Source organism: Sceloporus occidentalis, unplaced genomic scaffold (assembly GCF_023333645.1).
Source record: "Sceloporus occidentalis isolate IW3139 unplaced genomic scaffold, rSceOcc1.0.p SCAF_1, whole genome shotgun sequence".
NCBI classification, from domain to species: domain Eukaryota; kingdom Metazoa; phylum Chordata; class Lepidosauria; order Squamata; family Phrynosomatidae; genus Sceloporus; species Sceloporus occidentalis.
This window is the reverse complement of record NW_028316981.1, coordinates 45212664-45356842: the sequence shown is the minus strand read 5'-3', so window position 1 is coordinate 45356842 and position 144179 is coordinate 45212664. Positions and strand designations below refer to the sequence as shown.

The 144179-nt window shown below is 40.5% G+C and overlaps 2 protein-coding genes across 3 annotated transcripts; both read right to left on the bottom strand.

The window, feature by feature from the left end:
• Positions 1-76323: 76323 nt before the first annotated feature.
• On the bottom strand, positions 76324-104168 carry LOC149321355 (ER degradation-enhancing alpha-mannosidase-like protein 1). Of its 2 annotated transcripts, XM_089520191.1 has the most exons (13): positions 103578-104168; positions 96264-96336; positions 94749-94852; positions 91887-92058; positions 90526-90709; positions 88682-88856; positions 88374-88494; positions 85882-86052; positions 84745-84818; positions 83523-83619; positions 83026-83208; positions 81689-81763; positions 76324-77529 (listed from the first exon to the last, which is right to left on the bottom strand). In XM_089520191.1, exons 1-13 carry the CDS (start codon positions 104039-104041, stop codon positions 77527-77529), a joined length of 1896 nt encoding a protein of 631 aa, XP_089376317.1. In that variant the 5' UTR covers positions 104042-104168; the 3' UTR covers positions 76324-77526. The 2 variants fall into 2 exon arrangements, with proteins under 2 accessions (XP_089376317.1, XP_089376308.1); XM_089520182.1 differs by lacking the exon at positions 76324-77529 and having other exon boundaries at positions 78545-81763.
• A 7730-nt stretch (positions 104169-111898) lies between these two features.
• LOC149321354 (ADP-ribosylation factor-like protein 8B) lies at positions 111899-143911 on the bottom strand. Its single transcript, XM_089520166.1, has 7 exons — positions 143720-143911; positions 122880-122960; positions 120306-120379; positions 118271-118364; positions 116857-116924; positions 116528-116598; positions 111899-114545 (listed from the first exon to the last, which is right to left on the bottom strand). Exons 1-7 carry the CDS (start codon positions 143840-143842, stop codon positions 114496-114498), a joined length of 561 nt encoding a protein of 186 aa, XP_089376292.1. The 5' UTR covers positions 143843-143911; the 3' UTR covers positions 111899-114495.
• Between the last annotated feature and the right edge of the window lie 268 nt (positions 143912-144179).

Genomic DNA, 144179 nt, shown 5'->3' with positions numbered 1-144179 from the left:
CTACAAACCCAAAATTGCACAGCACTGTACTCTCAAAAATATGTGAACAAGATAAGGACTTTAAAGTATTAATCCTGTTGTTAATCCCAAATAAACTGGGCCCATTGAATCAATGGAATTTACTTAAGTGTTGATTTGCCAAGTTACCATCAACAGGGTTCTCACCATTATATGTTTGAGACAATGTTGCAAGCAGACATGAAGACAGGACTAGATTAACTAAAGACGGTATGCTTTTAGCAAAGTATGTTTTTCCTCTGCCTTTCCAAAAATATATTAAGGATTCAAAAAATTAAGGATCCTATTTTATGATATTCATTTTAAAATGCAGCCTCACCAGCAAAGGTACTTTGTAGGAGGAAAAGACAATCGAGAAGATATCTTTGCTTTTACTCTTATCTCAAGATATGAAGGATACATAACAGGTTAATTGTGTTGGGGGTTTTTTTGAGGTCACTCCTTTTTTATTTTATAAGAAGGGAATGGAGGCACCTACAATCTTATATGCATGGCCAAGTGACCAAGAATAATAGCATACATCCTCTCCTGATTCTTGTAGGCCTTGCATGATTTTTTATCTAAGCTGAACTGACATTTCAGTTCCCTCGTAGCAGCGCACAGTTTGTCAGCACTGATTTTCTCCGCCAGTAGTTCGAATCATTGTGAATATTCCATAACATTGCAAAATTGCAGCCACTTGCTGGACTAGGAAACAATTGGTTACAGCTATATGATGCCTTGTTCTGTCTTTATGTGTTCATGTGTGTATGTGTATGTGTACATATATATACACACACAAAGAGAGAGAAAGAGAAACCACTCAGCCTGAAGCAGCATACACAAAGCAACTCTTCCTTTCTGTTGCCAAGTGCTTTCCTTTTTGAATACTTGGAAGGTTTTTGTTTTGCTTTGCATAAATGTTTTACATCCATTCTTTTCAATGAAGGCCAGCAATGGTTTAACAACCAGAGTCAGACTTGTGGTATCAGCTGCAGAATGAATTCTTCTGCCCCCTGAGAAGGCATAAATACCACCAATGCTACTGAAAGAGGCAGAAGTACCACCACTGCTACATAAACATGCTGCCCTGCCTCCCTTCTGCTCGCTTGCTCACTCCTCCACTCATCTATTCTTTCCTCTGCCCAGTATTGCAATGTAGATCACTTTTTCCTTACTGTTTCCCTTGCTGTCTAACCTCCCAGAGACTCCTTCCTCCATTCTGCATCTCTTCTCCTCCTTGCCTCAACTTGCCTTTCTATCATCACTGTCTCTGCTGCCTTCTGTGGAAAGGCTACAAACGCCAGACTCTACCAGATCCTTATTGTGAATGGGAGGCCCTTGGAGTCTGACCATCCTGAGGGGGCAAGGTGTAGTTATGAGGATGCAAAATGAAGACAAAGAATCCCTGCCATTAACTTTTCCTTCAATCCTCAAGTTTCTAGCATTGGAGAGAGTGAGCTATTGAAATTTGTTCATGCCTAGAACTCTTTGAATTCCCTTGGTACCTTCCCTCGCCCCTCTTTTTTGGATTCCTAAATTGTATTTCTAAATGCTCAGATGAATTTTTAAGTTACTACTAGAAATGTGGAGAGTGAAGGAAAAAATTATTTGAGTGAGGGGCATACTTTTTATTTAAGAGAGGCAAAGCTCTGAATTTGCCCCCCCCCAAAAAAAAAAAAAAACATAGCTGCTCCTCTGGCCAAGGAGGAGATCTTACCTGCTCCCCCACATCTGATGTTATTTCTGAAAATGCAAAGAGTAGATAATAAATGAGGTATATATTGTACTTCTTAGAAATTCAGAGTTTAAGATTATTTTTGTTTATGAAAATAAACCTTATTTATCAACTGTCAGAATAAAATCATTTTATATAATTATAAAAATTAACCTTATTTATTTATGAAAATCATAAATTTCATACTCCATCTACCAGCCACCAGAGGTGATGTACCATGAAAGGATGTCATTAATCCAAGAAAAACAGGAGGAAGGAAGGAAGGAAGGAAGGAAGGAAGGAAGGAAGGAAGGAAGGCAGCCATTAAAATCAAATTGTGTTGTTTTGTTTTTTTGTTGTTGTTTTTATTTTTGCATCACATACACATCTTTTGTGTATATGCTGCTTTCTTTCTCCACTATAGTTTCAATGATAGGCTAGGATTATAGGACCACTTCCTGATGTTCATGGACATTTTCTCATTCCTTCATCTTCCCATGCCTCCCAACACACACCTCTTCCCAGCAGGCTTTTGAGAGAGTGTTGCTTGTAGCTTCAGTGGGGAAATACAAATCCTTCCTTCTGTTAACTTCCTTCAGTTAAAATATCTTAGAATGCAAAATATGCCTTTGGTCTATATTCCATATCAGCTGCTGAATTAATTTACAAAGAAGCAGCCATGTTAGTCTCTTGCAGCATAAAGAGGAGAAGGGGAGGGGAAAGTGGAGGGGAAATAAAAAAAATGTAGCTGCACCTTTAAGTCTATCTTTTTTTATTTTAGCATGAACTTTCATGGATATGAATCCACTTCTCTAGATGCAACAGAGTTATATTAAGACACTGGGTTATACAGTAAAGCATATTTACACTGTCATGGGAGTGGAATGGAAAAGAATATCACAGGATCCAGAAAGATGCAAAATGTGAGGGGATAACAACACATGACCTTGGGTGCTAGTTAATATAACATTCAGGCAGAAGTCTACATTATTGAACAGTATAATAATTTTATTGAGAGCAGAGAAAATACAATTAAGCTACAGAGTGTAACTAAAATGTATGCACATTAGGGCTGGTGAATGAAGAATTTGGGGCAATGGGTAACTTGAGCAAGCTGCAAAATTAGAAGAAAGACGTTAACATTTTGTAATCAATATTAATTAAATGTAACATAGAAAGCCAGCCCGCATTATATGATCACGTAACACAGTCCATTATAACCGCTTGCCTTATGACAATACTTCTAAATTCCACTGTGCTACATGTAATTAAATTCATTAACCACAGCAAATTGCTAAATGCAGGCACTGAAATGATAATGTTTTATTAACTGTTGCTATTTATAGAACCCTCCTGCTACTAAAGCATTAGAACAAGAATGCTGAGTTAATTAATTCACCTTTGATTTGCCTGTACTTAAAAAAAAAGTTTCCCCATCCCTTTTCTCTCCCCCACAGTACCACTTCCTGAGTCCTCTGCTCTGCTTTACCATGATTTTGAAGAGCCTTCAAGACGGAAGTAGAAGCACAAGGACAGAGGTACAAATCACAAATCTCTTTTCCTGTAACTTGCATCCATTGTTCCAGATCCTAGTCTGTAGAGCAGCAGAAAACGAGCTCACTTCATCCGCCATATGACATCCCTTCAAATATTTAAACAGAGTTGCCATATCACCTCTTAACCTTCTCTTCTCCAGGCTAAACATATCTGTGTCCTCTGCCCTGATTTACCATCTGCTTCACTCCTCACAGGGCATGGTTTCCAGACCCTTCACCACTTTAGTCACCCTCCTTTGGGCCCGTTCCAGCTTATCAATATTCTTTTTGAATTGTGGTGCCCAAAACTGGACATAGTATTCCAGCTGAGGCCTGACCAAAGCAGAATAGAGTGGCAGTATTACTTCCCTTGATCTACATAACGAAGGATAAAGAGGAAGAGCTTACAATCAAAAGAGAAGAGTATAGATTTATTGATAGTGAGTGGTAGAATACCATGGAAGAATGTAAAGAAAGAAGAAACACTAGTTAAGTAAAAGTGGATAGACAGAGTCCTACAAGAAACAAGGGAAAGAGGGAGTTTGTAAGAATAAGTATGAGAAATAGTTGAGTAATGTTTAAGATAGAAAAAAAATAATGGGTTTATTTTGTGGTTCAATGTTTTCATTTTGCAATGTTTTTCTGTTTTTTAATTTAAAATATTTTTAAAAAACATTTAAGAGGTGAAGACACTCCTAGGGCTCTGGAGAAGGAACAAGGGGAAAAGTGAAGAAAAGGGAAAGGGAACTGAAGCAAGAGAGCTGGTGGGGAGAGAAAGGAGAGATAGCTGGTGCTCTCCCTCAATACCTGCAAGCCCTGCCTGTGACATCTATCTTAATAGTAAATAAAAGGCATATAATAACAGAACTGTGGGAATTCTGAGATTATTTATTTATCCAGTATCTCATCTAACTGCCAAAACTGGGATTGCAAGTGACCTACAACCAAATTTGTTTGTTTGTTCGTTCATTTATTCATAAAAGGCGATAGTCCATGTTGTTGTTGTGTGCCTTCAAGCAAATTCTTACTTATGGCAACTCTAAGGCAAACCAATCACAAGGTTTTCTTGGCAGAATATAGTCAGAAAGGATTCGCCTTGCCTTCCTCTGAGGCTGAGAGAGTATGTTACCCGCCTCAATCCCCGAAAGGGAGAGGTGGGATATAAATAAATATTTTATTTTATTATTATTTATGACTTGCCCAAGGTCACCCAGTGGGTTTCCACGGCCAAACAGGGATTTAAAGTCTGATCTCCCCGTGTCTTAGTTCAACACTCAAACTATTACACCATACTGTCTCCCCATCATCAATAATATGATAGATTATAATATTAAAATACAATTAAAAATTATCATGTTAAAACACAACCAAATAAATAAGAATATAAAAGCAGGGCGGAACGGCGGGGGGGAGGAAACTTGCCAGTATAAGTCCCTTCCTCACCAACCAATATGTTTCCAAAAGCCCAACTGTATAGAAGAGTTTTGGCTAGCTGGTAGAAGGTCCTGAGAAGAATTTTATGGAGTGAGCCAGCCTAGCCTACCTTGGCAGGAAGTTCTACAATCTGGAAGGGGCACTGAGAAAGTCTGCTCTCTCAAATTTGTCTGTGGAGCTGTCATTCCAGGGCTATCACTCTTCAACATTTTTTATCAATGACTTGGATGATGGTTTAGAGGAAATCCTTGTTAAGTGTGCTGATAACACAAAACTGCCAGCAATAGCTAACATACTGGAAGAAAGGAACAGAATTCAAAAGAAGCAAGATTAACTAAAAGATTGCTCTGAAACTAACAGAATGAAATTCAACAGAGACAAATGCAAAATGTTCTAGGTGGACCTCCTGTCCTGAGCAGGGAGTTGGATCCAATGGCCTATTGAGCCCTTTCCAACTCCATGAATCTGTGATCCTATGAAGATGACAGCGCTGAAAGAAGGACCTTTAGTGAACATCTTAATGTGCAGGCAGACTCATGCTTATTTTAAAAAAATAAAAATGAGGAAATACAGTTCTTCCTATGTTGTTGTGTGCCTCCAAGTTGTTTCTGACTTATGGTGACCCTAAGGTGATCTTATCACACAGTTGTCTTGGGAAGATTTGTTCAGAGGAGGTTTGCCCTTGCCTTCTTCTGAGCCTGGGAGAGTGTGACTTGCCCAAGGTCACTCAATGGGTTTCTGTAGCTGAGTGGAGATTTGAAGCCTTGTTGTAGTCCAACACTCAAACCACTACACCATTCTGCCTCCTTCATATATTCTAGACCAAAGCCGTAAAGGGATTTATAGGTCATAAATTGTAGCTGGCAATGGAGCAATTCCCAGGGATGTTTTTGTAACAATGGATGCTCTAATCAAGAGTCTGGCTGCAGTATTTCTAAACACCTTTTTGTGCCACAAGAGTCAGAAAAACACTTTAAACTATGGTATGAGAGTAACTGAGGAGCCAGTGTGGTCTGAACATTAGACTAGGACTCTGGAGACCAATGTTTGATTCCCAGCTCAGCCATGATATCCACTGGGTGGCTTTGGGCAAGTTCCTTTCTCACTCTCATTCTGAGCCTCCTCCTCTGAAGAGACTTGCCAAGAAAAACTCCTGATATGTTCACCTTTGGGTCACCACAAGTCGGAAACAATTTGAAGGCACACAAGAACAACAATAGGTTACTAAAACTATACTATCTATACACTACTTGAATAATGCCTGGAAAGAGACCAGTAACCAGTCAGGTGTGCTTTAACAAGGGAAATGTGCTCAAAGCTAGATTATCAATAGTACAATTGTTTCAGGCCCCCTGCAGTCTCAGTGAAATTGCAGTTCACACAGGAAGAACTGTTGTACTTTGTATTTAATTTAATATTTATTGTTTTAATTTCTACATTACTGCTCCTAGAATATAACACATATGGGCACAAACAGGGCTCTTTAAATTGAATTTTAAATGAAACTCTTCCTGAGTACCCACCATTTTAAGCAGCCCTTGCAGGTACTCCTTGTAACTAGTCTGGTCCACAGTCTAGCTGTCAAGACTGAACACTTTTGGAATGTGCTACAGTAAACAGAATGTAGCTAAGGCATGTGTCACTGTGACCAGATCCAACATCTCTAGGAATAGACATATTTAAAAAATAAAGTTAGATGTAGCTATTTTAATAATGGCCCCATCACCAATCACTTAAGCAACTAAATTCAAGTGTATTTAGGGTGCATAGTACAACTTTTTGTCTGAGCCTCTAATACTATTGATATTTCACATTTAGTGTCCCCATGAGTAACATGAAAAGAATGTACCAGGTTAGGCTATTTGCCCATCTAGTGCCATTTTAGCAACAGCTGTCCTGAGTGCAAAAGCATAAGCGATAACACTGGTCTAAAGCTCCTCTCTGATTAATAATCACATCTTCTCTATCATCATCAGCCTTTATTGTGTGTTAACAAGTTTTCTATGCGCATCAACCCCAAGACCACTTGGATGAGATTGTACTATATTTATAAGGATGTGCTGAAATGAAATTTCAGTTCAGATGCACTTTGATGAATGGGAGAGGACAAAGGCAAACTTTCAGTGAATACCGCAGCAACTGGCTAGAAAGAAATATCATTTTTACTCATTCACAAGCATACTTGGGAACTTTGATCAGCACAGTAATATGGGAAATGAGCCCTAGATGAGCCATTCCCACACTGTTCTGTAAGAGTATGTGCTATAAGAAATACATTATTCAGATAATTAAGATTCCTGCCAAGCTCCAGAAATTCCCATGCAGCATTCAGGCTCCTTACAACATCACTACTCCATACTTGGGTCTGTGAAAGCAGCCTTGGACAGTTGGACAGATATGGTTAATGAAGCAGCATCCCCTGTATTGGCCAAGGCCAGCTCTGCCATACCACACTGAAAATTGAAAAGGGATTGATCAAGGCAAATGCAACAAGAGCCTCTAAAACAGGATGAACAACATATATCCTGCAGATCTTTCCTTGAGGCAGTGAAATATCATGGGCCAGCATGTGTGTGTGTGTGTGTGTGTGTGTGTGTGTGTGTGTGTGTGTGTGTTCAGTGCCTTTAAGCCATTTCCTACTCATAGCAACCATAAGGTGAACTTAACATGGGGTTTTCTACTGAGTGTGACTTCTTCTTTCTTGTCACAGAGATCCAGCAAAATTGCCTGCCCCCAGATAGGGTGGGCCACTGTGGGCCTGAAAGAGTCACTACTGAAATCTGAAACGGAAGTCATTTTGAATGTAAGCATGATTCAAGGAGGAAAGTGTTCATCAGCTACAAGGAGACTGAGAGTGTTTATTGTCTGGAGGCAGAAAACATGTTTTGGAATCAGAAGGTCTCATGTTCAGTCTGACATCTACCGTTCAAAGAGGACTTGGAAAGCAGCAGACAGACAAGAAAAAAGCTCTGCCTGAAACTCTGAATAGCCATTTCTAGTTGTAACAGAAACCACTGGGAGGGGTGGTCAAAACAATCTGACCAAGCGGAAGGCTGGTTTATATTCCTACATTGTTTTAGAATTGTTACGAGGCACACCGGAGTGGCCAGTGCAGCCCTCTCTTGTATATCACCATGCTACAAAACAAAAGTGCACCAACATGACTTGGAATGCAAAATAACCACAACTGACAAATGATTTATCGATTACACATCAGTACATGACAGATCTTCAGTAGGAATAAATCAGCACTTCAGGCTGTGGATTTTTTCTGCCCTCACTCTTACAAGGATGCTCTGTTTTTTCCTGGGTTCTTTCCGGTTTCTGCAAATAAGTGGCATTTAGAAAATCCTACATTTTAAACAACAAGAAAGGCTCGAAGCAGTGAAGAGCAATAGTTTCATTCAGGCAGCCTGAATGCAATCAACAGTGCTCCCCAATTTTCGACAGGAAAAGAGAAGTCTTTCAAGAATTCTCCATTTGTATAATGAACTGTCTGCTCCTGAATTGCTTCACTGTGGGCACATGATTAAAGATGTCAGCCTTTAAAACTGTTACCTTGCCGGGCTCATCATTCGTCCTGAAAATTCCTTAACTACAGTTGATCACCTCAGATTGCAATAGCTATGAGTTGGAGTAGCGAAGGCAGCTTTGGTAATCTGTCATGTTTCTGTCTAAATTGTGAATATCTCACAGCAGATGTCACAAAATCAGGCCCAGGCTGCTGTAACACATTGAACTTTAAACTAATTTAAAGTAGTTTAAAGCAGCTGCCAGCCACAAAGAAGAGCTGATTGTCAAACTGTTCATTGGTGGCAAAGTTTTTCCCAGTTCAGTAATGTTTATTTTGTTCAGGTATCTCTCCTTTTCTGTCCTGAAAACATTTTTTAAAAAACTTAGATTTGTCTGCTACTTAGAAAATTTTTGAAAGAAACTAAGGGGCAGTACAGACCGGCATTTTATGCCAGCCTGACTGCATACTACGGCTGAACGAGAATGGAGCATTCATATGCTCTGAGCCCTAGTTCTGCCATCCACCACCATGATGGTGCGTGCCCGTTCATACAGTGCACACCATGATGATGCGCAGGCAGTGCAGTGCCCAAACGGTGCTGGCCAGAAGGGGCATCATCATGGCGCGTGAGCATGCCTGTGACACCTCTTTGAGGAAACTGCTCAGAGCAGCTTCTTTTGGGGCACGGGTCGGTCCCACAGTGTGCAACTGCTGCGGCACCAACCTGGGACAAACAAGGGCAGCATTTAGTGTCATTCCACTAAGGATAGAACTACAGCCTCATAAAGGCCAGTTTTAAACACAGAAATAAAGATCCAACGAATCCCAGTTATTTGATTAATAAACCTGTCTTACATGATACATAGAATCCCAGAATTTTAGCACTGGAATGGACTATAAGAGTCACCTACTCCAACCTCCTGCCATACAGGAACATACAACTAAAGTACTACTGAAAGATGTCCATCAAATCTCCGTTTAAAGACCTCTAAGATGGAAAGTTCACCACCTCCAAGCCAATATATTATATTACCAAATAGCAGTGTAAAGTTTAAAGGTTTAAACTGCAGTTTAAGTTTAAAAGGGTCTTTCTTTGTAATTTGAATCCATTGGTTTGTGTTTTAGTCTCTGGAGCAGCAGAAAACAAACTTGCCACTTCATCTACATCTACACGACATCCCTCTAGATATTTAAAGATGCCTATCTCAGTCTTTTCTTCTCCAGGCTAAACATATATAGCTCCTTAAGTAGTTCCACAAAATGGCTTGGTGTCCTCAAAAGGCTTGATCACCCTTCTCTGGACATTTTCTAGCTTGTCAGTATTCCTCTTAAACTATGGTGCCCAGAATTGGACATAGTATTTTCAAGCACCTGATAAGCACATTCTATTTAAAATAATAATAATAATAAAGGGATAGGGTCTGTGATCAAATCTCCTCATCCAATTTGGTTCTGTAGTTCTATCTGCATTAATTTGGGGGGGGGGGGGACAATCAACATGGTGGGGATATGCAGGATCCAGCACCAGCTATACCAGTACTCATTATGGAGACTCCAGGCATGAAGAACTATACATACATTAAGAAAAATAAATATCAGCATACCTAGTAAAATACACATTCAAATCACTAACAGAGTACAGAAAATTGGAATGGGAGAGTGGAAACTGATGGTTGCTTGACACGCTGCAGCTTGTCAACATCCTTTTTTAATTGTGGCACCCAGACCTGGACACAGTATTCCAGATGAGGCCTAACCAAAGCAGAACAGAGTGGCACTCTTACTTCTCTTGATCTGGACACTATACTTCTGTTGACGTACCCTAGAATCATATTGGCTTTTTTGGCTGCCGCATCACATTGTTGACTCATGTTCATCTTGTGGTCTACTAGAACTCCTAGATCCCTTTCATATGTAGTCTTGTTAAGCCAGGTGTCCCCCATCCTATATCTATGCATTTCATTTTTTTGTCCTAAGTGCAGGACAGTGCGCCTGCGTCATAAGCAGGCATCTCTTATGCGGTTTCCAGCATACACTGGAAGCCTCACCAGAAGTGGCACCATGCATGGAAGAAGCAATGGTGTACATGCTGCAGCACACCGCCACAAGCACAAGCCCCATTCACTTGAATGGGGCTTGAGTATCCACGTTTTTTCCCTTACACAGGGGGGAGGGTCCTGAACAGAATCTATTCATTTTGAATTTTTATCCTGTCCTCTGGGGTATTACCTAATTTAGTGTCATCTGCAAATTTGATAAGCATGCTCCCTATTCTTTCATCCAAGTCACTGATAAAGATGTTGAATAACACTGGGCCCAGGACAGAACCCTGTGGGACCCCACTGGTCACTTCTCTCCAGGATGAAGAGGATCCATTGCTGAGCACCCTTTCAGTTCGGTCAGTCAACCAGTTACTAATCCACCTAACAGTTGTATTATCTAGCCCACATTTTACTATCTTGTTTGCAAGAATATCATGGGGGCCTTTGTCAAAAGCCTTACTGAATCAAGATATGCTATGTCTACCACATTACCTTCATCTATCAAGATGGTAATTTTATCAAAAAAAGAGAGATCAGATTAGTCTGGCATGACTTGTTTTTGAGAAGCCCATGCTGACTTCTAAATATTCACAGACTCTGTTTAATGTGCTGTTCTAGAATCTTTCCTGGTATTGATGTAAGACTAACTGGACGATAGTTGTTGGGATCCTCATTTTTCCCCCTATTTGAATATGGGGACAATGTTTGTCCTCCTCCAGACTGCTGGAACTTCTCCTGTTCTCCAGGAGTTCTCAAAAATTATTGCCAGTGGCTCTGACATTACATTTGCCAGTTCTTTTAATATCATTGGATGTAGTTCATCTGGTCCTGGAAACTTAAATTCATTTAGATTAACCAAGTATTCCTGTACTCCCTCTTTACTTATTCTATGCTGCATTTCTTATACATCTCCCGTTTAAAACTTAGCTCAGTTTAAAGTTCCTTAGTCATCCATCCTGGTTTCTTGAGACACTTTCTATTTTTCCTCCTCATTGGAATAGTTTGAAATTGTGTCTTCAGTATCTCCATTTTGAAAAACTCCCATCCATCCTGAACATCCTTCTCTTTTAGTATTCCTGACCATGGACTCACCCCCAGTATTTCCCTTAATTTATTAAAGTCAGCTCTCCTAAAGTCTATAATGTGGGTCTGACTATGTCTGGCTTCTCCTTTCCACTGTATAACAAATTCCTGGAGTACATGATCACTCCCACCTAAGGATCCCACCACTTGCACCCCATTAATCAGGTCATCGATCTTGATTAGGATCAGATCTAAAAAAGCCGACCCCCTTGTTGCCTCTTCCACCTTTTGGACAATGAAATTATCTTCTAGGCAAGTGAGGAATTTGCTAAACCCTGAGGATTTGGCTGAGTTTGACTTTCAGCAAATATGAGGATAGTTGAAGTCACCCATCACAACTACATCTCTCCTTTCTGAGTATGTGGTCATCTGTTCTAGAAAGACAACATCCAGTTCCTCAATCTGACATGAGGGTCTGTAGTAGACTCCCACAATAGCATCGCTGCTGTTTCCCTCTCCTTTAATTTTTATCCAGATGCTCTCCACCTGGCTTCCAAGATTTAAGTCCTGGATTTCTTCACAGTATCTCTGACTTATAATGCTATTCCTCCTCCTTTTTCTTTACATTAGCTGTTGTACTGTTGCATTCATGGTTCTTAGTTTATTCTTATCTCCCTTTTGATTTGTTTCTATTCTTTATTGCTTGCAGCTTTTTATTTGTCATCCATGGTTTCTTTGCTTTCTTTTTGTTTGTTGGAAGTTTCAGTTTGCAGTCCTCTTTTGTAATGTCCCTGTCTTCAGACCAAAGCTCTTCCGGTTCATTGGTCTATTATGCTTAGCAGTGCAAATCTGTTTCTTATATTGTCAATGAATTCTGTGGAGATAGTGTTTAAATCACATTTTGTTATGGTGACTGTTTTGGTTTTCTTCTTGAGTTTTACTCTGATTTTTGATATGAGTAATTTGTGATCTGTACCAGTTGGCATCTGGTCTAGTCTTGGTCACTAATATAGAATTTCACCATCTTTTACTTCCGATTATATAATCTATTTGGTTTTTGTGTTGGCCATCTGGTGATGTCCATGTGTATAACCTTCTTTCTGGTTGTATGAAAAATGTGTTTGCAATGACTACGTCGTTAGCTTTACAAAAATCTATCAGATGCTCATCTGCTTCATTTCTTACATCACTTAACTGGCCATTTTATCTTTAAATCCCCTTCTTGGTCTGTGTTTCAGCCATCAAGGTGAAATGTATAATGGGCACACTGATGTGTTGATCATTAACTTGAATGTGATAATGTGTGATCACTTCTCCTTATAATTTTTTAAAATTAGAACATCAAACAAAGATGTAGAAAATAAAAACAGTAACTGTATAACAAGTAGGTTAAACACCTAGGATGACAATAGCTCCATATACTCCATATATGTATAAATGGTGTAAAACTTCCATTTAAAACAAAATAAAGCTTCTCCCTGAATTCTGTCCATACTCTCAGCTCTCTTCAAACCAAATCATCTCTCTTTCACACACACTCACTGTGTCTATCTATTCCTAGTTCTTATCATTTCTCTATTCCTAACTGGCCTTATCTCATCTGATTCATCTCAAAGTGTAGGCCATTCCTACCTGCTCCTGTCCATATCTCTATTTCTACCTGTTATTTACTAGCCTTAACAGAAAACCCCCTGGGTTTGTATTCTTTCTTCCACAGCATCTCCTCCACAACATTTTGAAGACTGTGATTGAATGGCTTTCAATGGACCTTTGCTCAAGCTTGCCAAGCCTGTCTCCATATGGTCAATATGTTATTAAATACACAAGAAGTACAGTGGCCCATCTCACAACCTCTGACCTTCCTCTGTATTAACTGAAATAGGAACCCATGGCTCTGCAGATTTTATTACACTAGAACTTCCCTCATTCCTGACAACTGATCATGCTGATTGAAGCTGACGGGAGTTGAAGCCCAATGACAGGTTCCTCACTCCTGATCTTTTTTTCAACTTTTAAACATAAAAATACAACATTCTGTATGTCAGTATAAGAAACACAGTTGCAAAGATTAACTTAATCCTGTTATTGCATTCTATATTCGTTCTATATTCATTCACTCTTCCAATCAATTTCCATTCTCACTTCCTCTCATCACGTCATTCATACTTCTTGCATTCCAAGACTTCCTACAAGTTGATTCTTTTTTTTCTGTTCCACTTGTATTATCTTTAAATATGAGTCTTAACTCCTGATCTTAATGAAATTAGTGATTTGTTGACATCACAGTGTTCCACTCTTCTCCATACTACAACTAGAGCAAGAGTGGCAGAAGTGAAATGTAAATATCATGAAATGTAAAAGATTCTAACAGGGCAAAACAAGTCTGGATTCTAGGATTGTTTGTATGCTGCTTTTCAAACTTTTTACAAAGTATTTAACATATTTTTAAAATGTTTTAATCTTTGCTTTGTTTTAACTGGGGCTTTATTTTCATCATTCAGGATATACATTAAATAAAGTAATCAATAAATAAGTCTATCTGATGTTACACAAAGGAGAGGAGAGACTCACGAACATGGCCACCATTTTCATGGGACAGCCATGTGAACATTATCATATTTTCCCTGTTTGTCTTATAATCTGGGTGAAATACTGGGTTCCACAAGCAGATGTTTTCTCATGCAATAAACCTTCCTTTCCTCCTCCCTGAAGTCCTCCATACACTCCTAAATTTATTTCAGAGGATCACCAACCCCCTACATGGGCTGTTCAGTTGAAGGGAAGGCACCATTGGATACAACTCTTTTCACAAACATTCCTTTGTTTCAGCAAAATGTATTTTGTTATGTTGTGCAAATGCTAGGGCTCAAGTGAATTCTTACACATAAGCAATGTACAAATAATGGAAATACAAATATAAGCACTATCCATCATCTGCAGTTCTACTAAAGTTATTCTCTCCTATTTCAGCCAACATTGTTTGGGAGACTCATCTAATAGCTGAGGAATTCTGGTCATTTAAGAGTGACTTTCAAAAAGCATTTCCTCTTGTCCTTGAAATATCATTTCAACGGATGCATCTTTGTGGGCTATACAAAAAAAGCTTGACCTTTTCTACAGAATGCAATCAATTTCATACTTTAAATTCTTAATATGATAAGAAAGGATATTGGCAAGTTGACCTGGAGGTCTGCATAAGACATGAGAAATAATTGTTTCTTTCATTGTGATGCCTGAATTAAATTCCTTTTGCATTCTGTGTATTTAGATAATGCGTTAAATTGAGGTCCTGACCACTTGTGATCATTAAAAGCTCCCTCGGCACTTATGGTGGGAGCAAGAGGACTAGTTGCTATGTTCTGGGCACAGGTAATTACATTCTGCCAGTCTAACTTGCTTTGATATCCAATTAGATATTGCATGCAACTTCCTTGCTTAACTTCAGCTTTGCTTTCCTTTGTTACCATTTCTAAATTATAAAATGGCCAAAGTCTAGCCATTTGGGGACTCCTCCTCTACACCATGGTCACTGTGTTGAGGTCTCCCATTAGGGGAATTCTTCTTCTGTCTCACGGTCATTGTGCATCTTGTCTCCCATGCTGTTCAAAATCTATATGAAGCTGCTGGGGAAGATCATTGGGGTCTTGAGCATTTGATGCCATCAAGATGCAGATGGTATTCAGCTTGATGTCTTCTTTCCAACAGACTCAGCTGAGTCTGTCCATGTGCTGGAACACTGCCTGGATGCTGGAATGGTCTGGATGAGAGCCAACAAGCAGAATGTGAATCCAGTGGAACACACTCCCTCGGAGAGTGGTGGAGTCTCTCTCCTTGGAGGTCTTTAAGGAGAGGCTGGATGGCCATCTGTCAGGGATGCTTTGATTGAGAGTTCCTGCATGTGCTCTCTTGCACCTCTACGATTCTATGATAAGATAGAGACTCTGTGCATTGGTGACTCTTGGATCAGTAGATAGGGAAAGTGAGCTGCCCTGGAGGGATTTGCACTCCACCACCATCCCACCAAACAAATGAGCAAGTGCATAGTTTGTCAATACTTCTGGATCCATCTTTGTCACTGGAGGTCCAGATGGACTCTGTGGCTCAGAGTCCAGCTTTGACTGGTCCCACCAAGCTATGCCTTTTTCTGGACAGGGATATCTTAGCCAGAGGACTTGTCTACAGAGACCAAATGAAATGATTTTACCTCATTTTCACAGTGAGCCATCTAGAAGGCACACAGGAGGATTTGATTCAAATCTGGGCCATTGCAGCATCTCAGGGCTTCATCTAGATGAAGAAAAGTGGCAATTTACTCTGGATTGGATTGGAAATCTGTATATTCACATGTGTGTGTGGACTATCCTCCAAAGCAATCTCAGTGTGGAGCCAGGAAAAAGATAGGAATTTGGTGGGTGGGACTGACTGGGTCTGGGAAGCCTCATGTGTGATGCCATGTTTTTCTACTTCAGCGTGTGTTCAGCCATGAGAGCAGTAGTGAGGAATTAAATCAGGCTACCCCCTCACTCTCCCCCCCCCCCCGACGCCAGAGTGGCATCCTTGTTTTACTGTTTGTAATCCACTCACACACATACCACCCGATCAGTCCTGTGTCTTCTTTGTTTTGACATCACTGACTAGAGTACATGCATTCCTTCTCCCCCAAACTGGCCAATAATTCATTCATTAAAGGAAACTCATCACATTAAGCCTTCTTTGTGAGGGGAAAAATAGACTTCAAATCCTGCACAAAAATGCAGTGAGTTATTGATGGAGGAACAAAATAGAGGCCACTTTAAGAGGAGTGGTCTAAGGAAAGGGGGGGGGAGGAGAAGAGACAAAGGCCTGAGGGAGAGCTCAGGTCCTCGCCTGTGGGCCAGCAGTTCCTCACTGCTATAAATTGTTTTTAAACCACTGAAAATTGTTTTACATTGTTTCAAAATGTTGTTTTCGGTATCTAAGCCCTGCCATGCAATCTTTATATATAGAACAACATACAAATATTTTAATACCTTGCTAGCCTAAAGCCCTTGACTATAAGCAATAAATTGAGTGAACTTAAATATTTTAAGATCTTACCAGTAAGATTTTATCTAATACTACAAGGCCAATATTGCCTATGCTAAAAAGTATATCGTTATTCACCCACGATTTCTTCAAAAGTGCAAGGATTTCATTTATTGCATTTTTGTTTATTTAATTTTAGCTAATCTTAGAAAAAAACACTCCACCATGTACCAGCTAATCATTTCTTAATCTCAGGTTGAAATTTACAAGGTTTAAGCAAACAGGCTGAGCATATTGTTAGGCTCTATTCCCTGGAAAAAAGATGCTTCCCCCGCTGGCAACTACCAATGTGAAGCAAATTTCCCTGCCAATTTCATCTTCTGACTTTAAGAGGCAAGAGTAGGAATCATGCTGGACATGAAAATTAACCTGCAGATTCAAAAACAAAGGCAACAGATGTTCAGACTTATGTAATGAAAGGGATAGTGTGGCCCATTTCCAGACATACTTCAAGAAGCACAGGTGAGAGAATATTAAAATCAGGTTTTCTAAAACAAACCAGTGTACTGCAGATCTCTTTCAGCATATAGAAAGTGAAATGTTATGGCTATGGTCAGGTTGGCTCCCTCCCTGTTTCATTTCCACCAGTCGATAAAGACATTTTTATTCAAGAAGGCCTTTGTATTTGAATTATGGAGGAGTAGTGTGTAGATAAGGTAGTGTGCTGATTTTTAAAATTTTATTGCAAATTGTGTTTTAAATATGTTTTAAGTTTTTTCAACTGTTTTTAATAATGCTAATTCCTTTTTTAAAAACTTCTTTAAATTAATTTTTTTAGCTCAACGTTTTAAATTATTGTAAGCTACCTTGAATTCCATCTTTGGAGAAAGGTGGGATACAAATCCAATGAATAAATAAATTAAATAATGAATCATAGACTCATAGAATCATAGAGTTGAAAGAGACTACAAGGACCATCCAATCCAACTCCCCTGCCATACAGGAACTCTTGATCAAAGCATACCCGATAGATGGAATGCATCTGAAGCATTTGAAGCAAATAATGCAAGAAAGCAATAGGTAGACAAATGTTGGGATAATTGACACAACAAAGGAATATATTTACATGTTTGATAGTCATGTCAGTCTAATCTGATAGTAAGCAAGCATGTTTAGTTGTATCAATTCCATTACTGTGGTGGTGTTTAAGCCTGTTTCCCCAGATATTGTTAGAGCAGAGCTCCCAAAATGCTGGAAGTGGCTTCTGGAAACTGAATTCCAACAATGTCTGGAAATCTATTATTGGCAATCACTTCATTAGAAAGTATTACTTTGTGCTTCATGGGCTGCTCATTTCTGCATCAATTTCACAACATCTTCAAAGGAAGCCCCACATAGCCTGAAATGTGAAGTTACTACTGTATGGCAAAGTCATCTCAATGCAAGAAAGACTACAGAAGAAAAACACACCACAGCTGGAAACATTCCTAACTGAGGTGGACAACTGGTTCTGAGGTGATCATGCTGGATCAAGGGGTATTGCAAAGTTATGTACCTGCTCTTTCCAGTGGATTGCAGTTCTCTCCCACAGAGGTCATCTCACCACCTCCCAAGCTCAAGAACATGGAACACATAGTACCTCTGTCTTGTATGGATTCAGTTTCATTCGATTAACTAATATCCATCCCATTCCTCCTCCCCAGAATGGTTGAATACCTCTCCTGATTCAAATGAAGCTATACTGAGTGCTGGTTTTAGAGAAAAGCAGTACAAAGATGGGAAATGGGCAGGTGATGGTAGTGGTGGCGGTGGTGGTTTGTTGTTGTTGAATTTGGGTGGCATCAGTTCAATGTCACAGCAAACTCATTCTCTGAATATGGATCCTTATATAGCCAAATTAACAGCAGCTACGTAAAGAGTTAGGTATCACTCAGTTACTTTAGGGTACAGTTGGCTCTACTACTGGACAAGGTGAGGTGTCTAGGGTGGCAGAAGCTTGAGGTAGCATCAGTTATAGCTTCAAAACTGTTTCTAATGAATCCATGGTCATTCCCTTATCTTGAAAGACCTCTGTGTACCAGATGGTTTTAACCCCATAAACTCCCTTTATGCCCTTGGATAAGGTAGGCCTCATTGCTGAAACAGGGTTCAACTGTCAGTCCAACCAGTTTCAGTAATGATATGGAGGGAAGGTGCAACCCTGTCCTTACTCCCAAGAAACAAAATGTCTAGGGTTGGCCCTGTTTTAGGGGAGCTCTACAATTTTCATGAGGACCTAAAGAAACTCTTTAGGGTGGAAAACCCAGACTAAGGTTTGCACAGAGGGCAAAAACTTTAGCATGCACATGGACATGGAATGCTGACCAATTGTTGGAAGAATAGAACCTGGGTTGAGGTAGACTGGGGTATCCTAGAAGGGCACCCATCTGGCAAGCCAGAACATTGAACATGAGCACTTCACACTGCATTTTACACCCATGAAAGTGGATCCACCTCCTATAATTTGAACACAAGGTAGAGCAAAGCTGAATGTTTGAGCTATCAGAAATATCATACAAGATAAAATGGAAATGTTAAAGAAAGACAAGGCTTGGACGTTTGCGGGGGGGGGGGGAGAGATAACACTGAGAACACAAGTGGAGTGAGGTTTCCTTGCTTTAGGAAACAATAATTTTAAAATACAAATACAAGCACATTAAAATTCAGAAGAAGCCATACAACTAAATGCCTGCAGTCACATCACTTGTATCTACACTGATAAAGAATCTCAGATTTCTAATATAGGATGGATCGATGGATGGACAAATTATAGGGAGCAACAAATAGACAGACAGACAACTATCTTTATGCATTAATGCTAAAATATGTAAGTACGTACATAAGATTTATATGTAAAAAGAATAAGAAAACTCTGGGCATCCATGGGGATTATAGCCTTTGTTGACTCTAGAATGTCTATCCTGCAAGGGTAGGAACTCTGCTCAATAAATCCACCAGCACCCTACAGTGATGAACACATGTGAATGATGACCACTTGTAACAAGAAAAAGAAGCCAAAGTGTTTAAAAGCTTCATTTTGACATGTATCAATGTATATTCTGTGTGCATTTTACACCATAAAATATAAAACAGGAATGCAGCAGGCATGCATCTAGAGACATATGTTTCAATTCAGTTATACTTCTCAGGAGGATCTTAGTAAATTATTTTTGAGGGGGAAAATGAAAATCATGATGTGCAGAAGTCATCCATCTCTGAGCAATGGCACAATGATGAGCTGGTGACTGTTTATTATACACTCAGTGGCAAACCATATGTAGTATACATATGTTCTTGATGTGACAACACACATATCTCCATATTTTTAAAGTTAAAATGACATGAAAACACTTGTATTTTTTTTTAAATGACATGGAAACTTTTCTGACTAGTCAGTCCCAGTCATTGTTTCACCATATCAATTTGAGGTTATTTTTAAATACCATGAGTAATTAATTAAAATATTCTATCTTGTCCTCTATCTAAAGATCTCAGAGCAGCATGTAATATAACCAATCTGACTAATTTAAAACAATATGAATAGTAATACTAGGTCAAAGACATACAGTGAACCCTGAGCATTTGCTGGGACTTGGTTCCAGAACCCCCATGGATACTAAAATCCATGGATACTCAAATCCCATTATATACTGTGGCAGAGTAAAATGCCATTAGATAAAATGGCAAAATCAAGGTTTGCTTTTGGAATTTATATAATTTTTTTAAAAGGTACCTTTGTTGGAGGCAGAAGCCTCAGATGGCAACGTTTTGGGGATTTCAAGATACTGCATTTTAGCCATCACAGGGGAAGAGAGAGCAAGTGCACTGGGACTTTGCCATCTGAGCTTCCGCCTTCAACAAAGTAAAGCAATTTTTTCTAATATTGGCACTGATTGGCATGCTTTACCGCTATACCACCTAAAGTATTCCTAATGCAAAACATGAAGATTACTTGAGAAATTCTGTGTTCTCTGCCTACATAGGAGACTGTGGCTTCAAAAAGGAAGGAGACATGCTGGATTCCAAGGAAACACCTTCTTTGAATTGCAAATGGACAGTAAATTTCCTTGACTTTGAAAATCTACCAGTGACCACATGGGCAAAGGGGGAGGTGCCAGCCTACAGATAGTCCTCCCTACCATCTGAACCAGTGGTTCTCAACCTTCCTAATGCCGTGACCCTTTACTACAGTTCCTCATGTTGTGGTGACCCCCAACCATAAAATTATTTTCACTGCTACATGCAAATATGTGTTTTCTAATGGTCTTAGGAGACCCCTGTGATAGGGTCATTCGACCCCCAATGGGGTCCCGACCCACAGGTTGGGAACCACTGATCTGAACTAAGACCAGAAACAAAAAATGCAGGCTTATGACTAACATCTTCAATTTCTTTCTTCTGTTTGCCTGATGAAGAAGCTAATGTGACTTCGAAAGCTTGCAACATGTAATTGTGCATTTCGGTTGGTCCAATAAAAGGTATCATTGTTTGGATCATAGAATCATAGAGTTGGAAGAGACCACTAGGGCCATCCAGTCCAACCCCCTGCCATGCAGGAAATCCAAATCAAAGCATCCCTGACAGATGGCCATCCAGCCTCTGTTTAAAGACCTCCAAGGAAGGAGACTCTATCACCTTCCGAGGAAGTGCATTCCACTGTCGAACAGCCCTTGCTGTCAGGAAGTTCCTCCTAATGTTCAGGTGGAATCTCTTTTCCTGTAGCTTGCATCCATTGTTCCGGGTCCTGTTCTCTGGAGCAGCAGAAAACAAGCTTGCTCCCTCCTCAATATGACATCCTTTCAAATATTTAAACAGGGCTATCATATCACCTCTTAACCTTCTTTTCTCCAGGCTAAACATCCCCAGCTCCCTAAGTCGTTCCTCATAGGGCATGGTTTCCAGACCCTTCACCATTTTTGTCGCCCTCCTTTCGACACGCTCCAGTTTCTCAATGTCCTTTCTGAATTGTGGCGCCCAGAACTGGACACAATATTCTAGGTGGGGCCTGACCAAAGCAGAATACAGTGGCACTATTACTTCTCTTGATCTAGACATTATACTTCTATTGATGCAGCCTAAAATAGCATTGGCCTTTTTAGCTGCCGCATCACACTGTTCACTCATGTTCAACTTGTGGTCTACTTGGACTCCTAGATCCCTTTCACACGTAGTTTCATTCAGCCAGGTGTCACCCATCCTATATCTGTGCATTTTATTTTTCCGCCCTAAGTGCAATACCTTACATTTCTCTGTGTTGAATTTCATTTTGTTAGCTTTGGCCCAGCTTTCTAGTCTATTCAGGTCATTTTGAATCTTGATCCTGTCCTCTGGGGTATTAGCTATTCCCCCTAATTTGGTGTCATCTGCAAATTTGATAAGTATGCTCCCAATTCTGTCATCCAGGTCATTGATAAAGATGTTGAATAGCACTGGGCCCAGGACAGAGCCCTGTGGGACCCCACTGGTCACTTCTCTCCAGGATGAAAAGGAGCCATTGTTGAGCACCCTTTGGGTTCGGCCGGTCAACCAATTACAGATCCATTTAACAGTTCCTTTGTCTAGCCCACATTTTACAAGCTTGTTTGCAAGAATGTCATGGGAAACCTTGTCAAAGGCCTTACTGAAATCAAGATATACTATATCCACAGCATTCCCTTCATCTACCAAGCTGGTAATTTTATCAAAGAAAGAGATTAGATTTGTCTGGCATGACTTGTTTCTCTGAAACCCATGTTGACTTTTTGTGATTATGGCATTGCCTTCTAGATGTTCACAGACTCTCTGTTTAATGATCTGCTCCAGAATCTTTCCTAGAACTGATGTCAGACTAACTGGACGATAATTGTTGGGATCCTCTTTTTTCCCCTTTTTGAAGATGGGGACAACGTTTGCCCTTCGCCAGTCTGCTGGGATCTCTCCTGTTCTCCAGGAGTTTTCAAATATGATTGCCAATGTCTCCGATATTACTTTTGCCAGTTCTTTTAATACCCTTGGATGGAGTTCATCTGGTCCTGGAGACTTAAATTCATTTAGATTAACAAGGTGTTCCTCTACTATCTCTTTACTTATTCTGTGCTGAAATTCCCCTATTCTGTCCTCTGCTCCATTATCCTCAGGTTGAGCACCCTTTGCCTTTTCTGAGAAGACTGAGGCAAAGAAGGTGTTGAGTAATTCTGCCTTTTCTCTATCTCCTGTTAGCATTTTGCCATCTTCTCCACGCAGTGGCTCTACCGTTTACTTCTTCTTCCTCTTGCTGCGGACATATCCAAAAAAGCCCTTTTTATTGTTCTTAACCTCTCTAGCAAGCCTGAGTTCATTCTGTGCTTTAGCTTTTCTGACTTTACCCCTACACATGCCTGCTATTTCTTTGAATTCCTTTTTCGTGATTTCCCCCTTTTTCCATTTCTTATACATGTTCCGTTTCGAACTTAGCTCGGTTGAAAGTTCCTTAGTCATCCAGCCTGGTTTCTTGAGACACCTCCCGTTTTTCTTTCTCACTGGAACTGTTTGAAATTGTGCCTTCAGTATCTCCCTTTTGAGAAAGTACCATCCGTCCTGAACTCCTTTATCTTTTAGTATTTCTGACCATGGAATCGCCCTCAATACTTCTCTAAGTTTACTGAAATTCGCTCTCCTAAAGTCTAGGATGCGTGTCTGACTCTGCCTGGCTTCTCCTTTCCACTGTATTACAAACTCCAGGAGAACATGGTCACTTCCACCTAATGATCCCACCACTTGCACCTCATTAACCAAGTCATCCTTGTTGGTTAGGATCAGATCTAAAATAGCTGACCCCCTTGTTGCCTCTTCCACCTTTTGGACCATGAAATTGTCTTCCAGGCAAGTGAGGAATTTGCTAGACCTTGAGGATTTTGCTGAGTTTGACTTCCAGCAAATATCAGGATAGTTGAAATCGCCCATCACTACTACATCTCTCTTTTCTGACTGTGTGGTCATCTGTTCTAGAAAGATATCATCCAATTCCTCAGTCTGACTTGGGGGTCTGTAGTAGACTCCCACCGTAACACCCTTGTTGTTTCCCTCCCCTTTGATTCTTATCCAGATGCTCTCCACCTGGCTTCCATGACTGATGTCCAGGATCTCTTCACTGGTGTAAATATGTCTGACATATAGTGCTATTCCTCCTCCTTTCCTGTTTGGCCTATTTCTCTTAATAAGGTTATACCCCTCTATTTCCACATTCCAATCATGAGACTCATCCCACCAGGTTTCAGTGATGCCTATTATATCATATTTGCTTTGTTGTACTAGGAGTTCAAGTTCATCTTGCTTATTTCCCATGCTCTGTGCATTAGTGTAGAGACATCGCAGACCATGGTTCCCTTTTACTTGCTGCCTGTGCAAGTTTTTTTGCCTCCCACTGTTGGGTCCTTGCACTGTTTGCCTTGTTTCCTCTATGTCAGTTTGACTATTTTCGCCATCCCTTTCGCCTTCCTTAATATTGTCTCCCATCCCCTCGGAACTCAGTTTAAAGCTCTCCTGATCAAGTTCTTGAGACTGTTGGCAAAACCATTTCTTCCAACTGGCGTGAGATGCAACCCGTCTGTTGCAAGAAGTCCCTCCTCATGGAACCGCAGCCCATGATCGAAGAATCCAAATCCTTCTCGGCGGCACCATCTGCGAAGCCAGTTGTTCACATCTGCTATTTTCCTCTCCCTTCCTGGACCATGCCCTTCAACTGGCAGAAGAGACGAGATGACAACCTGTACATCCATTCCTTTCAGCTTCCTACCAAGCGCCTCGTAATCCCTTTTGATGTTCCGAATGCTGTGTCTTGCAGTATCATTAGTTCCCATGTGGACCAAAAGGAAGGGGTATTGGTCAGTAGGCTTGACCAGTCTTGTCAGCCTCTCTGTCACATCACGGATCTTTGCACCTGGAAGACAACACACCTCTCGAGACATCTTGTCAGGCCTACAAATCACTGCTTCTGTACCCCTCAGCAAGGAGTCCCCCACTACGACCACACGCCTCCTCCGAGGCTTAGCAGCGACTATTCCCTCGGGTGGGACTCTCAGGCTCCCCTGCTCTGTCCCAGAAGTCTGTCCATGCTGCTCTTCTTCATCCTCCTTGATAAGGGAAAGAGCTTCGAATCGATTCTCTAGCTGCAAGCTCCCCGAACAATTCCTTCTTGGCTTACTTCTCTTTGTGACATTCCTCCAGCTGTCTGCCTCCTCTGTTTGGCAAGTGACCTCTTCCACCCTAGCATCTTCCTCTGCGTGGTACTCATCCAAGATGGTTAGTTCTATTGAGTCCAGGAAATCCTCTTGTTCCCTAATATGCTGAAGTGTAGCTACTCTGGACTCCAGCTGCTGCACTTTCTCCTCCAAGAGTGCTACCAACTTGCACTTGGTGCATGTGAAGTTCTCCACTTCTGTAGGCAAGAAGAGAAACATCCCACAAGAGTTGCAGGTGACTGCGGCAGATCCCTCGTTGTCCATACTGCAAAGTCTTTAGTAATAAATATAACAGTCAATCTACTGGGAATACTTCTTTAAAGGTAAGTACTGGCTGCTATCTTACACTTAAAGGGAAGGTTCTGTTTCAATATCTGATTCTAACCTGATGCCACTTGAGCAGAGTTGTTGAGTTAAAGAAAACTCTCCTTCTCCTCTCTCTGGCCAGACTGTTCTGGAAGGCTCTGGAAGGTGGTATATAAAGCTAGTCTGCTAGCTCCGCCCCCTTGTGACTCACAGATGTGACTCACAGAAGCTCCGCCCCTTCAGCAACGAGCACACGGTCTCAAAATGGCTGCCAAGCAGCTCCTCTCTCTGGCCGGACTGTTCTGGAAGGCTCTGGAAGGTGGTATATAAAGCTAGTCTGCTAGCTCCACCCCCTTGTGACTCCCAGATGTGACTCACAGAAGCTCCGCCCCTTCAGCAACGAGCACACGGTCTCAAGCACACGGTCTCAAAATGGCTGCCAAGCAGCTCCTCTCCTTCTCCTCTCTCTGGCCGGACTGTTCTGGAAGGCTCTGGAAGGTGGTATATAAAGCTAGTCTGCTAGCTCCACCCCCTTGTGACTCCCAGATGTGACTCACAGAAGCTCCGCCCCTTCAGCAACGAGCACACGGTCTCAAAATGGCTGCCAAGCAGCTCCTCTCCTTCTCCTCTCTCTGGCCGGACTGATATTATTGGATATTATTGGATTTACTATATGGCCAACACGACTACCCCTAGATGTTTTATTCAACTGGTTAAAATAATCTAAAACTATGTAAAACTGTTTACAAAACAAAACTAAACAAACAGCTTCATTTATACACCGCTTCATACTGAGCTAACAGTGTCTAAGCCGTTTAAAACTGTTAGCTAATTGCCCCCAACAATCTGAGTACTCATTTTAGCGACCTGAGAAGGATGCAAGGCTGAGTCAAGCTTGAGCCCTTTCGCTGGTATTGAACTCGCAACCTTATGGTTTTGAGTGAGTGACTGCAGTACAGGCATTTAATCACTGTGCCACCAGGGTTTAGAAAGCTATATGTATTAATGTGGTTATTCAGGAGCAAATAACATACTATCAGACCATTATGAGGCAAGAAAATGCCAAATAATATGTTTGACAACAAAGAAGATTGGGATGGATGTCAGACAGTAGAAAGCTCTGCATCATGATGATCAGGCAAAAGATTTGGGAAAGGATTGGGAGGGAAAACACAGCCTGTAGCTAAATGTGCAACATCACTCAGAGAAGATAAAGTCCAAAAAGTTAACAAGGTTCTAAGTTGTAAATAGTACTGAGACAATTCTCTGTAAATTAGTTGAAGATGTCAGACTTCCCTTAGGGAACTGCAGGCAACAGTATTCAGCACATACTTAGAAAGAAAATATAATTGCATAGAATGAGTTTAGTGGAGAGCTGATGAAAATATATGAAAGCAATATGAAGCAATTTGAAAGTGCTGGACTACAATTCCGGGGACCGAGGTTCAAATCCCTACTCAGCAAACCCCCAGGTGACCATGGACAAGTCACATTTTCTCAGCCTCAGACAGCAAGAGCTGCCAAATGGACAAATAAATGGATCTGAGAGCAAATCAAACCTGAACCCTGTATAGAACCCAAAATGACTACAACAAGGCTTTTGTACTTTGGATATGTCATGGGATTACAGGACTCATTGTAAGATGCAGTGCTTGATAATGGGGAAAGCATTAGTAAAAGAAGAAGACAGACTGAGAAGTGAAAAGCTGGATGAGCCTTTACAGAGTCAGCCAGTCACAGCATTTGCAGTGCTATGCAGGAGGGTTATTGCAAAAAAATATGAAACCAAAGGCTTGTCAATAAAAGAGTTAGATAGGACCGGGTAGAAATTAGTTAGAGCCAGTCAGAAATAGAGACTGTTTTAGTTAGAAATAGAGTTGGATAGTGCCAATTAGGAATAAAGGAATGGAGGAAGACTGAATAGCATTTGGGGGAAATGAGAGTGAGGAAACAGTTCAAGGAGAAGTATTCTTGGTTTCAAACTGAGGTCTTACCATGTACTGCATGTGGAACCAGGACAATGCTAGATGTTTATTTTATGAGCTACAATAAATCTTCACTGTTTTTAATTCCTACAACTTTGTCTTGCTGTTTTAATTTAATCACTAATAAGGAGAATTGGTCATGCTTTACCACACTGAACCCACAAACCAGCACATCCAGTGTAATGGACACCTTGAGGCCCAAGTACCAGATCAAAGGAGTATTCTTAAGGGTAAAAGGGCAGGGTGAGCAATAGGAGATCTAGAGCTGGAACCATGGGGCCAACCGGAATCCATCGCACAGATTGATAGACCCAACCAAGGAAATAATAACCCTGAGACTGCAAGACCTTAACAGGGATGTTAATACCCAGGGCTTTTGGAGGGCTCTCACTCAAAAGGTCACCATAATACAAACTGACTTTATTGTCAACAAAAACAAAAACATGTGCATATATTATGTATATATACAAGGCACTGGTATCACAATGGGAAGTCATGCTTATATGTGTTAGCTAACTTATATGTGCATCAAGATCCATAGTGCAACTCCTCCTGAAGAAACTTCCCCTGCCACAGGGAAACCTGTTAGAACTGTGGATGTTATATTCAGGGCCATTCCCACTGGGCATATAATGCAGCGTATATCGTTGCAATTCTGACTCAGATTCTGACTCAAATCTGACCCATTGTTCCCATTAAAAACGGGTGCAAACAGACCCGGGGTTTTTTACCCCTGTTTTCATTCCCATTTGTATTTTCCCTGTGGTAATTTGAAAGGGGTTATTTTGCTCCCCGTTGCCATTGCCCTTCTGGGACATCTTTTTTTTTAATCAGCTGTCAACCAAGCATCTAAGCGCTTGACATCACAGCCAATCAGTCGCTTGGGCACTTTCCCCCTCAAATCTATTATCTGGAAGAGAGAAGGAGCCTCTATTCGCCCCAAACCCCTTTGCCTCCCCCATTGCTCCCTGGACTATCTGAGGGACGATCAAGCAGGCATGTAATGCAAAGCCGATCTGCTGCTCAGGCGCTCAGGCAGAGGCAAAAAAAAGAAAAAAAGAAAAAAGAATAGTTAAAAAATGGTGTTCAATGGATCTCCTCACACATGGGTCTATGAATGTGGAGCAGGGGGGAGGTTGCAGGGGGCGTAATGTGTTTACTGTGTTTGGAGGTCAGTGTAGAGCAATCGCCTTACCCTGCTTCCCACTCCACTGGGGGAAAGGCTATGCGAACGGAAGAAAATGACGCCGGTAATGCAGGAAAGAGAGCAAGCGGGTGACACCCACAGGCCAGCCCCTTGAGCACTGCTTCTCCCATCCCCAAGTTCCCGAATCAGACACCCTGTCGTTCCCATTCATTTGCCCCGAATCAGACTCAGGAGGTGCAAGAAAAACCTCTAAAAATGTACACTCTTTTTAAACCGGTATATCCACCACTGATTCGGGTTTTCCAAGGAAAAATCGAATACATGGGGATCAGATCCTAATTTCAATAGGAACGAAATCGGCACAATGAGGACCGAACGCGTGCTCAAATGGGAATGATGCACTCCTAATTCGATTCTTGATCTGCATTATAAGCCAGTTGGAAATAGGGCCTCTATTCTCTCCATCACCAATTGTGGGTTGGCAGTGACAGACTGCTCAACAGTTTATTTTCAAATGCTCCCCCTACCCTTTTTGATATTGCTTGCCAACAGTGGGCTAGGAAGTCACTCTGTCTAACTATATGTTAGCTGAATGATCCCATTCTTGTGCAGCAAAGCTCTAACCTTTAAGTCATTTGTAAATACCATCTTCTTTCTTCAATATCATTTGTCATGTACCTGCCCCTGCTTTCTTTCATAATCAGACCTGAGCTTGCAACACTTTGTTCAACATGAAACAAACCATGATATATTCATTATGTCAAACAATTAAGTGACTCTAACTATTTGCATTAGGGCAGATTTTTGGACTTCATGGAAGTCCAGCCAAGTCTATCAGCGAATCAATTTCTTTGCAGAAATCCTTAATATATTTTTTGCATAATTTCCACAGAAACTGGAAACATTTCCTAAACCAACAGAGGCCTCTATACCTCCAGCAATTATCTTAAGGTCTGATTTGCATTCTAAATGTCACCTGTATAAATTAAAACTGTTTACTCCTAACAACACTGTCATTTTATGATTCATCTGGCAGAAGCCAGCCAAAGCAAATGTCTGTTGCAAAATGCCCTCCTGCGTCCATTACATCCCATTAATATTGTATAGTTTTATATTTACAGCTTTTACCAAACAAATGTACTCAGACCAACAGATGGCTTGGTGCAGGAATTCCCAAAAAGTGGGAGTGGATAAGAATCTAGCAGCACATTTGAGATTAACTGGTTTATTCTAGCATGAATTTTTATGGATATCAATCCACTTCTTCAGATGCACTAGGGGAATGGCATTAAAGCCACAGTGATTTAATCATAGTAACACAGTTGAAGACATAGGAAAGAATGTAATAGAACACAGAAAGATGCAAATTGTGACCTGGCCAAAAAAATCTTCGAAGAATTGTGTAAAATACAGCTCTTTCAAGTCACTGGTGTTTTAGTATTGGCAGATGAAAATAATAAATCTGCTGTATATTATTTCCTAATGGTTTTTTAAACAATCCCCTGACTTTTTAAACAACATCAAGTCCATGCAGTGGTAACTAGTGGTTCCCATGTCAGTGGTGCTGTGAATCTACTCTACATTTCATCCCAAGGTTTCTAGAAGTACTCCAAGGATCTTAATCCTGTTCCAGAGTTCGGCACCTTGGATAGTTCCTTTCAAGCTGTGCAAACCTGGAGTCACCAGCCACTACTGAACCTAATAAACACTTTATTGGGAAACAGCTGGCAGCTCCTCCAGCATGCAGAAAGTTCCATATTCTATTCCTTGCATCTCTTGTTAAAAATAATATTAATAAAAACAAGATAATGGAGCAGGCTCAGTGGTGATCATAGTTTTTGGGGTCCCTTATGCAAAAAACATTTTTGCTCCTCTTGCAAATGAGTTCGAATGTACCCCACTAGGCAATCATACATCTTTTGACCAGTGGTGAAAATTTTGATTTTTTTTTAACTCAGATTAAATTTAAATTGTCTCCTCATTTTGAGATAAGGAAACACATCAGTAATGTTTTTCTTTGGATATCCAGCTGACATGCTTGTTTATTATCTATCGAAAGAACAGCTGGTCCTGGAAGTCTGTCTTGTGCAAGGATGCACATTCATTATAGTCTACCAAAAAATGATTCTGCCAGAAAATATGCAACTTTCTCTGGAGGTCTCAAAAGCATGCTAATATTGTTGTGCCTTTTTGCTGGCTTACTAAATTGTATCATACTGACATGCATTTTGCAATGTAATTAAAATAGAAATAGATTTGTTAGGTGCCTTCAAGCCATTTCCAAACTTACAGAGACCCAGAGGTGAACCTATCATGGGGTTTTCTTGTCACGTTTCTTCAGAGGGAGTTTCCACGAAGGTGAAAAAAACACAAATTAAAAAAACACCTCAAGGGGGTGCCATTTGCCACTCATCCAGAGGTTAACCATAGAATTACACTGGAAGACTTACAAATGCCTAGACAAGTGTGTCTCCCAGGAATCTCGAGGTCCCTCAGTGTGATGCTATGGTCACCTTCTAGAAGAGTCACACTGGAGAACCTAGAGATTCCTAGAGAGAACATATTCATCAAATCCATGAATAATCCAAAAAGTCAAAAGCTGCAAATGCAGAGGGCCATCTGAAATCCTGTTTAATTCAAATGACAATGAATGATGTTTTCCAAGTTCATGCTATTTCCAAGTCTATTTGCAAAAGTGCAGAAGTACTAACTGGCACTGTGAAATATTTCTGAGGAAAATAGAATAAAATAACCAGGGCTAGGGAAACATTTTAAAATGTCTAGGTGCCTACACTCAAGGCACTCAGGACTCTTTCATGCCTAAACTTCACTGCCTCGGAACATAAAGCCCTTTCATCTTTCTTTATACATATATTTAAAGAAAACAGCAAGTCTGTGAAAGCAGGAGCCAGCTTCTTTATTTCTCATGAGGTTGCTAACTAGTGCCCTTTAGCAAAATTAGTCAAGGAGAATGATTGCTTTGCAAGAAATTTTGTGCAATCATTATTTTGCCTAACTTCTCTGCTCAGCTTCAGGATCAATTCAGGTGAACTAATTTTCTTCTCCTTAATGATTAATGTTTCATATTAATATAGCCATAAGGAGGGCAAGACCAAGAAACCGGTGTTTTCATTCCTGGCATAATTATATCTCATTTGGAGAATAATTTCATATCATCCCTGGGTAGGATTTTTTCCCCTCACATCCTTCAATACTCTGGTTTTAGATATAACAAGAAAGGGCAAGATTCAGACTTTCTCACTTTGTAAAAAAAAATCAATGGAATTTATATGCAGACTAAGGAGAAGAAGATTATTTTTGCTGCATTTCCTGCAGAAGTGTCAGTAGCTGCTGACAAAGGCACAAGATCATTAACAAACACTGTGAAATGTACTATTAACAGCATGGGAATTACTACTTTATGACTGCTTCCAAAACCTCCTCCAATTGTAGTAACCTGGCAGTTACTACAGCATGGCTCTTTTCCACACACTGTCAGAAATCTGGGCTCACAAGAAACAAAAACATACCACAGTTCCTTCCCATGCCAGCACAGTTTCGGTTTTCACAAAGAAAAGGGCATCCAATATGTTCTCAAGCTGATCCATGCTCAAGATGCCACTTCATACCCGCTAGGATGAAGTAGTGTGACATAATGAGGCTCAAGATATGTCTGTGGCTGAGTGGCAAATGGTACCCCCATCCACACAAGCCAAGTTATTTTGGCACTTGAGGCAGAAAACACAACACACCCCTCTCCCCATCCTAGCAAAATATATATATAATAACCAGCAATTACATAAGAAAATTGCTGCCTGCAGAAGCTGCCTCACCAGCAAGAGAGGCAAAGAAAAGGCTAGCTGGGAGAGAGAAGCATAGTCCTGCTGCTGTGGTGATAGAATACACCACACTTCCTCTCCCCCCCCCCCCCCCAGAAATTAAATGTTTGCCTTGAAAAGGCACTGATGCGAGTTAATCCCACAGTGGTATGAATCAGGCAAGCACTGTTTCCCAAGATATTGGTGAAGAGTCTCTTTCCACTGAAAGGCAGCATGGTGTAACAATCTGAGTGTTAGGGTCTAAAATGGAATGCAGAAATAGTGCAGCTTGATACTGCTCCAACTGCCATGGCTCAATGCTATGGAATTTTGGGGTTTTTAGTTTTCTGAGGTATTTAGTCTTCTCTGTCAGAGAGCTCTGATGAGGCAAATTTGCAGATGACACCAAATTAGGAGGAGTCAATACCCCAGAGGACAGGATCAAAATTCAAGAAGACCCGGATAGATTAGAAAGCTGGGCCAAAGCTAACAAAATGAATTTCAACACAGAGAAATGTAAGGTACTGCACTTAGGGCATAAAAATGAAATGCACAGATATAGGATGGGGGATACCTGGCTGAACGAGACTACGTGTGAAAGGGATCTAGGAGTTCTAGTACACCACAAGTTCAACATGAATCAACAGTGTGATGCAGCAGCTAAAAATGCAGTTTTAGGCTGCATCAACAGAAGTATGGTGTCTACATCAAGGGAAGTAATCGTGCTACTCTATTCTGCTTTGGGCAGACCTCACCTCGAATAGTGTTTCCATTATGGGCATCACAATTTAAAAAGGATGTTCACAAACTGGAGCGTGTCCAGAGGAGGGTGCCCAAAATGGTAAAAGGTCTGGAAACCATGCCTTATGAGGAAAGACTTAGGGAGCTGGGTATGTTTAGCTTGGAGAAGAGTCGGTTAAAGGGTGATATGATAGCCCTGTTTAAGTATTTGAAGAGATGTCATATTGAGGAGGGAACAAGCCTGTTTTCTGCTCCTCCAGAGACTAGAACACAGAGCAATGGATGCAAGCTACAGGAAAAGAGATTTCACCTCAACATTAGGAGTAACTTCTTGACTGTAAGAGCTGTTTGACAGTGGAACACATTTCCTCAGATTGTGGTGGAGTCTCCTTCCTTGGAGTCTTTAAACAGAGGCTGGATGGCCATCTGTTGGGGTGCTTTGATTGTAAGTTCCTGCATGGCAGGGGGTTGGACTAGATGGCCCTTGTGGTCTCTTCCAACTCTATGATTCTATGATACTCCAACAAACTACAAATCAAAGAATTCAGCCATGACAATTAAAGCAGTGTCAAACAGCATTATTATGGCAGAGCAGATTAGACCTTGAACTCTGAGAGACCAAGATCCAAATTCCCACTAAATAATAATAAATAAATAAACTTTATTCTTATACCCCGCCTTTCTGCTGCAGCAGTCAAGGCGGCTTACATGACTAGAATATATTGGAATAATACATACTCTGAATAAATAAATTGACCCTCCCCCGCTTTAAAACAGGATTAAATATAATGCAGTTTAAAAATTCATCCTGTTAAAATGATAGCAATTTTCTAGTAGAGGCAATGGTTACATAAAGTAGGAAGAATACAGAAATTAGATTGAACTGTTCTGGGAAGGCCTGTTGGAAGAGAACTGTCTTGACAGCATTTTTGAAGCTGTTAGGCTGGTTATTTGACAGATCTCCTCCAGCAAGGCATTCCATAGTCTGGAAGTGGCAGCGGAGATCATCCTCTGGGACAGGGGTCGGCAACCTCCGGCCCGCGGGCCGGATGCGGCCCGCGGAGGCCTGGCGACCGGCCCCTGCCTCCCCTTGCCGCCGCCGCCGCCGCCGCGGCGGCCGCCCGTCGCGGCGTTTCGCCGCTCTGGGCGCCGCCATTTTGGGCGGCAAAATGGCGGCGAAGTCTCGCGCGACCTCCCTCGAGGTCGCGCGAGACTTCGCGGCCATTTTAGCTGAAAAAATGGCGGCGCCCAGAGCGGCCTCTGGGGCTATGGGCGCCGCCATTTTTTCACCCAAAATGGCGGCGAAATCTCGCGCGACCTTGGGGGAGGTCGCGCGAGACTTCGCCGCCATTTTGCCGCCCAAAATGGCGGCGCCCAGAGCGGCGAAAAGCCGCGATGGGCAGCCGCGGCGGCAGCGGCGGCGGGCCTTTGAGAGGCCCGCTGCCGTCCCTGGGGCCCTCCAGGAGGGCTCCGAGGGCGGCAGCGGGCCTCTGGGGGGCCCGCTGCCGTCCCTGGGGCCCTCCAGGAGGGCTCCAAGGGCAGCAGGGGGCCTCTGGGGGGCCCGCTGCCGTCCCTGGGGCCCTCCAGGAGGGCTCCGAGGGCAGCAGGGGGCCTCTGGGTGGCCCGCTGCCGTCCCTGGGGCCCTCCAGGAGGGCTCCGAGGGCGGCAGGGGGCCTCTGGGTGGCCCGCTGCCGTCCCTGGGGCCCTCCAGGAGGGCTCCGAGGGCGGCAGGGGGCCTGCTGCCGTCCCTGGGGCCCTCCAGGAGGGCTCCGAGGGCGGCAGGGGGCCTCTGGGGGACCCTTTTCCGTCCCTGGGGCCCTCCAGGAGGGCTCCGAGGGCGGCAGGGGGCCTGCTGCCGTCCCTGGGGCCCTCCAGGAGGGCTCCGAGGGCGGCAGGGGGCCTCTGGGGGGCCCTTTGCCGTCCCTGGGGCCCTCCAGGAGGGCTCCGAGGGCGGCAGGGGGCCTACTGCCGTCCCTGGGGCCCTCCAGGAGGGCTCCGAGGGCGGCAGGGGGCCTCTGGGGGACCCTTTTCCGTCCCTGGGGCCCTCCAGGAGGGCTCCGAGGGCGGCAGGGGGCCTGCTGCCGTCCCTGGGGCCCTCCAGGAGGGCTCCGAGGGCGGCAGGGGGCCTGCTGCCGTCCCTGGGGCCCTCCAGGAGGGCTCCGAGGGCGGCAGGGGGCCTCTGGGGGACCCTTTTCCGTCCCTGGGGCCCTCCAGGAGGGCTCCGAGGGCGGCAGGGGGCCTGCTGCCGTCCCTGGGGCCCTCCAGGAGGGCTCCGAGGGCGGCAGGGGGCCTCTGGGGGACCCTTTGCCATCCCTGGGGCCCTCCAGGAGGGCTCCGAGGGCGGCAGGGGGTCTCTGGGGGACCCTTTGCAGTCCCTGGGGCCCTCCAGGAGGGCTCCGAGGGCGGCAGGGGGTCTGCTGCCATCCCTGGAGCCCTCCAGGAGGGCTCCAAGGGCGGCAGGGGGCCTCTGGGGGGCCCTTTGCCGTCCCTGGGGCCCTCCAGGAGGGCTCCGAGGGTGGCAGGGGGTCTCTGGGGGACCCTTTGCAGTCCCTGGGGCCCTCCAGGAGGGCTCCGAGGGCGGCAGGGGGCCTGCTGCCATCCCTGGGGCCCTCCAGGAGGGCTCCGAGGGCGGCAGGGGGCCTCTGGGGGGCCCTTTGCCGTCTCTGGGACCCTCCAGGAGGGCTCCGAGGGCGGCAGGGGGCCTCTGGGGGGCCCTTTGCCGTCCCTGGGGCCCTCCAGGAGGGCTCCGAGGGCGGCAGGGGGCCTGCTGCCGTCCCTGGGGCCCTCCAGGAGGGCTCCGAGGGCGGCAGGGGGCCTCTGGGGGAACCCTTTGCCGTCCTTGGGGCCCTCCAGGAGGGCTCCGAGGGCGGCAGGGGGCGTCTGGGGGGCCCGCTGCCGTCCCTGGGGCCCTCCAGGAGGGCTCCGAGGGCGGCAGGGGGCGTCTGGGGGGCCCGCTGCCGTCCCTGGGGCCCTCCAGGAGGGCTCCGAGGGCGGCAGGGGGCCTCTGGGGGGCCTGCTGCCGTCCCTGGGGCCCTCCAGGAGGGCTCCAAGGGCGGCAGGGGGCCTCTGGGGGGCCCTTTGCCATCCCTGGGGCCCTCCAGTAGGGCTCCGAGGGCGGCAGGTCGCCTCTGGGGGGCCCTTTGCCATCCCTGGGGCCCTCCAGGAGGGCTCCGAGGGACGGCAGGGGGCCTCTGGGAGGCCCGGTGCTGTCGCTGGGGCCCTCCAGGGGGCCCTCCAGCGCTGGTGGCCCCCACCAGCTTTTTTGCCGGTCTCTGACGGGGCCTGGGGCCCCGTCAGGGGCCAGCAAAGGTGGGGAGGCCTGGCCCCCGGAGGGTGGAAGCTCCGCCCCGGTACGCAGCCCCGCCCCGGAGGGTGGAAGCTCCGCCCCCGGCACACGGCCCCGCCCCGGAGGGTGGAAGCTCCACCCCCCGCATGTGGCCCCGCCCCGGAGGGTTGAAGCTCCACCCCCCGGCTTCGGCCCCCCAGTCGCCTGAGGGACACCAACCCGGCCCCCGGCTCAAAAAGGTTGCCTACCCCTGCTCTGGGAGGTTGCCATTAGTCTGGTTTTTATGGGTTGCAATAAATTCCGACCAGAGGGTGCAGGGTGGATTGTACGGTAGTAGGTGATCCCTTATATAGGTTGGACCCAAGCCATGTAGGGCTTTAAAGGTAATCACCAACACCTTGTACTGCGCCTGGAAGCCAATAGGCAGCCAGTGAAGAAATTTCAGAATAGGTGTAATATGATCACTTCTAGTTTTACCAGTGATCAGCCTGGCTGCCATGTTTTGTACTAACTGTAGTTTCTGGACTAGGTACAAAGGTATCCCTATGTAGAGTGCATTGCAGAAATTGAGTTGTGAGCTTACCAGTACATGCACTACAGTTTCTAGGTCCCTTACTTCCAGGAAAGGGCTCAGCTGATGTATCAGTCAAAGCTGATAACAGACGCTCTTGATAGTCACATTCACGTGATTTATCATGTGAAGTGACAAGTCTAGGAGCACTCCCAGACTGCAAACATAGTCCTTAAAGGAGAGAGTGACCTCATCCAGGACTGGAGGTTGCAAACCAATACCTGGTTTGGGGGTCCCTATTGTAAGTGCCTCCATTTTGTCCGGATTCAGCTTGAGTCAGTTTTTTCTCATCCAGTCCATTACTAAGCCATGGAAACCTGTTGGGGGCCCTTGGGCAAGCCAGAACCTCCCAGCTTCAAGCTTGTGATAATTCAGTGTCAACATGAAGGCACATAACAACAACAAATATATCCACCCACACACATGCCTGGCTACTGAGAAGTGCCACTGAGCTCCATAAGGCTTACTCTGAAGCACATATGTGTAGCAGTTCAACTGCAATATTCCTTCAGTGCGGCAGTAGAGGAAATGTTGTGGCCAGAAGATATTATTTAAGGTATAAGTAAAATCAGACCTTAAGTATCTTGTAGCTTGAAACTGTCACTTAAAAGGAAAATATTCCATTTGTCAGTAACCAACCCCTCCAGGTGGATTAACTTCCTGACTGTAAAACTTAGAATCTTGCTTTAGGACTCAGGCACTCAACTCTGTTCAATCTAAGTATTCAGCAGTAGATTTATTTTTACCAGGAGCAAACCAAACAGATTAACTGTGGAAAGAAGTTGCACTCAAGAGTGGTCAAAGCATTCTATTTTAAAAATATATACTCACATGTCAAAAAGAAATAAATCATCAGCCCACTTATTTAGGATAGTTGCAAGAATGCATGATCATCAGATAGTCAAAGTTCTGAAACTGGCTCAGGAAGCAGAGTTATTTCAGGAATGGGAGCATTACTTAGGAGACAGTTTCAACAACTGGCATGTGTCTTGCAAAACACTCACTGACTTACCCAGTTTATCAAACAACATCCAAAATCAATTTGCTTGAACTGGACTCATAGAGAGATCTGTGTGCTCCTGATAAATGTTAAATCTGTGAGTCTCTTCATACATTATGTATTAACACGATCTTCATTTTACTGTTTTTGAAACATGTAGTTCAGTCATACATACTGTATCGCTATGCCAATCCACACTTCCTTTCTCTATATTAGAGTTAACCTGCAAAATTGCTAACACCCAAGACCATATCATTATTATACAATATTGTAATGCAATAAGATCTAAGAGGCTGGCAAGTATTAGGGCATTTCAGCACTGAATCTGTCTCTATAGATCTCCCTTCTACTGGAAAGTTAGTCCCCTAATCGGCAAGGAAGCTGTTTTTAACTGAACTGTTGGATCTGAAACTCCTGTTATGCATGTAAATGAAACTCTGTTATACTGCATGATGGTAGTAGTGATATTATTATTAGTAGTAGTAGTAGTAGTATTATTCATATCCCACCTTTCTCTCATTAATGAGTCTCAAGGAAACATCTTTAAAACAATACAGATTAAAACTATGGAAAACTTTCCACCAATTTTACAGTACCCAATGCATTCCCCTTGTTATCTGTCTGCATCCACACTGCAGAGGAAAAAATGCAGTTTGGCACCACCTTAATTACCATGGCTCAATGCTATAAAATTCTGGGAATTTCAGTTTATTTCTGTTTATTATTCCACACTGTCAAATAGCATTATTTCTGCAGTGTGGATGCATCCTAAGACTTCTGATAACTGCAGACGTGTACAAAACAGCACCCAGTTCATTCCACTAGTTGTGTAAAGGCTTTGTCAAATTAATGTAGACTGCAACAGTATACAAAGGGCCAGTAGCCTGATGCATACTGTCTGTAGAAATCCCTTCTTCTTCTTTAGAAAAGTCTCCCAGTTATTCAGGCCACTGACAGAGAAAGGTGGTTTTCTGTCATCCCTTCTTTATATAAATGCCGCAAAGGTAGTAGAAAGTCTTGTCCCTAAGGGTTCTCATTGCATCAGTTACTATTAAAATCTCCCTTTGAAGCTGTAGTTTTGATTTGGAATTGGAGCGATGTAGCTGAGGGCTACAAAGAGTTTCAGAATTCTTGAGGAAATTTCTTCTGCAAAACTGGACTGTGGGATGAGCATCCATCAAACACAAACTGACATTGGCCTGTGCAAAACAAGAAGGTAATTTAAGCAGTAATACAGGTTGTCAAAAAATGATAACAGCACATACACAAAAAGGGAACAAAGTCTGAGTAAACCAGCCTGGACAGAGAGGAACACCAGCAGTGCCCAGGAACCGTGCCATATACCCCAAGTGGAAAAAGCAGCACTCTCTTTCACATTCCCACTTACCTAAAAGCCAAAAGCCTGCCTTATATCTGTGTGACTCAGTTTTAATTTCAGTTTCAATACCATTTACATTGCCATTGTCCCATCCTATAGAATCCTGGGATTTGTAGTTTGATGAAGTACTTAGAATTTCCTGTCAGAAAATTCCACAGTGCTATAGTAGTACAGCAAAATCGACAAGACCTGCAGTGCTTCTTAATCTTTGGTCCTCCAGATGTTTTCGAATTCAGCTTCCACAGGTCCCAGCCACTTTGACTAATGATCAAAAATTCTGGAAGATGAAGTCCAAAAGAACTGGAGGACCAAAGTTTGAGAACTACTGTGTTAGAGCTCTCTAGCAGAGAATTCAGTGTGCGCTTCCCATCTGCAGGTGTTTGGTTCTAGCACACCACCCCCAACAGATGGGAAAATATGCGGGAGCTCAAACCTATATTAGTCAATGAGTGGTGATGTGCACACCTGCATTGGTGCAGGTGTGTGGACACACCACCACTGACTAATGGCAATCCACAGGAGCCCCAATCTGCAGATGGCTAGCCCGTCAATATGGTGGGCCCATAGTACCACATCAAATTACAAATCCCAGGATCCCATAGGATGGCATCCTGACAGTTAAAGTGGTATAAAACTTCTTTAACAATCTGCACTCTGTGTTTTGCCACCTTGACTCCATTTCTTCTTGTTTCCTGCTTCAGCCAAGGACAGCTTGCCACACTTCATATCTCACATCTTCTCTGCCTTCCTTCTCTCTTCTTTTTGCTTCCTCCTTTCACCTAAAAGTGCTTCATGTTGTCATAGCACTAAACCTTTCCCCTCCTGCCAGCCTTCACAGCTGGCTGCATTATGGGTCAGCATCCCAAAAGCCAGCAATGCTTCCTGAAAAGCCACCCAGCTCTGGGTCACTGCAGTTCTCTTTACATTCATTGTGCTTTCTGCATCAGGAGGAGAGAAGAAGGGCCAGAAGCCTGCAGCTCAAGGTTTTTCCATCCAGTCATCCAACTAGGAAACTGCAGGCTCCTAACCAGGCTATGAAAACAGTGTGTGTTATAAAACCAATGCTTTGAATATCTGGAAATTGGAAGAAGTTATCTTTCCATGTGTATTCATGTTAGAATTGATTGAATATGCATATAGGTTTTGGGAAAGTTGGCAAAATGGAATATTTTACACAGAAAGATATCCATAATCCCATTTCTGCTACATAATATGAAGCTTCACATTTCCATATCAGACTTGCAAATATTTTTTTAGAAGTTAAAAATGCCTTTCATGAATTAATAGCTACATTGAAATGAGTCCTGTATGACATCCAGTTTCTTTCCACAGGCCTCATACTATTCTTTGCTCTCGCAAGCTTTGCAAACCATAGTAACCTTAGTAACCATTCCCTTAATATTCAATAAGGAGGAGCTCACCATTTCCTCACCATCAATATCCCAACAGTCATAGCTAAATTCTAAATGTTCTAAAAATGTCACAGAGCATTTCAATTATCACAATAAGATATCTAAACAGGAGCACATACATAGTGCAGAATCCAAGCACTTTGATACAGCTTTTACTGCTATGGTTCCATCCAATCGAATCCTGAGATTTGCAGCTTGCCAAGGTAGTTAGAATTCTCTGGCGTACTTGTCTAAACCTTTTATCTCTCTGACAGAGAATTCCTAGTACCTCACAAAACTACAAATTCCATAAGATGGAACCATTGGCTCAAAGTGCTAAAGTTGTACAGTGTGGCTAAATCTCAGATCACAAGATAGTGGGTAACCTGTCACTCAATAATGTAATATTATTATCAAATTTCAACCATATACCTGAAAAACCATGTCTGTTTGCCCCTTCCAATTATTCCTTGCAGATGCAGGAGCCCTAATTAGTATGATACATCCCACTTGTTAAATAAAAAGTTCCTACATCGAATTATTATTTCCAACGAAAGCAGACCTATTTCATCAATAGGGTTTATACAAGCATTGCTTTACTATTCTGCAGTCGACTGAGTAATTCTGCTGCAGTAGAGACTACCAATTGGATTTGGTCCTTTGTCTTCAACAGAGAACAAGGCTCCATGTGTATGAAGCACCACCACCCCACCCCACTCCAGTGCTGATGTATATATGAAATCCTGCTCATAAAGCTGTTTTGGGAGCATCTGCATAGAGAGCAACATCTCTGGAATGTTTTTCCTTCTTACTCTTCTCTTGTTAAGAATACTCACTATCTAGATTACCGCACTACACACTTATAGTGCTGCTATTCCACTTTAACTGCTCTGGCTGCCTCCTGTTGCATTCTAGGAATTGCAGTTTAAGGACGGGCATTTAGAATTCTCAGCCAAAGAGTTCTTAGGCCTCAATAAACTACAAACATCAGAATGCAACAGAGGCAGCCAGAGCAGTCAAAATGGAAGAGCAGCACTATACGAGTGTAGTGCAATAGTGTGGATTGTCACAGATGGGGAACATGTGGCCTTCCACAGGTTGGTGGATTGCAGCTTCCATCAGGCCCAGCTAGCATTGCCAGTGGTAAGCAATGACGGCAGTTGCAGTGAAACACTATCTGCAAAGACAAACTTTCCCTTTCCTACCCAATTGCATCCCAGGCATTAGATACTGTCTGAAAGTCTGGTGCACAGAGGAAGGAACTTCTGATACACTGGTGTATTTTTAAAGCAGTGGTACAAGAGCAAGTGTGATGTAGTAGTTTAAAGGATTCTGAAAGACCAGGGTTCAAATCCCCATTCAACCACTGAAGGCCATTGGATGGCCTTGTGGAAATCACACTCAATCTCAGAGGAAGTTAATCTGTTGTTGTTGTTGTGTGCCTTCAAGTAGTTTCCAGTAGGTGAACCTATCATGAGGTTTTCTTGGCAAGATTTGAGCAGAGGAGGTTTGCCATCATCTTCCCCAGAGGCTGAGAGCATGTGACTTGCCCAAGGTCACCCAGTGGGTTTCATGGCCAAGCAGGGAATTGAACCCTGATCTCCAAAGTCATACTCCAATGCTCAAACTGGCTCTCACCTCTGAAGAAATCTTACGCCATGATAGGTTCATTTTAGGGTTACCATAAACTGGAAACAACTTGAAGTCACACAACAACAATGGTGATACACCCAGATAGATTGCAAGTAGCATAGATAGCAAGTAGTAATGTCTACTTCTACCTGGCTGCACTCTCCAGAACACTAGGGATATAGATTGGCCCTAAAAAAAGAATATTCAAAAAATGATACATTTGATATTCACAGTGCCTCCTGTGAATATCAGAATTTATACAGTGCCTCCTGTATAAATTCTATATACTCACTTTTGACCAATCAGCATATTTAAATCAATTAATCCATGACATTGGGAAATAGTTAGTTTCCCTAGAGCATGTGCCTATACTACTACCAATAATAATAATCATCATCATCATCTAAACTAAAACAAATAGCTGGTATCCTGTTGGGAATTTACAGCGTTGCAAACAAATTTATAATAGTGCAGCTTAGAATTGCAGCATTATGCAAGAGTCATCCAGGAGAGGAGGGGGATGTTGTTGTAGCTTCAGCACCAGGACCATTGCACAAGCTGAATTAGCATTGTCGATGGTGTGCAAATAGACACAATGCAGAACACAGCATGACACTGTTTGCCCCAGTATAAGGAGAGAGGGGCAACAGTCCTCAACAGAGCTATGGAGCATTGGTAATCCAGAATGGAGGGCAGTGGGAAATCATGGATGTCCCAAGCCCAACTGGAAAAATCCTCATTGTGCCTGGGTTGCAGAATGGAACATGTTGTGCATGCAGTGGGGCCCCCATGGTGCAACAGGCCATCTTACTCCATAATTTTAAAATAGTAGCATATCGTCTCAGGTACATAATTCTGTCATCATAAAGGTACACATCACAGCCCATGATTCAGTTTCTCAGCCACTGTTTCTGTTTACTATGTTTCTAGAGTTTGGGGATATTGCAGCGGGGATGGACAACAGAGAGTAAGGCACAGCGCTGTACACAAACAAATAATAATTCAACATTATTACTGAGGGGGGAAGAGAAAAACCAAGGGACAATCACTTAAGAGGGGGAAATAAAAATTAATGGGTTTTATTTATATTTTAAGCCCTTAGAACCGATCTGAAGAGTCAATTATGTCTTTGCTTCCCATGGGAAACCTATGTGAGCAGTTATTTGCATAATGCATTGATGTTCCAGTTAAACCTTAATGACAATGACTGTATTTATATACAAACAACAAGACTAACCTCAGGTGAAGTATTTTTATCTGTGAGGAAGAAGATGAAAAGCTGACACTTTGGATGCAACCCCATCAAGGAGGCATCTGGATTTTCTATCTGTTTTGTGTTGTTTCAGATCCTAATAGTAGCTCTTTTTCAAAAATGCTAAGGAACTCACCACTGGCTTGTATCCCGTGATGTCCATCTGCCATTAAAAAGGACTATGCTGGTAGAACTTATTTCTCCCTCCTCCAAGTCTGCTGTGTGATGTTGCAAGACACTCTAGAACAGTGGTTCTCAACCTGTGGGTCATGACCCCTTTGTGGGTCGAACAACCCTTTTACAGGGGTTGCCTAAGACTATTGGAAAAGACATATTTCCGATGGTAGCAACAAAAATAATTTTATGGTTGGGGATCACTACAACATGAGGAACTGTATTAAAGGACTGCGGCATTAGGAAGATTGAGAACCACTGCTGTAGAACATTTGGATAGCGGTGTGGGTAGATAGTAGAGAATATATGAAGCTGCCTTATACCAAGGGTCCTTTCACAATACAGTTATAGCACTATGATTCCACTTTAACTGCCATGGCAGCACCCTACAGAATTCAGAGTTTTGCCATTTAGTGAGGGAGATTTAGAATTCTCAATCTGTGAGCTCAAGTTCATCATCAAACTACAAATTCTAGGATTTCCTGGAATGTAGCAAATGAAGTGAAATCATAATTTCATGAGTGTACTGTGTGAAAGATCCCAGGTTAGACCATTGGTCCATCTAATCCAGTGCTATCAAGGCTGATTGGAAGCCATGGCTCTACAATGGTTCAGACAGAATTCTTTTGAGTAATCCTTCCTAAATGTCCCTGGTGTTCCCTGGTGGTCTCTCATCCAAATATGAACCAGGCCTGACAACCTGCTTGGCTTCCAAAATCAGATGAGATGGAATGTGGTCAAAGTCATGCAGTGGGAAGAGACAAGGGGGAAGTCCTGTTGCCTAAGTGGAAGTTTGTTCATACGATATTGGACAGAGCCTATTCTTTTCAATAACTAACCTATACTACTCAATCGAATCCAGTGAACCCATAGATCACATGCTGAATGCAGACTTCTAGCATTATTTTTGCAGACCCACACAGATTCCACTGCCTAAATGTACACTGAACCATCAGAAAGCAAAGATGTCACTACCTCAGCCACCCATGTGGACAATTGTAGATTTTGGAGTATTTCAGATTTCAGAATCCTGAGTAAAGGAATCTCAAAAAGTATACTTGGACTTCATCCACACTGGAGAAATAACCCAGTTTGCACCACTTTAACTCTTTCTGGATCAAGGCTATAGAATTCTGGGAGTTGGAGTTTGTTGTGGGGCCCACAGGGCAGTTAAAGTGGTGCCAAAACGGGTTATTTCTCCAGTGTGGATGCAGCCTTGCATACTTTTAAAGGACAATATACCAGGTTATTTTAGCTAACTCTTTTCAATACTGCTTGAGAAATTCATCATACCAAATCAACTTTATGATAATAGCTTCTGGAACATCCCCCCTCCCTGTTTTTCTGGCGCATCGAATCTAAGCAATTTAAAACTTTTATTGTTACAACAGCACCCTCTGGAGGCTTTCTCTTAGAGTGAAAAGCCGAATTGTTGCTTACAAAACTAGCAATGTGTTCATATGGGGCATTTTTGTCCATCTATATTCTCAAGAAAATGTAACATGTAGGGTAGCAGAATAGGTTTAATATGAAAAACAAACCTATATTAAATTTAGAGTTCTTGGTGTCCTGGATCTGGATGAAACTCAAATCTATGTATTTTTGATCCACATATAGTATTATAGTGTATCCTTCCATTTAGATGGGAAATAGACCATATAGATCTGTTCCTAAGATCTTTTTAAATTAGTATTAAAAATAGAGTAAAAAAAAGATCTTTTTAAATTAGCTGTGGCTTACTTTACAGAATGACTTTAGTAAGACTAACTTATTCTGCATTTAACTCATAACCATTTGTTAAACTGCAAAAAGCAGTAGATTTTAAGATTTTATCTATTCAAAGATAGATTTCTTCTAATAAACACACATTTTGTACAGAAATAAATGTCACTGTGTTCAGTGAAGCTTACTCCCTGATGCATGCTCAGGATTGCATCCCAATCAATATATGCTTTAAGGGTTTACAGGTCAGGCAGACCTGGTTTTTACAAATAATATTCCTCACTTATAGCAAGATATCCAAGAAGCTTTGGTTTTAAAAACATAAAGTAGTGAAGAGTTCAACATGTCTGAAAAATAATAAATTCCCTAGATGCCTGGTAAACAGATATTATGAACCAGTACAGATTAAATATACCTCATTTGGAACAAGACAAGTATTAGTAAAAAGGCAAGCTGCCTATGGTCACAGGTCTTATAGGGAAGAAGGGAAGAAAAGAAAGGAAAAGCATCTTTAATCAAACACGTTTAGAGGGTTTTTTTTAAAAAAAAAATCATAACCTGCAAATTAAAAGGGCAAGTCTGGTACAGCCTCCAGTATTGATTAAAAGCCCACAAGCTTTATCACCATGTAATTGCTTCATGACCTGTTTTCAACAGCACAAGCACCAAGTTTTCTGAATAAGAAATTTTAATTTCAAGGTACCTCTAATGTATTGCGCCTGTTATATTACAAAAGGGCTATGCAGTTACTCTGCAGGCGTGACATTTTTCTGCTTGGCTTCAGTTCAATTTACTCCTTAATTTCCATGTAACTGATCCTTTATTTTCTTGTATCTGTGGCATTCCCTCATGTCCGCCTTTCAAGGCTTGTTCTCAGCCCTCCTATCTTTGGGGAATAATTTTTCAAAGTTTCTGACTGAAGAGGTCATTGATCACAGGGTGAAACTCCCTGACAGGTTTGGGTGCGAGAAAAGCAGTGGGACGACACTAAGGATGTGTGAGGAATCCAATTTCAGTTTGAGGTTCAACTGGCTTATTACAGCTCCTTCTGCACAGTCTGTCCACAGGGACACTACATATTACACAAACTGGCCACTTCACAGACCATTTGCTCTCTGAATCCCACATGTTGACAAGTGTCTGCATACAAAAAGATATATGCTCTTTTTTAAAGTGTGCAGAGGAAAATGTGCATATCCCAAAAGTGCACAAAGTGTTAGTCAATAGAGGAATGTGTTCAAAAATGTAAAGTACAAAGATGCTTACATTTTGGGGGGGGGGGGGGGAATAAGCAAAGGATGGCTCTCACCTTTTTAAATAAGAAGGTATGTTCTCAGTTTCATTCTAAGATTCTTCTGTTTGCTGTATTTTTCATTCCCAGGGGTCACTGTGCTTACTGTGTCTCTGTAAGTTAATTTTGTTGTTAATAAAAAGAAAAAAAAGAAAAAGAGAAAATAGAAACAGAAAAAGAACGAGATACAGAGATAGCAAGGAGATGACATCTACAAACAAAGAATTTATAGATGTGAACATTTCTAGAAGATACCGAGCCAGACTCTTCCACTTTCAAATTAAAGGAGAACAGAAGAAAATTACTTTTATTATTGTTGGGATGACATAAAGTCTCGCACCAGAATAGAAGCAGGCCGTTCTAAAGCAAACCAAAGAACCGGGCCACTCAGCCTCTCCCATCTTTCCCTCACTATTTTCTCTTGCAGCAGCCCAAGATATTTTCCTGTCTTGGACAACAGACAAGATGGCAACACCACTCTGTAATCACATGCAGAATCAGACTGAACTGGAAGATTAATCTTACTCCCAATCCTGGCAATGAGATTGTGTCCTCAACTGCTTCAGGTAACTGTAGACTACCTGAGTTGGGTTGAAGGACAAGCCACATACAGCTGTGTCCTGCAAAAAGGGGGAAATGGCATATTAAAATAAATTGACGGACAAAATAGCTACAAAGATTATTTTGTTTGATAGAACTAGATGGCATTCATCTCACCTCTAATATCTGAAAAGCTAGTATGCTTCAGAATAGGTCCTATAAAGTCAAAGGACTCACTATCTGGCAAACCAGACCCTGAGATCCTCAGGAAAGGGCCGTCACCTTTCAGTGTCTCCTCCTTTGGAGATATCATTTATGGGTACAGGGGAAAAAAGGCGCTGCACCTTGGTTATGGATCTACCTTCCCTACACACATAAGGATGACTCCCTCCTTGTTGTCCTTCCATCAGCAAGTGAAGGCTATTTTATTCCAGCACATTTTTAGGATTGAAGGTTTTGAGGGAAATGATTTTGAATAGCATGCTATATTGTTTAAAACTGTGCTGTTTTTCATTTTAAATGTATGTTTTAAAATTTCTATTTATTTATTTATTTATTTATTTAGGATGAGCTTTACAGTTATACATTAGCAGTAATACTTTCTGGTTGTACAATAGCATCTTTCATAATTATTTGTCATTCCACAAAAAATGTACTTATAATTTAGCATATATTATCTTTGGTACAACATAATTCTCATTTGCTCTATCCTGTAAATATCATTTAAATAATACCCACCTCCCTACCCAAATTTCAGTTTTGTGGGGTTTTTTAATCTGGTTTTTCATTGAGCACATCCATTTAATTATTCTTATCTTGTTGTCTTATTTTATCTTCTTTAATCCGTATTTCGTATGAAATATATTTAGCATTAAAAAACCTCTCAATATATTCTACTCATTCTTTAAATTTATCTGATATTTAATTTATTGATTTGAAATTCTTTTATAAAATCCTGATTGCAAAGGGTGCATACAGTATAAGGGCGCATGTTAATGTGAACATAAAATTATATAGCATTACTGCTACATTACTTTAAACTTTATAGAAAATTTGTTTGTCAACAAACCGAGTTAAATAAAATATATGAGGAGTAATAAGAAAAAATAAGCTTGTAAATATTCGAAGTACTTTGTTATTTATAATTGTGGATGTTCTATATACCATATCTCTAATCTCTATTCAAACCTCTCTTTTTCTTCTGTGTACACTCCGCTTTATGTTCCTTGTTTTTTACAAAGGTTTTGCAATAGTTCCCAATCCTTATTCCATCCCTCCTTCCATCTTCCTTTTATCATTGTCAGTCTATCTAGTTCTATCATGTCGAGGCTTTTCCGTAACCAGTCTTCTAATGTCAGTATTTCCTTTTGTTTCCATTATCTTGCATATACTATTCTGGCGGTGGTGATCAAATACATATAAGATAATTTTTAGATGTTTTCTTTCTTCTGTTTCTTCTATAATATTTAATAAAAAGCTTTCAGGTTTGAATTTCATTTGGATTTGTAACATTTTTTTGGATTGAGTTATGTATATTCTTCCAAAATTTATTTGCTGGGGGTAGGTTCACCAGATGTGGTATAATGTTCCTTCCCATTTGTCACATTTCCAACATCTATTTTTCTCTGTTCATCTTTGCCAATTTGTTCGGAGAATAATATCATCAATGTAGCATCTTGTTGAAATTTTCTTTTATGTCCATAGAAAGTGTAAATTTTAAATCTTGACCCCATGCTTTCTCCCACTTCTCAAGGTGTATTGTATGGCCTATATTTTGAGCCCATCTGATAGCACTTTCTTTTATGATTTCTTGTTCAAGGTCTCTCTCCAGGAGCAGTTTGTATAGTTTTGAAATTATTGATTTTTCTGAGTTTATTGTTTAATTCATTTTCTTCTGTACTGAAACTTTCTAATTGCCGATCCATTTTAAATCTTTCACAGATCTGTCTGTATGGAAACCAATAGCAGATGAAACCATCTTTTTCTAATTCCTTGTTTGTTTTTAATTTTGGTTTCATTTTGTTCCATTTTACTACATCTTTATACTTTAAGGGTTTTTTCAAGGTTGTTGCTAGACCAATTTTCCATGCTTCCTGGGATGAGAACCAATTTGGTACTTGATTGTAAAATTTTACTTTGATTTTGTTCCAAATTCTTAATAGTGATTTTCTCATTATGTGATTTTTAAATTCCTTGTTGACTTCCATTCTTTTATACCACATATAACCATGCCAGCCATATATTATATTAAATCCTTCTAAATTTAACATTTTTGTATCATCCAATTTTATCCAGTTTCTAATCCAGTCTAAAGCACATGTGTAGTAATATATCCTTAAATCTGGTGTTCCTAATCCTCCTCTTTCTTTTGCATCCTTTATAATTTTCCATTTAATTCTTGGTTTTTTTCCCTTCCCAAATAAACTTTGAAATTGTTTTAATACTGTTAGTAATATTAAATATTTAATATTGTTAGTAATTCTATTTTAATGTTGATTTTTTGCATGTTTTAATTACATTGTAATCATTTTAATTTGTCAGCTGCCTTCTACCTTGAGTCCCAATTTGGGAGAGAGGCAGGGTATACAAAAAGCTGAATAATGAATAATGCCATTTTTATACCAGTCAACATCCAAGTTGCTACAGCAGGCTTTTCCTGGCCTCATCACCTTGGCACATCCACAGAAGAGTAGATGGGTTGGTAGGTTGGTTGGTTGGCCACCTAGCAGTGTTCCATAGATTGTTGCTTTGGAGATACTTTGGTTAGAAGGCCACACATGATAACTACAGTTGATCAGGCTTTCACTCAGGAGTGTAACAGGGCATAGAAGTGGGCTGGGAATCATACCCATCATATTGCCAGTCGAAAACAAATTACAGTATCCTGTGCCATAGACCAGACTAGCCTAAGGCATTTTGCTGTCTAGGCAAAGGACAAGATGGTGCCTCATTGGCAGTCGACATTACAGCACTGAAATATGGGACATTTTCCTCCACTACATGAGGGGGAAGCATGCTAGTTTAGGAGGGAAAGGGAAAGGATCCATAGAATCTACTGCTCCAACCCAAGTTTTGAACTGTAACTGCACATAAGGAACAAGTTGCTTTCTGTGGAAGATCTCACACAAACTTTCCAAGATAACACTACATGCTATTAACTCAATTAGTCCCGGATGCTTATTTCCTTCTTTCTAATAAGGATACAATGCAAAATGTAGCAATGAGAACAGAAAGGTGCTTTGCTATTTTCCAGTTATATGGTTTTATTGAGCCCTGCAGCTTCACAGAATCCTTCTACCAAGCTTATTATCTTGCTAAAGCATAATCAGTTTAATGCCTTAGAAGAATGTCCTTGGTCCTGAAAGCTGTTGCTTTTAATTATGCAAGGGAACCGAACTGCAAAACATCTGGAATGTGGGTGATGAGCTACAGTTACCACCCATCTCCACTTTTTTAGGGAGGGCTCATCACTCTGTGTTCAAAACAAAATTTTGTCTAAACCAACAATAACAAAGAGTCCTGTGGCAGTGTGAAGTCTTGTGGCACTTTGAGGGTTTAGCGAATTTATTACAGCATGAGATTGTGTGCCCTTCATCAGATGAACTGAACATGATCCAGAATTTAAGTACTATATATGTACAGGACATGTGGCTGGACATGGACTTGTAAGGAATGACAGACAGATGGAATAGCTGCTTATTAGAGAGAAATTAAGTGCTCTAATTTCACTGCCCAATAGTCAGCAAGATGTAGTGGTTTGAGTGATGAACTATGACTTTGGAGACCAGAGTGGATCCCTCTGTCCCAGTCCCTCCATAGGGGCTCCGTCCTACGCCATCACTTGTGACCCTTCCTTGGCCCACCTGAAGAATGCATTTGGTCCTGCTTCACCGCTTCCATGGCAATCTACTCATGAGCAAAGGAGAGGGGGTGATTGTGCCCTTTTTGCCATGTCCCCAGAAGCCATGCATGCCATGCACTGGTGACACCAGGGGTGACAATACCACTGCTTACCACAGTGAACCCACCAAACAACACATCCACTAGTCCATACAGGGATCACCTTGAGGCCCAACTACCCAATCTAGGGATCTTGAGAGACAAGGGAGCAAAGTGAATGACAGGAACCCAAGGGTTTGGCACTGTGGGGCCTCCCTCACTTGACATGATTGGAATAGTAGATAAGGCTCCAAGAGTTAACTTCCCCTCCTGCAAATAAGAATCAGTCATATCACTGATGCTACTGGTGGTAAGCCTGATCAGACTAGGGTGGGAATCACATGTTTGAACTGCAAATTCCAAGGCAGCAAAACAGTTGGTGAAGAATGCTGTGAGCTGCAGTCCAGAAATACTGAAGGACCGCATATTTCCCAGCGCTGTGCTATCTTTTATAATCTGGCCTGTGTCTGGCAACTTGGAACATATAAAGTTGAGTGTCATATATAGGTAATTTTCTCATTCTCCCACACTCTTACCAGGAAGATTTGTTAGAAAGTTCTATTTTTAATTCAGATACAATAAAGAAAACTAGCCCTTTGATAGAGAAAATGGTACAGAATGAGTTTCTCTGAGTTATACTTCAAGAACAAGAAGATTCACATCGATATTCTGAATCCCTTCTCCTGTCTTTGAGTTGAGAACAGAACATGCTAGCTAATCCCTGTCAGAGAAAAATAAATAACGTTTCATTTCTAACTTTGGGAGTTGCTGGTTTGAGATGAAATCCAGATATGTGAATATGAAATAAATGTTAAATTTTACTTTAAAAAAAAGGGGGGTGCAATATAATGCATATAAAGGTTGGAAAGAGTGTCGCTCTGCTAAAGGCATTTTCTTGTGGGTAACTGCATCAGAATCCAGAACAGACTTGTACCAAGTGCTATTTGATCCTTTCAAAATTATGTTTGTGCATGCACATGTGAGAATAGACAGACAAACAGGCAGTCCAGAGACATAATCTACATATACAGTCAGATAGATCATAAACATAAGTGCATGTACACCCCTCACCAGACACTGGTGAGAGTCCCTCACTCCAGCTTCCCATCTGCCACTGTTCTGGCCCCAAAAAGACAAAGGAAAAGCAGCCAGGGACAATTCTGTCATCCTAGGACTTCACTGCTGTTGAACTTAAAAAAATTTCACCTCCTCCCTCCCCATCCATTTTCCCTTGTGTGTCCTGCCTTACTCTGGTTGTAAGCCTTAGCATGGAGACATCAAATAAATTGTCTGTAAACCACTACGAGAGCCAGGGCAGGGGGACTAAAGGACATGATAAAAATGATTCAAATACATTATTATTATTATTATTATTATTATTATTAACCTTTATTTATGTAGCACTGTAAATTTACACAGCGCTGTACATGCAATCTTTTAGTTAGACGGTTCCCTGCCCTCGGGCTTACAATCTAAAAAGACATGACACAGAAGGAGAAGGGAGTGGTGTCATCCTGGATTATTTCTGCATTGTGGATGCAGCCAAAGAAGCTTCACCTGGCAGCTGAAGTCTGAGAGTGGTTCTGAAAAGGGAGCACACTGAGAAGAACAGTCTGTCATGGTCACAGTAGTGCTCTGGAGCCTATTCATGAAGATTGCATTCAACATTTTTATACCATAAATGATAAGACTAATAAGATTATTTGAGTGTTAAGGTGGTTTTAATACAGTTTTAAATAGGGTTGACTTTGTTCACTGTCTTGGGTTTCTTCAGGAAATAAGTGGGACACCCATTTTTAAAATAAACAAGATACACCATAATGAATCAAACACATGCTGCTCTCCACCAAAGCTAGTTTGTCTCATGACACAGGGAGAAAAAGAGGCTAGAGCTAGGCTTTACAGCATGAAATAGCTTATGGTGGTGAACATGCTTTGCATGCAGAAGGTCCTAGGTTGAATCACCATTGTCTCCATGTAGGACCAAGAAAGAATCCTGGTTGAAACCCTGGAGAGCTATTTCCTCTTATGTTCCTATGAACTCTAGACCCAAACCAGACTTCTTGGGAGACCAAGGAAGTTCAAGGCTTCTTCCCATGGGTGACAGCTGCAGTACATTTATGCCCATGGTCAATTAGAGTCCAAAACTTCAAGATGCCCTCACTCCATACAGAAAGACTGCTTGGAAAAGAAAGAAAGAAAGAAAGAAAGAAAGAAAGAAAGAAAGAAAGAAAGAAAGAGTGCCTGGAGTGCCTAGCACTTCAGGGAGCCATGCAAATAAAGTGGGAAAGATATTGCCTCGGTTTTAGGGCATTGTTCTTGCTTGTGATGATAAACAGCCAAATGGAGACTGATTTTTTTTTGCTGTGGCTCCTACCTTAGCATCCCACCACCACCAAAGACACGGCATGAAAACTGTATATATTAAATGATTTTGTAGTCTAGGAAACATATTGCAGGAGGCTTTGGACAAGCACGTTACATTCAAGAATGCATGCCTCCTTAGTGGGCATATGTCTCAGAATGGTCAAGGATGTAATAACTGTTATCAGTGAACTGAGCACTTGTGTTTCCGACCCAACTAAGTATGTTTCTGAATGAATGTAAAACATTCTTTGCCTGGGGAGGAAATCTTTAGAATCAATTTTCTTTGGAGCACTTCCAGGAATACAAGCATACAAAGTTACTTGTATCGCCTCAAACCAATGTGCTTGGAATGCCAAAATGCTTGCTTCAGCCACAAAAGAGAGGCAAGCAGACACAGAGAGACTGCATCCACACTGCAGAAATAATCCAGTTTGACATCATTTCAATTGTCATGGCTCGGTGCTATGGAGTTCTAAGAATTGTAGTTTGTTGTGACACCTGAACTCTGACAGAGAAGGCTATATGTCTCATAAAACTACAATTCCCAGAATTCCAAAGTGGTGTCAAACTGGATTATTTCTGCAGCGTGGATGCAGCCAGAGTGAGAACACATACACTAACATAGAGGATTTGTGGATATTGTTTGCTTTTCATTTCAGTGGTGTGATATATATATATATATATATATATATATATATATATGCTTAGATAGTGATGAAATTTAAAAAGAGTGTACTAAATGTACACACTATGGGTGTGCTTCATTTCTGTAAAAAAAATTATGTTGCTCACAAGCAGTTCATTAAATTTGGAGACATCTACCATGATTTCATGATGAGTTATAACTGCCACAGACAGATAGATAGACAAACAAACAAAACTCAAAACACTCTCATTCATTATTATGCCAAAAGGGATATAGCACTCTTATACCATTTCTGTTATCCTTCAGTGCCTTAAGATATTGTTTAGGGAAACAATATAGTTCAAAAAATGTTTTAACTCAACCTAAAAGATTAACTGAAAAAACGAGTGTTCAAAATGCTGGCCACCACAAAGGTTGCACTGAATATGTGATGAGCTGCCAATAGGATAGCATTTATATCAAAACCAAAATAATTTGTAAAAAGCAGAATGGATTGGCTAAGGGCATCTCCACCTGTGGAGGCCGCATTACTCTTCAGTGGTGGGATACAAACCGCCGCTTTGCGGCAGTCTGCCGCCGCCGCCGGTTAGTCCGCGGGGGAGCCGGAGCCTCCACACGGCGCGGCTCCCGTGCAGACTGAAAAAGAAGCTCCAAAATGGAGCTTCTTTTAGAGTCGCGTTTGTGACGTACGAGGCGCCAGGGGCGCACTCGCTACGTCATAAAGGACGCGACACGTCTGGACGCTATGCGTCCAGTACGTAAAGATGGTGGCGCCCATGTGGAAGGGGCGCCGCCATCTTGTACGTATAGGATACGTACTAGGGTTAGGGGGGTGCGGAAGCACCGCCCCTTCCTAACCCTAGTACGTATCCTATACGTACTATATGGCGGTTTGTATCCCGCCTATGTTTCTTTAAAAAGTTAGACTTTCTCACATCGGAAAGAAAAAAAAAGACAGAAGAAACTTGGAAAAAAAAAGTAAAGGATTGCAAATATGTGGGGCACCCATCATCATCACCATCATCATCCCACTTTCCCCCCAAAATTGGGGCTCAAAGCAGTTTTCAGTTTAAAAGCACAGTAAAATTAAACACTTACAAAAGTCACCATTGTAAATTAAACATGAGTGAACATTTCATTACAGTCCCATTTAAAAAATCCTTATCTAGAAGCAGTTCAAGGAAAGATCTCAGGAAGCAAATGCATAATTGCACTCCATAGTTCTATGGATGAAAGAGCAGTGGGAACAATTCATGCAACATGGATGAAGGTCTTCTCTGTTGTAGGACCATGGCTGTGGAATGCCTTCTCTTTGGAGAACCAACTGTGCCACCAGTGGCTTCATTCTGGCACCAAGTTATAAACATGGCTTTTTATTAAAGCCGTTTGCGTCCAGTAGTTTATCCACTTTATACAACTACATGGTCTTGAACTGTTTTAAACTGACATATTGTTTATTATGTTGTTAGTCTGTTTAAATTATCTTTCATTGTTTTAACATTTACATTGTTTTAGAATTATTTTATTGTACACTGCCCTGGAATATTTTACTATAAAGTGATACACATATTACATGTACTGTATATTAGGATTGGCAGGTATCCTTTATTATAAAGGATATCACTTATAGGGCTGGAGATGTCTCTTATTATAAAGGGTGCCCCCTGTTTGAGAGTTGGAAATCTTTTCATTTCATATAGACTGAAAAAGATGCCCAAAAAATGTAATCATGTAATCTATGAATGCAGATAATTTTACAAAGTAATGAGTGGCTAGGTTAATAGAAATCAATACTTTGATTTGGTGTTTGAACACAAACTTGTTAATAAATATTTCTTCATTGTCAGTCATGAATTTTGCCTGTCCCTTATTGCTATTTTTTAAAAACTGGCATCACTAATGTATGTACATATACATATATGTGTGTGTATATAACACACTAAATCAATGTTATAAAATCTCTGGATGATGCAGCTTTTTCTGTTATTAAATTTAGAAATAGACGTGGATGGGTTTTTTTTTAAACTAAAAAATTAAAAAGCTATTAAGAATCCAGGGTAATAATCAGCCTTTGAAAAGAAAGAGAAAATAATTAAACAAATTAATCAGAAAACAAAGGCATGGTTTATCACCTCCCCAAGCAAGTAGATGCAAGTTGCCTCCTGAGTCCTGACAGAACAAAATTCAATAATAGGCAGTTGATCCGAGAGTCGCAACATGACTCCCGGGACAACGAAGATGTATGATTAGAGATGGAGAACAATAGCTACAGTGTGTACATTTGTACAAGCCTCAGAGAAAATTGGGACCTATGTCTAGTGAGCACATTAGTAACTGCTTCATTTGCTGGCATTATTATCCTCCTAGGTCTTTTAGTTACAGATACTGACTTCAAATGTGGTTGTGTTTTTATAATTTATAGTGGAATGTGTTCTCCATTCTGATCCCTATTGTTAGTTTGAGTAAATCCAAGGAACCAATAACTTCCATGAGTGTTGACTTACCACATTGGCTGCATCTATTAGTGCAGTTACTTAATTGATACCTTTAACTGCCATGGCTCAATGTTATGGAATTCTGGGATTTGTAGTTTTGTAATGTATTCAGCCTTCTCTATCAGAGAGCTCTGGTGCCAGAACAAATCCCAGGATTCCATAGAATGGAGCAATGACAATTAAAAGATTGTCAAACTGCACTAATTATACAGTTTGGAAATTTTCCAGGTAATTTCCTGCCAGTTCCTTCTAACATTTTCTGATTATTTAGAGAAGTTGACAAAGAGTTAAAGCAGATTTTATTGACCTAACTGGCCTACAACATTTACATACTGAAGGCACCAGGAATGAAAGGGTTTATTCTCACATTACCACATGCCTAAGATCTGACTCATATTTTTATTTATGTCACAAAAGAAACCCACATTTAGGTTTTGTATAGATTTCAGTTCTTTGAATTGATTTAGAAAGCTGTTTTTTTAAATTATATTTTTCTCCTATTTTTTCCTGAAAAGGCAGCCCACAATAATATAATTCAAATTTTCAACAAAAGGATGTAATAAAATACTTTAAAACTTAAAACAAGTTAAACCAGTACCTAACAATCTGTAAATAGTCCCAAGTGTTATATGGGACATTCCACTGATCATCAATCTTCTAGGATTAGAACTATTAAATGATTGGGACTTGTTAAGTCAAAACTCATGTTTGTTGTTGTTGTTATTGTGTGCCTTCAAGTTGTTTCTCCATTATGATGACCCTAAGGTGACTCTATTGCAAGGTTTTCTTGACAAGATTGGTTCAGAGAGGGTTTGCCTTTGCCTGAGGCTGAGAGAGAGTAAATTGCTCAAGATCACCCAGTGGGTTTCCAAGGCCAAGTGAGGATTTGAACCCTGTTCTCTAGAATCCTAGCCTAACATTCAAGCCACTACCCCATGCTGGCTCTCTCATGTAAACAGAGTCCTGTTGAATTAATGGGGCTTAAAATTCATGTTTTAAAATTCTACATTCTAAAAGAATTCCAAATTCTAAAAAACGAGGTAGAAGCTGCAATAAGAGAAAAGGCGAAAAACAAGTCACCAGGAATAAATGCTATTCCAATCGAACTGCTGCAATCCACATTGACAGAGTCAACTATAGTGCTAACTAACATGTGTCAACAGATAGGGAAAACTAAACGATGACCAACAAACTGGAAACGATATTTATACAACCCCATCCACAAAAAAGAAGACACAAAAGATTGTAACAACTATAAAACCATAGCACTAATATCCCATGCAAGCAAAATTATGCTCAAAATTCTACAACATAGACTCCAATCATAAAGGGAGAGAGAAATCCCAGAGGTCCAAGAGGGGTTCAGGAAAGGAAGAGGCACTAGGGACCACACTGCAAACATACAATGGAGTGCACCAGGGAGTTCCAAAAGAAAATTAGCATGTGCTTTATAGACTATAGCAAAGCCTTTGACTGCATAGCTCATGAAAGGCATTTGAATGCCTTTAAAGACATGGAAGTGCCAACACATCTGATAATCCTGATGAGGAATCTATATTCAGGGCAAGAGACTACTGTCAGAACAGAACATGGAGAAATAGAATGGTTCCCAATTGGCAAAGGAGTCAGACAAGGCTGCATCTTTATTAACCCACTTCTTCAACTTATATGCAAAACATATTGTATAAAAATCAGGCTTAGACACAAAAGAAAGAGAAGTGAAAATAGGAGGATGGAATATCAACAATCTGAGATATGCAGATGGCACCATAATACTAGCAGAAAACCTCAAAGACCTCAAAGATCAAGGAAGAAAGTGCAAAAGCAGGCCTATTGTTGAACATAAAGAAAACAAAAATAATGACCACAGAGAACCTACACAAATTTGAATTGGACAACGAAGAAATAGAAATAGTAACAGAATTCTTATACCTGGGATCAAACATTGATAGAAATAGAGACTGAAGGAAATTAGAATGGGAAGGACTCACATGAGCAGTTAACAACAATAACAAAAAAACTCATGTAAGCTCCATTAATTCAAAGGGTCCATAAAATATTGTTGGAGAATGTGTGTGAAAATGAGATACTACATTGGGGGGGAGGGGGGGGGTAAAAGAAAGAGGAAGGATCTTTCCCAACATCTCAGTATCCTAATCATACCAGACTGATTGTCAATGGAATGTCCCATATCATTACTGTGAAATGTATGAATGAAACCCTCATACCAGTGGTAGAAGATCCTATAATGCGGAAGTGGCAGCAACAGCAGTAAAGGGCAATGGATAAAATTGCCGAAATCATATTTAATCAGATGTACAAATCAGATGTACAAATCAAATGCAGATTTGGGGGGGGGGGGGTGTTTTAAAACCTGTAAATGGTAATCCAGTGATTTGGGAAGGGGAGATTACATAAAGATGGGAAGCACAGAAAGAATGGAGGATAGGCCCTGTGACAGTGTGGAAGGAAGACTGAACTCCGAGGATGTAAGATTGAACTTTCAAGAGTTCTGGTCTGGTTGGATCTTCAAACAATGATGCAAAACTGAGTTCATATTTTGCAACCATTCTTTTTCTTTTGTTATACAGGAAGAGCTAGATTTAATTAGGCATCATTAGAGCTCTTTGTTCCCATAAAGCAATTCAGAAACAACAACCTCATTAGTGGTGGGAGGAAACATAGAAAACAAAGAAAATGTAATGATGCAAAAGGGTTGGGGTAGAGAGAGATTTCAAACATGGGAAAATGAGCAGAGATCCATGGCCTTCATTAACCTGCACAAAGTACTGTGTGTGTATGTGTTGCTACAGTGGCTTTATTACCCCATTAATTAAAACATTACCAACAAGATGCATTCATTTAACAAGACTCTGCTCTTGGTTTAAATGGCAATACTAATTAACCCTATAATTGAAACATTTCTCACTTACTACAAAAGAAAGAACACACAGCTACCTTGGTGTTACTAAGCCAAGGCTTACAAAAAAGGGAATAAGGGGAAAACCAACAAAATAAATAATTCTTGGAATTGTTAGATTTATTAAACAGAACCTGTAATCACAGCTTTGCATTATCATGATTCTTTCCAATGAGCAGAATGTGTTGTGCAAAAAAAATTATGGTGAGGTTACTACATACTCAGGAAGAGCAGTGCTACACATTGCAATTCCTGGGCCCCATCCAATAGTGATAACTGACTCCATTTCTTTGTTGTGATAATAGCTATTATGCCACAGCTGCACAAAGAACTTCAGCTGATATAGCTGTGGCTGTCGCAGGCTGCTATAAGCCTTTGCACAGCAAGATTGTGATAGCTGCATCAAACAAGCCAGGTCCACCATACCGACCTTCAAACAATAGAATGGGCACAAGGGGTAGGATTGTGAGTTCAGGGTTCTTCCAGGCCCTGAGATTTCTTGGCCAAAACCTGAGATTGAGGGGTGCCCCTTGTGATGTCATTAAATGTTACATATCACAATTTGTCATTTAAGCACTCAAAGAGAGACAGAGAGAACATATTATCCTATCCAACTTGTGCAGCCTGATGATGTGGACAGGATCCTTGGAGAGGTGAAAGCCACTACATAGGTCCTTATCCTTCTTGGATGATTAAACAGGCCAGAGGGGAACTGGCTGAGTGGGTAAAGGAGGTAGTCAGTGCCTCCCTACAACATGGCAAAGTCCCAACATGCCTAAAAGAGTCAGTTGTGAGACCTTTGTTTAAAAAAAGCCATCCTTGAATCCCATTATAATGGATAACCATCGATCATTTTCCAGCGTACCATTTTTGGGCAAGGTACTGGAACATGTGGTGGCTTCCCATTTCCAGTGGTTTCTGGATGAAACAGATTGTCTAGATCCATTTCAAGTGTTGTTAAACTGCCAACACCAGCATTCATCAGATGAGATCTGGTGCCTTTAGGGAAAGGGAACTGATTCAGCAATCAGGTCTTCGTACTAGACATCAACCACTATGGCCACTACTGTTACTCTAAAATTATAAGACAATGCTAGGTGCTGCAGAGTAAGAAGCAGTGGAACATTTCCCTCATCCTGGTTTCTAATTTCCAGAGTACTTAAAATCTGCATTTGACAAAGAGGAAGGAGGGGAAGGTCAGGAGTTTTTAAAAATGTGTTGCATTGATCCAAAGTCTTCAAGGGCCCTGTCTGCATGGGCTAAAATATTCTGGGAGTATTCTGGCCCTGGAGGTGCCCCAACATCCCCCCCATTACCTGGACACTTCTGTTGAGATGCTGGGCAGCTATTTTCAGACATCCTACTGTCAATCACATGGCTCAGCACCTTGTTCTGACAGTAAAGCAAGCAACTTTAGCACAACAGCAGCTGCACCAAGCAGCACAGTGGGACACATTGTAAATAACAGTCTCACAATAGAGGGCTCTGGATTTTCTTGGAAGATCTGGAGCAAAAGGTGAGTTATTTTCATCCTTTATAAGGGTGTTGTACCCTGGATTCAGTGATGAACTGACTAGACATTGTCTGGACTGTTCCCAGCAGAACTGAAACTGAAATCCTTCTGCCCCTTCTTTTCCTTTCTGACCCTGGATCGATGAACGTTTTTGCATTTTTCTTCTGCCCCTGATATATGTATTTTTTATCCTATCGTTTCCTGTTCCTGTCTTTGTAATAATGGTTTTAATTGTTGATTGAATTTTTAACCTGTATTGTAATGTTTTTATAACTTTGTAAGCCGCCCTGATCATTTCTTGGAAGGGCGGGGTAGAAATAAAATTTATTATTATTATTATTATTATTATTATTATTATTATTATTATTATTTGGTCTCTCTACAAAGACAAGGGGAAGACATTACATTTGGTCCGTGCAGAAGAGCCTCTGACAGGCAAAGGCTGAATTTAGATCATCTGAAAAATCAGAAGAAGTCATATGCCCAACTCCCCCCAATACACAAATAGAAAGATTTTATCAAACCCTCCAAACTAGGATTAGAATTCAAGATCACTCAAAGCATTATTTAGAACAAGTGTGGGAATCACATGGCCATCAAAGTGTTGTTAAACTGCCAACACCCAGCATTCATCAGATCTAGTGCCTTTAGGGTATCTAGGCCAAGAGATAATGTTCTACTTCACCTAAAAGCTGAATTAGTTATATGAAACATATTTAACCTATAAAGATATGTGGCACAGACCTAAAGCAAAAACACATTATAATAGCTTTTTAACTCCTTGGGGCTTTTAATTAATAGGAACAATTTTACTGTTGTGAGTACAGATAGAAGGTTACTTATGGCTTCATCTCAACCAAGATGCCAGCCACACATGTTGGCGAAACATCAGGAAGAAACTCTTCTAGAACATGGCCACATAGCCTGAAAAACCCACAAAAAACTATGGATGCCAGCCATGAAAGCCTTTGAATTCACATTCATCTCAACCCTTTTTTTCTTCAGATCAGTTCATGCAACAAACAGATAACCAGCTGGACTAGTTTTACTAGCAGCTAGTTCTAGAGTAATAAATATGCATTCAGTTAGAGAAAGCACTGGTATCAAATTACAGCTTAGGTCAGCCATGAAATTGCAGCTGTATTTTTTTAAAGGACTATTATATGCTAAAAGAAAAATCCTATCTGTATTTCTTCACTGCTGGTATTGAATTTCTAAATTGCTTTGGTGGTTCAGGAAGTTCTAATACCATTTAGGTTGTGTTACTAACAAAAGATGCATAGGTAGAGAAAATCTAATAATCATGTGTCAACAGAATAGGAGAGCTGCCATTTTCTCTTTATGAATAAAACATTTTTAATACCATTTTTCTTTTTCTTTTCCCCCCCTCTTTGCTTTTTTTGTCCCAAAACCCAATAACATCTTGAAATCTGTTTGCCTATGCTATTCCTATCTGACTTTGGCATTCTTATTTGGCATCAGTGAGATCATAGGTTGGTACAAATATAGAAACTAACATGGTTCTACCAATCAAAATCTTTTGCTAGATATTTGAATGTCAACATAAACATAGGATACAACATGTGAAGTACTTACCCTCCAGTATGTCACAGATGAAATATGGGACACTTATCACCAGGCAACATCAGAGTGTGGTCAAGATGGCCAAAAGTATCAATGAGGAAAAATGAACGAGCTAGGAGAGTCTGCAGCACTTGCCAGAACCATCTCTCCCACTTCTGAGTTTAATGCACACCTCTTTTGCACTGTAAAGTCAGTTTGCAGCAATTGAAGTAATCTGAGGACAAAGGGGGACATGGGAGAAGGAGGGAGAAACTTGGACATTTTAAAAGAAGCTGAAAAGTGATACAACAGAGGATTAATCAGGACTGTTCCAGACAAATCAGGACAGCCAGAGGCGATGCATAGACCACTCTGTTACCCTAAAAGGGGAAGGGGAACACTGGGGGTCCCCCACAAGCTGTGTCTGTATCTCCTTGAATTTTAGGAGAAATCATAGTTCAAAAGGAGCTCTGTCAGAGGATGGTAACTTCAGGGTTCTTTTCACCTTTGTATGCCAGTACTAACTGCAGAGAAACTCTGGTTTCTGTTAAAATGAGGCTTTTATTTAAAAATGTGTAAAGGTGCATGAAAATATACAAAGCCAATACAACCTTAGGAACCATACAAAGCTAACAGGAAAAAAGGTGTGGAAGGTTCAATAATGAGAAATTGGAGTTTAAAGAGAGCAATAATTAACAGTCCTGAAGACAGGTCCATCGCTGCCTTGAGTGCCTCTATTGGGAGAAAGGCGGGATATAAGATGATGATGATGATGATGATGATGATGATGATGATGATGATGAGGCTCATACAGCATCTGAGGCAGACAGAGAGAAAGTGTCTAGAACTGAGGATATTTACTTCCTATTTCATACCCTTGAGGATGCTTGATATTACAACACAGTGTGACAAAGGCTTTGATGGTTTTCCCATGGATTTGGCAATAGGGATCCATAATGGCTGATGGCTTTAACTCCAGAGTGGTAAAACACCGAATAGATTTGAGACAATCCATGGATAGTCAGACAGGAAGGGTGAATAGGAACACAACCTGGGGTGAGATGGAAGGTGCGGTCTTTAACTACTATTGCAATGGGACATATTTTGTCTCTATTGTGAGAGAAAATGAGAAAATGCTGCGTAAATTTACAGAGCTGTATAAATAAAGCTTAATAATAATAATAATAATAATAATAATATGTGAAAAGCTGAGGGGTGAGAGATGAGCAGCAAGCCCATATAGTGATTAATTTATCACTATCTAAAGTCATGATTGTACCAGCCTCATGTCTTGTTGCAATCGGGTTATGAAAGGAAACAGTAACATACAGCTTTGAAAATATTTCTTATCACACCTTTTTTCTTTTGCACAACTGCACTGCTCACAGCCTCAAAATAAAGAAATTCTGGCATTACAGCAGTCTGCACCATAAGGAAGACTGATTTTCCTCCTCTCCCTCTTCTACTTGCTATGCCAAAACAGGCTAACTCCATGTCTGTTTATTTATTTAGGTGGCCCACAACATGGAGGGTGGGGGCAGGGTGAGGGGCTGAGAACCCCCTGAAGAAAATCATTAGCCCTCCTCCCAGCATGAATACCACAGACTCCTTTCCTGAAACCAGTCCTGGCTCATACCTCCCTTTCCCTGCTTCCTACCACAATCCCTCAGCTTCATTCTCAAGATCCTCCCATCTCATCTACCTCTCAACCTCACTCCTCCTGCTTCCCTTATCTTCACAATCTCCTATCCTGCCAAAACTGTCCCCTTCTCACTCCGGATCCAATCTTTTTTCCATAATCCTTCAGTTTCAATCTACAGGCCCTCCCATCGCATCCACCTCTCAGCCCCACTTGTTTTGCACCACTTCACCCCCCCCCCCCCAATCTCCTGGCCTGCCAAAACAATCTTAGGTATGCAAACACAAGAGTTTATCACACAGGGGGAAACTGGAAGTTTAAAATGGTAAGAACCCATTATTAACTCACAATTGTGCAAATGGTTTTCACACACAAAGCGCTGTTATCCCATGCAGAATCTGAGATTAATCTGCACTTGCTCACAAATTCGCGAATGGTGTTCCCACAAGACCAAAGGTTTTTCCATCCCAATAATGATAAAAGCACATGCATCCCAAAAAAGCAATCAAATGTGCAAATGATTTTTACATTTCATATGTAGGCCACACTGCAGAATTAATGCAGTTTGTATTGCTTTAATTGTCATGGCTCCATCCTATGAAATCTTGAATTTGTACTTTGTTGTGGCACCGGAGCCCTCTGACAGCAAAGGCTAAATATCTCACAAAAACTACAAATCCCACAATAATTGTTTTATTTATATACCGCTATTCCAAAAATCATAGCGGTGAACAGCAAGTAAGCTAATTAGCAAGTAAGCTAATTTGCCCCCAACAGTCTGGGTACTCATTTTAGCAACCTCAGAAGGATGCAAGCCTGAGTCGAGCTTGGGCCCTTTTGCTGGTCTTGAACTCGCAATTCCATAGCATTGAGCCAAGGCAGTTTAAGCAGTGTCAAACTACATTAATTCTGCAGTGCAGATGCAGCCAAAGTGACAGAGGTGTAACACCTTTATTAAAAGTGCCTTCCTGGGTGTTTTTAAGTCTACAAAAATAATACAATTCTTATTAGTTCTTCCCAAACATTAGAGATTAGATTCTTCCTAAAGATTTGAATCCTATAGTATTAATAATTCTTCCTCCCTCCAAAAAACTATAAAGGGGAGGGGGCAATGTTCTTGGAAGTATGGTTTTACATTCAGATCCAAATTTACACAAATTTATCCTTAGGGTTTTTATTAATGGGGTATCTCTAACAATAAAGTATCATTGTGACAAATCCTGTATTGCTATTAAGGATGAATTCTTACGGTTGTAATAAAACTGCCACCTAGTTTTTAAAAAATGACAGCAATAGTATTATCATTCAGTGTCATCCAAGAGAAGCAGGGCAGAACTCTGGAAAATTAATTATAATAGTTTTTGTAAATTGTGCATATTGTGTTCTTGTTCTTTAAACAGAAACAAGCCTCCAAAACTTTATGCCTACTTATATCTGCCAAAGATTGCATTGTATTACATTATTTTATTTAGCTGCTATAACTGACAGCTGGATTGATGGATTGTATATTATGTGGACCTACAAGAACTTTACTCAATCATCCTGTTCTGTACTGTTATATTGATATATCTATATGTGGATATTGCAATATTGTAGTCATTGAAGGATACTTATGTCTTATCCTGTATCTTGGGGGATACTTCTGCCTTATGTCAGACAATGTAATTTTTTTAATTAGGAAAATTAAGAAAATATTTAACATTCTATCAATAGCTACATATGGATCTATATTATCAGAATTTAATTACACAGAATTACAATAATATTTAAAAGAAAAGCTCTTCTCTTTGTCAGTATCCAAGCTGCACCTTAATTTAAATTTTCAAAATCAATCTTTATTGACCTTAAACCACATAAACATAATGGTTTTTTTCACTGCTGCTAATTTGGCCAACTTTGTTCAATAATTCCATAAGTGGGTGCACTTTTCTTCTCTTCTCTTCTCTTCTCTGTCTTTTCTTTTTTGAGCCACCAAACTTCTTAGCAGTTTTCAAACTAGTGTTCTCGATGTGAAGCAAACTGTTCTAGATAGCTTAACAAGATTATCTGGGCAAATGGGATGTAGTCAATTATTCTCAGCAAGATCACATACGTCACTCTAAAACCTCTTAATCTTGAGGCAGTTCCTCTCAAGATGCTCAAAGTCAGTTTTCTACAATCCGCAGTTCCAGCATGTCTTGTCTGTAGCAATATAGATTTCACTCATCCTATAAGGAATTTTTTATCATTGATGCAATGTTAGAACTGGGGGGGGAGACCCACACTTTCATCTAGTCCAGTCCCTTACCAATACAAGAATTCATAGCTGAAGTATCTCTGATAGGCAGCCATACACTCTCTGTTTAAATACCCACAACAGAGAAAGTCTCCCAATTTCCAAGGAAGTCTGCTTCATTTTCAAACATCTCTTACTGTCTGGAGGTTCTTTCCGAAGTTTAGTTGTACAATATTTTCTAACATTTCTTTTAATTTACTGCAAGGTGATAAAACAGACCCTGTACATCATTTCCCCCCTCTTTTATGAGAGCCAGTGTGGTTTGAGTGCTGGACGATGACACTAGGGGGAACCAGGGTTCAAATCCCCACTTGATCATGGAAACCTACTGGGTGATCTTGGGCAACTTAAGGGCCAACCCCCTCTGAACAAATTCTACCAAGAAAGCCCTATAATAGGGTCATCATAAGTCAGAAATGACTGGAAGGAACGCGGCAACAAATACCATAGCTAACCGAAAATTGGTTGTCCCGCAGATTTTTCTCATTTTTTTTTAATCTACAAAGCAGGAATAGGAATCACAAGGGCCTCCAGACATTGTTGGATTGTATTTCCCAGCAGCTCAGCCCAATGGTGAGAAATGCTGGGAGTTGCAGTTCAACATCTGAAGAGTTCCATGATTCCTATTTTTGATCTAAAAGCAGTAGTAGGGCACCGAAAGAGAGGAGAGGTCTTGGACACATACGAAGATTTGTACATTTGTATTTGTAATATTCCTTTTGGAGACTTTTTTGATACGCAAAAGGAGTTAAAGTTTCAGATACTGTACAGTTGTTTCAATACAGGATACAGAAAGTTACTTATTACCTAAACAGTTTTGATTTTTGTTCCGTTAATTAGCATTTCCAGGTTTCGTAATCAGTTATGTGGTTTTGACCATCAAGCCACCTGCATCTGGTACAATCTACACAACTTCATTTCTTCTCTTTTCAAGTTGTGTGTGTGCCTTCAAGGCCCCTGTAGACTTATGTGGACCCCATAAATATCATAGGGGGGTTTTTTAGGTAAGGAATACTCAGAGGTAGTTTTTCAGTTCCTTCCTCTGAAATATAATCTACAGTACCTGATGTTCATTGGCAGTTTCCCATTCAAGTACTAACCAATTATAGTTGGGTATTATTCCAGTGATTTCATTGCCCTGTAGATGACTGTTATGGTTATGCCACTAACCAGCAAACACCTGGTCTTTTGAAACCAGGACTGAAGTTTAAAATCCTGTAAATAGCTTGTTTCTCTTTCAGGTAGTGATCTGAAATTGCTTTTTTTCACACACTGTTCATAACATTGTTGAAGCCCAATCAAGAATCTGTTAACTAAAGTAACAGAACCTCCAGCTGCGCAGAAGTACAATGCAACAACTAAGTTATCAAAAAAGATCATTAAAGTTTGCAGCCTCCTGGAAGCAGAACTTTGATCTTGATAGCACTTACTATATCCCTGGATTAAATTAATAGGGCTGCCAATTGTTTTTGCTCCAGCAGAGCATATTATCGCCAATGCAACAGACAGAAATCCTTCTATAGTTTTTTGTGAGTTTTTCGGGCTATGTGTCCATGTTCTAGAAGAGTTTATTCCTGATGTTTTGCTTCCATCTGTGGCTGGCATCTTCAGAGATGAAGCAATGCAGTGAAGCAAGCAAGTGGATCAAAGCAGGATGAACGATGTGCCTAAAGCACGAACAGCAAGGTTTTAGCAAGAACCAGTGACAACCATTGCCAGGACAATCCAATGTCTCCTAGTATCCAATGTCCAGAAAAAAACAATGAGAACTTTTTCTTATTTGTTGTTGTGTGTCTTTAAATCATTTTTGACCTATACTGGACTAAGGCGAACCTATCACAGAGTTTTCTGGGACTGAGAGTGTGTGACTTGCCCAAGGTCATCATGTGGGCTTCCATGGCCAAGCAAGGAATAGAACCCTGATCTCCAGAGTCGCTGGCTCTCATGAGAATATGTGAAACCAATAAAAACAACTGAACACTGAAAACCTGAACTTACATAGTATTTTTAGGGCAAAGTGCTAACAAAACAAAAACACATAGATAGCTTGGTCTGGAAATACACTTGTTGAATGTAAACCAGGGTGATAAATGTGCATCCCTACAGCCATCGACAGGGGAAGTGTGACCCTGCTGGTGCTCTTGGACATCTCAGCGGCCTTCGATACCATAGACCATGGTATCCTTCTGGAACGCCTGAAAGAGTTAGGCATTGGGGGCACTGTGCTTCAGTGGTTCCGGTCCTACCTCTCAGGAAGATTCCAGATGGTGAGGCTGGGGGACAGCTGCTCTCGCAAAAGAGAGTTGACATCTGGCATCCCCCAAAGCGTCATTCTGTCCCCCATGCTATTTAATATTTACATGAAGCCACTGGGACAGATCATCCGGACCCATGGAGCTTGGTATTATCAGTATGCTGATGACACCCAGATCTATCTCTCCATGTCTCCGACTGATACAGTGACTAAGGATGGTGTCTCTCCTTTGGATGCCTGCCTGAAGTCAGTAATGGGATGGATGAGGGAAAACAAACTCAAGCTGACTCCAGAGAAAACAGAGGTACTCATGAAAGGTACCCCAAGCCCAGGCAGGGAAATTTGTCATCCAGTCCTGGACGGGGTCACACTTCCCCTAAAGGAGAAAGTCCGCAGTTTGGGAGTACTCCTGGACTCATCTCTACAGTTATCATCTCAAGTGGATGTGATAGGCAGGAATGCTTGGTATCAGCTTCGGCTGATATGCCAACTGCGTCCCTGTCTGGACCAAAAGGACCTTGAAACCATAGTACATGCACTGGTAACCTCTCGTTTGGACTTCTGTAATGCGCTCTACATGGGGCTACCTTTGTACCAGGTTCGGAAGCTTCAGCTAGTTCAAAAGGAGCCCTGGTGGCGCAGTGGTTAAATGCCTGTACTGCAGCCATTCACTCAAGACCACAAGGTTGCGAGTTCAAGACCAGCAAAAGGGCCCAAGCTCGACTCAGGCTTGCATCCTTCCGAGGTCGCTAAAATGAGTACCCAGACTGTTGGGGGCTAATTAGCTTACTTGCTAATTAGCTTACTTGCTGTTCACCGCTATGATCTTTGGAATAGCGGTATATAAATAAAACAAATTATTATTATTATTATTAAAATACTGCAGCCAGATTGGTCGCTGGAACTTCCAGGTCAGACCATATAACACCGGTATAAAGATCTTTACACTGGCTGCCTATTAGCTTCCAGGCTCAATACAAAGTGTTGGTTATTACCTATAAAGCCGTATATGGCTTGGATCCGAGTTACTTGAGGGAACACTTCTCTCCATATAGTCCACCCCGCACTCTCAGAACATCAGGAAAAAAATTATTAGTACACCTTAAGGTGAGACTAGCAGCAACTCACCAGAGAGCATTTTCATCGGCTGCACCAATGTACTGGAATAAACTTCCAGAAGAGCTTCGTAGGACCTCTACATTGGATGCCTTCAAAAAGGCTTTAAAGACCCACCTCTTCCGATTAGCATTTCCTTCGGACTCCTTATAGAGACTGTCCCCCCAATACAAATGGTTAATTGCAATTGATAGATTTCATGTTTGTTTTTACTTGATGTTCAGTTTTTATTGGTTTTTATTGATAGATATATTGTGATGTTTGCTTTTTATGATGTGAAATTTTTAAATGATTTTGTGAACCGCTTTGATCATCTCGGAAGAGCGGTATATAAATAAAGCATATTATTATTATTATTATCACAATTGATTCAATAGTGTGCAATAGTGAGGAGATCCATCATATTACCAGCTTAGATAGCTTTTAAAAAGCTGTCAAGATGGATCTCTTCCAGTAGGCTTTTCCTAAGAAAACCCTGGCCATATAAATAATAGAGTTTGTCTATGTTATACCCCACTTAGCCTTCGCTCAGATTGAAATTATGTTGTATTGTTATTATTGAATTTGTAAGATTTTAATTGTGTTCTGTCTACAGTTTATTTTAACTATTACTTGTTTAATTGTCATTTTAAGCTGGGAAATGTGGGTTATACTTAAGATATTGTTGGAATTTTATGTAAGCCATTCCAATTGCTTGTAGAAAAACAGGATACAAATAAAAGTTTATGTTCAGCCCCAAATCTAATCATGAGATGGGATTCCTGTGGCATGGCACAGGAAGGGAAGGGGAATATTGCCAGCTGTAGAATGCAACTCTTTAGCTGGGTATATTCATATTTGCTCTCTGCTTGATAGTTTTCAAGTAATTCTAGTCTGGGGTATCATTTGTAATCCTGCATATATGACCACCATTTATTGCTTCGGAGGATCTCACTTGCTGCATTTGGTTTTCTTGGGCTTTTCCTTTGCATTTGGTGATGTCATTGTTGGCCGTCCATACTTAGCCCTATGGGAATAATTTTAAATTTCTCATGGCTATGCAATACTGGAGGAAGTAATCTTTGTAGGCTCTTGTAGAGTGCAATAGCCTGTCAATGAAAAAGCAGGAGATGGAAGATACAGCATATTTACATGAATGTAAAAAGGTCATACCAAAATATTGAAGTATATATCCCAGTCCACTTACACCATTTGAGAACAGCTGTATGATTCTAACATTTTTAAAAAATTCTATTTCCTTCTCCCCTACCGTTGTTTTTAAAGATCTTTGCCTTATGAAGAAACTTTGATTTCAAAAGCTTGTACAAGGACACATGTGTCCAAGCAGTGCCAGAGTGGGGTCACGCTATGAATGAGGAATAACAAACAAGCCAGGAGAGGCTGCAGCAGTTGGCTTTTGCCTGAGCCTACTGGGAAGGACAAGATCCCCCGCCCCTTCTCCTTCTTGCTGAGTTAACTGAGTGCAAACTACTTTTCCTTAGCTTATGACAACTGAAATACGTTGAAGACAAAGGTGAAAGTGGGAGAAGGAGAGAGAAACTCAGGCATTTTAAAGGGAGCTGAGAAGGTGGAACAACCAAGAATGGTGACTGTCCCTGCCAAATTGGCAGTTAGTATATAGCTGTGAAATCCATATGTATGTGTAAGTGTAACCCAGTTTTAAAAATAACTACAGTATTCAAAAATAGAGCAAGTCAGTAATTATCAAAATGGGGCTTCCATCTGAAATGACGTTCATTGGGTTGTTATATTAATTAGCTATTCCCAGAAAAAGAGCAATGTCTTAATACAAATGTGTTGTTCCAGAATGGAAAGGCTTGTAGAAAAGAGTTAAAGACTTCATGACCAGCTTGTGAGCTTCATGAAAGCATAAGGCTGGACACTGAAGCAGAATACAGGGGACCAGAAAAGCCTCTCATTTTTTGCTTTGTATAGTTCTTTTTATTTTACATTTCAGGCAATCACAAGCCATTTTAGCAAAATGTGACAAATGCATGATGCCGAATTGCAGCCGAACATGGATACTTTTGCAGGGGGGGGGGGGGGGGACTGATCCCTGGTGTAACATATTCAAGAACTATAATTGTTAAGATTATTAAATAAAGCAATAATGTTTTAGGGTTGTTGGGTTTTTTGTTTTTTTTAATTTAATGGTGTTCACTTTTCCATTACTGTAGCCCTCCAGCCCAGATATGGAAAATGAGAAGTTAATTGTAATTCTTCAACCAATTAGTTTTTTATTTGTCGGCCCAGGCATTTTCCTCATTGCTAACTTAGCCCTTTACCATTAGTGATTGAAATGAAACGTGTGACAAGGTTACTGCTGTTTTCTTGTTTTATTACTTGATCTTATTGTATTTTGTGTTTTGTTTTAATACCATATTAATGTAAGTTTCTTTGGATATTTGAAAAGAAAAGTGGTACAGAAACATTTAATAAACAACCCAATTTTTAATATAGAATTCTTTCAGGGTATTATTGACAGATCAAAACAGAAAGCTGTAATGTAAACTATGTATGTTGTCCATTTCAAAGTGCCTCTGCATCCAATCGCATCTGTTACCCACTTACACACAAAATTGCTCAATGCCTATAAGCCTGAAAAAGTGGAATTTAGTTACTGTCTCCTTCAAAAGTACCTTTTGGAGAGTTTAAGTTGCCTCTCCCAGCTTGGCACTTTCCAGATGTGTACAGATCCCCGGGTTAGATGGGTTACTGGGAATAGTAGCATTTTTAAGCTAAAACAACTGGAAACTACAAGGTTCGGAAAGGCTGTCTTTAAAGCAGAATCCAACAACCTATACAGTTATGTTTTTGCAATTTATCTCCTCTTTTACTTTCCACCCTCAGCTACGTGTATGCAGTTCACTCATCCTTGTTTAAGGCAGAATGGTATACACTTGAAAAATTCCTGTCAAATGGCCTCTTAAAATGCCCTTGAAAATGTTATGTTTAAAATAACTAGAATGCATTACTTCTTGTGAATCTAACTTTGCTATGCCCCTGTTACACAAAAGACACACACACAAACAAAGGTAACTTCTGGAGGTAAACACCTTCCTGTGATATGTTACTTCCCATCTCTGATTTGAATATTCAGGAGGTTGAAATATTATAGTTTGAAAACAGTGAAATTGACTTTGACTTATGGCAACCCCACGAATGAGGCCAACTCTATCTATCCATAGAAAGAGAGATGTATGAAAAATAATGCTGAATTCCAGTCAAAGTTTAAATCTAAAAGGATTGAAGAATGCTACAATATAGATAGGAACCTGAGTTCCAACAGAGAATCTATTGTTCTTGCTAGAACATCTGAATATCCACATTTAGTGGTGCCCTGCAATCTTCAAGAAACTTCTAGTAAATCTGGTTGCTGTATTATCCTTAGAGAGAGATGATCCATAGGGCAAGGTGAACAAGAAACAACAAGCCCAGGTAGATTGTATAACATATCCTTCTCTCTAGCCTAACTGCTCAGGAACTGAATGTCTTTATCCATAACATACCACAAGCCTGCATCTGATAAAAGTGTATTTTAGCCCATGAAATTTATGCTGTACTTAACTGGCTCATACTTAAAATGCTACAAAATTATTTGCTATGTCCCACTGTAATGAATGGAAGGCAAAAGTGCTTATATATATATAATAGCATTCCATTTAGAGATTTGTATTTAAGACAATCTTCTTGTCCAATTTCACCTAGCTTTGACTCTCTCTGTGTATGTGTGTTGTGCTTTCAAGTCATTTCCAACATATAGCAATCCTAAGGTGAACCTATTACAGAGTTTTCTTGTTGAGTTTCTGCAGAGGTTTGCCATTGCCATCCTCTGAGGCTGAGAAAGTGTGGTTCACCTAAGATCACCCCATGAGTTTTCATGGCCAAGCGAGGATTTGAACACTGCTTTCCAGAGTCAGAATCCAGCGCTCAAACCACTACAGACACCACCGCAAACCACCTTTTGGTGACAAGTTAGTTTCCATTCCTCTCTTTGAACTCCCATGTGGTGTCTCAAGGGATGCACAGGAGAAATCCGCATATGAGGAGAATCACTTGTTTGTTAGCAAGGCTTTAAGCAGTAACCAGGAATAATTCTTTCAAAATTAGTAGCAAAAATTATTTCCCTTTTCTGTGTTAAAATCTACCACTGTTTTGGCTAACCTGAACATTCAGGAAAGTGTGTGACAGAAAGGAAGTGACACATTATAGGCAATAATAAAAATGTCCAGGTGATCCATCTAGCTACAGGCAGAGATAATATTCCTTGAACTGAAACATAACAATCCATCAGACCGACAGGAATATTACATGTTACCTCTTGAAGTAGTATGCTTCTGAGCTAAGATTCTTAATCTGACTTTACTTTGCTGCCTGTCAGGCAACCAGATCTGTCATTCATGTGGTTACTCGCCATAAATAGAGTGAAGCTATGCACATCTCCATCTTCAAAGCAGACCTGTATTTTTCAGTGGTCAAAATTCTATTGTCACAAAATGACTTGTTTTTCAGTTCCACCTCCCCCCCCCTCTCTCTCACACACAACAACAACAATCAATGGGATGAGAACTAAGATACCATTTAACAAGAATACTACCAATGGCATATGTTGATCCTCTCTACATGTAGAGTAGCTGCCACCCTCTAGTTTTCTGTGCATAAATGCAAACATATATTGGACTGCTTTTAAAGACATGAAAAACTGCAAATAGGCTGAAATGCAGCTTCCTAGATACTGATAAAAGCAAACTGACCAATGCACGTTTCGGCAGTTCTATACGAACTTATATTTGTTATTATTCATTTCCAGTTCATACTCAAAAGTATCGGCATTGACTTTAACTGTTTACAACCAGGTAATCTCTTGAGTTTGAGCTGGAAGATCAGCAACAGCCTTCATAAATTAAAATCAGATGGCATAGATAGCTAAGGTCTTCACAACAGTGCCATAAGTGTAGCATTCTTCCTGAGAAAATCTACTATGTCTTCTCTTTTCCATCTTTCAACTAGGCTTTGAAAAAACATTTATTCTGTCTGGCTTAATTCATTTTATGCTGGCTCTTATACTAGTTTGTTTTTAGATGTTTGATATTGGTTATCATTCTGCTTTTTTGTGTTGCCTTATATTTTTAAGTTACCTTAAAATTGTCAATATGTTAGGCGAACAAAGTATGTTAAGACATGACATCATGTTTAGGAACAGACTGATTTTGCGGCACCTGAAGTCAGTACTGAACAAAACGTTGCCCTCTAGATGTTGCTGGATTGCACCTCCCTACATTCCTCAGCAGGCACCCCTTTCTTCTTTTCATTGCCTTTTGTATAGCAGGGTCATGTACACTGTTTTCATTTGGTTCACCACCTTATTAGAACATCCAGTCCTATGTGGCCCCTGAGCATCCCTAAATGCCTTGTGTGCTGCAGCTTCTTCAGGAATATCTTTAAAACATAATTTCTGGGTATGGATTTTTGCTCAGTTAACACCATTGTTCAGTCCAGTGTTCTGTAACCAATAGTTACTTTTCTCTGCTGCTTAAGACCAAGTGGAGTGGGGCATTCATTCTACATTCCTAAATAGCTAACACTGAGCAGTGTATCAATTTCTCTCTTATACCACAAGAAACTTCTAGAGTGAAAGCTAATTTCATACCAATTCTTACAAGCTTTTAATTCAATGAGCTCTTTGCAATTGACATCACTTAATAGAATTACAATTGTTAGATTCCTTGGAGAACACTTTTTATAGACTCAGGAGTAGATAATACACGATATCCTAATTATTATCCTATAAACACCTTTACCAACTTTAGAACACTAAACACAGCTAAGAGCTCCACTGCCAGCATGTTCAGCCAGAAGAGGATCTAGTATCTATATCCTGTTGGTTACTACAAATAAACTACATTGATGGTGAGGATAGGAAAAAGCAGTATGCTATAATTTCTTATCTATATGCTGTAAGGAAAGGATTTTTTCTTGACCGTTGCTACCACATAAATTGAGCAGCAAAGGATGAAAACACCAGTGAGCATACATGTACAGAATCATGCTGCCTATTTAAGAGATCAGTATGAAAACACTCCAAGAGTCAGAAAGCTTATTTCCCATGAAGTGAGTGCAGTCCACGTTATGACCTTCATGTCAATAGAAGAGATGTTTGTCTAGTTATACATTGAGAGATCAGAATAGTAGGCTCTCTCTTGGTTCCAGTTCCATCACAGCACATTTAGCAGAGACACTGGAGAGGACCTTCTTGGTGGATGCTCCCAAGCTATGGAATCTCCTCCCATGGGAGATTTGGTTGGTTCCCTCTTACCTTAATTCTGCCAGCAGGAAAAAAACTTTTTAATTCAAGTAGGCCTTTGCATGATGCATTATAATTGAGGTGGATAGGGTTTTAATGAAATTGTGCTGTTTTGTTTTATATGGCTTTAATGCTGTGGTTTTAACCAAGCTGTTGTTTAATTGTTTTGTAACTTTACAAATAATTTTTAGCTGTACAGTGGTACCCCGGTATACGAATTCACCGCGTTACGAAATTTCCGGGGTACGAAAAAGTTACATTGGAAAAAACTGTTCCGGGTTACGAAAGATTTTTCGGGTTACGAAATTCATTTCGGCGCGAAATTCAAATGTGAAGCGCGGCTAGCGGCTTTCCAGCGCCTTTTCGGGTTGCGAAATGTATCGGGTTACGAACGGCGCCGCGGAACGAATTAAATTCGTAACCCGAGGTAGCACTGTACCTAGTTTTAAATTGCTTGTAAGCAGTTTTGAATCCAGTATAAAGAGAAAGAAGGTACAAATTAAAGATAGACACCAGAATTTTAGCATAGACATTTTGAATTTAATTCATCCACTTTCCAACATTCTACATATGTTCCTAACCAAACTAAATCAGAAGAAAGGCCTTTGTAAAATCAAGATGTTATTTGCATAACATCTTGATTTCTAATCAAGTGTTAGAAAATATAATTATGCATTGCTGCCCCTTCAATATAGACCAAAAAAAGAAACAAATGTACCCACAGTGCCCTCTTGTGGGAAGAAATCACAAAATAAAACAAGCTGATAGAACAAAAGCCAGAAGCTTGTGCAACAATCACTTCACATACACATACAATGAATATCCAGTAGCCCCACCCACCCCCATATCCATATACTAACCATCCGCCAACTCCAGCATCCACGGAGGGTATGCCCACATGGGGAGGGGGGTTGCAGAGGAGGAAGAGGCAGTAGCGGGGATGAGAAGGAAGGAAAGGGAGGAAGTGAGAAGAGGAAGATGAGAAGGAGGATGGAAGAGGAGGGAGGAGGTGGTGGCAAGTGGCAAGGGGAGGAGGGGGAGGAGGAGGAGGGAGGAAGAAGTGGCAATGATGGCAGCAGAGGAAGAGGGAGGAAGAAGTGGCAATGATGACAGCAGAGGCGGAGGAAGGAGGAAGCAACGGCTGCAGCAGAGGGGAAGAGAAGGAAAACCCCTACCGCCCGCCACAATGAGTGTGGCAAGGTGGGTTTCAGAGGGCTGGGGCAGCAAAGTGCCATAGTTCTCAATGGTGAAACAGCCATATGGAGGCACCACCACCAAGAACAATGGGACTTGAGGAGTTGCAGATTTTGATACCTGCAGGGGGATCCGGAACAGCTGTACATCTAACGTAGATAGACTTCTGCTAATACAATTGTACTTTCCTTCCTTTCCTCCCTTGCAATCTGCTCTTGATGGTCCCTTCAATCTCTGATACAGAAGGGCTGCAAGGCATGGGCAAACTTTTCCACTAACTGGTATTATTTTCAGAGACATAGCCATGTCAGTTTGGAATTATCAGTATGCAAAGGGATCTTGCAGTACATTTGAGACTGTGCAAAAGAAGTTGTAGCATGAGCTTTTGTATACGTGGTCTTTTAACCCCTCTCAGCTCACTCTGAAAGCAGTGTGTATGCACACAAGCAAGAAATCCAGAGCAAGCACTGCTTGGTGTCTTTTCCCTCCTCCTTGGTATTTCTGCGATTGTAGACAGTGCTCCTTCAGTCTATGCTCAGTCCATGGTGATTCTGAGATTCTGTATTACTGTGCAAGGTAAGCTTCAAGGTAAGCTTTTGTTAATTTCACTTTATATGTATGTCTATGTGCACATGCACATACGTATATAGTTTGTTACAACACTGCACACATTCAAAAGTGTTATTTACATTTTCCAGCAGCCCAAAAGCATTTGCAAGCTAAAAAAATATGAATTGCATTTTTCAATCGATTCCACTTTCTGACAATGCTCCAGTCCTGTACCTGTAAGAAACGTGGGGGCTTCTTGCATCTTGCTGTAGCAACTGTATTTTGGTTTTCATATTGCCACAGTAAGAGACAGTCTTTCCCAACCTGGCACTCCCCATATGTTTAGACTAGTGATGGCAAATGTTTTAGAGACTGAGTGTCCAAACTGCAACCCAAAACCCACTTATTTATCAAAGTGTCATGTCCCTCTAACTTCCTAGTAACAAACTCTGGTGAACTCTGTGCTGAGGTGATGGTGTGTGTGCCCACAGTGAGGGCTTTGACTGCCACTTCTGGCACTTGTGCCATAGGTTCGCCACCACTGGTTTAGACTATGTTAACATGCCCAGCAGGGAAGGGCCTCTGGAACTAAAAAGGCAAAACATCTGATGAACAGACTGAAGAAGGCTGACCCATGTTACCTGACCTGAGCGACACACCTTTAATGGTGGTGGTGACAGCAAACCTCAATGACACAAAGCTGAACAAATTCCTGTGGTTCTGCCATTACTAGACACCTTCATGAGGACCACTTGTAGAGCAATGCTTATTTTCCAAAGCGCCAGGGACCAGCACTAAAATTTTGTCCCTTGGGTATGCTGAGGGTTTTTTTTCCTTTCCTGTAAATGTACTAAGAACTGGCAGCCAATTGCTCAGAGACCAGTCCCAGTCCAGAGACAACCACTTTGAGTAGCACTGATGTAGAGGATAAAATTTAAGTTACTAAATTACTCATAGTTTGAACTATCCTTGAAAGGTTATCCAGACACTCATCACTTTTTTTAAGAGTTCAGAGAAGCCAGACACAAGAAAGTTAAGAAATAGTGCTTTAATACAAATTATATGTAAAATCTATTCATTTTTTAAATCTTTACATTGCTCAGAACATTGCATTCTTTATAAACCTTAATACAATTACCCCATTAAATATGATTTGTAACAACGCCATGTTAGGCTTGGAAAATACATATTGCACATTATGATGAGAATTTAATCTGCTTATATGAGTATTGGCAAGTATCCAAGCAATGTTTTAGACTTAACACTAATTTTGCAAGAAAAGAAAAATTAGTCCCTTTTCATAAACTGAAAGGGATATTTTACAGGATACTATTGATAAAAAGTTCAATGTAAGCGAAACTGGAAATGTCAAATTGAAAATTTGATCTAGTTCACTCATAAAACCACACATAGTGCAATCCAATTCAATATCGAGTGATCACAGCACATATTAGCACCCGCGGGTGGCCTTGCACACCAATCTCAGGAAAATACAATCTCCACAATTTCTGTTTCCGTTTGCACCAAAACAGAATTAAAATGATGGGTAAGTCACATGTAAAGGGCTATGATACTTCTACTGGAAGTACACTTGTTATTGAAGTGCAAAGAAAATTCAGAATTTAGAACCCAGGTACCCTGATTAAACAAAAGTTATTTTATCTGTTTTGAAAATCAACATCTCACACGTACTACTTGGCAAAATGAGCTGACTGTAAATAACCATTTGGCCACTCAACATTTTGGTAGGCACACACTTGCTATACAGCAAGACATGCAATTTGCAATGGAAAAATGTTGTCAGAAGTGCTGATATGTTATGCTGAGGAATTTAAACATCCAGCAGAACCCATTATGTACACACACATTGCAAAAGCATGCCTCATTTGACAACATGATTACACCAATGGTGAACTCAACAGTTTTGGATTAAATTTATCTTTACAGTGAAAGTTTAGTGCGGCCATGGCCTAGAGAATTATGAAAGGAATTCTTCAGACCCATACAAGCATTAAGACTTTACTCACATATAAATTACAAACTGTACATGAATTTTTTCTATTTCAAAATAAATTAGCAATAATGAGGTGGCCATGGTGAAGAATAAAAAAATCCACTAGGCTATTGAAGCACTTCACATGTACCTTAACAGCTCTATGGATCACAGCCGAAGTTTTCCACCAAAACACTCATCCAAAGTTGTTCTGGAGTGTTCAGTTCTTTTGCTTTACAACTTTTCCTCCCGAAGATTTAGCCATGGAGTTATGGCTTTCAGCAGACATGCTTATCCAGAAGTGCTCATCCTTAGCCCAACAGTTTTAATTACCAGCATCGGCCTAACGACATTGGGACATGCAACTCCACAAATTTTGATTGCCTTCCAAATTAGTAATTATTTTCAACATTTTAGAGGGCAGTACAGAAAAAGAGAACTAAGACCTGGCCTACAATACAGAGAAACAATGAGGTTGTTTTGTTTGAATAGAATTTTATATTCTGGGAATTCTGTTCTGCTAGCTTTCTAAGCAATAAAAACAGTATGGAAATAGAAAAGGTGAAAGGTGAAACACAAAATCTGTTAGGCAAACAGAAGCCTACTTTGAGATCCCTGAGATATTTTTGTTTGCCAAAGAGATTAAGCAAGCCCTAATTATTTCTTTGATAAATATTGTGTAGTTAACTTAAATGTGCTTTTATGAAACCAGTATTATGAACAATGAGACTGGATTATGGAGTAATAAAATGGATATTTACACACTGTAGTTCAAGACGTGAACTACAATGTACCTTACTTTTTCTGAAGTAGAATTGTTTTAGTGAAAATAATATACTACTGGAAAGCCAATCCTTTGTGATCCATAAATAAGGCAGGCAGATGCTACTTTGTATCCTCCTCACTACTGAGAGGAATTGGGGGAAAATGAGAAGAAAAGAGGCTTTATACAGCCCTTTGGATTGTTTTGTCCGAGGGCTTCAACATAATGCACCCAAATATACATGCGGGATATATGAACATTCTTGTCAGAATATCTTTGAAAAGCAGCTCCTGTCCAACTATGCTATAAAAATACTTGTCCACAGGAGTGGCTTCTGTCACAAGAATTCACAATTCACAATAGTGTGAAAGAGTGTATAGCCCTCAAATACTATTTGGGATGTGAATTGTTTATAATGCTTCTACATAAAAGTTAATTTAAAAGACTGTGCCTTTAGAAATGAAAGAGCTGGAACTCTTGATTCTATTCTGGATAACAAAAATATGAAGGCACTAGCTCCAAAAGTTTGCATATTAGAACTACAAGGAATGTAAATACTTAGTTCAGGTAGATCCCTTAGAGAGGCACCAAAAGAAGACAAATATAACAGAAAAATGTGGTGAATGTCTTTGAAATCAGCAATGCAAAGTTATGAGGTGAGAGATATGAGTGGATTTGTGCATTTTCACCTACAAGAAGGCACCTTTTTAAAAAATTACTGGTTACAGAAACTAGTAAACTCCATACACACTTGAATGTGTAGTTCAAATTAAGAACACTGTTTCTAACATCTGCCCAGATGCTAGTCCTGAAAACAGCAATGCAATACCTTTGCTGGCATTACAAGCTCTTCAATTATGACATTTTCAGCAAGACATTTTAAGTAAACCATAACCTATGGATATTTTCCTACCTGAGCAATAATTTGTACTTTTTATTGCTAGTGAAACAGAAAATTGAGCTTAGTGAGAGACATTGCACATTCCGTTTTCCTTCCCCCATACCATTTTTAAAGAAATGTAATTAAACTTGAAGGTCCTCTCCAAAATTCTCATTTACAATACAAGAGGTGGAAGCAAAGCAGGATTCCTAGAACAAGCCACTTGTTGTCGCTTTTTAAAAGCAATTATAGACTATCAAGTCTTTATCAGCAATACAGGACTTGAAGTCTCACACATGAGAATTTGGCTCATATGATGCAAAATGTGCCACTTTACACTGCATTTCAGTTATGGTAACTGCAGTCTAGAATAGGGTCCCCTTCCTCTCAGCATGAGATTAAATCTTCCATCATAGTAAGTGGCTACTTAATTCTAGCACCTGCTATAAGCTAGGTAAGCTCAAGAGGATTGTTGTCACCAGAACAATGCCATGCATTTTAAGGATTACTCCACATAAAAAGTTGTTCAGATCAAGCCCACCATTTGATCAATCTGTCTCATATAAACACTCTTCAAAGGCAGTAGGTATCTCCTCTCATCCGGTACTCTGTTGCACTGTAAACAGAAGATGACATTATTTAGAAGTTGGAATTCTGATTAGCTAATGCAGGCATGAACAAAATGAAAGGCTGCAACTCTCAACACTTTGCACGACTAGCTCTGTGGGCTAGATACACTCCAACAAAATTTTAGGGGAGGGGGGGCACACTCTGCTCATCTCTGAAATAAGAAGTCAGGATTTAAATCATTTTAAAAGACATGAATTCACTGTGTTAAGCAGCATCTGCCAACAGCAGAACTGACTTCTGTATAGCCCTTCAGCTGTGGATTGTTTCAGAGATTGCAAGAGTAAGACTCCTATGGACTATTGCAATATTCCACTCTACTACTAGCAGTTCAAAGAAAATGCAAAATGTTGGACTGTAGATAAAGCAAATGAGCCAGTGTGTGTAGAAGACAAATCTAAAAAGAGGAAAGGCTGTATGAATTTCATTGTGGAGAATACACAACTTTAACACTGAAGGTGTTTGACATAAGGAGGAGTCATCCTTTTCTGCTACTAAGCAGAAAATCAATAGGCTAAGAATTCAGAAAATGAGGCTATACATGGAGAAAACCCTAAAATCACAAATTAGCTACTGTAATAATCCTTGCTGTTAGTAAAAATCTGCTGACAATGCTTCATACAGTGATATATCATTAGGAAAAGAATTAAACTGAATGACCCAGCATCACAGCCTCATTTCTATGGTTATTCAATGCATCAGTTATCAAGCTGATTGTTAAAATGTTATAATATTAAAACAGTCTGCTTTCTCCCTCAGCTTTTTTTTTCCATCTACTTACACATCTTGAACCTCAACCCAAAAGACAATCATCAGTTTGTTCTAACATTTTCACATCTGAAATACATTTTCAGTACTCTACTGCTAGCACCTAAAATTTTGAAACTTTCTTCCAAAATTTTACCACTAGGAAATAGTAAAATAAATTGTGACACGTCTTGTACAAAACTGCAGAAATTTTGACAGGGTCTGTCAAACACCAAAACTCGCCAACTATTACCCATGATTGCATTACTTAAATAATACCATCATTTCACTTTATACCCTAAAATATTTGAGGGAAGCCAGAGATTTCCAAAAAAATCAGAAATCTTCTACTTAAGCCAGCATACTTGATTGATAATTTACAAAATACGTTATTACTTTGTAAAATTGTCCGTCATTCTTCAGTTACTTACTTCTCGTTTTGTGAAGAGAATTATTAGACACACTTGTAATATGGCACTTATATTACACGTTATTTATACTTACATTAGAGGTGGAGTTGACTGCTCTTAGTTCATTAGGCTTTAGTTTTTCCATTTTCTTCTCTTCAGGGAAGGTATCTTCCCACAGGGAAACACGAAGACGCTTATCCAGAGACACTATGTGGCCCTCTGTAGTAAACATGTATCTATTGCCTGATTTGTGCACAGGGTTTTCTTCATCAAATAGCTGAAATAGAAAAGTTTATATTCATCCTTAATGCTCCATATCTGTCACATGAGAGCAACACTGTATCAACACAGTTGTCCAGTTAAAACAGAGCGAGTGGCAAACAGCACTGCAGTAAAGAACCATAAAGATATTTTCATTATATAACGGTGCTATGGCATGCCGATTTGTCAGTATCTTGTAACTATGACATTACAAATTATCTATAAAAATGCATCACAAATCATTTTTGAGACTGCCATTTGTGGTTAATTATAGTTCTAGCAAACAAACTTTTTTTTAAAGGCAGGGAAGCAGTTCCAGAGGATACACACCAAATACAAGTATTTACAAGTTTCACTTAGAAAAAAGCTTTCCATCCGATCTTCTTTGGACTTCTCTATGACATGGTGAAGAGTAGCATAACCACATCTGAAAGACATGTTTGAACACATTTATTGTCCATACTTCTAGCCTCATACACTATGTTTTTTGCTACTAAACCCAAGAAATTAAGTTAGTCATTGTGAGGAGTTTTCATAAAATGTGCTGCTGTCTGAATATTATGGCTTTTCTATAGTTACACATGAAGATACAGTTCTGTGTCAATGGAAAACCAAAAGCAACAAACTGAGGTCTAATATCGCCTAGAAATACAGTTTTCCAGAACACTATGCATGAAGATTTAAATGGCTGGCAAGATGTTGGCATGCATGCCACATGCCAAACATCCTCTCATACAAACCAGCATCCAAGACATTTGTGTGTTGGCAGAAGTTTTGCAGATGGTTTTGTAACCGCATTTGGCCGAATATGGTTACAGAGCTGCTATGTTTGAGATCCTTCCTTATCAGGTGCATGAAAACCCTACCTGCATACCCACCTCCTCACCATTAGCATTCCACATGTTGAGACAAATGCCAGAAAAGAACTTAGATGTTAGTAAGGGCCAAAAGTGCTACAACTGTTGCACTCCTTGTTTGTTCCTCTCACAAAGCTGGGGTGTGGGTCTGTGCATATGTAATTACCATCAGTTAGATGGGAGGAAAGTGTGGGCCCACAGCATAATTTACTAAGGATTTAGATTTGACAATAAGCACCAACAAGAAACATTATTGCAGAAATGACAGTTCTAGACTTTGAGAAGACTGCAACACTGGACTTCTGATGACAGAAGAGATTCCAGCAGGGGAAGGGGTAATGCTTCAACACTAGTACAATATTTAATTTAGGCGTACCCCTTACATACAAAGGAAATGGGGAAAACAGTTCATGAAATTTTCTCCTATTTAAATATGAGAGAATGGAGTTTGGGGTGATTCAATATATAGCTTAGACTTATTTCCCCTTTGGATACACTACACCCAGAGTGGGCAAAATACAGATTGTGGTCAGCATGCAGTCTTGAGTTTTACTTTTGGAGCCTCAAGTTCCCACCAGAGGCCGTTATTTAAAGAAAAAAATTCTCCTTGTGTTATTTTCTATCCCCAAACTGAACAAAAAGAAACCATTTCACTAGAAATCAGTGATAACATCAATTTGAATTTAAAAACTAACTTTGCTTTTGTATATTTCTCCAGACTCTGAAGAATATCCATTCCCACATGAAGATAAAAAGGATTCTTTGTAGCCTGAATAAAGAAAAGAAATGAATATAATGAAACAGAGCAATATTTCATGTAAATAAAGGTCAGAACCTCAATCTATGAAATAGTGAACAGTGACTACCAGTTACTTGTTTTCAGTTAGAGAACAAGCAATGATTTGAAACTACATTGATCCTTGTTCTCACTAAATAGATTCAAGAAAGACATAGATCCCCAGGTTGGGATAGTAAATCACTCTGCTACATCATATATTTTAAAAGCACTTTAAGTTTAAGTGTTTTATCTTGTAACATGGGAGGTGAAGGGATACTGCCAAGTTGTTTTGGATGCAACAGGTCATAACCAGAAAGATACAACTCAGAATCTAGAGTAATAAAATGTCAGTTTAATTAAACAGACTGTGTTAATAAGTTTAAAAGCCTATCATGTTAATCCTGGAGGCTTCACTTAAGGATTTGTCAAAATAGATTTCTGGATAATCAGTAAAAATAACAGAAACATCTATTTGGAAAGAACAGCACAAAGCTTATTGATTATAATGATGGAAGCTGGGAAGATGGAAGAATGGACCAACGCCTCCCAAAGCCACCATAAGGTTAAGGTTAGATAGCACTCCAGGGCACAGGGGCAGAAAAGCACTTCTCCTTGCCCCAATAGGAAGCTACAGAAAGGATAGCCTATCACTGATTTTTTAATGTTTGTCTTTCTAATTTTTATAAGTTGACAAAAGTTGCCAGAAAAAGAGAGGGAGAAAAGCCTAATTCCCAAAGAACATAAACAATCCTATCTCAGAAACTGAACTGATCTCAAAACACAAATCCAACTGACTTTGAGGTATAGATTCACACTGTAATCTATGCACAACATTCAACATCATGCCTGCACAAGGGAGTTACAGAGTGACTATCTTATCCCTTGTTTCCTCTGCCAAGAGTGCCTGAAGATGTACCGACAAGTCCCTAGAAAATTGGACAGAGCCATCTTCTGTGATGCCTGCATCTGGTGCCTCCATCTCACTTTCACAGATTCCCCCCCTTCAGAAGCAAAATAATATATTTCTCAAGGGTTTTTTTTAAAAGTAAAATACCTGATAAAGAAGATAAGTAGATTCTACTAACTCTGGCCGTAGAGGATAAAAGAGGACATCTGGTGCCTGTAACTGCCAGTTGTACCTCTCTGGAAGAGCTCCATATCGTTTCCATATTGCATAATAAAATGCATGGAGGCAAATAGCATCTTCTACATCACCTATTAAAACCTGAAGAGATGAAACAGCCGTAAAATTGAATATAGAAAAGAATAAATCACTGGTGATAAAAACCAAAAAGAAAAATAGGGTTGGTAGGAAGAAGGAATCTAGTACAGGTTGAGTCTCTCATATCCAAAATGTTTGGGACCAGAAGTGTTTTTGTATTTGGGATTTTATTAGATTTTGTAATACCTGTATTTGCATATACAGTCAGCCCTTCTTATACACAGATTTTTTATACACTGATTCAAGCATACACGGTTTGAAAATGTTCAAAAAAAGTATAAATTTCAGATATCAAACCTTGATTTTCCATTTTTTATAAGGGACACCATTTTGCTATGTCATTATATTTAATGGGACTTGAGCATACACGGATTTTGTTATAAATGGATCTTGGAACCAACCCCCAGTGTATAACAAAGGTCCACTGTACATATATAATTGTGGAGATGGGATCCAAGTCTAAACACAAAATTCATTTATGCTTCATATACACCATGAACACAATTTTATATATTGTTTAATGCATTTGTGCATTAAACAAAATTTGTGTGCACTGAACTATTATAAAGCAAAAGTGTCACTAGCTCAGCCACCCATGAAAAAAGTTTTGGTTTTTTAATAATCTGGATTTCAGTATTCTGGATAAGGGAGACTCAATATGTAGTATTTTTGAGACTGATTTAATTAAGCATGAACTTTTGTGAATATTATTAATATGAATATTCAGAACATGTGATGTGCTGATCACATTAGCATCATTTGTTATAAGTCCTTAGGCCAAGAGCAAGATGCACAAAATTCAAGTAAATATTACATTAGTTCTCAGTAAAACCACACTAAATACAGGCGTCCTTTGATTTAAAAACACTATGCAAGTGATAAAACATAAAACTAACCTGGAAAGATTATATTAAGATTTTTACAACTCTTGTAAAAATATGTTCACACAGTTTATGCCACTCAGTCTAATATTCTGTGAGGACAGATGAGACCTGAAAAATTTTAATGGAAGGGTCAATGGCCAAGGAACATCCAACTATCCCTTCCATGTGTAGGATTAGTCTCCTTCTATCCAACAGAAATTGCAAAAAGTGCTGTGCCGCTGCATAGTAGCTTAATATTTTAGTATACCTCAATTTCCCTTTTTGCATGAAATGAAAACTGTATGATATTAAGAATAGTGTGTGCACTATTACCAGTATACAAAATGGAAAGATGTCTTTCAGAATCCCAGGATACACCTTTTATCTATAATTTTCAGGGCCTTATCTGGGTTATTGCCTGTATTTATTGTTGTTTTGGTGTACAGTTTGTTGTCATGTTTTGTTTTAGAATGTATTAATAAAATTTTAATTAAAAAAAGAATAGAACATCTAGTGGTAGCTCATTCAATAAATGAAAGAGTTGTATGAAGCAGGATTCTCTTTTATTTGTCCTGAATCTCATGTCAGTCTACTTCAATGAATGTCCCCAAGAAGTGGTAGCTGTAGATACTCATTCTGGTCTCCTCCCCCATGTTTTAGTTCCAGTCTCTCATGTATTAATGGTCATACCAGTAACTGCTCTGATTTGGTGGCTGGGCAGGTAAAACAACAGGATTGAGGGGGGAAATAGGATGAGGAGAATCTTCACCTGCCTTTTCTCTTCTTATGTGAGGGGATTTTAAACCACATGAATGTTCTACAGATTATAGCCTGGTAATTCTAAATCATTTCTCTATTCTGGCAGTGTTATGTCACAGCAGTTCTTCTGACTTCTGTGTACAACATGAAAATGATGCCCCTTAGATATCTAATCTTACTCACATTTTTGTTTGCTATTCTCAGAATACTTGTTTTTATTCCCCTCCTTTCCATTTTCTATTTTGAATGAGCAATAACAGCCAATAAATTGGGAGCCATTGTAGGATTTGACTTGAAGGTGGCATAACAGAAATAAAACTGAACCTTATCTTGAGTGCATTGTTGTTAAGCTTTTATCACCCACTTATTGTGTTATTGAATCTATTTATGGCCTTGCTTTCCATCTTTCCTTCCTTTGTTGCTTTGTGCCTCTTATTGTGTATGTGTGGAGAATCTTCTGTATACTGTTGCCAGGAGAAGATTAAAAAAAAAATACAAATGCATATGAATGGTGATATAACCTGGAGGTTTAACCTGACCTGCATGCAGGATTCTGCTGAAACCAAGAATAAGGTCTGTGGAACCTTTTAGATATTAGCTTTCCAATAAGGAACATAGCCTTATTTGTGAAATAGAGAATTTCTACGATATATAAGTATTTCAAGTTTTTTTTTAATATTCTTTCTACCACAGTGAAAATACCTGAAGTCCTGGAAAAAATGCTTGAAGAGAATCAATCCAGGTATTCATTAACTGCCCACTGAACATATTTACATTAACATAGAGTGGTGGGTCCCCTTCACCTTCATTGCAAGCTTCTCTCCTAAAAGGAGTAAGAAATATTAGATTTAGAATCTTTTTAATGTTTTGGCATACATCTGTAAGTCTGTTATATGGTATCTTTAGTATACATCTGTAAGTCTCTGTTACATAAAAGTCAGACTATTCTATCTTATACTGAGCCTTAGTGTGTCATGCCACTTTAAAAACAGCACTTCAAAGTGACCTACCCTCGCCTTAAGTAGTTCTGAATACTCCAATAAGCATCATTGAACATCTCTAGATCTTCTTTTTCTCCAAAGAGGATGTAAGATTTCAAAAGATATTCATAGAAGGAGTCTAATCCAGCTCCCAGACCACTCTGCTTTCCAACCCAGTGGCCAGTTTGAATATTTACAACATTGCCTATGATAAAAGCATAAACAGAGTCAAAGATCAAGCAAAGATAGTTAAATATATTGTCACATTTATAGCTTTCAATTAACAATGTTCAACAGATTTTCCCAAAACAAAGTTAAGTACAATAAAAATAATCCATATATTTACCCCAAAAATCACATAAAGGCACTGATATAAAAATCAAGTTATTATCACACCTAATACAAAATTAATTTAAGTCAGCAAGATTTCTCTTGGAAAAATCTAAAGCCTTTTTCAGTGTCTTCTAGAAGGAAAAAATAAGTGGTTTGGGCAAAAACAAGTCAGCAAGTTGGACAATGAAGGGAACTTTGAGCAGGGCATTCCCAGAAATATCTCGAATTATTATTAGATAATATAAAACTGTTTAAGTACATGAAACATAAAAATACACAGCATAGAATTCAGAATTAGGGGAGAAAGTACAATGGAGTTGTAGGATATTTTAACATCATGTAATTGCTACACTTTGCACTAGCTGAAGGGGAATCCCAGATATCAAGTTTTTCACAAATCAATATGCATTTGAGAGCTTTTTGGAACACTATAGTAGTGCATCCACCAAATTTTTAGTAAACATCATGATGATCTAATGTGAGCCATTTTTTCAGGAATTATTTACTTTAATGTGCCATTCTGAAAGTGACACTGTTCTAACAAGCTTCTATCAGCATTAATTTTAATGTTTGGTTACATATATATATTTTAAAAGGTCCTACAGAGATACGAGAATATCAATATAATTAGTGAACAAAGGCATAATTGTTTTCACATTATATTTTCTGTCTTTCTTCTCCAAAAATAAGTTGTCAAATTGTATCTGCTCCATTGACAGAAGACTTTTTATGCTTAGTCAGAACTTCCATGAATTCATGAGGATCATCTACGCAAATTCCAACTTTCTCTTCCATACCACCTTCCCACATTACTTTAAAGTGTTCCACCAGTAGTTTTGAGGGAGGCTCAAAATATTGCAGATGGCAAGAGAAATCAACAGCAACAACAAAAATCTGCCGCCATTTCTGTTCACAGGACCCTCTACTTCATCAGAGCCTTCCACTGACTAAGGGGGGAGGAACAGAAACAAGCCATCACCCACAGCAGAGTTTGCAAAAAATCCAAGATATGCACAAAAATACATGCAATCTTCTGCATATCTTTATATATTTTAACACAAAATACAGCATAGAAAAAAATCAGTTTGTTAACACGGTTGTTTTCATGTCAAAGCTATTTTTTTTAAAGAAAGGGAAGGGGAGAGATCCCTCTTCAAACTGCATGTGGAAAAATCTTGCCAAGAAAACCCCATGGTAAATTTACCTTAGGGTCACCAAAGCTCTGAAATTACTTGAGGGTACACAACAGCAATAAATAGTGATCAATATAAAACTGAAGGTTCCTAGGCAATTGAGTACAAAGCTCACAGTGGAAACATGCAAAGCTTCTGATGCACTAGTTACTTCAGTGGCAAAAGTCATAATTCCTGTAAGCTTGAGTGCAAGGAAATGTCTAATTAACAAACTGTAAGCTACTCTGATAGTCTTTTGGCTGAAGAGCGGGGTATAAATAATAATAATAATAAGTTAACAAGACCAGGCTACAATAAATGCATACACTCTATTCTTACTTATACAAAACATTCAAAAACACTGCCTACCTAATAACCCAGTGTCATTGCTCCTTAAACCCCAGAGTGCTTTTACAGCTCGGCGGGCAACCCACTCAAAAGTTGAATCACCAAGAAGCCGGCTCAGAATTCCAAATTCCACCAGCAAGGAACCAGCTCCCGCAGTGCAAGTCTCATTATTGCTGCCAGAAGGAACTCCGGTTCTTAGGTTTACCTGAAAAAGATAAGAAAGTTTACATGCCAACTTCTTGAAAAATAAAAAGCTGTCATATTCCTATCTTTTATAGTATTCAGAGTTTCTACTCACTTTATAAAAACAAATGAAAGCAAATGGATCCAGTGTTTCATCAGGGTTCTGTCATGATGTTGCATCATATTCTACAGGGAAACTGCCTTACAAGTGTATTTTAATTAGGTGTGTAAACATCCTGCTACTAGAAAACCAAACTGGACAGTGCAACATCCCTTCCCCCCAGGTCAGTTTCATAAACACAGCCATCCGGACTAGTTTCCATTTAACCGTATCTTTTACAGAAGCATTTTTTTCAGGTAGATTCAATCAAAGGCATGTTCAGCTTGCACACAGTACCATAAAGATGCAGGGCCTGTAAACACTGATATGCCAAAGCAGGTACTACTTCCTTCACAGCCTGCTATTTAAAGAGGATTTTTTCCAAACATGTACTCTAATAATTAAATACAGATGGCCCTTTGTATCCATGAGGGTCCCATTCCAGACCCCTGTCTCCATGGATGCCAAAAACCACAGGACCTCAAGTCCCATTTTTTATAATGGCAGCACGCCATGTACACTCGCCTCCATTGGGGAGAAGGGGGCTATCCACTGATGCTCCAATCCGTGTATGTTATGGGTCACCTGTATTTAATAGTTAAGACAAATCTAAAGGTGAATATTGTGATGTTATAGAAAGGAGGAACATACCATATGTACTTGAATATAAGTCGATCTCATGTGTATGTTGAGGGCAGGTTTGGGGGCCAAAATTATGGATTTTGATATGACCCATGGGTAAGTCAAGAGTAAAACTTAGGGACATGTAACAAAGGATTTAAAGGATGAAGCAAAGGAAAATGATGCCAAAGAACTAACAAAATTTTAACAGGCATAAATGTTTGTGCTCATCTTAAAGGATGGATGGATGGGAGAGTGGCTGGGAAAGGGAGGGGTCAGTGTTTCCAGGACAGATTACACTTTTGACTTTCATCAGGGATCATTCCATTTTTGATAAGAGTTGAAGTAAAGTACTTACACTGAATAGTGGATAAATCGATTCAGGTATTTTGGGTCAATTTTTTTACTAAATTTTCTAGACTTATACATCAGTATATACAGTAACTTGCTTGAAAATGTGCTATTATTTTTTACATACCCGAGGATAAGGAATCCCAGTTTTGGTGTTCTCAAAAGCAGGTAGCAGCCTTACTGCCAGGTCACGAGCCATATGTAAGAGTTCATTATCATAGCCCTTAATACTCATATCACCAAAGGGCTGCCGAGCATCTGTAATTATTATGTGAGCTGAAAGCAAACTTCCCAAAACCCTGCAAGAGAAGCAGTACGATGGTTTTAAAGACAGAACACTAAATTTGTTATACAAACTCTTAAATTCAAGAACAAGAATAATTTCACTGTATGTTTCAGAAAATCTTAAGGTATGCACAGAGCCATTTTAAAACTTTTTTTCCTGAAGTCATTTCCCATCAGCTTTGTTTATCAATGTAGTTGGACACAGTGCTTACTTCCCAATTAGACTACTGTTACACACTCTATATGGGGCTGCCCTTAAAAAGTGTTGAAAAGCTGGCACTAACACAAGTTCAGCAGGCAGACTGGAGTCTAGTACGCATTTTGAAGACCATAGAACACCAGTCTTGCAAGAACTGCATTGGCTTCCAACTTGCTTCTGAGCTTAATTCAAGATGCTGATATTGACCTACAAAGCCTTAAACAGCCTCCCCCTCTATGAACTTAGAGACTGTGCAGACAGCTGTGGCGCCGGTCTGGCTTTTGCAGGGTGCGATAGCCATGGCACTGCAGCTTTGCAGAGCTTCTTCGGCACTGCATTGTGTGGACACAGCACCAGAAGAGCGCCGTGATGCCATACACAGTGACACGCCACTCTGGTGGCAGAGCCTAGGAGTGTGTCACATGGACATGACGCTCCAACTCTGCCTCCAAGTTGGCCTTTAAGGCCAGTCTGCACAGGGCCTTAGAAGAGGTCAAGCTACATGTCTCTACACCTCATCAAGTTAGCTTGGTGGGTACATGTAACAGGGCTTTTTCTGTAGCAATGCCTTAACTGTTTAACTCCCTATCCCATTTCTTTTGAGCTTCTGGCAGGTAACCAAAAGAGTGCTATTTCACATGGCACGGCAATGTTTGAAATTGCTGTTTAACTATTTTGAAATGGGATTCTAGAATTGCTTTTAGACTGCTTTTAAGAGTTTTTAAAGTACATTTTAATGTGTAATAAAAATGATTTTCTCTCTGTGCTAGTTTAATTAGTTTTTATTCATTTGTTCATCATCTTGGGAGCCCTCGAGAACTGAGAGGCAATACAGAAATACTTTAAATAAATAAGTTTCCAATAGCCTCTAACTTAAATAATTCAGCCAAGTAAATTAACTTGTTGTACACATTTTCACTGTTAATAAATTGACAAGTAAAAATCGCTTCTTGGCCTTTTGGCTAAGATCAAGTGTAATAAATTAGCAAGTAATTGATCTACAGTTTGACTAGTCTGTCTTATAATAGATTATACACCAACCTAAAATACAGGTAGATCAACAGTCAATACACACACACACACACGTTTTCACCCATGTGTGTCTGAATTCAACTGAAAGAATGTTTTTAGAATTTTTCTATACATAAGGTAAACTCAGCAATCCATTTAAGAAAAAGCCAAATCTACATTGATCATTTCATATTACCAGGAAATACCAGTGAAGGTTTCAATACAGGACACTGCTGAATTCTGAATCTTTCAATCCAGATCACATCTCTCTTAAATGAGACAGGAGCAGATAGTGCAATGAGTTGATATACTGTCCTCTAAACTCCAGTGAACAGTAGCAGCCTTTTTGTTTCCCCATTAATCAAAAGCTCTTATGTTAAACTTCTCACTAGAAGCAAGCATAAACTCTGGATGTTGCAAAGAAGCCCATGCCACAATGCTGACAACTAGCTTAAACACAAGAAGAAAAATAGACATAACATAATCAGAGATATTTATAACTAAAAATGTGTAAATTCAAGGCAAACAAAAACAAAACAATTTTGCTGCTTCTTAGAGACACTTGAATATTAAGTAATTATGTAGCACATGGAACACATTCCCAGCACTTCTGCATATAGCATACTAGGCTTCCCCCAGATGGTTGAGATTTCAACTCTCATTATCCCTAACTATAATCAATACTGCTGGAGCTAATTGGATCTGTAGTGGAAAACATCTGGAGACTATCATGCTGGGTAAGATCACAGTAGCAAAAATGTTAATATGACCTACCCACCAAGAGTCTAGTGTCCATTAAAGTGAAAACCACATGCTTCCCATGTCCATACCCTCTTCCAACAGCTATCCCTCAAGTTGTACCAAAAGTCACTCAAAGCTAGAATATCTTTTAGGAATGGAAACATAGACGGGGATACTGTAAGGAAGGTAGACAGAGTTGTAATAATAATAATAATAATAATAATAATAATATTGTTTATTTCTAGCCCACTTTTCCAGAGATCAAAGCGGGTTACAACATACGTGTAGAAATACAATATACAATATAAAAACATACCAAGTTAAAACATCATAAAACACATCCCGATAAAACACATACAATTCCAAAAAATAAAACCAAAAACAAACTAGCTGAATAGCAACTGAGTAACAGGGGAGAGGACACTTAGGGGAGATTGCACTTAGACTGCTGACAAATTTAGTAGCTATATGCAACAGACTTTTTGCAGCTGCAGTGACTGTCTACAATCTCCTCCTATGAATATGCCATGTGCATCTTCACTTTGGTTATAGAGGAAAGACAAAAAACATTATTTTGACAAACAAAAACCTACTTCTATAACCTAATTCCCTTGTGCATCCTTCCCATTGTACTATAACTCCCTTTAAACTCTTATATTACTCTGTAGAGCTAATTTTCCACTTTTTTCAAATGGCTCGATTTAGACATTGCTAGAAACAAAATTCTTTCACCAAATTTTAGCAACAACCTACCTAATTGTTGCCTCAAAGACCTGGACTGTAGAATCTGTGTCAAATGATACCGTGTCTATCACTAGCTTCACTGCTTTCTGGAATTCTGAAGAATTTCCCATTACCTTTAAAAAAACAGAAAATTTGTAACACATCAAATAATCAAGGTTGATATTATGATTAACTATATAATGAATTAAAGGCTATAATTGTCAGCAAACCATATTTTAGAAATTTATTGATATTGTCACATTTTGAAGCCCAACAGTATTTTAGCTCCTCAGTTCAACCATTTCAAAAATACTGAATTATTAGACTGCAACAGAACACTTGAAGTTTTTAAGTGCAAAGTTTATGAAAAGTAACTAGCAATTACAGTAAAACGATGTATTATAAAAGCTTGTAAAGCATAAGGAAGTAACTTTCAGGATTAAGTATGTAACTGGCTATAAAACTTTCATTTAGAGGGTATATAGCATTTTGTCCAAGTTAGAAAGAGACTGATTCTTCTCAACAAGGATACAAAATGGAGGTGGGGGGGGGGGTAAAATAATCAGTGTTCAGTGCTATCAGGAAAATGGGTTAACAGTCTGCAAGAATTACTGTGCAATAAAAAGCATGAGGTCCAGAGTTAAACTTCATTGTTAGAATAATCTTACTTTAAAAAAAACCTTCCTGAATAATAAGCAAGACTTTCAAAATACAGTGCAGTATAATTGTTCATGGCTGGCACTGTCCTCACCCTTCCTTGAATCTTCTATCATGCAGAGTAGAATCTCTCTACTTACCTGTGACTATTTCCAAAGCCAGGTGTCTAATGAAATTATGGGCTGAAACAGACCGATAGTAAGCACCAGCTTGGGGGCAGTGTGGGGGCGTGGTATTCAGATGACGCATGCCCTGATGGCACCTCCAAGCCAGCGTCATGCTGCCTGCCCAACCAGATGGCAGACAGCATTGTGACACTCTGGCGGCACTGCATTCAGACGCCGCATGCCACAAAAGCACAGAAGAGTGTCCAGGGCAGAAAGGGCAGCTTTTTCCACCCCAAAAAAGAGCGGCATATTGCCACTTCTTTTGGGGCTGGAAAAATGCTGGATCGGAGCTGGGGTGTGCACCCGATCCAGCACTCAAAGGGGCAACGTCAAGCTACCCCTTTCAGGCTGTCTATCTCTGTAGCTAGAAAGCAGTTTTGTATCGCATACCATTTTTTACAATTGTACTCTGTAATTTGTACAAAACTGCAGAAGAGAACAGAACACCTGCATTGTGTTCAGTATCCAAGGTGAAAACAAACATCAGAATGACATTTATGGTGTCCACATCTGGCCCAGGAAAAACATCTTTGTTAGCTAAAACAAGATGTGAACACAAGACTGCACAGTTCCCTCTTACATAACATATAAGATTTAGAGATTTGAGGATGTTCTGTAATTAAGATACTTGCATAATAATTTGTCTTTCACTTAAAATCTACTTTCAATAATAGCTTTGGGAGTTTTTTTCTTCCAGTAATTAAAAAACATTTTAACTCACTGCTAAGGTATCCAATGCATCAATCAGAGTAAGCGAGTAGTTTCCCAGGACATCATTGATATTCAGATTTGAACTGAAATAAATTTGGTTAGACATTAGTTCTATGAATTTTTGTAAATAATCTTATTTCAGTTTGAAAAAAACCTTATTAGATGAAGACCATGTAACCTCTATTCTGTGCTTATTATCTGGAAGAAAGTCTCTAAGACTTTAACTGGATATACTCCTTAGTTATGTATACAGGATTGCACTCTTGGTGATACAACGTAAACCCCATACAGTATTAATACTCTCACAGCCAGGCTATTCCACAGTTGCACTTTTAATCCACCCGCAATTTATTTCTTACCAGGGCAGAGATCCCACATATACCTACATACAATCCTCTACAAATGTATTAAAACAGGATGTAAATCAATGAAGGCAGAGTGAAAAAAAATTTACTCTAAGCTAGACAAATCTGAAATTTCTAATTTGAAATAAGTATCTCAAAGCTGTAGTGTAGTCAATATATCCTGATGAACAAACTACTGGTCTTTAGGCTGGTAAGAGCCATATTGAAATTCCTTTTGAGCTATGGGCAGATTGGAAAATCTTCAGGAAAATGTTAATCCCCTTTGTTTTGTAGCAACAGGGTAAAATTAAAGGAACTTCTTAATAGCAAAGTAAGGCAGCTGTGGTACGTTTTCCTACAGGCCATTCTAATGTTATCACACACTGCAGGCAAGACAACTTGTACGTATGGTCAATAAAAAAAAACTGTTCCCCATCTCATCACAAACACCAACAATCACCTTTGGCACAAGAAGCAGAATTCTCTCTTTTCAGAGTAGGCATAGCATGGACATTTGAAAAGGCACACAATTCAGCTTCACTTTCAAGTAAAGATACCGTATTTTCCGGTGTATAAGACGACTGGGCGTATAAGACGACCCCCAACTTTTCCAGTTAAAATATAGAGTTTGGGATATACTTGCCGTATAAGACCACCCCTCTTCCAATGCACATCAAATAAAAATTTAAAAAACATCACTGCATTTACCCCAACTCGTTCTCTAATCTTGGCTTGCTTGCTTGCTTGCCTGCTTGCTTATCTCTCTCTCTCTCTCTCTCTCATCTATCTATCTATCTATCTATCTATCTATCTATCTCCCTCTCTCTCTATCTCCCCCCTCTCTATTTCTCTCTCTCTCTCATCTATCTATCTCTATCTATTTCTCTCTCTATCTCCCCCCCTCTCTCTCTATTTCTCTCTATCTATCTATTTCTCTCTCTCTCTCTCCCTCCCTCTCTCTCTCTCTATATATATATCATCTATCTACTTATCTCTATCTATTTATCTCTATCTCTCTATCTTTCTCTATCTATCTATCTCCCTCTCTCTCTCATCTATTTATCTCTATATCTATCTTTCTATCTATTTCTCTCTCTCTCTCATCTATCTATCTATCTATCTATCTATCTATCTATCTATTTCTCTCTCTCTCTCCCTCTCTCTCTGTCTATCTCCCCCCCTCTCTCTCTCTCCCTCTCTCTCTGTCTCTCCCTCCCTCCCTCTCTATTTCTCTCTCTATCTATTTCTCTCTCTCGGCATCTATCTATCTATCTATCTATCTATCTATCTATCTATCTATTTCTCTCTCTCCCCCCTCTCTCTATTTCTCTCTCTCTCTCTCTCTATCTTCCTCCCTCTCCCTCTCCCTCTATCTCCCTCCCTCCCTCTCTCTCTCTATCTCCCTCTCTCTTTCATTTTTTATTTTTATTTTCCTCAGGCCTTTGCTGAGGCCTTCAAAGCCTGCCTTGCATGGAGGTAGTGCCCTACAGGCCAAGTTTAGGGGGCCTGATGCCCACAAACGCCGGCTTCCGAAGGGCTCCGGAGGCCTTTGGAAGCCGGCAGCCAAGGAGGCACCCCTGCACCGGCTTCCAAAGGGCTCCGGAGGGCTTTGGAAGCTGGCAGGACAACCAGGTAAGTGCTCTTACCGGCGTACAAGACGCCCCCCCCCAACATTTGACCCCGTTTTAGAGGGTCAGAAAGTAGTCTTGTACGCCGGAAAATACGGTAATTCCAACAAAAAGAGCAAGCCAAGCTTTCTAGATATGCAAGTCTTTCTCACTGATCCTTATACTTTCTTCAAGTTCAAGCTTTGACTTTTAGCACTCTTACAGTGTAAAACAGATTTACACAATTTATTAAAAGTAATTTGATAAAAGCACTCACAGAGTTGCTCAAGTCCAATCTTTCAACACAAACATAGTGTCAGTCTACTCACAAAAGCATAAAGAGAACTATGAAGTGCATAAGGCTTTCACGGCCGGCATCCATAGTTTTTTGTGGGCTTTTTGGGCTAACGTCAGGAAAAAACCTAGAACATGGCCTGATAGCCCAAAAAAACCCACAAAAAACTATAAAAAGAACTGGTGGCAAGGAATGCAAAAACTGTTTTGCTGTAAAATAGGTTTCTAGGGGGAGATATGTTTTTCTCCCAAACATCACAGGTGAAAATGAGAAAGGTAGAGGACAAAACAATTTAGTTTTCTATCTGAAAAAAGGTTAACTATTTGCTTTGATGGTTCACTATCCTGACAAGATAACCCTACAAGCAATTACCTAAGCATAAAATCAGAATGTCTTAATTATTTGTTTAATTGATATCCCCCATGGCTGGGATGCAAAGCAGTCACCAGTGTGATTTAAAAGTTTCCAATAAAAGCAATAATTACACACATTCAAATGCAAAAATGAACCAATTAAACTATTAAAACACCAATCAGAACAATTTTAAAATGTCACACTAATAATAAACAGGTGGTAAAAAAATGAAAAGCCCAGTACATCCACTGAAAAACCTTTTCATAACAGAGGTTATAGTCCACCTGTTTAGAAGTAGTCATCCCGACAATTATAAAAACTTAAGGCAAGGTAGGGTTGCCATAACCCGGCGTCCCCCGTGCCATTCATGGTTTCATGGGGCCCCTCCCAGTCCCGGTCCGTTTTGGGCCCCCACCCGTGCCTTGTTCCCGGTTTGGGGGCCCGCTCCGGCCATTGCCGCTGCTGCTAATGCGGCTGCTGCGGCGCCAACCCACCTCCTCCTCCGGCTCCGCCTTCCTCCTCCTCCTCAACGGGCCGGCGGCAGAAGCGCCACCGCCACCGCGCCCCCACTGGCAGGGCGCGCGCGCCGCCCAGGCCTCAGCAGGGGCCAGTGGCAGCGCGCGCGCCTGCCCATTCCCTCCACACGCGCCTGCCCGCCCCACTTCTTTCCGTGCGCGCGCCTGCCCACCCCACTTTCCTCTGCGCGCGCGCGCCTGCCCCGCTTCCAGGAGGAGGAGGGGGGAGAGGAGGAGGAAGGAGCGGGAGGAAGGGTGCCTGAAGGCCAGGACACAATTGGGCCGGAGGAGGAGGAGGAGGAGGAATGCTGAGTTAGTGGCCATTAGGGCTGCCTTGGTATTTTGGTTTTTTTAAATTATTTTAAAAAATATAAAATACTTATTTTATTTAATTTTTTTAATTTTTATTATTGCTTGTTTTTGTTTTGTTTTTTTTAATTTTTACTATTGCTTGTTTTTGTTTTGTTTTTTTAATTTTTACTATTGCTTGTTTTTGTTTTATTCTATTAATTTTTACTATTGCTTGTTTTTGTTTTATTCTATTAATTTTTACTATTGCTTGTTTTTGTTTTATTCTATTAATTTTTACTATTGCTTGTTTTTGTTTTATTCTATTAATTTTTACTATTGCTTGTTTTTGTTTTATTCTATTAATTTTTATTATTGCTTGTTTTTGTTTTATTCTATTAATTTTTATTATTGCTTGTTTTTGTTTTATTCTATTAATTTTATTATTGCATGCTTTTGTTTTATTTTATTAATTTTATTATTGCATGCTTTTGTTTTATTTTATTAATTTTTATTATTGCTTGTTTTTGTTTTATTTTATTAATTTTTTATTATTGCTTGCTTTTGTTTTATTTTATTAATTTTTATTATTGCTTGTTTTTGTTTTATTTTATTAATTTTTATTATTGCTTGTTTTTTATTTTATTACATTAATTTATATTATCAAATATATAACCCCTGCCTTGTTTTTTATTTATTTTTTCATTATTTTTTATTATTAAATATATGCAAGTGCATTTTTTGTGTATTTATGGTGCTTTGAATGCTAACAAATGCCTTTCCTGGACAATTATAGTGGTGATGATGATGATGATGATGATGATGATGGTGATATTGATATCAACAAGCCTCTGAGGCACGGCCAATGTAACTTGCTGTGATTTTTACAAACTCATGCGCAGTGAAGAAAAACCACAGTCCCTTGACCAAGTACACACTTCTGAGAAGTACAGTTGAACCCGAGGGCAAGTCCATTTCTGCCATCTGTCTAGGAATAATGCCAAAATGTCCTCCATTTTGATCATGCATGAAAACATGCATTTATATTAACATTTTTTAAAAAAAACTCAATTTTTCATGTCCTCCATTTTTAGAAAAATGTGTCCTACATTTGAAAATGTTGCCCTACATTTGTCCCGGTTTGGAGGTCCTCACTTATGGCAACCCTAAGGCAAGGTGAAGGTAAAATATTTCAAAATAAGGAGAGTATTTTCTATTTTAAACTTTTGGCAAAGAAGATATCAAAATATCTTGAGCAGGCATGTAGTAGCAGATCAGTTTCTCTTATACCAGGAATGAGGACAAACTCCTGAAGTGCAAGCCAACATGGTTACAGCAAGGATTACTGCTTGGCACCCAAAGGTTTGAGATCCCCAAAAGATCTCAAGGGGACTGGTGCCTTTTAACTTCCTAATAAATGGTCTAGAGTTAAGAGATCGGTAGATCGGTAGACACCAAATTATATAGGGCGGTTGGAACAAGAATGCAAGTGAAAACAATACAGATTTGGACAAAAAAGCAATCCATTTGAAGAGATCTGAGATGAAGGCGACTAATAAGCCCATATTGTTGAGGAGAGCTTGATGAACATGCTGAAGCACTGTCTGCTGCTTGTAAAACAGATGAATTCCATGTTCAGAATCAAAATAGACCTAGCAATATTATAACGTCCTTAGACAACTGAGTACTGTATACAGTCCTATTCACATCTTGAGATGGATATCACACAAATGGATATGGTGCAGAAAACGGCAACAAAAATGATTAGGTATCTAGAGCATCTTCCCTACAAAGAAAGTTATTTGGGTTTATATTTATTGTTATTATTAAAACAAATGGCTATTATGTGACAGGTTTAAGTGAGCAAAGAAGGCTTTTCCCTCCCCATACTAGAATCTAGGACAGGGATAGGCAACCTGCGCGGCCTGGCGAGGCCTTGGGACCGGCCCCAGCCCGGTCCTGCTGCCGATTGCCACCGGGGCCTTTGGTCTCTCGCGCGCGGGGGCAATTGTCTATAGACGCCTCAGAAACATGCATTTATATTAACATTTTTTTAAAAATCAGCAAATTTTTTCACATGTCCCCCACTTTTTTTAAAAAAGTGTCCACCATTTGAAAATTTTGTCCTACATTTGTCCCGGTTTATTTAAATTTTTAAAAAATTATTTATTTTTTGGCTTCGGCCCCCCAGTTGTCTGAGGGACAGCAACCCGGCCCCCGGCTCAAAAAGGTTGCCTACACCTGATCTAGGATCATACTAAGATTATTTGGTAATGATGGGACACGCGGCACTAAAGGACATTATTCTTCATGCAATGTATGGTTAGTGTACTGCAAAAGGAAGTAGGAATGACTTCCAACTTAAACTATTTATAAAAGGAGGTGGAAAAAGTCATGGCAGCTAAGGCTATTAGTCATAACAGCTACCTCCAGGTTCTGAAGCAGAGACAATACGCCTCAGAATAGCAACTACTGTGGTAAAGTTAGGAGAGAGTCTTTGCCCTTTTGTGCTTCCCACAGATATCTATAGCATCCCAACTGAACAGGATGCTGGGCTGGAGAGGCCTTGTCTTCTCCAGTGATATTCCTTATGCTGTGCATCAGCTAAATACTTTTGTTGTCTTACTTCAAAGTGACCTAGTACTTGCTTGATCTGATCTGGCAGCACTTATGTTGTGTATGGACTAAATACATTTGTGTGGATGTTTTCAGTGTCGTAATACTCACTCGTCATCTAAGGTCAGTCAGAACCTCAAAGATTTATCAGTCAACATGTCATGTTTATGCTACACATATCCAGAAGCTGCCACTGCATATAATAACGTAACCTCTGTTCATTCACCATCAAAGAGAGAAGTATGACAGAAAGCAAATGGGATAGTAATGGGCATAAAGAAGCAGGAAGCAGAACCATAAGGAGCACCTATTAGTAACTCTCAAAGCAGCAACTAAGGCCTTGATGGAAGAGTTAATCTTTGCACCAGAGAAAGATCCTCCCCAGAAGCGAGTGCAGACAGTCCTGGGAGGAATGAAGCAATGCTTACGCAATGCTCAAAACACCCGAGAACTTGTTTGCAGTGCAAGCAACACAAAAGAGGGCATCCCTGGGGATGATAAATTTGAATCCACACCTGTGATCTTCAAAATGTAACAGCAAAGTGACCAAAGCAACAGTCCAGGTATTTGTTTAACACAACTGTACTGAAAGAGTGTTCAGCTTGTCACTAGTCATATGTGTACTAGCAACTTTATTTTCCCTAAGCCAGTACTCAGCTCTTCCGGTTTTAAATCAAGCTCTCCGTTTCCACCTAAATCCTGCTTTGTCAGACAGGTGCCTTATGTGGCGGATCCATTCCGGACACCTTGGAGTAAGGCGAATTCTGCGTAGGCTTGAGCCCATTCACTCGAATGGGGCTTGTGCACATGGCGGTGCAGTGGGGCTGTGTCATGCGCCCCATTCATCTGAATGGATGCGCTGCCCCACGCAGCTTGAGCAGATACACTCAAAGCTGCGTATAACACAGGCGCACTGTACCTTCTCAGTAGCTTTGGTTGTCTTTCAACAAGCATCTGGCGTTAAAGCTAAAGAGAGTAGTAATACTCCTACTAGAGGCAGCTAAAACAGCATATGGGAGCAATGGCAAGTACACCTCTATCCTGCTTACTGATGTACTCAGCAGTTTACAAAGTGTACCCTAATTGCCCCCAAGAGGCTGGGGCCTCATTGTGGTGACCCTGGAAGGCTGCCAGGCTGACCTGACCCAGAGCCCCTGCCTGGGATGGATCTCACCCCCGTCTGGTTTGTGAATGGCTCACACTCCAACTCCCAGAATCCCACAGCCTTGACCCGGAAATAGAGTGAAAGCGGCTCCAAACCGGGTTAACCCTCCAGTGCGGACGCTGCTTAAGTCATGCACTCACGGGTCTTCCCTGTCGGGGCCCCTTCCTCTGCAGTCGATGGGGTTGAGCTCGTCCTGGGGGAAGGCGTGGGCCATGTAGTTGTCGTAGCCGAAGGAGAACATGCCTCGGGCAGCGTCGCGGAGCTGGGCGCGGAGCTGGGCCGGGAAGGCGCCGCTGTAGCGCTGCTCGTACTCGTCCCCTTCCTGCTCCTGCTCCTCCTCCTCCTTCTCCCCGGGAGGGCTGCTGCTGCTGCTGCTGCTGCCGCTACCGTCCCCCCAGGCCCTGCCCAGGAAGGCGGCCCAGTGCGGGGCCACCCTCAGGCAGCGCGGGGGCGACGGCGCGGCTCCGTCCCTGGCGGCCCCGGCTCCTCCGCAGCCGGAGAAGCGCTGTTGGTAGAAGCCCAAGCTGGGCCCGGCCAGCCACAGCAGCGCTTGCCCAGCCAGCCTCAGAGCCAGCAGCGCCAGGACCAACGACCGCCATTGCATGGTCCGAGGAGGAAGAACCGGAGCCGCCGCCGCCGCGGCCGCCTCGCGACCCTTCCTCGCGCATGCTTCCCTGCGGAAGCTCCTCGCGCCGCTGAAATGGCGGCCCTCTCTCGCCGCCGCCTCCTCCCTCTCCCTGGATGGAAAAACAAGGAGGAGGCGTCCCCTTTAAGAGCGACGGAGGCAAAAGGGAGGGGGAGGAGGAGGAAATATTGTGACCGTTGAAGGAAATGCTCGCTCCTGGTTGGCTGTTGCCGGCGATGTCGTCATCAAAGCGCGTCGGACTAAGTGCCCCTCCTCCTCCCTCTTGAAAGGTTGAGCGGAAGGAGAAGAAAGGAGGCGGTGTTTCGGAGCGGGGGGGGCAACATGGGGAAAGGGATGACGTGTCGCGAGGCGATTTTTCAGGGCTGGGTTGGCCCCGCCTCCTCGCCTTGGCTGTCACTCAAGGAAGGCTTTTTTAAAGGGCCTCAAGAACAGCTGAGAGAGAGGCACTGGGTGCTCTCTCTGTGGCGCTGCAGCAACAACTACTAATACTATCACTGTTACCACTATTATGTCATTGTTTTTCTTTCCCACATAATATTAAGAAGAAATAATGATGACAAAATTATTATTGTTATTAAAAATAATAATGACAATATTATTATTATCATCATTATTATTATATTATTATTTCTTTCCCACATAATAATAATATTCTCATTATTTCCCTAATAATAATATTTTGACCTCATTATTTTTCCCCCACATAATAATAATAATAATGTCATTATCATTTCTTTCCCAAATAATAATAATGATAACACTTTTGACATCATTATTTCTTTCCCAAATAATTATAATAACGTCATTATCATTTCTTTCCCACATAATAATAATAGTAATAATTTTATCATTACCATTATTATTTCTTTCCCACATAATAACAACAACAACAACAACAACAATACTATTTCTTTCCTGCCTCAGCTCAAGGTGGGATACAGCAAATTAAAACACAATTTAAAATTCATAAACTCACGGTTAAAATACAATAATATAAAACCATTAAAACGCACTCATGGGAGTTCATATCCTGATTAAAAGTTTGTTTTAAATATAGTACATTGAGAAGGCAACAATGATGGCCACAGATGATTTGTTTCTTGTTGGGTGCCTCCAAGTCATTTTTTACTTATGGCAACCCTAAGTTGAATCTATCACAAGATTTCCTGCGCAAGGGTTTGCCATTGCCTTCCCCTGAGGCTGAGAGAGTGTGACTTTGCCCACAGTCACCCAGTGGGTTTTTAAGCTCAAACGGGGAACCTGACCCTGATCTCCAAAGCCACAGCCCAACACTCGCTGTACTATGCCATGACTCTCACAGACGGTTTCCATAGATTTAAAGTAGATGGCGAAGACTTAGTCCAAGGTTTTCACTCAGTCATTAATCACAGTGGAGATTGTGGTCAAAGACTTTGATTGGAAAGGGCAGCTAGGAAGGAACTAGACAAGATTCTCAAATGTAACGATACATCATTGAATACTACTAAAAAGTTAGGATTCGTTTGAGGCTGACTCAAGGGCTGTTAACAACAGAATTTGTTGAGGATACCCTGGACTGCTAAAAAGAGAAATGTCTTCTCGTGATGCAGCCAAAGCAGGACAGGCTCAGTTCAGCCATCTTGGCTTCTAGGAAGAGATCAGGCTTGGTTTCCTCTAGGACCCATTTATTTGTCTCTTGATTTAATGTGTAATCAGTTCTCCCCTGGAAGGATCTTCCCATTTCTTCTTCTTCGGCCTCTGTATTTGGAGCATAGACTTGGATTACATTACATTGATCAGTTTTCCCTGAGGTATTGATATTTGGTCAGACTTTGCATTATATCCTCTGACTGCTTTTACTTCATCTCTCCTCATTTATATATATAGATTACTGTAGAGAGATCTTGTAGCCCCTTTGAGACTAACTAAAGAAAGAGCTTTCGTAGGCTTCAGTCTACGGTAAATTTTATATGTCACCCCACGTCTTCTTAGATTTTCATTTCCTAAGTAAAACACTGTAATTATCTGACTCATGATGCCACTGCCATTGTCTCTTGAGATCTTGTGACAGTTTCTCACACAACACAGACACACACACTATTGCTGTTGCCCAGTAGCTGTTTGGCCCATTTAGTCTGGCTCCTCAGCTAAAGCCTGACTGAGATTGGAGATTGTACAGGCAGCACTTCTGCCATCAGCATCACCTCTTGCTTCACTGGGAAGGCAGTGCATTGGTGGTCAAATGAATATATCTATTCTTTTTAAAAACATATTGCAGGAAGGTTGAAAGGCAAGCTAATCTGCTTTCTCTTTTTCTATGTTTGCTGTTCACACATGCTCAGGAATTCAGAAGGCAACTGCTGTTTATTTTGCCTGTTTTAGGCAAGATAGACCCAGCTACAGTAAACTTCCAGCTACACAGAGAATAATGAAGAAAGGAAGCAGACTTTGTAAAAAGCAGCTTTTTTCCCCCTCAAGGGCTTTGTTCACTGAGGTATGTATGCCTGTACTCTGAAGTTGACAGATTTCTGTTATAAACCTACATTAAAATAGATGTTACCGTTCAAACCAGACTATAGCAAAGCGTTTGACTGCACAGATCATGAAAAGCTATGGAACGCCCTTAAAGACATGGGAGAGCCAAGAATATGATAGTCTTGATGAGGAATCTGTACTCAGGACAAGAGGCAACTGTCAGAACAAAACATGAAGAAACAGAATGGTTCCCAATTGGCAAAGGAGTCACACAAGGCTGCATCGTATCATCCTACGTCTTCAACTTATAAGCAAAACATATTGTAAGAAAAGCATGCCTGGACACAGAAGGAGGAGGAGTGAAATAGGAGGAAGGAACGTCAACACTCTGAGATATGCAGATGACACCATAATACTAGCAGAAAACCTCAAAGACCTCAAAGATCAAGGAAGAAAGTGCAAAGGCAGGCCAATTGTTGAACATAAAGAAAACAAAAATAATGACCACAGAGAACCTACACAAATTTGAATTACATAATATAGAAATAGTAAAAGGATTCTCATACTTGGGATCAAATGTTGATAGAAATGGCGACTGCAGCCAGGCAATCAGAAGAAAATTAAGAATGGGAAGGACTATGAAAGAACTGGAGGAGATCTTAAAATGCAAGGATTTACAACTGAGCACAAAAGTTAGAATCATACAAGCCATTGTATTCCCTGTTGCCCTATATGCATCTGAGAGCTGGACAGTTGAGGAGGAGGATAGGAAGAAAATCAGCTCATTCGAAATGGGGCGCTGGAGAAGAGGGCTAGGGATTCCATAGACAGCCAAAAAGACCAACAAATGGGTCCTGGAGCAGATCGAGCCAGAAATCTCCTTAGAAGCCAAGATGACAAAACTCAGGTTGTCGTACTTTGGACATATCATGAGCAGGCATGAATCATTGGAAAAAAACAGTAATGCTAGGAAAGATAGAAGGAAGTAGAAAGAGAGGAAGGCTGCATGCCAGATGCATGGACTCTATTAAAGAGATCACGAGTATGAGTCTGTAGGAGCTGAGCAAAGCAGTGGGGGACTGAGGGTCTTGGAGATGTCTCATCAGCAGGGTTGCCATGGGTCGAGATCGACTCAAGGGCAGCTAACAGCAAAAACAAAATCTGGGGGGAGGTTTCTAATATGGTACTAGCTTTTCTTATGGTCTCGTGATCAGACCTTCCCAGTAAACATGTACAGTGGTACCCCGGGATACGAATGCGCCGCCTTACGAAATTTCCGGGTTATGAAAAAAATCCATTTAAAAACATTTTTCTGGGTTACGAAGGTTATTTCGGGTTACGAAAAAAAATTTGGTGCTTTTCGGCGCGATTTCACACGGAATCGCGGCTTTCGCTATTAGCGCCTATGGGCATTTCGGCTAGCGAAAGTTTCCGGGTTACGAAAGCGGCGGCGGAACGAATTAATTTCGTAACCCGGGGTACCACTGTACTGCTTTGTAAAATGTAACTCTGAATCTTGCCTCTTCCCCAACAGAGATGGATTTTTTATTCAGCTTGTGAGCCAACAACTCGGAGAAAAACAAAAACCACAAAAAGGCACAAGGATCGAGAATATTTCACTTACCTTGTCAATTTAGCTTGGTCCTTCCTTGGTGTTTTTATTTTAAAGGTCAATGCTGGAAGTGTGCAGCAGGGTTAATGCGTCAGACCCACTGACAGACACACAGGGACATTGGACCACCTGCAGCAAACTGACCTTGTCTTCAGGACACACTTGTTCTTGCCGAGAATGATTTTTCAGCATTAGTCTCACACCAACCCTGAGCTGGTTCTTTTTTTCTTGCTCATACAGGCTTTATTTAGGCTTGTGCTGGTTTGTATTCAAGCTAAAACTTGTGCAGAAATATTTGGTAATTCTGCTAACAGAGTGCAAAAGGCTAAAGCAATGTAAGCTTTTTGGTAAAAATAGGACTAAGTTAAACAGAAAAACTCAATTTTTCCCCTCAGGAAATCCATCCAAGGATAGGAAAGGGGGGAAAGGCAAGCTATACTTTGTCCCAAGAGCCACTTGAAGATGGCTCCCATACATGAAGATGTCTAGCAAACATTACTGGAGTCGAAAACTTACACACCTGTCCCCCTCTCAAAAATACTTTTTTTTTATTTTTCCTTTGGTTTTTTTTTTTTATAAAAGTGGGAATGACTTCAACAGGAAAGGAGGAAGCAAAAAAGACTGAACTATGCAGATCTAAATAAAAAAACAAGCCAAAACACTATCCGATGTCATTCTTACTAAATTGGGGCCAGGGTCACCAGGTGAAGAACAAGACACCACTCCTGTACTTTTAATGGTTGGAGAGAAGAAGGAACATGGGCTTGTTGCAATCCTAGTTGGTGCATTGTGTATTTTCAGTAGCTTTCATTATGCTGATCAAACATATGCGATTGATGTTTGTAGGATATGAAAGCATAGCTCTGTTTGTTCCCCATCCTCAACTTCAAGTGGGCCTCAGCCATTTCAGGTGTTTGTTTGTATAACATAGAAGGAAGTGAAAAGGCATACAAACATGCTAAACTGAATACATCAAATTAAAATTATGATGGGTTTGAAAAGACAGTCAAGTCTTTAAAAAAAGAAAACTATTGCAATGCTACCCATTTCCTGTATTTATGCTTTCTTTAGCTTATCTGATCTGCAAAGCATGTCATAATTATATAGCAAAAAGCCATGAATCTTTTGGTTTACATAGAATTATGTAGAAATAAATAGGCTTGGTTGCATTAATAGATAACTTGCATCAAGGATATAATGGTGCAAATGTGAACATCCGGGTTCTGCTAGACCTCTTGGTGACATTTGACACATCATTCTTCCTGTCTGGTCTAGACTTCAGAGGAACCATATTGATGTAGTTCAAATCCTTTCTTGACCATCAGTGCTAAATGTCAGCTGGGTGATTCCTCTCCTACCATATGGCCTTTGTGGGCTTCATTTTCTTCTCTTTAATCTTCAGTATCAGCAGGGATAAATCAAACAGAAGTTTGGGCTTCAGCATCACCAACATACAGATGACCTACTTCTTTTTTCCACCCAAGTGGGAAACAATGGAACAAATATCCGCTGTCCTAGATACAGGCTGAACCTTGACCTGGGAAAGACAGAATTCTGTTCTTTGGAATGTCTGCCCAAATGGATAGCTATGTGTAAAATGAGTTCTGAGCGTGGTCGCACTTCCCCTTGAATCATGTGCAGACTTGGAGATACGGCTGGACTAGTCATTTCTAGTGACTCGGAGGCACTTGTGAGCAGTAATGCTCACTCCAGCTTGTATGCTAATTGTAGTCCTATCTGGAGCAATCAGATCTGGCCTTGGTTACTGAGGCACTGGTTATTTCCAGAATAGGTTCCTGTGATGGGCTTACCATAGAGCAGCCTCTACAGACAACCTATAGGCCACAATTGTTACAAGATGTACTTGTCTGGATGGTGGTGGTGACCAGAAAGTCTGATAGTAACTTGGATGTTGTTCAAACTCTATCAACTGCCAGTAAACCCCAAATTCCAATTCAAAGGGTTGTTCTTATCTCTGAAACCCTTGACTGGTTTGGATTCAGGTTATTTGCCCTCATCTATATTATCATGCTCATATTCCGAAACAGCATAGGCCTAAACCCAATTGTTAGTCATTACTACAATAGTCAATGGGAAATTGAGAAATGTAGATTCATATAAGTTGGTTGGGGTCCTAATAATTACCCCTGAGCATGGCAGGGGGCTGGATTAGATGGTCCCTGTGGTCTTTTCCTGATCTATCCTTCAATGATAATTAAATTCAGGCTCTAGTGCCTTCCAGGTATTTTACTACAAATCCCAATACCCTAACCAGCATGGCCAATAGTCAGGGGTTATCTGAGTTTTAGTCCAGAATATCTGCAGGGCTATGGGTTGACTACCCCTGCTGTAGGACCTGCTTTGGTGATCCTTCTTGCATGCTGCTAAAATGGCTTAGCACAGTATGCTCAAGACTTTCTGTGATTACATTTTTAGATTGTAAGCCCGAGGGCAGGGAACCGTCTAACTAAAAAGACTGTATGTACAGCGCTGTGTAAATTTACAGCGCTTCATAAATAAAGGTTAATAATAATAATAATAATAATAATAATAATAATACATTGGAAATGTGTCTAAAGATGCTTAGATGATTATTTTGTTTTAAAAATACACATTTTTCTAACAAAACACCATCTTTTGAGCTTTTTGAAACCTGTCTCCACTTTCTTTTATTGATTTTATTGGATACTGCCCCATTTCTACTTCATCTTCCTTTGTGACAGGCATATAAGCTTAGCCAAATCGTTCTTCTTTTCTCAGATTTCATATGCAAACTGCTTGTATCAACTTAGCACACCCTGAAGATCTGTCACTAGTTTCTACTGCTCCACCACCTTCACAACAATTATCTGTGCCCATCTTTGATACAGCTCTCTTTATCAGTGCTACTGAAAGTGGTGATCTGTACACTACAGCTGGTCCGTTCAGGAAACACAGAAACTGGGATAATCAGCTGGCAGAAATATGGTATTGGTCCCTGGCACATGTTGGGGGGGCTGTTGGTTCCTCACATGAGCCTGAGAAACACTGGTCTAGATCAAGCACAGGCAGCATATTGTTTTCCATGTTTGCTGGCACAATGTAATATTTCATAGAGAGAAATAGGCCTTCATTGTTTATTGTTCAGGTGAGCACAACTACTGGAGAAATACACATCTTGGCTCTTAGAAAGTCTTATAGTTGTTCCAGCTTGCATAGTGATCTATATAGAAAAAGGGTTTGATACAGGATGAGGAAACCTGTTGATAGATGCACACCCTCGGGTGTAATCTTCTTGGGGGCTACATGCCAGCAGTGGGTACTACCCATGCTAAAGTATTAATTCCTCCTTTCTCCTTGCCCACTAAGAGGGAAAGTGATAAGGCCTCTCTTGAGTTGAAGGCCAGTGCAGGGAGGCTTAGAAATGTGTCAACATGGTTCCCATGGTCCCTGGACAGTGTAGTGAGGCCCTTTTAAAGAATTAAAAACATTTTTTTAAAAAAGTTGGGGCACATGGCATGAGGTTAATGCAACCTACAACCTCCCCCCCCCACTTCATAACTGTGCTCTCCTGATTTAAAGGAAGTGTTACGGTAATACTTTATAAACCCAATTTAGATTTCACTGAGGACAGAATAGTCTCCATTAGTTTGTGAGGGCTCCATATACACAGTAAATGAGGGCTTCAGAAAAATGCTTGGATGAGGCTTGTATTCTTACCTCATTAAAGTCACACACCAGACCTTGAAAAGTCAAACTACATATTAATGTCAAGATGACCCTGAAAACTTAAGTTTATTGGATAAGCCAACCAGCAGTAAACCAACAAAATGCAATCCACCTAAATAAAAAAATTCACATATTTACAAAGTTTGGTAAACGTTTTAAGTTTTTCACATGCCAAGATTAATGCACAGATTAAAAAGTTGGTAGTGGTTTTTGGATGTCAAAATGCTGAAAGCAGTGAAGTATATACACACAAAAAAAAAAAACCCTTAAGTACACTGAATTAAGCAATAGGCCAGTCACCTAAACAGTAATTTGGTTCCCACAGGAAAAAGTGAACACATTCTTGTTCAGCTTCTTTAACTTTCTTATTAAGCACAAGCAGAGATGCTCTAGTTAAGAAGTATAGCTGTCCATAATGAACTACCACTACAACAGCTAGTTACTGAACCTTCCCTATAGCACCAACAATACAGGATTTATTGAAGCATCTTTAAGTTAAAATTGCAAACTCAATTTTTAGATGGAGGCAAAAGTGCAGTGATTTATATGGGAACCATAAGGCCATGGCAGTATAAATCAATTGGCTGTCCTGGGGCACATTTGTTGACTTGGTCCAATAGCTCAATGTGTAAGTACCATGAATTATACTTGCAATGTTTTAAAGCTCATCTGGGCAAGACCTGTAGATGCTGGATGATCCTGTTTTGCCTTTTGCACAGAGAACTGGGCCAATGTTTTACAAAATACTCTTATGTGCTACTACATAAAGGCATGACTGGGGCCTATTTTTTTCAGAGAACCCTTTACAGTAACATCAGAACACCTGCATCTAAACTTCAGAAATAATGCAGTTTGGCACTGCTTCAACTGCCATGGCTCAATGCTAAGGAATTCTGGGATTTGTAGTTTCATGAGACACTTAGCCTTCTCTATCAAAGCTCTGGGGCTACCACCAACTACAAATCCCAGGATTCCACAGGATGGAACCATGGCAGTTAAAGCGGTGTTAAACTGCATTAATTCTGCAGTGTGGCAGCACCCTAGAAGAATTTTGTAATGGATGGAGGATAGGGAATGAGAATTATACTGTTGTTATTAGCAATGTTTAGTCTAGTGCAGGAATGAGACTTGGGCAGCCCTCCAAATCTCATTCATCTGCAGTTCCCAGCAGCCTTAAACAAACATAATAAGGGTGAGGAGTTCTATGATATGCAATCCAGCTACATCTGCAGGGCTGCATGATGTCCACCCCGGTTCTGGTATGAGATGCTCATATTCTCGAGATAATTTCATACTGGATTGTACATATACAAACAAACCCCCAAATATGCCAAATATGTGTAAAACTAAGACTCAAAAATGTAGCATCCAAGAACATGCAGGTGGTTCATTTAAAAAAAAAAACACAGTAAGGGGCAACGTAAGCAGGTATACCATATATTTGTTTGCTTACAATGAGCAACATTAACATTACTTGTATGAACAAAACCAGCCTTAACAAGTCTGTCCCTTTAAAATGTGGACACTGCCAAGAAGGTAAAGCTTTAAAAGTAGTGTTACAGGGTTGGATTTTTTATACTTCACACACCTCTATGCTGTAAAAGCTGACAAAGAAACACAATCAGTTCATTGATTTTCTTGTGCTTCAAGACACCGTTTAACATTTCAGTCTGTGAATTTTCTACATGATTACACACTGAGAAAGCAGGCAAACCTAGAGTTGTCACAACAGCCTAGGCATTTTCTAGCACCAAATGCAACTGTGCACAACTATTCCATTAGCAGAAGGACAAGCCAGACAGTGATACTTTTTTTGGGCTGAAAGTCAGTGTGACACTAAGTGTCATGCAGCTGTACAGACTTTGCAAAGAGTTTCAAGGAGCAAGATGAGATTGTTTGTCCAGCCTCAGGTTGTTTAACTTTTACCTGCTTGTGTATTCAAACTCTTGAAAGCAATATTTTGAAGTACTCTGTTCTCTACCTCCCCTTAAGAATGCTAGCATATATAAAGTTATCAGCAACAGCCTGCACAGATACAAAAAAAAAGTTGACAACCTGACATTTTCTAATTCACTGGGATGAATACAACTTGAGAAATCAGAATAATTTAGTGATTTAATATCTATAGTGCCTGGTACTTTCCATTGCAAACCATTTTTTTTACAATACACATCACATGCATCTGAGAGAAAAGTTAGTATCCCATTTAAACAGTGTCTGAAAAGCTTTATAAGTACACTATGTGGTGCCAAAATCCTCGTGCTGTCCAGTGTCAGTCTCTTCTACTGAGCCACTAAATGTAAGAATTAAATAAGATTTCTGAAAATCAAATATAAAAACTTGGCTCAGGAAGATCAGAGCAGACACACTCTTTGACTTAATGGTAGCTTCTGAGGAGAGGGGGCACCCGCTGCCACTGTTTAAGATGAACTTAATAAAAACATTTGCACAACTTATGACAACGCTAGCCAACTTTTTGACAGAAGTAGGAATATAAGTCATTCGCAGTGCACATGGAGGCATGAACTGTGAAAAAAGGCAATTCCTTGGATACAGGAGAACTATCCTAGATAATATTTCATCATGGAGGGAGTAGACAATTGAGAATATGGCCAACTGGGAAATTATCTGTAAGATTTCAGCTTCTTCTAGATTTTGAATGCTGAATAAGCCACTGAAGTGTGATATCTAGGAAAAAGAGAAAAACTGATCATTCATCTTCAAGATATTCTACTTCCTACCGTTAAGCATCATATATAAAAATAAGTAAGTGAAGCATGATTTTGTCTGTATGCAATGTCTAGTTGTTTAAACTCAAGCCAAAGCAGCTAAATTCCCACAGGCAGATAGATGTTCCTTGTTCGGAAAATGCCCTTTGAAACCTCCCAAAGCCTCAGCATATCAGCAGACATTATCTGGATAGGTTGTATGTATTTTAGCTCACACAGTATATATTTCTTCCCTAACTGCTACTACTTATACAAGAAGGTGGGCTAAAAAATAAAACTATAAACCTATACTCAGACAGGCTAACAGGGCTAGGCAAGTTCCAATTCATATTGCCCAGACAAGTAGATGTTACCCTGCTACACTGGTGCCTTGAGAAATCAGAATAATTTAGTGCACTGGCGTTGCTGTAGCAAGCTCCTTCTCCTATTTGCACTCCTATAGTAAAGAACAACAGAAGTATCTTGAACTATCTAAGAGACTTGATCACAAGCTGTGTCTGCAACAAAAGCTGCTGACAATAAAGAAAAATGTAAGCAGCCTGTGTGGGTGGTTGCATCTTTCTATGTATTTATCTGTATTCAGGCTGCACTGATTTCATTGGTATTTGTTTCCCAGAATAAATACTTCCATCTTTCACTGCAATCCAGTGGTATCACAAGTAGCTTACCCATCTTTCAAGGTTAAAGCTGCCTTGAGTCCTGCCAAGTGACTCAAACCTAAAGTGATGGCTTCTTTGTTTAATTCTACTGCAGCTTGTCTTATATTGTAACTGAAATGTTTCTAGTTAACACATCTCTTGCCTAACTAGGTCACAGGCCCAAAAAGTGTGACAATTGGTCAACAATGTCTCCCATGACTGCTGGGGGAGCAATCTGTATGTTTACAGCCTTCATGGACTATTTTAGGTCTAGGAGAGGCTTTGCTTTCCAACCAGGATGTAAATGTCCAGTTTGCTTCCTGGCTGGAAAATGATTTTTGGGGGGGAAGGGGTTGATACTGTTCGACAGTGAGACATGCTGCCTTGGAGTGTAGTATAGTCTCCTTCTTTGGAGGTCTTAAAACAGAAGCTGGATAGCCATCTGTTGAGGGTGCTCTGATTGTGAGTTCCTGCATGGGACAGGGTTGGACTGGATGGCCCTTGAGGTTTCTTCCAATTCTAAGAAACACCCATTGCAAAAGCCAGGGTTTGCCATCCACGGAGGCTCAAATCTGCAGATGGCAAGCCTGTGCTTGGTGCAGGTGCACTGTACCCCACTATAACCTATGGGTGACATGAGGGCTTTCCTTGATTTAAAAAGCTAAACAAAATTCAAGGCAGGGAGTGGGAAGAGGTGCAGCCCTTTAAGGTACATGAAAGGCCAATGTAGCCCTCCCAGTACTTGGCAATCCCTGATCTAAATGCTTATGTATTTTGCACTGGTAAAAGGAAAAATGCAGGAGATTCCACAAATCAGTTAAACTATTGCAGGCTGAGCAGGTAGCAAAAAGTTCCAGTAAATTGCATCTCACTTATAGAGATTAATCTAAGTTACGAATTCCACCCATTGCTGCTTGGGTAGACCTCTATTAATGCATTCTTCTCTCTCCCTCCCTCCAGCACTTTCACCCAAACCATCTACTATGAAGGGTCTCTCAAAACAAATGGGAGGAATCTGCTCTGCCAATGGTCTTCATTTCACTAGTAGCTGCAGCTTCACTGCAGGGTAAAATACATATTTACAGTATTTTAGATCAGAAACATTCTATGACAAATGTATGAAACCTAGTTGCACAAACAATGTTCCAAATCTGGAACAAGTTCTGAATGAAACTACTATTAGATACATACTAGCAAAATCATGCTGAACGTCTGAAAGCAACCAGAGGTGATTGGAAACAGAACCTTAGGAATTCAATATCATGCTATTTAGTATCAGCTGGCTTTTCTAAATTGTAATTACCTATATTGTCCTTTTCCTTGCAGGAAATGGAGTAGCAACAGATTTCTCTGTCTTGAATAGCAGCCAGGTTCCTGGAATAGAAAAAGAAATATAGAAGAAAGGTTGGTGACAATCCCTGGCAGCACCCTGCTTGATTTGAAAACATTCCAATCCTTATTATAATTAGCCAGAGTAATTATTTCTAATCTATGGGAACTCTCAACTCTTTCTTCCAAGAAAGTCATGACCATGTGAAAATGACCTCTGCAACATGTTTATGAAGTAGCAAAATTAAATTTTGAATAGGAAGCATCAGCACAGAGCATCTTAATACATCTTAATACACTTACATTTTTTCAATAAGTTGCTTCTCATCCAAAGCATTAGGAAGGTCTCTTTTGTTTCCAAGAACTAAAACCTGAAAAAGAGATAATACATTTAGCTTGCCTTCTCTTAGGAAACCAACAGCTGATATACCTGTAACACAAAGCATAAACCAGTGACACTGTACAGAATAATCAAAGCAGTCATAGGAAAGAACTGAAAATTAATTATGTCATGTTTATATTAGAGATGGTGAGCCCATGTAGAGTAGTGGTTTGAAAGCTGGAGTATGACTCTGGAGACCAGGATTCGATACTCTGCTCAGCCATAAACCCACTGGGTCAACTTAGGCTAGTCACATGCTCTCAGTCTCAGGGGAAGGCAATGGCAAAACTTCTCTGAACATATCTTGCCAAAAAAATCCCATGATATGCTCACCTTAGAGTTGTTATGAAGGCACACAACAACAACAAATTGGAGATGTGGAAACAGGAATGCAGCCCCATCCCTGCCCCCCAGCCAAGTGAAAATGGGCCAACATTGCCTGTCATACCCATTGTAGTTGCCCATCCTGGATGAAATCATTAGCTTAAAACGGTGATCAAGCTTTCATAAAAAGTGCACCAATAACAAACAAAAAAATCTGAGTATACCATTCTAGGCTGCACTAAATTTACAAGCAACTCACATGCCCACACTATCATTTGCGTCTTTGTATGCTTCCATCTTTAGTAGAACAAGACAGGCTTGGACTGCAGATATAACTCTGTTGTGATCACCTCATACTATTGTACCACCAGCAATTAATCCACATCTCATATTACCAGGCTGTACTTTAACATACAGTTACAACATCATGTCCTCAGTTAGCTTATTCAATGAATTGTTTTAATAGCTTGAAGAAAAAGCCTTTATCTTGCTTTCAGGACTGCTGGTTTTAATGTGAGTTAAATTACATTGGTGGGCTAGCCATCCATAGACTGAAGCATCTGCAGATGGCCCTGCCCTATTATTATCAACGGTGGCGCATACAAGTGACCGCACTAATGCGGTCACGCACATGCCATGTATTCAATTGATAATAATAGGACTTGAGGTCCTGTGATTTTTGGTATGGGGGGAGCAGAATGTAGCCAATCTATATTATACCATTTGATACTGTTTTTAAGGTGACTTCAATGGTTGTGATAGGACAAGCTAGAAATAGTGAAATAATTAAAGACAGGTTTTGCTTTAAAAACTAGGAAGATTTAATGTAAGTATAAGACAAACTGCTCCATCAAACGCAAGCTTATCAATGTGGAATAGACAGAGCCAAAAGAAATGGAAAGCCAATGTGGGTCCAACTACTATTAACACAAGTTCAACTTTCTTTCAAGGATATTTCTTCCCACTTTCCCCCATCCTAACTGTATGTAGGGCCACAGGTTTACTACTCACAGGAATTCCTTGTAATTGTGGTTTGTCTAGTAGATTGTGAAGCTCATTTCGAGAAGCTTCAATTTTTTCACGATCTGCAGCATCTACCATATACCTGTTAAGTGGAATTGATTTTAGTGACAAACCAGGTTTAGAGATATAAATTTTTCATAGAACACAGTCTTGTTGAAAACACAGGAACCCAAGCAAAATAAACCCTCTCTCCAGTTACTACAGATTCTGAAGTGACTAGCAGGTAAAGCAATGAAGCTGAACAATATGAGAAAATTACAAGCCATGTAAACCTCACCAGTAGTGATTACAATCATCCCACAGAGGCGGGTAAGATTCCAAACCTAATGGTGTTGCATGAACTATAACCTATCAGAATATGTTTTAACACCCAAACAGTTGTATATTGCCAAAATCTTGAGTAACTCTGTACAAGAAAATCCATGTGGAATCATGAGGTCCTACAGATTAGACTGCTATTTCCAGCATTCCTCAACATTGGCTATGTTGTCTAGAGTTGTTGGTATATGCCAGTGATGGCGAACCTTTTCGGTTCGCCGTGCCCGGGGGAGCTTCCACCCTCCTGGGGCGGGGCTTTCCCTGCTCCCTTTCCCGACCTCCAGCTGTCTGAGAGACAGCTAGAAGTGTGGGGGGGGGGGGGGATTGGGAGAAGGGGTGACAGGCACATGCCTGCTCCTCCTGCCCTTCTTTGGCCCCCAGCTGTCTCTCAGAGAGAGCTGGGGACCAGTAAGGGCCCGTGAGGGGCAGGAGCAACAGGCGTGCGGCCCCTGCTCCTTTCTTCGGGGCTTCGCCAGGCCTGAGGTGTCCTCCGAAGGGCACTTCAGGTCTGCCGAAGCCCCGCGGGGAGGAGGAGGATGAGGCCGGCAGCCCCTGCTACTCTCTGAAGGGCTTCGCCAGGCCTGAGGTGTCCTCCGAAGGACACTTCAGGTCTGCCGAAGCCCCGCGGGGAGGAGGAGGACGAGGCCAGCGGCCCCTGCTCCTTTCCTCGGGGGTTTGCCAGGCCTGAGGTGTCCTCCGAACGACACCTCAGGTCTGCCGAAGCCCCGCGGGGAGGAGGAGGTGTGTGCCTGCCCTCTCCTCCTCATTCCCTTCCTTTGGCCGAACGGGCTCCAAGGGGCCCTTTCGGCCGAAGGGGAGCGAGGCCGAAGGGAAGGGCTTGGGCACCCGTCCCAGGCCCTTCCCTTCGGCTCTTTCCTTCGGCCGAAAGGGCTGTGAGGGGAGTTTTTGTTTGGGAGTTTTTAAACACCCCTACGGGGTTTGTTCAGATGCACATGAACCAAAATTTAGTATAATCAGGAATAGAAGCGATAGGTCTTGGGTTCATGAGATTTGCTCTCTCCTACTTCCTCTTCCTCCCATGTGGACATGAGGGGTTAGGAGGAGTTTGCTTTAGTGTGGTTTGTTCTTTTGTCCAAACCAGCAAACCATGGCTAACTTTGACTGGCTAACTTTGACTGTGCTTTCTTCCAAACAAGCCAACTTGCAATTGGAGAGAACTGACTGCAGCATATTCTTGGCTCACAAGTGTGAGTTACATTATAGTGTTTCGGAGTTTCAAATTTGTACTGAACAAACCCCAACATGAAGTAAATGCTACTTGGCAGTGTTTTATGGCCTGTCAAGATTAACACTGCTGTCATTTAAAGGAAAAGAAGCTAGGGCTGTACCCATACTGCAGAAATTATCCAGTTTGACACCTCTTTAACTGCCATGGTTCAATGCTATGGAATTCTGGGAACTGTAGTTTGTTGTGGCACCACAGCTCTCTGACAGAGAAAGCTAAATATCTCACAAAACTACAATTCCCAGAATTTCATAGCACTGAGCCATGGCAGTTAAAGTGGGGTCAAACGGGATTATTCCTGTAGTGTGGATGCAGTCCAAATCCGCACAATTTGCACTGTAAATCCTACCACTCAACAGTTAGATTAAAGAATACAGAACAGTACTATACCTGAAGCATTAGATACAACAAACAATGAAACCAGCCAATACAAAGTATCTTCAAGATGTCTATACTTACACAATAGCATTAACTCCTCTGCAATAGCGCTCCCACATACTTCGGAATCGTGGCTGGCCTCCTATATCCCAGATCTTCAGACAGAAAGAGAGAAATTTTCTGAAGGCTCAATGTTTAAAAGTCATAAAGAAAACTCCACAGACCTGGAAAATGAACTGCAACATGAAAAGTCCTGTCCAAAGATGCCCATAACTGTTGGCCTCTGAATGATTTGGGCAATACAAATAGCACAGAAAAATTCAAAGTGTTGGCTTTGACCTATAAAACTCTATATGGCTTAGATCCAGACTATTTGAAAGCCTATATCTCACTATACAAGTGTGGAGGAGTCATGCTATCTTTGGAGGAGTGCTTTCTCTCCATCCCACCACTCTCTCAGGCTCATATGATGGGGACACAGGTGAAGAGCCTTCTTGAGGGGTGCTACTAGGCTTTGGAACACCCTCCCAAGGAACATATGATCTGCCCCCTCTCTGTTGTCTTTTTGCCAGCAATCACAGGCCTTCTTGTTTAAACAGGCCCTTCCGCCTTGGCTGACCAAGGGGAAGTGCTGTGTAACTGGGTGTGCTGTTTTAATATACACTGTGTATTTTAAGTGTATTAACTGTTTTAAAATTTAATGTTTTAATGTTAGCATTTTACTTTGTACAATTTAATGCTTTTTATCTTTTGTACTTCATATTGTCTTAAGTGTGCTGTTTTAATTTATGTTATAAGCTGCTTTGAAACCCATTTGGGAGAAAAATGGAATAAAATGAATAAAAATAAATAAATAACAGAATCCTGTAGCCACAGTCTTCATTGCTCCTATCCAGCAGAAATGGAATGATCCAATTTCAACTAATCTACTCTTTGCTGGCTACTTTTTGTAGGGAGGTGGACAGTAACATTAAACACTCGGCTCCACTGCTGCTTCCCACATATAAGACCTACCTCCGTGTTGAACAGATTCTTCCCAGTGAAGCACTACAGAACACTCCCCAAAGAACTGGACTGAAATACTGAATGCCCTAACTATTTCAGAGAATGCCTAGGATCCATTTTCTGCACTCATGGACCCATGATCGGCTGCATCAGTGGAAGAGAAAACTGATTTGGGGGCTAAAACGGGGGGTACAAGGGAGGGGTTGTTTCTGCTGAGTTTAGGGCTCTGGGGCAAACAAATGGCTTTGTTGGGCCACATGCAGGCTGTAAGTTGCACAAAGCCCGCTCCTCATCTGTCAAGGACCCAATGACATCATATATATTTCATTACCACGCATAAATGTTCATTAGTGCAGATCATGAGGCAGGATCCCTGTTCAACACACTAAAATATGCAACACTATGGCCCATTATAGATGGGCCTAAAAGTGTGCGCTCCGCACGTGCTAGGGTTAGGAAGCGGCGGCACTTCCGCACACCCCTAATCCTAGCGCGCACAGAGCGTGCACAAAATGGCGGTGGCTGTTCCACACAGCCGCCATGATTACGTCACAACCATGCCGCCTCTAAACGGGGGCAGTGCGGTTGTGATGTAGTGGGGCCACGCGAGGGCGCCTAGTGCGCCCTTTCCGCGGCCCCGGAAGGAGCTCCATTTCAAAGCTCCTTCCAGGTTTGCATCGCTGGATGCAGCCTTTACATGGCTGCGCCCAGTGACGCAGAGGAGAAAGGGGCCAAGTGGCCCCTTTCTCCTCCTCCCTGCCGCCATTGGGTGTCCTCGGGGCTTGAAGCCCCAAGGACACCCCTTTTCAGGCCGCGGGGAAGCGGCCTTTTGGAGCTTCCTCGCGGCCTGGAAAGCGGCGGATCGGGGCCTCAGAGGCTGCCGTTGTGGCAGCTGAGGCCCCGATACACCGGGGAAAGCAGCGCCTACAGACTGCCCCAAAGGAGCCATCAGTAACGCGCCTGTATAACCAAATTACAATTATTTTAAAACAGCAGGGCTTTGTGATATAATCATGGTAACAGCAACTCAAAAAGTTTCATCTCCTTACATTAGGTGTAAGTACAACAGCATGGGGTGAGCACAGCAGTTTTCAAGTACAGTGAAACCTTGGTATCCATGGGGGATCTGTTCCATACATCACCATCCTGCGGATACCAAAAATCTGTTGTCCCGTTGTCCCCAATGGTGGCGCGTGCACATGGCCATACCACAATTAGGGACAACGGGATTTCAGGTAAGACCCTGTTGCCCCCAATGGGGACAGTTTCTAGCGGTGGCGCAGCTGCATGCATATACCACCATTATGGACAATGGGGGTTTCCAATCCACGGATGCTTAAATCCATGGATGACAAGCCAGTAGATAACTAGGCACCACTATATCAGAGGCTTGCTGCTAAAGGGGAATTTGTTTTAAAAAATATTAATTCTTTATAGACCAGATAAAATACTGTTTTGTCTCCTGCATGTTCTACATGCAGTGGTTTTACAAGTGGTTAAAGACTAGCAGATTATACAAAATGAGGAACAGTCCACTGAGAAATTAAGTACAATGGAAGAGACTAATTCTTTCTGAGCTTGGTGGGAGCTCCTTTCATTTGTTCTTTCATAGATTGTTGTAGTTTAGTGCACAAAAAGAAAAATACATACCTTTATTGTGACGTTACCCTTGGTAACCTTCCGCATGTTGAAGCCCACTGTAGGAATCATATCTTCACTGAACTGACCTGACTGAAAAGTGGAGAACACTACAGTCATTAGCAGGACAATGGAGGATCTCTTAACTTAATTAGCCTTTGAACAAGGCTGCATGTATTCTTTTTCTTTCAATGTAAGGAATCATGCCTGGAAATGCAAGAGAACATTTAAGATGTACTCAGCTAAACCAAGATTTCATACTACTTCCCACAGTCCTTTTCAGGAGGACAAAGCATACAGTTCTGTTTATCCAGTGAGCAAGTATCACATGTAAAACTATGAAAATCATAAAATGGAGGCAGGCAGAAGAGAGAAGGGAAGACACACTTGGAAAATAATGAATCATATGCAATGGCTCAGAAACATCTTGTTTTAATGACAATAGCATGGGAAGAGTTCAAGCTTTACTCTGGAAATATGACCTGCCTAAAAATAATTCCCATTAGCCAACTGAGGTTACCATCTCATCTTTTGGAAACTGGTTATCAACTCAAAAAGTACACCTAAATCCCTGGGGCAACAGGATAACATCTGGAAGAACCGGTAGAGCTTATGCACTTTATGGGAAGTTACACTGGTAGCAAATTGCATAATTTCCAGATATTGAACTGGAAAGCCTACTTTGAGATGTGTACAAACCTGAAATATCAAAAGAGTTTTAAAATAAACATAATACTGCAGCAGGAGATGTTGTGTACCATGGTACTTCAATACAAAAGGAAGCAATGGCTTCTGAGGCCAAAGGGTGCAGTTTTATTCACTGCTTCCCACCACATACACAGTACCAATGTCCAAGAAAACCCTTAGATGTAGTCCTTTATACACTATTGTCCTTGCAAATCAGGACATCTACCTGTTGAAATTACAGAAAACAGAGCACAATCACTATTCTTTGGATACAATTCTAGTAAAGCTATAGGGGAAAATCATGTAGTTTTTACATGATCCCTGGTATCTGCCTGGTTCATTTTTACCTCATCTTAGAGCAGTGGTTCCCAACCTGTGGGTCGGGACCCCTTTGGGGGTCGAATGATCTTTTCATGGGGGTCGCCTAAGACCATTAGAAAACACCTATTTAATTACAGTTATGAAGTAGCAACGAAAATAATTTCATGGGTTTGGGTCACCACAACATGAGGAACTGTATTAAAGGGTCGCGGCATTAGGAAGGTTGGGAACCACTGTCTTAGAGGGTGAGGTTCTGACTGTCTGCAGCTACCTCTGCTGAAAGAGGGGTGGGGATGGGAGTTGGAGGAAAAGGAAAATTGAAGGACACACATGTTTTAAAAACATTTTTCCACACAGTCTTTTAAGCAGAAAAATGGGGGAAAGACCTGAAAAAAATGGATTATGGAATATTTTTGGTTAAGGATAAATAAAATGTTTCAAAGTGTTCAGATATTTTCTGCCCCCAAATATTTTAAAACCTATGTAAGAGGAAGGCATTTATGCAAGTCTGCACAGTCTCAGATCATAACAGTTCCTGATTTCCTTTATTCAAAAATAGAAATAAGTGTGTTACTAGTGGAACTAGTGGAGATTTAATATTTTACTAATGTTATTGTTGTTTGGGCTGTTTGTTTAGTTTTGTTTTTTGGCCTGTTCTTTACACTTGCAAAACCAAATCAGTTTCTCATAATTCAGGTGTTCCTTAAAGTTCAAGTGCTTGTAACTCCACCTGTAGCAAAAAGTAAAATTTTATGAGTTCTGCCTAGATGTTGATTGGCTTCTGGGTGCTCTGGCAATGCAGCATTACACGCCACAGGAGCGCCATAAGGCCATGGCTGGGTGAGAAAGCCGGCTTTTTGCCAGTGCAAAAAGGAGTGAAAGTTTGCCATTTCTTTTGGGGGCAGCAAAAAGGCAGATTGGGGCCGCTTCAAGCTTTCTCGGGGTGGCCCTTTCCATCCCTAACTTAATCTAGGTGGAAAAATGAGCATTAGTGCCACTCTATTCTGCTTTGGTCAGGCCCCACCTGGAATACTGTGTCCAGTTCTGGGCACCACAATTCAAAAAGGATGTTGAGAAACTGGAGCGTGTCCAAAGGAGGGCAACTAAGATGGTGAAGGGTCTGGAAACTATGCCCTATGAGAAACAGGGAGCTGGGGATGTTTAGCCTGGAGAAGAGAAGGTTAAGAGGTGATATGATAGCCCTGTTTAAATACTTGGAGGAATGTCATATTGAAGAGAAAACAAACTTGTTTTCTGCTGCTCCAGAGAACAGAACCCAGAACAGTGAATGCAAACTGAACGAAAACAGATTCCATGTCAACATTAGGAGGAACTTCCTGACACTAAGGGCTGTTCAACAGTGGAACATACTCCCTTGGAATGTGGTGGAGTCTCCCTCCTTGGAGGTCTTTAAGCAGAGGCTTGATGGCCATCTGTCGGGGATGATTTGACTGAGAGTTCCTGCATGGCAGGGGGTTGGACTGGATGGCCCTTGCGGTCTCTTCCAACTATATGATTCTATGATAACTGCAAAATATACAAGATTTTAGCCTTGAAACTGGAATTAGATGATCAGCTGCAAAGAGAACATTGGATGATCATTCCAAGATGTATGAGATAGTAAGATATAGGAGATGAATTATCCACAAAATTAACACAATACAATAATATATAATTATTTAACACATCATGTTATTAATAATTATGACACACATTTTGTCACAAACCTAAATATCATCTTAGGTCATGACAAACTACTGTACTATTCTAAAGAAGTTTCACAATGGAACAACAAGTGCGATGGACCAAAAATTCTTCAATCAAGTAAGTTGGACCAGTATGGTGCAGCGATTTGAGTGTTGGACTATGACTCTGGAGAGAAGGGTTCAATTCTCCTCTTGATCATGGAAACCCACTGGGTGACCTTGAACAAGTCACACACTCTCTGCCCCAGAAAACCACATGATAGTCTCACCTTTGGGTCACCATAAGTCCAAAACAATTTGAAGGCCCAACACCAGCAGCTGAACTACTGAATTAATACCAAGAATAAAACTACCTTGAGAGCTATCAGTACAAATTGTGTGAGCATGCCATGAACATGAAAAAACAAATTCAAAGAGAGTAAAAAGAAAATATACAATCGCTTTGCTTAAAAGTAGCAAAGTCAGCTAAGAATGTGACTTGTTTTTAATAACCTGTGACATACATGGGATACAACTGCTCTGATCAGTAAAGCAGTGGCTTGGATTCAGAGGTTCGATGAGCAGAATTCAGCACACAAGACCCTTTTCTCTAAAAGGGGGGGGCTATATAGGATGTTCATGAATTCTCCTTCCTTTGACCTCTCTTGAGAAGATGCTCAGAAGGGTTGGGCGAACCCTCAGGAACAGATTGATTATAGGGGAAAGTTGTAAAAATGGTTTGCCCTCACTTCTTTCAGCAACAGACTTGGCCTGGATTTCAGGAGAATGAAATACACTGGTGCCTCGGGATACGAAATGATCGGGTTACGAAATTTCCGGGATACGAAAAAGTTGGATTGGCAAAAACTGTTTCGGGTTACGAAATATTTTTCGGGTTACGAAATTCATTTCGGCGCGAAATTCAAATGCTGCAAAGTGCAGCTATAGGCTTTCCAGTGCTAACGGATTATTTTTCGGGTTACGAAATTTTCGGGTTACGAAAGGAATGGCGGAACGAATTAATTTCGTAACCCGAGGCACCAGTGTAGAAGAAACTGTGACTAGAATTGACTAGAAGGAGAATAGAAAAGAAGGAACAAGCAACCAGGACAGAGCAAAGGGTGTAGATTGCTCACAGATTTTTCAAAAGCTTTTGAAATGCCATTGAAATCCACAAAGATCTGGATAATTTCAACTGGAAAGAAGAAACCCTTAAAGTGAACAAAATTTGGCTGCCAGTCCTGAAGAATAGCAAAATAAGGACTCAGCAAATGCAAATGGGAAACCATTCAGAGTCAGGGGCTTTCCCAGCAGATAATGATTACCAACTGGCAGACATTGGCACGTTACAGACCGCCCGTTTGGGGCGGCCTGTAAGCGGCCCTTTCCCTGCTGTATCGGGGCCTCAGCTGCCACAACGGCAGCCTCCGAGGCCCCGATCTGCCGCTTTCCAGGCCGCGGGGAAGCGGCAAAAGGCTCATTTGGAGGCAGCACGTTCGTGACATCGTAATGGCGGCCCCGTGTGGAACGGGTGCCACCATTTTGTACGGACTGGGTCCATACTAGGGTTAGGGGTGTCAGGAAGTGACGCCCCTTTCTAACCCTACTGCGTCCCCAGGACGTACTTTTATGCCCGTTTGTAACGGGCCATTAATCCTCTTTTGCATTAGCCTCCCAGCCTGAGGCCTGCCATCAGCAACAGAACAATACACATGCAAATCACTCCTGCATTCCCAGGCTCATACAGTGTGTGTGTGTGCGCGCACACACACACACACACAATATTTTTTCCAGGCAAGCATTCTCTGCAGATGCCAGCCACAGATGCTGGCGAAACGTCAGGAAGAAACTCTTCTAGAACATGGCCACATAGCCTGGAAAAACTCACAAAAAACAATACTAAACTTGATGAAAAGCAGAGGAGAGGCTGGTAATAGAGGAAGACATTTCTACAGCCTCAGACATGAATGAATGAAAATAATACTGCACAGTAGGAGAAGAAACATTGATGAACTGCATCACCTCAAAACACCTTATTTTAAATTACTAGCTTTATAATAGTATGAAAAAACCAACTCTTTGTCTGAAATCAGGAAACAAGGCCAAAGAAATAAGGGCAAGAAGTATGTCTTCTAGATTGCCAAAAAGAAAGCATGCTGTGTCATATATAACCAACCATACATAGTGCAATATCTCCATCTGGTTTCCTTCTGAATCTGGCAGAATACTGCTGCCTGATATACTTCACTAAATGACCAAGATAAAGATCAACAGTTTGAGAACTTAAGCCTATTGACACCAAGTTCAGACAATTCCATGATGGATGTAGGTAAGGATAGAAGAATAACTATGTTTGCAAACCACAGCTGTAAAATCCTATAGTATCACATAGAACCTTATTGGCCTTCCTGCAGGATAATCATAGTGGCATACATGGTGATTTCCTGTGAGGTAAGAGGTTAAACAAAGAAAAGACAGCTTTGTCCAAGAATGTAGCTGAGTAAAGGATTTTAACCTCTTTGCAAAACATTGTCTTCTGTATACATCATTCCTACACAGCTCATTAAAACTTACTAATGTATAATAAACTAGCCATCATTGTTCAAAACATGATGCTTCACATGTTAAAACTGTTTGCTGTGCTCACAATGAAGTTAGGTGGCGCATGTATTTTGGCTAGGGTAGATCTCAGTGCTAGCTCAGGATATTTTGTTATTCAGGTAACTACTCAATCCCTAAACAAGTCTTAAAATACGTATATCCAAATGGAGTCAATATTGCTGCAAGGAGTTCCACTGAAAATCATCAGCTGATGGTTATAACTAGTGTAAAGAAGTTAATGTTAAAATGGACACAGAATACAGAACACATGATTGAACTAGAAAAAATGGGAGAAATCATGGGGAAAGGCCAATACATTTACAGTTTGTCAAGGTCTGAAGGAAAACTATTTCAAAATGTTAAACAGATGGAATCTCACCCCCAACAAATTGACAAAATGTATAAAACAGGCAAAAACAAATGCTGGAAGTGTTCATAGAATGTGGAATCCTTATATCATATGCAGCAGACATGCCCAGTTGGGAGAAAATATTGGAGAGAAATCCACAGTTTGATTACCAAGATTATTGGCAAAGAAATTCTGTTACAACCAGAACTCTCATTACTGAACGCGACAGATAGCATAGAAACAAATCTGGAAAAAAGAATAATTCTTTACAGGATTACAACTGCAAGAATCTTGTATGCCCAAAAATAGTAATCCCAAGATCTGCCTCTAACTGAAAATAGTTAATTAAATTAGCAGATATGATGGAAATATTTCTTTCATATTGGCTTAAAGACAAATCTATAGAGAAGGTAGACAAAGAATGGAAATCAGTTTTACTACTATGGAAGGAAAAATGGACAAGTTTAAGAAACATTGTTTAAAGAAAGATGAATAGGTAGATTGATGAAAGTGAGAGAGAAACCAGAGATATAATTGGAAAGTGAAATTAATAAAAATAACAACAATCAAAAGGGAGAAATATTTGGAAGAACACAATGACAAAGAAATACTGACAAGATTAGATGGGAAGTTATTATAAGCAACATTTAACAGATATAAAACGTAAGATAAACTGAATGTTTCTTTGACTTAATATAATTTATGTTTGTTCATTTTAGATATGCATTTTGTTATGTGGACAGAATGTTTGTGTTGTGTTAATAAAAATTATTTTTAAAAAATAGCTAGTGTAAAGAGGTAAAAATTCTCTCTCAAGAATTCTAGAATCATACACCTAAAGCTTTTAATTATATCCTGGAATGTTTCAAATTTCTCACAGTAAGAATCATTACAGTGTCAGAACAGGCAGTATTATTTTTGAAGCACTGTTATGCAATCATTAGTGTTTAAACTCTTGCAACAGATACTTATTTCATCGGCTGGAGTAACAATGCAAGACTGGGACATTCTGACCTTAACAGTCACTTTGAGAATTTATTTGGTGCTTCACAAGTATCAAGATCCAGCCAGTCCTTTTTTTTTTATAAACTCAAAAGAGGCAAGACAATACCTAAGTAATTTAATGAGAACAATTTTCTAGCACAAGCTAAAGAAAAAGCAAAAAGGCCATAATATCATGTAAAAGCCATGAGAATGCTGTGTATTTAGTCATACCTAAATTCTGTTGAGAATGGCTCTTGAAGTTAACAGACCAACAGACTAGTATACTCAAGTAGGATGAAGCAGAACAATGTAGGTGTGCCCACTGAAGTACACAAGTCCCATTATAATTAAAGAGTGTCATTCATTCATCATCAGAACATGTACAGAAAAAAAAACATGATAATGGGTTGATTCCTTGAATTAATTTTCTTTATTGGACCTATGATCGTATATCCTTCCTCAACAAGGAGCTCAAGAAAGTATACATGTCCCCCCCACATGGCAACCTTTTATGGTATATTGAAGATGACTGATTGTTATTTTTACAACCTATCTAGAAGATAGCTTGAAGGATAGTGAGTGCTCCAAGACAACCTAGGCAGCCTAATCACAGAATTCACACATGTCTTCCCTCAAATCAAGACTGAAAGGAGTTCTGAGAGCTGAAGTCCAAAATATTGGGAGGACCAAGGTTTGAGGAGCACAGGTCTGCTCATTATTGGATCAAAAGCCTATCTGGACCAATGTTTAGTTAAAAGCTATAACCACTGCTAACATAGTCACCATTTCCTTTGCTTTGCCTTCACATCCTTTTCGACATGTGCATGTTTTCTGACTAGTCACCTCCCCTGAGCATCGCAAAGCCACCATTTACCATAGTTTCCTCCTCACACCTATAGTATAGGGTAAGCACAGTTAAGCTGCTGGAATTTTCTAAGTTCATTGGCATTGTTTTCCTTTACATCCTTTGTTACATGCCTCACCTTCAATTTATCCACATGTGATATCAAAATGCATAATTTTGGCCACAAATTCTGCCCTGGACTTATACATGAGGTCGACTTATACACAAGTATATACAATAATTTTAGAGACCACTGTCATGTCTCTCCTTACTCACCTTCTTCAAAGCTAAACAGCCCCAACATTTAAATTGTTCTAGTTCATCACATCAGATCATTTGCACAAACCATCATGATGTGCTCCTCTGTATTTCCTTAATCACTGCATACTGACTTTCATTACTCCAGGCTATCTGAAGTGCCCTAACAACAGAAATTGGACTGATGTAGGCCAAACTACCTGGCAATGAACATCCATGCTCAGTGTCATTTCACTTCTACGTCTCCTCAGAAGTGGTTCTCTGAAACCAACATTTTCAACTTTAAGTGGGCAAGTGTCAATACTCCTACAATTAGTACAGCCACAGATCACAGTGATAAAACAGGTCAGTGGTGTCCTTCTAGCTCTCTGTTTGCCAGTCAGTGTGGCCATGCTCTCTTTCACAGATTTCAAATTAAGCAGGTATAAAAGGCATGGCTGCTGATCAGCACATGCCGCTCAAGGAGTCACAGTGACACTGATGAACCATATCAGCTGACTGACAGAGGCATAAACACACCAGCATTGGCTTTCAGCACTAGTGAAACCTACACCATATAAACATCTTGCACTTCATAGTACAGAGACATCGCTCCTCATCCAGTCATTCCTCTAACAAGTTGTGTGATCTTTCATTATGGCCCTGCCATTCTGAAAAACCTGAATTTTTACTAGCTTTTGACTTCACCTGAACAAGGAGACACAAAGCAAATCATTACAGTGGATAAAAACATTGCAGAAAAACACAGTGGAAAATTATGAGACTGGATCCACAAAGATATTATGCACTGAGGTACTAATCAGAAGTGTACCATGCAGGGTTCACGGATGTAGGCTGGCCACTTCCCCATTCCAATCCTTTCAAATATTCCCCAGTACAAACTGCAAGTACAAAACTGGCAAGCTATTGAAGATTCATAAAGTGTCACCACAATTTGAAATAAGGAATTGCAACTGTACTGGGGAAACAACTAACATCATTTTATTACTGAGCAGTATTTCTCACAATTTTGCATTTTCCCTTTTGTTGCTGTTGTTAACTGCCATCAAGTTAGCTGCAACTTATTAGTACCCTATGAAGTGGAGACGTCCAAGACACTATTATGAACAGCCCTTTCAAGATCTTCCAAACTTGATGGTCTCCTTGAATGAGTCTATGTACTTGTAAAGTAATGTTCCTCTTTTCGTACTGACTTCCACTTCACCAGACATTACCATCTTTTCTATTGAATCATGAATCCTTTTTAATATTTGTATGACTCTCTTATTTACAGTTTCAAAATTTCTGGGATTATTATTATTATTATTATCACAGTTCTTCTGATTTTACATAAACATTTCCTGATATCAGAAATTATCCATGTTTGTCATTTGGTGGCAGCCAAGATTTCCATCTTCACTGAAAAGCTTACAAATTAATGTTTAAAAACTCAGCAATATATTTACAGCGATGAATATGATGTTGTATTTTTTTATTTAGTTTAAGGAAAAGATATCTGTGAATATATCCATACAAAATTCATAAAGTCATCCATTAACTACCATCACCATGATTTATTTTGACAATTTTTATGAAGTTTTACTTAGTTTTTATGGTACAAGATATCATTGCACTGGAGGTGGAGGCAAGGAGTTTCAGGAGACATAATCTAATAATCTTTTAAGCGTCATGGTCATCACTTTTTCAAACTAGCTCTACAACCAAGAAGATTTTTAAAATAATGTAAAAATGAAAGCTACTTTAATAGCTAATGAGACTTATCAAGTGATGCATGTTGTCTATACATGTTCCATAAAAAAGACCCTATCAAAACCAGATCACCTAGAAATTTTCAAAATGAAGAAGAAATGATTTTTTAAAAAGGTTGAAACAATTTCAAGTTTTCACCAGATCAGTGAAACACTAAAGCTGAACAAGTATCTTGAAAATCTCAGTTCAAATTTTAATATAAAGTATTCTTATATTGTTTCTTATACCTCTCCCGCAATTGTCGTTGGCTTTAAGTTATGTACAGGGGAGCCTTAGGATAGATACAGAATCATGGTTGCAGTTTAGAGGATAATACTGAAATGCTTATTTGTCATGGAGGCAAGAAAGAAGCATTCATTCCTCTTACTGGTATAAGGTGCAAAAACACCAACAAAGGAAGGGGCAGAGGGTGACAGCAAATGTTTCTGGTCTCTGTAGTTTGTACAATGAACGACAGGCAAGTGGCAGGGAAAGAGAAAGTAGCCCACAATACTTATGCTGGATGAGAGGGGGCATCCCTTCTATATCATTGGTAAACCACTGCACACACTCCTCCCCATCCACTTGGTTCACTGCCTCAACAGATGTCATCTTCAGATGCTGAGCAAGAAGCCAGTTGCAAGATGGTTTTTCAATATTATCCTCAGGACTTGCTGAAGCTTCAAGGGCAACTAGTTATTAGACACAATGTCTGAAATTTATGAGACATAATTGGAAACAAGAGGTTTTTATAGTGCGGATGCTTCTCATTGTAATTAATATTAAATTAATAATTTCCTTAAAAAAAAAAACCAACAACGAAGGACTAAAACTTTTTCTCCACAGAATTCTAAGAAAATACTGCATTGTCCCTGAAGAAACCTAAGATCCAAAATCATTCAGAGGATGCAGTGCACAAGAAAGATGTCTTTAATTCGTGTTTTGAGGGATTTCTACCTTCAAAATTCCCATGGTGGCCTACAAAATGTAAGTTTGCCTCAATAGAGAAATAAATGGTGTCAGCTATTCTGACAGCAAACTCTATTAAAACTTTAGCCTGAGATTTTTTCTGTGCTCAGTTCACACTTTGCTTTTGCCACACCTGAAGGAAGTATGGTAATTTTAGTTGCAATACAGTGCTGTGTGTATAACAACAGAACTTGCTCCAGGACCTTTAGCCTAGACTAGAGTCAGCAGTTCAATAAAATTGCCTCAATGGAAAAGCTATCTGGCAGAAAAAGAACTGCATGGTCCAGGCAACTCAAACACAGTATCTTTCTAGATATACAGAACAACCAGAGCACTTCTTACCATAAATATAAAAGGTAGGAATGACTTATTGAGTAATGGATACAAGATCAGGGTATCTCCTGCTTGGAAAAATTCCTTCATCTGGTTGTATGTATGCACCCATGTAAACAGGCAACAAATAGTCTTTTTCCCACTGAGACAAAGCTCTCACAATGCTTATTACAGATGCTTACTTTAGATATACATAAATATTAATTTTATAAAGCGAGTATTTTATTTATTTTACCAAAAATGTTATATATTTATATATTATGCGTGTATATATCTAATTAACAATTTGTAAGCCACTCCGATAGCCTTTTGACTGAAAAACGGGGTATAAATAAATAGATATTATTATTATTATCTATAAGCACGTAATTTTGGAATTACTTTTTGGAGAGTATAGAGCAGTCATTCTGGCTCCTACAACACCCACACCATTATTTCCTTCCCCAGATCCATTTCAACCACAACTGTTCCATTTTATGTGTCCATCACAAGCTGTTCAGAGACTCTAGGGTCCAAAACACACGACAGAAATAATCATTTCAGACTGCTTTAATTGCCCTGGCTAATGCTAGGGAATTCTGGGAACTGTAGTTTTATGAGACATTTCACCTTCTCTCGCAGAGAGCTCTAGTACCACAATAAATAACAGTGCCCAGAATTCCCTAGCACTGAGCCAGGGCAGTTAAAGCAGTCTCAAACTGGATTATTTCTGCAGTGTGCTTTGGACCTAAAATAGAAAAGGGCTACACAGTAACCAAGTCGTCCACAGTTATTGTAATCCTTTACACATCCCTGGTTCTCAATCTGGGTCCTGAATGTTTGCACAAGTTCAAATTACTGCACATCTGCAAAGAGTGAAGAAGCATCTGGGGAGTCGTTGTGGTGTACTGGTTTCAGTGTTGGACTATGACTCTGGAGACCAGGGCTTAAATCCCTGCTCAGCCATGGAAACCCACTGGGTGATCATGGGACAAATCACGCTCTCTCAGCCACTGAGGAAGGCAAAGGCAAAGCCCTCTGAACAAATCTTGCCAAGAAAATACCTGGATATGATTGCGTTTAGGTTGCTGAAGTGACTTGAAGACAAAATGAGATGAAGACAAAACAACAACAAAGTAGTATTCATGGCAAATCAATTACTGCCAATGATACATAATTAGATTAGCCATACAGTCTTTGGCTGTATTTTGTTTTAAATTAAAATGTTTGATGGATTGACATGTGGGTACATTTTCAGAAATACAAGTATGACCTATTAATTTCTTAAATCCAAGCTTTTTGCTTATCAACAAAATATGATTCAGCAGTCTTAAATATCCCAGGTTCAGATGAACTGAACAACATCTGGCAATAAATCCAAACTTGAGTTTCATTAGATCATCTTTCGTGAGTCATACTATTATTACATCTGTCTGGAAAACAAGGCATGATCTGATTTGACTGATAATTGGATAACTGCCTACTCTGTGCAATAAGACTTTCTCCCTGACTGAAAGGCTTAGGAACCCAGTGCAAAGCACTTAGTCTCATCATGCCTACATTTAAACCAGCTTTGCTCTATTGATACCAATCAAACAAGCACTTGGTATGATTAGGCCTATGTGGAACTACAATGATACTTGGGGAAAATTAGTTTAGTCTTGTAAATAAATAAAGACACATTACAAGTCCACATACAGCTTTCATAGTACAGTCCTCAGTGTCAGGGATGCAAGATGAGGGTCTCACCTTAGGTGTAGATCGGTGGGAACAGTAGATCACACTGCTGGGAGATCCACTTGCTCAACTCCATCAGCCAGGTCTACCAGTGATCCCTCTGATCAAATGCAGCAGTAGCATATTTGCCTGGATGATAATACATCCAAGCAAAAGGTCCACAGAACCTGCAAGGCCAAAATGCCTAGGTTTGATGGGGTCTTTCCCAAAAGCAAGGCATTATGGGTGAGGCAGCCCTAAGGGCACAGGTGTCCCATTCCACTGGTAGCAATCCTATACATGTCCACTCAGAAATACTGGATTGACCTGGATACATTCTTTGAAGACTCTACGTATGACTGCAGTCGGTGTCATTTCTGGGCTAAATTAAAAGAATCAAGATCTCCAGAGGTTAAGTGGTTATTTATATGTGAGTGCTACTTTGAGTCTGAATCAACACCTATAACACAAAAAGATTAATGATGGAAAATGCTAGTGCCAAGTAAAGACATGAAGGGAAAAGCCAGAAAAAACCAGAACACGCAGATTTTTCTGTTTTTCCCCAAAAGCCATTTCTTCCCTGGAAATGTGAACAATGCGGAGTGGGAGAACTTTCTTTTAGAGGAATTAATAAAATATTTACCAGAAGGTGTTCTCATATTTACTTCTTCCATATTATTTCTAAAACTATGCAGCAGTTATTCTTTTACATAAGGCTATGTACAGTATCTCAATCAATTCTATTCATTATCTTGGTTTCCTTTTCTCAACTGTTTTTCTGGGAATGAGTGTTTTATGTCTTCTTAACACAATGAAAGACGAAAGGAGACAAAATAGTTTATTTTACTTGATTAATTAATATGGATGATTTCTTCTTTTTTATTGAGGCTTTTTTCCTGCTTGGGAAAACCAAAGAAGTAACTTATAGTACAGGTGTTCTTTACAGTTGGGACCCCTTATTTACACATCACCAAAAAATGAAATATAGAAAAACAATTTATTATTTTCTGGACAAACTATATTTAATATATAAAACATGCCAAACCAAGTTATATATAATGCATTTTATGTTCCTAAAATAACAAATTGGCATTCAAACTGAAAAGGGTCCTAACAATGCATTTTCTTTCAAATTTTCTAAAAATTTTCATTTTTCCAGGCCAAAAAAAAAATAGTTTTTTCTTTCCATGGATTCAAAGTTTCTGGAATACTAGTGCTAGATAAATTGTTCAAGAAAGAGTAGAATCAGCATGATTTTTCTATTAACAGATGCTTTAAAGATTAAGAAAGGATTAGAAACCCATGTGTTATAAATGTTTTCACACTGCAAGATTGTAGCTCCCAGGAATTTATGCTTGTCTTGGGAGGGTGATTTACATTGTTCCTGCTGACAGAACAAGGTAATAGTAAACACTGTATTTTTACAACACCTAAGCTGATTGATCAGTAGCAACTACTGCATGATAAACCATCATTTCATCACCTATATGCAGTCCAAGTGTCAGCAGCACAGACAAGCCACTGAAGTGTAACTATTCCACTATATATGAGTGGTATAATTATATGGACAAGGGTACTACAAGCTATTCTTTCATGCATTTGTTAAGAATCTCTCACTAAAACAAGAACCAAAACATACTATCCGCTTCTCTCCTTGTTACATGCATTCTATTGTAAAGTACTTACTGTATACACATATAGCACATCAGAGATGGGGTATACAACCACTTTTTACTTTTCATAAAGGAATTAATTAACCATCATTTGAAGATGTCTAGTGCTTTAAGTACATACATAGCCAATCATGTTTTTAGGACTCTGTTTATATTTGTATGAAAACACAATTAATGACTTTCAGTGCACCTCATTTTAATGCACTTCATTCTGTTTTGTTATACCAGCTCAGACTGTAATATGACAATACTTCTTTGATGGGAGAGAGGATGCATTTTTTTCTACATGATGTTGAAATTATTTCATCAACTGAAGCTTAGTATCCAGAAAGAGGAACAACAAAAAATTTCCATAGAGGCAGATGATTTTTATTTCAACTAGGTTCTTCCCCAATTATTTTCACTGTCAGTAAGAACAAAATGGTTCTATTTAAAACAGTATCATCTTCCAATGGTAGCTCATTTGTTATGTAAAGTCAACACCATAAAACAAGCTAAAAGTAAAATATCAATTTACCTGAAGAATCAGAAGAAACTCTGTTATAGTATGTAGATATAGGTAAAATTATGATTTTAAAGGTGTTTGTGGGTTAAGGACCAGGAAACCCTCTGGAGCAGGTTTCTGAAGAGGCAGAGGGTTGCAGAGCAGACAAAAAAGAGAAACCTGCATCCAAAATACCAAACGTATTAAATAGCTGTACCACACTCTCCACTGGCCATATTTTGTGAGTTTATGTTTTTAAAGAGCTCTTTAGGCCATTACCCCCATGATAACACTCAATATAGCCCTACACATCAACTAAATCACCATCTATTCACACAAACAGTTCATATACCTTTGGCTTTATTTATTCCTGTCTTCAGCAAGACAAGGGATGAGTTAATTTCAGCCTAGTTGGGCTGAACACACCACTATTGCTCTACATGATTCAGATTTACAAAGCAAGAGTGCAGTCTCAGGATTTCTTAAGAATGCATTCCTGCCTCATGCTAAACATCTTGATGGACACTCTTGTTTGAAATGTTATCTTTCTAGATCAGACCAAGGCTCACTATTCTTTGCAAGAATCCCATCAGGAGCTGGCAGGGCAGCTTTCTATTCCTCTCCACCACTACAAAACACCACTCCAAAAAAGTGCCCTAAGCCAGTGTATCAGTCTTATGCTAGTGTAAATTCCTAAAAAGATCAAACTAGTATAATTAAATCACCAAATTTTAAACTGATGGCTTATTTTTTTTTAGCTTTAGTTATTCATCTTATCTAAAACGTTCTGCATAGCATGTTTGTTTATTTAATTGGCCATGAATTGCACAGAGACAGCAAAAAAAAATCTAATCATTCATATTTAAATCATTTAAGTTGCTTGCAAATATTTACAAATGCAATCTTATCAAGGGTTAAGTAAGACTAACATCTTAATCAAGTAACTTTTGCTTACCCTGTGCCATAAACACTGCTGATACAGAGCCAGTGAAATCCCAACAGCTTCAGAATACATTCACACACACAAAAACCTTCCTCAAAAGTTTCATATCCTTGTTGCAAGCAACATCCAAGTAGGAAGGAAATATTAACAGGCCTGTCAAGCCAGCACAGCCCAAGAAATAGTTCACATCTTTGCAAGGACCTAGTCCTGTTATTACAGCAAAGAAGCATGTTACAGACATGTATCCAGCAAAGTATCACACTAAAAGTTACAGCGCTAACGAAAAGATAGCACTAACTTATCATAGCATTAGGCGTACGGAGTGGGTGGGACTATTGTTGTATTAAGAAGAGGAGGCTGGTTTACCCAATCATCAGTACATTTTACCTGTAATCTAGATAACACTCCTATGTCACACAGAACAGATACACCTTAGATCTTAGACACTAGGAAAACATTGCATCTTCTGTTTGTTATAGAGATGCAATTGGTCTTTTTAAAAGATGCCAACAAACCGTTTTATCAGCCAACTTCAGAATGGATAAGCAAGTTAATGGCCTGAGAGGGGCATTCTGCAGCTGCAACCCAGTATGGAGGAATTTCTTATCCCATTCCAAATAGATTTCTACTGAGGACTCAACCACACCCTCCTATTGTTGCTGAATTGAGTAAATGGCTGCACTCACCTACTAGAAGAGTAAGTTGGAAACAACTCACCCTGCTTTGATCTGTTTAATGGGAACTGGCACCATCAAGAATCTTTATTCTTATTAGAACTGAGCCTAATTCACCAAAAACTAAGATAAATTTGAATCACTGTTGTATCCACAGATACACAACAAAGCAAATAAAATTTATGTTTTAAAACTAGACAGCATACATGAAAAGCCTATGGAAAGACAGCATATCCCATACATGCATATTCAAGACAATATCACAAAAGTGGGTTACCTCCATCGTGCTTTAATCAACATTCATATTTCTAAGCCATTCTTAAAATATCTAATGATCTGCAATTACTCATGCATAACACAGGCTTTACTCACAGCCTGAAAAAGTTACTTTTTGGATTATAACTTCCAGGCTCCACCAGTTAACTTGGGGCATTCTGGAAGATGTAGTCCAAAAATATCACTTTTCTAAGCTCTGGTTCTGTCTATACATGACTGGTGGTAACCTATATTAATGGTGAATAAATGTAATGGTATTGGTGGGTTTTCCATATTATGGATACAACTTAGATGAATTTGCTTGAAAGTAAACTCCCAGGAGCTGGGAGCTGCCCATGAGAAAGGGAGCTCCAATTGCAGAACTAAATGACTGCCACTGTCTCTAAGGGAGAATAGTATCAAGGCATAACAGCACTGACTCTGCTATGGACAGTGAAGTAAATAGATAACTAATGTCCCATTAAATGTTCTGTAAATCCATGCAGGTGAGAGGAGGAAAGTAGTGATCCTAAATGTAACCAATCAGTGACCTATTGATAATAGCCTCTGCATTTTACATTTCTTAGAAACATTCAGGCCTATATAGGTACATGGATAGCCTCTGCCTATTGGCTGGGTGCATTTCGAGATCATTTTCTGATGGTACAGTGATCTTGCATTATACAGCACTGTAATCTTGACCAATAGATCCTAATCTTGGTCATCTTGACCAACAGCCTAATCTATATGTAGCATCTTGAGACCATTTTCTGACGGTACAGTGGTCTTGCACTGGTAATCTTGACCAACATACCCAATCCTAAATTCTTTCAAAGAGGACAAGATCAGAAACTCATTGGGCAATCAAGGGAGAGTTGGATAGAGCAAAGCAAGGACTTCCACTCATCCTGAACTACTTAGACTCACTGGGCAAAGGGAGAAAGAAGTTCCCAAGGCCACACCCACAAAGTCAGGATCAGGAAGGTTGCAAAAATGGGAAGGAACTGAGAGCTCCTGAACCCTAAGTTATGCCTCTTATGCAAAGAACATGAGATCTGCCCAAGATAGAGGGAGAGGCATCAACCTACCCTTTTGCAAAGCTGCTTAATCCACAATTGTGATATCATGATGCAATGTATTATATGTATAGAGGCACTCTTCCTTGGGTTCAGCCCCACCCAGGCCCCAGTCGCTTCATTGATCCTCAGAGACTTGAATTAAAGAACGCATCTTCTATTGCAGTGTCTACACTCCACGGTCATCCCAATGGCACGTTTTAGCCCTCATGGCTCCTTTTCACGGAATTCTGGGTTGTGTGGTTTGGTGAGACACTCACAATTCTCTGTTGGAGAGCTCTAGGGAACTACAGCACTGGAGCTCTTTGGTAAAGAATTGCAAAGAACTCATGAAACTACAAATCCCAGGGTTCCACAAAAATAGTGCCACAGCAGTTAAACCAATATGAAACTGTCTTGGTTGTGTAGATACAGCTCCCAGACTCTTAAAACATGTGACAATCACATGTCTCAGCATTGCCCCATCAAAAGAAAAAAAACCACCAAACAAACCATGCTGCTATGCATGAAAAATACACAACCTAACCTGGGGGGGGGGGGGGAGAAGGGGGGTATTTCAACCATCTTCCCTACCATCCATGTCCTTTTCCTGTCTTTGTGCACTAATGACCATAGTTAAAACTGGACCTGCAACTTCATTTCCATTCACAAAGGATTTGTAATTTGAACTGACATTCTCACATACCAATGGCATATGTATGTATATATGACTGTACTTGGCTTCCACTCCACCAACTGCATCTGAGGAGGTAGAGTGAAGTCTACGAAGGCTCATGCTGCCAATTTCTTTCTTTCAGTCAGTCTCAAAGATGCTACAAGATCTCTCTACTTACTAATTCTACAGACTAACACAGCTATATCTTTTAATTCTACCACCAAATGAAGTCACTCTTCTCCTCCATTCTGTCTTAGGCCTGAGGCTCTGGGTGCATCTACACTGTAGAAATAATGCAGTCAGATACCACTTTAAGTGCAAAAGCTCTATCCTATGGAATCCTGCGGTCTGTAGTTTTACAAGGTTTTTAGCCAGAGGGCTGATGCCCCACAAAACTAGAATTCCCAAGATTCTGTGGGACGTGCCATGGTACTTAAAGTGATGTCAAACTGCATTATTCCTACAGTGTAGATACACCCTGAATTTGGTAACACTCTGTGTTTAGCTTCCAAAAAGACTGCCCAGTTTCCATTGCTGACTACTCAGCAGGTGGCTGACACCAATTCCCCATTCAGGAAGCTTGGGCTAGGAAGTCAAAAGGAGTGCGTTTAAAAAGGAGGATATAGACAAGAAGTTCTGTAGTCAATGCTTTTGAAGATTAATGGAATTTGCTAGTGCAGGGGTAGGCAACCTGCGGCCCAGCGAGGCCTTGGGACCGGCCCCAGCCCGGTCCTGCCGCCGATTGCCGCCGGGGCCTTTGGCATCTCGCGCGAGGGGCATGGTGGGGCAATTGTCTATAGAAGCCTCAGAAACATGCATTTATCTTAACATTTTTTAAAAAATCAGCAAATTTTTTCGCGTGTCCTCCATTTTTTATTTTAAAAGTGCCCTCCATTTGAAAATTTTGTCCTACATTTGTCCCGGTTTATTTATTTATTTAATTTTTTAAAAAAAATATTTAATTATTTATTTTTTGGCTTCGGCCCCCCAGTTGTCTGAGGGACAGCAACCCGGCCCCCGGATCAAAAGGGTTGCCTACCCCTGTGCTAGTGAAAAGAAACACAAGAGTTCAAGTTAAGTTTAAAATGCTCACCACAAGAAAACTTCAATATGTATGTCTCATATCCCACTCTTACATTACATCTGTTGAAATTTAGCAGCTGAAATTTGATTTGACAGGGCTGTTAGCCTTCTCTGCCAAAGAGAAACACGACAAACAACAGCAGCTGGAATTTCTTCAGCAAAGGGTGCATCTACCCTTTAAGCCAGCCTGGTGCAGTGGTTTGAGCGTTGGACTGTGACTCTGGAGACCAGGCCTGGCCATAGAAATCCACTGGGTGACTTTGGGCAAGTCACACTCTCTCAGCCTCCTCAAGGGAAGACAAGGGCAAACCTTGCCAGAATAAATCTTACCAAGAAAAACATGTGAAAGACTTGCCTTAGGGTCCCCATAAATGCCTAGACATCCTTCTTTTCCAGGACATGTCTTCCATTTCAGCCTTCTATCTAAGAGGGATTCTAAGAGGCCCTCCATTTTGAGCACGACTGTGGAGAATGATTTTACATTTCTATGAGTGTTTCTAGCCTTTATTTTGTGCAATGTGCTCCGTTTTCCTGGAACGTCCTAGATTTTGCGGTGCCTTGTCCTTTCTTTGTGATTACGAGGCCGTCTGGTCGCTCTGACTTGAAGGTCCACCAGCACACACCCCTGGAATCCCTCCCTTGCCAGCGTGAAAAGTGGAGAGGGCTCCTATACACTTAATGGTGCTTGGGAGGCAGATGAGAGACAGAGTGGAGTAGCAGTGAAAGATACAGCTGTGTTAGTACACTCATCCCTCCATATTTGTGGCTCTGATATTTGTGGATTTGATTAGAGACGGATTTAATATGTTCTCCCTAGGAATATCTGGGTCCTCCAGTGCAACTCTATAGTCAACTTTAACTAAAAGTTGCACTGAAAGACCTAGCGATTCCTAGAGAGAACAGTCTGCTAGGCCTTTGTAGCTCCTCTGGTGCAGTTCTATGGTGAGTGTCTGTCGGATGTTGACCACAGAGTTGCCCTGGAGGACCTAGAGATTCCTAGAGAGGTGTCCTCTCAAGTTAAGAAAAGCATGGTGCTTTTGTTCTTTGTGGCTTTTCCATATCCAGCGCATGCGGAGGGACAGGTGTGTGCAGAATTGGGACGTAGAGAGGTCTTCTAGCACCTCTGAGACTCACTGAAAGGAAGAAGGTGGCAGCATGTAGCGTAGCAGTTTCGGCGTTGGACCATGACTCTGGGAGACCAGGGTTTGAATCCTGGTGGGTGTCACACTCTCTCAGCCTCCACAGGGGAAGGCAGTGGCTAAAACAAAACCAACCCTGTGAAACTAATCTTGTGAAGAGAACCCCATTATAGGGGTCCGTATGTCTGATAAAAAAGACAACGCTGTAGAAACAATACAGCTTTGGCACCCTTTTTAAGCACTGGAGGACCCTATGGCACCCTGGGATGTGTAGTTTTACAAGGCCTCAAACAGCCCCGACAAAATACAACCCCTCTCCCCCCCCCCCAGGGTTCAACAGCTGGGCGATTAAAGCGGTGCCAAAGCGGGCTATATTGTCCCGTGTGGCTGCTGCATCCTCTCCCCGCTTTTCTCACCGCGATGACGTTGACGAAGGTGGTCTTTCCCGAGTACTGCAGCCCCACCAGGGTCAGCTCCATCTCCTCCTTCCAGAACAAGGACCGGAACCAGTCCAGCAGCCGAGACAACAGCGCCAGCATGGTGGCTGTGGGGCCGGTGGTTGCTCGACTACTCTTGCTCCTTCCTCGCTTCCTTCGCAGCGGCAGCTGAGTCTCTCTCTCTCCCCGCCTGGCGGGTCATATGACTCCTCGGATGCCCGGAGGAGGGAGAGAACGCCCCACTTCCGCTCCAGACCGGAAGTCCAGAGCCTCCACAGCGGCCCCTGCTGGTCGGAAGGGAGAACGACAACCCTGGAGGACTGAGAATTAGGGAGATTGAAGACCGTCTCCTGCTGTTCCACTTTTAACTGCTCTGGCTGCCTCCTCCCGTTGCATGCTGGGATTTGGAGTTTAAAGGAGCGGGCCTTTAGAATGCTCA

Coding starts and splice junctions, on each gene's coding strand:
- LOC149321354 (XM_089520166.1), bottom strand. CDS start 143,842: ATGCTGGCGCTGTTGTCTCGGCTGCTGGACTGGTTCCGGTCCTTGTTC. Junction 122,961..143,719: donor CCTTCGTCAACGTCATCGCG/GTGAGAAAAGCG, acceptor TCCACTTTTCAG/TCAGGTCAGTTCAGTGAAGA. Junction 116,599..116,856: donor AAGCAACTTATTGAAAAAAT/GTAAGTGTATTA, acceptor TTTCTATTCCAG/GAACCTGGCTGCTATTCAAG.
- LOC149321355 (XM_089520182.1), bottom strand. CDS start 104,041: ATGCAATGGCGGTCGTTGGTCCTGGCGCTGCTGGCTCTGAGGCTGGCT. Junction 96,337..103,577: donor GGCCCCGACAGGGAAGACCC/GTGAGTGCATGA, acceptor AATTTATTTCAG/TTCAAATCTGAATATCAATG. Junction 81,764..83,025: donor CAGTCAACTCCACCTCTAAT/GTAAGTATAAAT, acceptor TTCTGTTTACAG/TGCAACAGAGTACCGGATGA.